The 114,294-nt window shown below is 45.5% G+C and overlaps 7 protein-coding genes and 4 pseudogenes across 7 annotated transcripts; 5 read left to right on the top strand and 6 right to left on the bottom strand.

Annotated features, from left to right (window-relative positions):
- The first annotated feature begins 6,732 nt into the window (after positions 1-6,732).
- Positions 6,733-8,851, top strand: LOC113879896 (duodenase-1-like). The gene is made up of 5 exons (XM_027521720.1): positions 6,733-6,832; positions 7,027-7,174; positions 7,661-7,796; positions 7,987-8,244; positions 8,580-8,851. The coding sequence occupies exons 1-5, from the start codon at positions 6,781-6,783 to the stop codon at positions 8,739-8,741; spliced, it is 756 nt and encodes a 251-aa protein (XP_027377521.1). The 5' UTR covers positions 6,733-6,780; the 3' UTR covers positions 8,742-8,851.
- A 3,548-nt stretch (positions 8,852-12,399) lies between these two features.
- On the top strand, positions 12,400-14,794 carry LOC113879915 (annotated as a pseudogene).
- An 11,483-nt stretch (positions 14,795-26,277) lies between these two features.
- Positions 26,278-28,423, top strand: LOC113879914 (duodenase-1-like). The gene is made up of 5 exons (XM_027521753.1): positions 26,278-26,399; positions 26,594-26,741; positions 27,233-27,368; positions 27,559-27,816; positions 28,152-28,423. The coding sequence occupies exons 1-5, from the start codon at positions 26,348-26,350 to the stop codon at positions 28,311-28,313; spliced, it is 756 nt and encodes a 251-aa protein (XP_027377554.1). The 5' UTR covers positions 26,278-26,347; the 3' UTR covers positions 28,314-28,423.
- Positions 28,424-30,680: 2,257 nt separating this feature from the next.
- On the top strand, positions 30,681-33,803 carry LOC113879918 (granzyme H-like). Its single transcript, XM_027521757.1, has 5 exons — positions 30,681-30,858; positions 31,881-32,041; positions 32,569-32,704; positions 32,906-33,163; positions 33,543-33,803. Exons 1-5 carry the CDS (start codon positions 30,805-30,807, stop codon positions 33,684-33,686), a joined length of 753 nt encoding a protein of 250 aa, XP_027377558.1. The 5' UTR covers positions 30,681-30,804; the 3' UTR covers positions 33,687-33,803.
- A 13,544-nt stretch (positions 33,804-47,347) lies between these two features.
- LOC113879869 lies at positions 47,348-48,699 on the bottom strand (annotated as a pseudogene).
- Positions 48,700-52,499: 3,800 nt separating this feature from the next.
- Positions 52,500-55,664, top strand: LOC113879868 (cathepsin G-like). The gene is made up of 5 exons (XM_027521694.1): positions 52,500-52,594; positions 53,551-53,698; positions 54,420-54,555; positions 54,714-54,968; positions 55,410-55,664. The coding sequence occupies exons 1-5, from the start codon at positions 52,540-52,542 to the stop codon at positions 55,569-55,571; spliced, it is 756 nt and encodes a 251-aa protein (XP_027377495.1). The 5' UTR covers positions 52,500-52,539; the 3' UTR covers positions 55,572-55,664.
- Positions 55,665-68,338: 12,674 nt separating this feature from the next.
- LOC113879798 (cathepsin G-like) lies at positions 68,339-70,985 on the bottom strand. Its single transcript, XM_027521597.1, has 5 exons — positions 70,898-70,985; positions 70,032-70,179; positions 69,445-69,580; positions 69,024-69,278; positions 68,339-68,593 (listed from the first exon to the last, which is right to left on the bottom strand). Exons 1-5 carry the CDS (start codon positions 70,950-70,952, stop codon positions 68,432-68,434), a joined length of 756 nt encoding a protein of 251 aa, XP_027377398.1. The 5' UTR covers positions 70,953-70,985; the 3' UTR covers positions 68,339-68,431.
- Positions 70,986-82,086: 11,101 nt separating this feature from the next.
- LOC113879588 lies at positions 82,087-84,212 on the bottom strand (annotated as a pseudogene).
- Positions 84,213-86,935: 2,723 nt separating this feature from the next.
- Positions 86,936-89,911, bottom strand: LOC113879900 (annotated as a pseudogene).
- A 2,369-nt stretch (positions 89,912-92,280) lies between these two features.
- On the bottom strand, positions 92,281-94,345 carry LOC113879826 (mast cell protease 1A-like). Its single transcript, XM_027521640.1, has 5 exons — positions 94,272-94,345; positions 93,930-94,077; positions 93,316-93,448; positions 92,866-93,123; positions 92,281-92,546 (listed from the first exon to the last, which is right to left on the bottom strand). The coding sequence occupies exons 1-5, from the start codon at positions 94,321-94,323 to the stop codon at positions 92,385-92,387; spliced, it is 753 nt and encodes a 250-aa protein (XP_027377441.1). The 5' UTR covers positions 94,324-94,345; the 3' UTR covers positions 92,281-92,384.
- Positions 94,346-101,926: 7,581 nt separating this feature from the next.
- LOC113879899 (duodenase-1) lies at positions 101,927-105,052 on the bottom strand. Its single transcript, XM_027521726.1, has 5 exons — positions 103,947-105,052; positions 103,605-103,752; positions 102,978-103,113; positions 102,530-102,787; positions 101,927-102,198 (listed from the first exon to the last, which is right to left on the bottom strand). Exons 1-5 carry the CDS (start codon positions 103,996-103,998, stop codon positions 102,037-102,039), a joined length of 756 nt encoding a protein of 251 aa, XP_027377527.1. The 5' UTR covers positions 103,999-105,052; the 3' UTR covers positions 101,927-102,036.
- Positions 105,053-114,294: the final 9,242 nt, after the last annotated feature.

Genomic DNA, 114,294 nt, shown 5'->3' with positions numbered 1-114,294 from the left:
AATATGCCAAAGCCTTAGACTGTGTGGATCACAATAAACTGTGGAAAATTCTGAAAGAGATGGGAATACCAGAGCACCTGATCTGCCTCTTGAGAAACCTATATGCAGGTCAGGAAGCAACAGTTAGAACTGGACATGGAACAAGAGTCTGGTTCCAAATAGGAAAAGGAGTTTGTCAAGACTGCATAGTGTCACCCTGCTTATATAACTTATATGCAGAGTACATCATGAGAAACGCTGGGCTGGAAGAAGCACAAGCTGGAATCAAGATTGCCGGGAGAAATATCAATAACCTCAGATATGCAGATGACACCACCCTTATGGCAGAAAGTGAGGAAGAACTAAAGAGCCTCCTGATGAAAGTGAAAGAGGAGAGTGAAAATGTTGGCTTAAAGCTCAACATTCAGAAAACTAAGATCATGGCATCTGGTCCCATCACTTCATGGCAAATCGATGGGGAAACAGTGGACACAGTGGATGAGTTTGTTTTCTGGGCTCCAAAATCACTGCAGATGGTGACTGCAGCTATGAAATTAAAAGACGCTTACTCCTTGGAAGGAAAGTTATGACCAACCTAGACAGCATATTCAAAAGCAGAGCCATTACTTTGCCAACAAAGGTCCGTCTAGTCAAGGCTATCATTTTTCCAGTAGTCATGTATGGATGTGAGAGTTGGACTATAAAGAAGGCTGAGTGCCAAAGAATTGATGCTTTTGAACTGTGGTGTTGGAGAAGACTCTTGAGAGTCCCTTGGACTGCAATGAGATCCACCCAGTCCATTCTAAAGTAGATCAGTCCTGGATGTGCATTGGGGGGACTGAGGTTGAAGCTGAAACGCCAGTACTTTGGCCATCTGATGTGAAAAGCTGACTCATTTGAAAAGACCCTGATGCTGGGAAAGATGGAGGGCAGGACGAGAAGGGGACGACAGAGGATCAGATGGTTGGATGGCATCAGTGACTCAATGGACATGGGTTTGGGTGGACTCTGGGGGTTGGTGATGCACAAGGAGGCCTGGCATGCTGCACTTCATGGGGTAGCATAGAATCGGACATGACGGAGTGACTAAACTGAACTCAGCACCTTTTTATGTACCTGTTGGCCATCTTCATGTCTTCTTTGGAAGAATGTCTATTCAGATGTTCTACCCATTTAAAAAATTACTTTTATTGAAATATAGGTGATTTATATGCTGTGTTAATTTATGCTGCACAGAAAAATGGTTCAGTTATTCATATATATCCTTTTTTATATCCTTTTCCATTATGGTATATCACAGGTTACTGAGTATAATCCCCTGTGCTCTGCCTATTTTTCAGTTGGGTTATTTTCTCTTTTAATATTGAGTTGTATGTGTTCTTTATATATTTTAAACGTTAGCCACTTGAGACATATCATTTGTAAATAATTTCTCCTAGTCAGTAGGTTTCTCTTCTGTTTTGTTAATGAGTTCCTTTGCTGTGCAAAAGCTTTGAAGTTTGATTAGGTCTGATTTGCTCCTTTTTGCTTTTGTTTCCCTTGCCTGAGAAGAAATAGCCACAAAAGTATTGCTAAGACCTGACCAAAGAGTGTACTGCTTGTGTTTTCTTCTAAGAATTTAATCGTTTCTGCCTTGAATAAGTTTGAGTTTGTCTTCGTGTATGGTGTGAGAAATGTTCTAATTTTATTCCTTTATGTGTAGCTGTCCCGTTTTGCCAAAATGACTTATCAGAGACTGTCTTTCCTCTATTGTATGTATCTTGCCTCCTTTGTGATATAAACTGACCTTACATATGTGGGTCATTTCTGGGCCCTCCATTCTGTCCCATTGGTCTATGTGTCTGCTTTGTGCCAGTTTCATACCATCTTGATTACAGTAGCTTTATAGTGTAGTCTGAACTGAGGGAGCGTGATGAACAGTGAAAGTGCTAGCTGCTCACTTGTGTCTGACTCTTTGCAACCCCAGGGACGGTAGCCCGCCAGGCTTCTCTGTCCCTGGAATTTTCCAGGCAAGAACACTGGAGGGATAGCCATTCCATTCTCCAGGGGATCTTCTTGACCCAAGGATAGAACCCCTGCTCTTGCATTGTAGGCAGAGTCTTTACCATTTGAGCCACCAGGGAAGCCTCAGGAAGCCTGATAACCCCATCTTCATTCTTTTTCCTCAACATTGCTTTGGCTCTAAGGGGTGTTTTGTTGTTCCAGATGAATTATTTGTGGGACTATTTGTTCTAGTTCTGAAAAATGTCATGGGTGTTTTCATACGTATTGCCTTAACTGTAGGTTGCTCGGAGTAGTTCACTCATTTTAGTAATAATAGCTTTTTCAATCCCTGAACATGTAATATCTTTCCATATATTGGTATTGTCTTCAAATTCCTTCAATCAGTGTTTTACAGATTTTAGAGTATAATACCTTCATGGGTAAATTTATTCAAGTTATTTATAAATTTTGATTGGATTGTCATCCCCTTCTCCTCCTGCCCCCAATCCCTCCCAGCAACAGAGGCTTTTCCAATGAGTCAACTCTTTGCATGAGGTGGCCAAAGTACTGGAGTTTCAGCTTCAGCATCATTCCCTCCAAAGAAATCCCAGGGCTGATCTCCTTCAGAATGGACTGGTTGGATCTCCTTGCAGTCCAAGGGACTCTGAAGTGTCTTCCCCAACACCACAGTTCAAAAGCATCAATTCTTTGGCGCTCAGCCTTCTTCACAGTCCAACTCTCACATCCATACATGACCACTGGAAAAACCATAGCCTTGACTAGACGGACCTTTGTTGGCAAAGTAGTGTCTCTGCTTTTCAATATGCTATCTAGGTTGGTCATAACTTTCCTTCCAAGGAGTAAGTGTCTTTTAATTTCATGGCCGCAATCACCATCTGCAGGGATTTTGGAGCCCCCCAAAATAAAGTCTGACACTGTTTCCACTGTTTCCCCATCTATTTCCCATGAAGTGATGGGACCGGATGCCATGATCTTCGTTTTCTGAATGTTGAGCTTTAAGCCAACTTTTTCACTCTCCACTTTCACTTTCATCAAAAGGCTTTTTAGTTCCTCTTCACTTTCTGCCATAAGGGTGGTGTCATCTGCATATCTGAGGTTATTGATATGTGTCCCGGCAATCTTGATTCCAGCTTGTGCTTCTTCCAGCCCAGCGTTTCTCATGATGTACTCTGCATATAAGCTAAACAAGGAGGGTGACAATATACAGCCTTGAGGTACTCCTTTTCCTATTTGGAACCAGTCTATATAGGATTCAGCAATTCCACACCTGGGTATATCCAAAGTAAAGAAAAGCACGAATTCAACAAGTCATTAATATATGCACGCCAATGTTCAGAAAAGCATTATTTACAAAAACCAAGCTATGAAATCAAGCTCAGCATCCATTAACAGATGAATGGATAGAGAAGGGGTGGCATATATATACACACAATAGTATCTACTCAGCCATAAAAAAATGAAATTTGTCCATTTGCAACAACATGAATGGACCTGTAAAGTATTAAGTTTAGTGATATCAGGGAAGAATAACTACTACGCATTTTCACTTATATGTGGAATCAAAAATATAAAGCAGTTGAACAAATTTAACAAAATAGAAACAGACTCATAGATACAGAGAACAAATTAGTGGTTACCAGAGGGGAGTGGGTGGTGACAGAGACAAGATAGTCGAAGGGGATTAAGAGGTACAAACCAGTAGGTATCAAATAAATAGGATACATGGATATAATGTACAGCGCTGGGAATGTAGTCAATACTATATAATAACTTTATATGGAGTATAAACTATAAAAATATGGGGTACTACATTGTACACCAGAAACTAATACTGTGAGTTGCTACACTTTAATTTTTAAAAAGTGACTAAATGGAAAAGAAATTATATCAGTTTCTTACATCGATTATTGACTATTTAAGGCAAAATAGTATATGAGGCATATAGGGGTAAAGTGTATGACAAAGATAACTCAAAGGGTGAGAAGGGAGACGAGGGAAAATATACCATACGAGGTTCACATATGAGTGAAAAACAAAGTGAAAGTATTAGCTGCTCGGTCCCGTCTGAGTCTTTGCAGCCCCAGAGACTACAGCAGCCAGGCTCCTCCATCCATGGGACTTCCCAGGCAAGAAACCTGGAGTGGGTAGCCATTCCCTTCTCCAGGGGATCTTCCCAACCCAGGGCTCAAACCCAGACCTCCGGCATTACAGGCAGATTTTTTACCATCTGAGCCACAGGGGAGGCTGAAGGCATATCCTTCAGGGTAACAACTAAAATAATAGATAGATATATAACGGAAAGCCAAGAAAGAAGCCAAAATGAGACATCACAAAATAGAGCAGAAAAGCAGGGCAGAAGAACAGAGAATAAATCCCACTGTGTTCCAGAAAGAACTTTCATAGTTTTTAGCTCTGATAGGCTAACCTTCTCCCTTATTATACATTTTTCATTTGGACAAAATTTCCCTAGTGATTCTTTCGTGTTTATTTTCCACATAAATTTTAGAAATTGTCTGGAACTTGTGGAACACTAGGAGAAAAAATTCAATAGCTTTCTTTTAAAAATCACATTATATGTACTATTTTTATAATCATATTCATATATTAACGGGAGAATCAGTACATTTTTGGTGTAGATCTATTCTATTTGAGAACTAAGAATATCTTGCTGTTTCTAAACACTTCTTGTGTTTTTCAGAAGCAGTTTAACATTTTGCATGAATAGGTTTTTCACAATTCTGGTTAAGTTTTTCCTCAGCCTCATACCTATATTTGGTACTACTGTAACAGATTTTCTTTTATATTATATCTTAAAACAGGTTATTATTATATATGTGAAAGGCACAGGTTTCCTTTTAAATTGGAAACAATCTCAAGCTCATAGACAAGTTGCAATTGCGATGCAAAAAGTTTTCCTCTCCAGAACCGTTAGCTAGTATAAGTTACTGAAACGGCACTCTATTGCTTCTCAAATACTATAGAATGTAATTCGTACTAACAAGGACATACGTAGCCACCATCCAACCTTCACACCCAGGAAGTTAACACTGCTGCCACAATCATCATCTAATCCTCAGTGAAAAACCTAGCTCAGTAGCCTGAATAAGTTGACTTATCTGATCAGCATCTGCAGAGATATATATATAACCAATCTCTCACCCATCATCCCCAAGGGCATCCCCTGATCCCCGCGCCCCAGGCTCTGGTGATGCATTAGGTGGCCCCTTCCTACCAATGCCCTCCTCACCCTATTTGTCCTGCTCTGATAAATCCCACCTGATTGCCCCCACCCCCAAGAAGGCCCGTAAACCCCCCTTGCTCAGAAACCACCCATCCCTTGTGTGAAAACCCTCCTTATCCCATGTGGGCATTGAATCTCCACCTCACGTGTATTCTGTTACCTGATCCAGGATGCCCAATGCAGGGTGTAGGGTGAGAAGTGTGTCCACACAGGAGAGAGGCAAGGTGTGGACACATGCTCACCCCACGTGGGCTTGGCTTGGACACCATGCCCTGGTTACCTGTGGCTCCCCTGCCAGAATCCATTTTGACAGTGGGCTTTGTTTCTTGATCAAAGATTTCATTGCTTTAGAAGAGACTTGAGATCAAGGGGTTTAGGCCCCATGATGTTTTCAATTATATGACTCTCTCCACCTTTTCCATTATTGGGACATTGCCAGTACAATTTGGTTAGCAAATTGTATAGGGACATCAGAATGCCATTCTCTGGGTAGTGGTGTGGGAATTCTGCGTTGCCTCCCTGGCACCCACTCTCACTTCACGTGGAACTCCCATCCCACAGGCTCTTCTTCCTTGACTGCAACACTCCTGCTGGGAGATGAAATCTAGCGCCCTTCCTTTTTAATCTGCTGGGAGCTCTTGATTGCCTCAAACAGAGGGATATGGTGGAATAGATGTCATAGGACATCAAACGTGAGGTAATTAAAAGAGCCCAGCTTGTGCCTGGCTTGTTTCTTAGCAGATGCTTCTTTGGGAGAAAGCCAACAACATGTCAGGTGTGAGGGAGACTGACAATCCCAGAAACAGAGATGACTTGAGGTGCCTCATGGAGAGAAACCAACATGCCCAGTGAACAGCCAGCACCATCCACTGGGCATGTGTGAGCGAGACAGCCAGTAATTCAGCATCCAGGCTTCAAACCTCCCTGATACCAAGAGGAGCAGAGGAATGCTAGCCACACTGGATCCTGACCAAAATGCAGATTCATGGCTAAAACAATGTTGCTGTTTTGAAAAAAAATACTCAGTCTTTAAGAACTGGAATAATCTCTCTTCAGCATCACTCTCACACACCATCCTGTATATACCACACCATGGTTCTCACCATCCTGTTTTACCCTTACAGTTTTGTCTCCTCCACCAGAAGTGAGAGATCTTACCTCCAAATTTCTCATACAAAGAGGCCTCAAAACACAATCACCCTGGTGCTGAAAGAGAACCACAGAAATGAAGACATTCTATGTCATGAATCTCTCATCATGGGACCCAGAATGCTGGGGCTCAAAGACCTGGTATTTGTTGATACAACGTCTCACTACCTCTACTTGTAGTGATTTTCTTGTTTTCTGCTGAGTGATGGCACTAAGCCAAGAGCTTATGGGTGCTTCTGTGGTGACCACTAAGTACACACTCCACTCAGACCCCAGGACCTGATCAGACAGAGGTGTGAGGCTTCAGAGAAATCTCAAGTGATAAAAGCCACAACAAGGCGGAGACACTGGTTAAAAGGCCACATGAAAGTAGCAGCTGCTCAGATCTGGGCAGCTTTCCTGCAGAGATGGTCCTGCTCCTGCTCCTGGTGGCCCTTCTGTCCCCTACCGGGGAGGCAGGTGAGTGCTGGTCCCACCCTGAGAGGCACAGTCCCACCCCACAAGAACAGACCTGCTCAGACGCTACACTCATGCACAGCCTGGGCCTGGTCCATCTAAGAGAATTTCTGAACTCAGGGAAACCTTGATCCCATCTCCCCTGTTTAAACTTTGGCTCCATGAGCACAGCGGGCAGGCTGGAATCTTTCTTTCAGGGAAAATCATCGGGGGCCACGAGGCCAAGCCACACTCCCGTCCCTACATGGCGTTTCTTCAGGTCAAGACTTCAGGGAAATCTCACAACTGTGGGGGTTTCCTCGTGCGTGAGGACTTCGTGCTGACAGCAGCTCACTGCCTGGGAAGGTGAGGAGCAATGCCGGGCCCCACCCCTCTGTGGAGCCCTCCCAGGGAACCCTCTTAGGAGCTGCAGACCTGTGCCACCAGGTAACATAGGAAGCTATTCAGAGGACAGGTGAGCACTGGGGAGAGAGGGACAGGTCAATGCCAGTCGCGCATGGAGAGAAGAGACTGATCAAACCTGGAACATAAGGAAGCCAAGGTTGTGGCCTGGAGCCCATGGTGCAAATGTGAGAAATTCATGTTTTCCTTAGAGACAGTCAAGCTCGAGCAGGACTGAACACCCTCCGTGGACTACAGGAACTGCCACCCTGCCTAGGCTGCCAGGGAGCAGTTTAGGGATGCTCAGCCCCAGGGCCCACCGCCTAGAATTTCGCCACACCCTCCCCCTGCCCCGCCCCAAGTTTGGCCCTGTCCCAAGCTGTGCTCTTTCCTCCCGGCTCCTAGACCGTTTCTCCTGTGACTCCCTTTCCCTCTCTGCTCTCTGTGCAGCTCAATCAGTGTCACCCTGGGGGCCCACAACATCAAACAACGAGAGAGGAAACAGCAGGTCATCCCAATGAGAAGAGCCATCCCCCACCCACGCTATAATAATAAAACTTGGGCCAACGACATCATGTTACTAAAGGTGGGGCACGAGGCTGCACTGACTCTGGGACACTTCCATCCAGGGTTCTGCATCCCCCATGAACCCATTCCTGACCCTCCTCCTGTACAACCCCTCCGTGGTCCCAATGCTGAGAAGAAGGCAACCCCATGACTGTCCTGCCGCCTCTGTGGGCCAACAGTAGGTGACAATGCTTTTCCTCTACCTTCAGCTGACTAGGAAGGCTGACATTACGGATAAAGTGAGCCCCATCAATCTGCCCAGGAGCTTGGCGGAGGTGAAGCCAGGGATGATGTGCAGTGTGGCCGGCTGGGGGCGACTGGGGGTAAATATGCCCTCTACAGACAAACTGCAGGAGGTAGATCTTGAAGTCCAAAGTGAGGAGAAATGTATCGCTCGCTTCAAAAACTACATCCCCTTCACACAGATATGTGCTGGAGATCCAAGCAAGAGGAAGAATTCTTTCTCGGTGAGATCCCCAGTGTTATCTGTGCAAAACCCTGGGCCCAACTGAGCTGGGACGATGGGTGGCTGTGGGAACAAAGCCCGCCCCTGTGTCCCCAGCCTGTCCTCCTATCTGGACACTGTCCTGTGTCCCTGGGGCGTGAGCACTGCCCCACAGTCACAAATGGGTGGAGGTTTCCTGCAGGAGGAGCAGCAGGATTGTCAATGCCAGGATGAAACCTCAGGACCAACAAGGCCCTGATATCAGCCAGGACCGCTAACTGAGCCCACCCACGCCAGGGTGGCAGGGAGACCAGACCTGAAGAAGGTGAGCTCAGCCCTTGCTCTCTCTACCCACAGGGTGACTCTGGGGGCCCGCTTGTGTGTAATGGTGTGGCCCAGGGCATTGTGTCCTATGGAAGAAATGATGGAACACCTCCAAATGTCTACACCAGAATCTCCAGCTTTCTGTCCTGGATCCAGACAACAATGAGACGGTACAAACGCCAGGGATCAGCGTGACGTGTCCTCGGGATGGACCCCTCCATGTTCCCTGGGATTGGAAGCATTGGTCAAAGTGTGTGGAGGAAGGTTGCCTGGAACTTAATAAACATTCATCTCTTGAAAAGAAATCACTGATTGCTCCGTTTTTCACAAATTCGTTAGGTACTTTCTCTATCAGGGAAACATCTGTTCATATTTCTGATCTGTTAGCAGCTTCCCCCTCCAGCACATACACTGCTCCTCTCACCCCTCCCTTCCATTCTCTAGAATAAAATCTTCTGCTGTACCCACAGCCAGCTCCCTCCGTCACACGTCCCCAGTGCCAGCTCCCCCTCAGGCTGCCCGTGAGCTCCATCAGAGAAGGGAGACCCCTCCTCAGGAACACAGGACCCCCTGGTCCACCACCCTTGTGTCTCATCCATACGCCCTCCTCCTCGTCAACACCTACTTCCCTCCCCCACATCCCAGTGTCCAGGGGGCAACGGAAGAGAATCCAGGTTTGGAAAGGGGACCACCTGAGAAACTCTGGGGTCGAGGGGGGCACTGGTCCACCCTAACAGAAATGGGGGAGGTTTACAAAGGTGTAGCTCACCCCTTGCAGTGTTCCCTCCCTGCATCAGAGCAGGCAGAGCTCAGAAGCCTGAGAAAGTTTCAGAAGGCCTTCAGTATTCCTAGGCCCAGCTTGAGTGCCTGTCACAGCCCTGTCTTGGAGTCCTAAGCCCAGGGCCCTGTGCAGCGTCTGGTGTCCTGAGGGCACATCCTCCTTCAGCCTCAAGTGACCTTGAGGGGGCTCTTCCACCTTGGGATGAGCTAGCCGCTCCCCACCTTCATCATTCCCATGTGTGTTTGTGCATAAATATATTTATCTCCAAAGGAAACTCACTCTAAAAAAAATCATTGGTTTCAAGGTATCCTAAAGTTTCAAAGAGTATCTATAGCCTATAGTTATTGGGTACATTTCTTCCTGTATTTTTTTTTTTTCTTCAAGTTTTATTGAGATATAATTGACCGATAGCTCTGTATAACTTTAAGGCATATAGCATAATGATTTGGCTTATGCATCATGAAATGATTACCACAGTAAGTTTAGTGAACATTCATCATCTCATATAGATACAAAATTAAAGTAATAAAAAATATATATAGTTTTCCTTGCGATGAGGACTCAGGATTTACTTGCAACAATTTTTATATTAAATATATAGCAGCATTAATTATATGTATCATGTTGTATTGGTATTTATTTATCTTATAATGGGAAGTCTGTGACTGCCTTCATCCAGTTCTCTTACCCAAACCTCCTGCCCCCAATAACCATAAATATGATCTCTTTTTCTGTAAGTTTGTTCCTTTGTTTTTGAACTATAATGGATGTATAACATTATGTTACTTCTTGGGACACAACCCAGTGATTTGATATTTCTATGCACTTTAAAATAATCACCATGATAAATCTAGGTATGATATGTTTCCAAAGATACCACATAATTATCGACTGTGTTCCCACATTGTACATTTCATATCCATGATTCACTTATTTTGCAACCGGAAGTCTGTAGTTCTTAGTTTCCCTCATTTAATTCTCTCCTCCCCCTTCACCTTTCCTCTCTGGCAACCACTTGTTTGTTCTCTGCATCTGTAACTCTGTACTGTTATGTTGGTTCATTTGCTTTATTTTTGAGATTTCACATATAAGTGAAACCATACAGGATTTGTCTTTCTTTGATTTCTTTTACTTAGAATAACTCCCTCTAGGTCTATCCATGTTGTTACAAGTGACAAGACATAATTCTTTTTTATGGCTGAGTAGTATTTCATTTTATGTGTATGTATCTGTGTATGTGTATATATATATGTGTGTGTGTGTATGTATATATGTATATCATATCTTCTTTATCCATTCCTCTCTGGATAGGCACTTAGATTGCTTCTACATCTTGGCTACTATAAATAATGCTGTTATAAACCTAAGGGTACATGTATTTTTTCTAAATAGAGATTTCATTTTCTTCAGATAAATATCCAGGAGTGGACTGCTGGATTATGTGATATTTTCTTTTAAAATTTTTTTGAGGAATCTCTATTCTCTTTTCCATAATGGCTGTACCAATTTATATTCCCATCTACAGTGTACAAGGGTTCTGTTTTCTCCATATCCTCACCAACAGATGCTATTTTTTTGTCTTTTTGATAATATCCATTTTGACATTTTTTTTTTTAATCAATTGCTGAAGTTTTGATGCAAGGTTCGGAAGAGCAACCTTAGTTTTAAGACATGCAGTTTAGAGAGGGCTTAAGAGAAGTGGTTTGCTGAACATTTGAATGGAGAGTGAGCTTCAACGATTGCAAAATGTGTTCTGGCAGAAAGTAACACATATTCATCAAAATACATTCCTCATAAATGGAACATATGCAACACGGTGCGTGCAAGTGTGCTAAGTTACTTCAGTCGTGTCCGATTCTTTGTGACCCTAGGGACAGTCGCCCTCCAGGCTCCTCTGCCCATTCATCATAGAAAGACAAGTAAATACAGAACATATGGATGAGAAAAGTAAACGAAGTGCAGTTCCACCACCCCCGATCATCATCATTCATGCTTAAGCATACTTCCTTCTACTATTTTTCTATTTATTCATAAGATGCTCTTGCTTCAACTCCCTTGGGATTGGGTTGTTTAGCGCTCCTCATGATCTCCTTTCCATTCGTCTTTCTTCTGTCCTCATACTGGTGAGAGTGTGGGGGTCATCTGCACATGTTTAGGATGGCCTGGCCCAGAGACAACAGATAGATGGCTCTCTGGGCTCTGGACAAGGAATACTTAGTGGGGAGTAAGTATTAGATGACGGGCATCTGTTTCCCCTTCACCACTCACCAGTCACCAGCATTTCTGGAGAGGAAGCCCCTCCTGACTCACAAACACCCTGATTCGGGTGGGACAGCCTCCATCTCAGCTTGAGGGGCACTGGATACCTCAGCACAACCCAACCATGTCCCTCATTGCCGAAGGACCCGGTGATGGTTTTTTCCTGGTTCAGTGAATATCAAGTCCAGGACTTTCATTCAAAAGTTTCAGATAAGAAAGGCTCTCTGTGTTACAGAATACTTATATTTAAACAAGAGATTCTAAATCCTCCAAAACTGTGAGGCTGGAACCCTGGCAAGATAGGAAATGGGGTTGCTGTTTGGGCCACTTGCGTGAGTCCAGGCCTCTCTGCTCCTAAAGCAAGTGCAGTCTCTGCCTCACCCTCGGCCCAAGCAGAGCCCCACACCATAGTCCTCATGCACATGTCCTCTGCCCATAGATTCTAGGTCTCCTCCAGCCCCTGAGCTTCCCAAGTACAGGAGCCAAGTCGCTGAATCCCTGATCCTCACCTCTTGGGTAATTCTTCATGCTTTCCCCAGAATCAAAGAAGACCCAAGAGGGGAGAAATGCAGACCCTCCTGATTCAGTCACTGAGGAAGTCTGGGGATCCAGCTCCTCCCCTGGCTGCAACACAGCCTCCACTTTCTTGCTGTTCCTCTTGCTCTGTGACTCAGCGGTGGGGGTGCAAGGGTGGTGACTGTGTCGTTCTCACCTACCCCACAGCAGAGAACATGGGCACACGTGACATGCTCACACCCGGCTGGGGGGAGCGCAGCTCTGGGGGGTCTGTGGGGGCACTGAGCCTCCCCTGCTTCCTTCCCCTGTGCTTTGTGTCTGGAAGGAAGAAACCCCAGCAGCTCTGACCTGGGCAAATCTTCTGGAAGATGCAGCTACTCCTGCTCCTGATGGCCTTTCTTCTGCCTCCTGGGCTGGGATATGTGAGTGACCGTCCCCATTCCTGACAAGGTAGCCCATCTCACTAAACCTCCCGACATCCTGGCCCTTCTGCTCAGCTCCAATTTCTGAACCAGCTCCCATCCCAACTGAGACTACAAGTTCGATGCTGCATAGACATTCAGCAAGGATGGGTGGTAGGAAGCAAGCTTTCACTAAAAGTTTTTGTAGCTCTTACCCTCTCTCACCACTGGTAAAGTGGGCTGTACATTTGCTGGAGGATGTGGAGCTACAAAGCACAAGCAGGAAAATTCCTCACTCCAGCCAGGAAAGGACAACTCAGACAAACCATCCACAGCGCGGGAGTTCTCAGTGGACCCAGCTTAAGAACCAGAGAAACTTGTCAGTTTCCCTGCCCTTCACTCCTGCCCAGGAGAGGAGCCCAGGGTGTGACTGGTCAGAAATGGCTACATGGCAGCACCCAAAGCTCTCTGGGTGTCATTACTCTTCCCCAGGCCCTAAGCAGTTCATTTTCTGCCCCAGTGTCTTTGGCAGTGTCCTCCCCCATCCCTGTGGTCTTAAATCCCACCAGTACTATCCCCACCAAACCTCAGCCAAAAGCTAATTGGAGGCCATTCAGGTGTCCAGTCAACAGATGTTTACTGAGATCCTCGGATGCATTATGCCCTAGGACATGAGGATTTTAGAAAACCCAACTCCATAAACTCATAGGTGGATTATTAGAAAATGGCACCAATCATGATGTTAGCAGAGGTTTAGAGGGGTCCAGAAGACTCCATGAGAGTGAGGGCTCATCAGGGCATCATCATCCCATCCATGATCTTCTGTGCTTCACCCTCTGGAAGGCAGTCTCAGGCCCCTTCATATGTGTGTATGACTCAGGATGTGGAGAACAATACTGAGGTTTGGGGTTCAGAAAAGGTTATCCCACCGCAGTGAGAACCTGGGGGACTCTCCCCTAGTGTCTGTTGGGCACTATTGACCTACCTTGACTGCCACCTTCCTGAACCTCCCTTCTAACCATAGCCTATTCCATCTCCCCATCTTTCAGCCTTTTCTTTCAGAGGAGATCACTGGGGACCACGAGGCCAAGCCCCACTCCTGCCCCTACATGGCTTTGTTCAGTTTCTGGGTGAAAAGAGTTGGAAGAAGTGTGGCGGTGTTCTCATACAAAAGGACTTTGTTCTGACAGCTGCTCACTGCAGAGGAAGGTGAGGGGCAGTAGCCAGCCTACCCTACCTCAGGCCTGGACAGGGACCCGTCCTCTCCCCAGGAGCTGAGCCCAGGGGTACCCCTCCTTCACCCCAGGATCTTGGAAATCAGGACCACAAGAGCTCATCAGACAAGCCTTCTTATGAGCAGGACTAGGGTGATGAAAAGCTGAGAAATAGGACAAGAAAGGTCTTGAGGTCAGTGGGTCGGAAGTGAGAACAGGAGACAGGGTTGAGAAGGGTTGACCCACAATGGCCAAATAAAGCATCAGAGAAGGATGAGAGTGTGCAGTGATAGCCAAAACCCAAATTCAGAGTCACTTCACAATATTGCTGAGAAAGCTCCCGGGAGCCCTGCCCTCATGTCCCGGAGAAGCACTGGGCCCAGAGTCACTCAGCCCCAGGACCTTCTGTCACCTCAATTCCCCCTCAGCTGCTGCCCTGCCCTGGTCTCAGCTGCCTGTCACAGCTCCTGGGCTGTATCTCCAGTGACCCTATGATCCCCACACCTCTGCTCTGGTCTCTGAGCAGCTCAACCATCGTCACCCTGGGGACCCACAACATCAAACAGCAGGAGAGGACCCAGCAGATCATCTGGATGAGGAGAGTCATCCAACACCCAGACTATAATCCTAAGAACTTCTCCAACGACATCATGTTACTGCAGGCAAGGAAAACTCCCCACTGGCCCTGCCCTCCTGGGATCAGATTGCCCTCCCAGGATCTCCTGCCCTTTCGTCCCTCCCATCCTGGCTGCCTGACCAGTCCCTGTGGCTCAGGAGAGAGGGCAGACACATCAACGTCACTGCCCTGTCCAGGCTTGGGGACCACTGGCTGAGCCAGACTCTTGCCTCTTCCCATAGCTGGAGAGAAAGGCCAAGCAGACTGCAGCTGTGAGGCAGCTCCGCCTGCCCAGGGCCATGGCCTGCATGAAGCCAGGACAGACCTGCAGTGTGGCTGTGGCTGGGGGAAGGACTCCACAGGCACCTACCCTAACTCACTGCAGGGGGTAAAGCTGACCATGCAGGAGGATCAAATGTGTGAGTCCCACTTACATTACTATTACACCAACGCCATCCAGCTATGTATAAGGGACCCAAAGACAAAGAAAGCTTCCTTTAAGGTGAGAATGACAGTCTACTTTGCTTGGATCTGGGGAGAAGTGTGTTTGCAGAAGAATTGGGACCTGGGGACCGCCTCACCCTCTAGACACCAAGACACATCCTGGGGCTAGTGTGTGAGTATGCTAGTGTGTGACATGAGTGAAATTGTGTGGCAGTTTCAACATTCTTTGGCATTGCCTTTCTTTGGGATTGGAATGAAAACTAATCCTTTCCAGTCTGTGGCCACTGGTGAGTAGTCCAAATTTGCTGACATATTGAGTGAGCACCTTCACAGCATCATCATTTAAGATTTGAAATAGCTCAACTGGAATTCTATCACCTCCACTAGCTTTGTTCATAGTGATGCTTCCCACTTAGGAATGGAACAACTTAGCCATGGAAACAGTGACAGACTTTCTTTTGGGGGGCTCCAAAATCACTGCAGATGGTGATTGTAGCCATGAAATTAAAAGACGCTTGCTTGTTGGAAGAAAAGTTATGACCAACCTAAATAGCATATTATAAAAGCAGAGACATTACTTTGCCAACAAAGGTCTCTCTAGTCAAAGCTTTGGTTTTTCCAGTAGTCATGTATGGACGTGAGAGTTGGACTATAAAGACAGCTGAGTGCCGAAGAATTGATGCTTTTGAACTGTGGTGTTGGAGAAGACTCAGGAGAGTTTCTTGGAATGAAAGGAGATCCAACCATTCCATCCGAAAGGAAATCAGTCGTGAATATTCATTGGAAGGACGATGTTGAAGCTAAAACTCCAATACTTTGGCCACCTGATGCGAAGAATTGACTCATTGGAAAAGACCTTGATGCTGGGAAAGATTGAAGGCAGGAGGGGAAGGGGTCAACAGAGGATGAGATGGTTGGATGGCATCACCGACTCAATGGACATAAGTTTGAGTAAACTCCAGGAGTTGGTGATGGACAGGAAGGCCTGGTGTGCTACAGTCCATGGGGTCGCAAAGAGTTGGACACGACTGAGCAACCGAACTGAATTGAACTGAAGGCACACTTGTCTTTGTACTCCAGGTTGTCTGTCTCTAGGTGAGTGATCACACCATCATGGTTATCTGGGTCATTAATGTCTTTTTTGTATGTTCTGTGTATTCTTGCCACTTCTTCTTAATATCTTCTGCTTCTGTTAGGCCTTTTCTGTTCTTTATTGTTCCCATCTTTGCATGAAATGTTCCCATTGGTATCTCTAATTTTCTGGAAGAGATCTGTAGTCTTCCTATTCTATTGTTTTCTTCTATTTCTTTGCATTGATCACTTCAGAAGGCTTTATCTCTCCTTGCTATTCTTTGGAACTGTGCACTCAGATGGATGTATCTTTCCTTTTCTCCTTTGCCTTTTGCTTCTCTTCTTTCCTCAACTATTTGTAAGGCCTCCTCAGACAACCATTTTACCTTTTTGCATTTCTTCTTCTTGGGGTTGGTTTTGATCACCACCTCCTGTACAACTTTATGAACCCCCAGCCATAGTTCTTTAGGCATTCTATCTATCATATCTAATCCCTTGAATTTACTTGTCACTTCCACTGTAAAATCTTAAGAGATTTGATTTAGGTCATACCTGAATGACGTGTTTTCCCTACTTTCTTCAACTGAAGTCTGAATTTTGCAATAAGCAGTTCATGATTTGAGCCACAGTCAGCTCCTGGTCTTGTTTTTGCTGACTGTATAGAGCTTCTCCATCTTCGGCTACAAAGAACGTAATCAATCTGATTTCAGTATTGACCATCTGGTGATATCCATGTGTAGAGTCGTCTCTTATCTTGTTGGAAGAGGATGCTTGCTAGGACCACTGCGTTCTCTTGACAAAGCTCTGTTAGCCTTTGACCTGTTTCGTTTTGTACTCCAAGGTCAAACTTACTTGTTACTCCAAGTATCTCTTGACTTCCTACTTTTGCATTCCTGTCCCCATGATAAAAAGGACATCTCTTTTTGGTGTTAGTTCTAGAGGGTCTTGTAGGTCTTTGGAGAACCATTCAGCTTCTTTGGCAGTACTGGCTGGGGCATAGACTTGGATTTCTGTGCTACTTAATGGTCTGCCTTGGAAACAAACAGAGATCATTCTGTCATTTTTGAGATTGAACTGAAGTACTGCATTTTGGACTCTTTTGTTGACCATGAGGACTACTCCATTTCTTCTAAGGCGTTCGTGCCCACAGGAGTAGATTTCATGGTCATCTGAATTAAACTTGCCTGTTTGGTCCATTTTAGTTCACTGATTCCTAAAATGTCAATGTTCACCCTTGCCATCTCCTGTTTGACCACTTCCAATTTACCTTGATTCATGGGCCTAACATTCCAGGTTCCTATGCAATATTGTCTTTATGGCATCAGATCTTACTTCCATCACAAGTCACATCCATACTGGGCATTGTTTTCACTTTGACTCAACCTCTTCATTCTTTCTGGAGCTATTTCTCTACTCTTCTCCAGTAGCATATTGGTCACCAACCGATATGGGGAGTTCATCTTTCAGTATCATATCTTTTTGCCTTTTCATATTGTTCATGGGGTTCTCACGACAAGAATACTGAAGCGGTTTGCCATTACCTTTTCCAATAGACCGTATTTTGTCAGAAGTCTCCACCGGTCTGTCTTGGGTGGCCCTACATGGCACAGCTCATAGTTTCATTGGGTTAAACAAGTCTGTGATCCAAGTGATCAGTTTGGTTAGTTAGAAAGAGTACCTTTCTTCCTGTCCCTTTGGTCATAGCTGGTCTCTGGGCCAAGATTCCCTGCTGGGCAGCTGGGGCCTTTTGAGTTAGAAAGGGCTCCTGTCCTTAGTAGGACTGAAAAGCACATTTTTCATTTATCAATACAAATGCTGGTAGATCACATACTAAGTGCTGGACACTATGATTGTACAGTGATACAGTGGACACAATACAGGTTCTACTGTCTGAGCTCATTCAGGATAAAAACTCTCAACAAACTTGGTACAGAGGAAATATATCTCAGCAAAATACAGGCTGTTTATGACAGATCCACATTGGGCTTCCCTTGTGGCTCAGACATTAAAACTCTGCCTGCAATGCAGGAGACTCAGGTTCAATCCCTGGATCAGGAAGATCCTCTGGAGAAGGGAATGGCTACCACTCCAGTATTCTTGCCTGGAGAATTCCATGGACAAAGGAGCCCAGTGGGCTACAGTGCATGGGGTCCCAAAGAGTTGGACATGACTGAATGACTAACACTTTCACTTTCCATGACAGACCCACCACTTACATCACATTCATCAGTGAAAAGCTGAAAGTATTTCCCCTAAGATTAGGAACAAAACAGAAATCCTAAAAAGGCTTCTAGCTATAATTCAGTTCAGTTGCTCAGTCATGTCCGACTCTTTGCGACCCCATGAATCGCAGCACGCCAGGCCTCCCTGTCTATGACCAACTCCCAGAGTTCACTCTTACTCACGTCCACCGAGTCAGTGATGCCATCCAGCCATCTCATCCTCTGTCGTCCCCTTCTCCTCCTGTCCCCAATCCCTCCCAGCATCAGGGTCTTTTCCAATGAGTCTACCCTTCACACGAGGTGGACAACGTACTGGAGTTTCAGCCTCAGCATCATTCCTTCCAAAGAAATCCCAGGGCTGATCTCCTTCAGAATGGACTGGTTGGATCTCCTTGCAGTCCAAGGGACTCTCAAGAGTCTTCTCCAACACCACAGTTCAAAAGCATCAATTCTTTGGCACTCAGCCTTCTTCACAGTCCAACTCTCACATCCATACATGACCACTGGAAAAACCATAGCCTTGACTAGATGGACCTTTGTTGGCAAAGTCATGTCTCTGCTTTTCAATATGCTATCTAGGTTGGTCATAACTTTTCTTCCAAAGAGTAAGCGTCTTTTAATTTCATGGCTGCAATCACCATCGGCAGTGATTTTGGAGCCCCAAAAAATAAAGTCTGACACTGTTTCCACTGTTTCCCCATCTATTTCCCATGAAGTGATGGGACTGGATGCCATAATCTTTGTTTTCTGAATGTTGAGCTTTAAGCCAACTTTTTCACTCTCCACTATTCCTAAACCCTAAACTCAACAAACTTCCTTTGCCATAAACATTTCCTTCACAAACAGGTCTCAGATAACAATCCTTCCCATGGCCTCAAGCTGTGGCCTATGTGCTCATCCTGTAACATTCTTTGTAAAGATCCTTGAACAAATGTCAATGGTTACTTTATAGATTATTTTCTGGGCACAACTGCAGAAGGCTCTGTGCTTTCTCGTGCTTCTATCAAGAATACTAAGCACCTTAACATTCTTTCCAGCCAATTCAACCGAAGAAAGGAAAGAACAAGTCAGAATCACAAGGCCTAACTCCTTCATCCCGGGTCTGTGCCTGTGGAACAAGGAGAGGGGATTGGGGGCCGTGCCTCCATTTTGTCAGTAATGCCTAATGTGGCTCCCGACAGCTGCACTCAATATGCCAGCAAATTAGGAAAAGTCAGCAGTGGCCACAGGACTAGAAAAGGTCAGTTCTATTCCAATCCCAAAGAAAGGCAATGCCCAAGAATGCTCAAACTACCACACAATTGCACTCATGTCACACGTTAGTAAAGTAATGCTCAAAATTCTCCAAGCCATGGTTCAGCAATACGTGAACCATGAATTTCCAGAGGTTCAAGCTGGTTTTAGAAAAAGCAGAGGAACGAGAGATCAAGTTGCCAACAACCACTGGATCATGGAAGAAGGAAGAGAGTTCCAGAAAAACATCTATTTCTGCTTTATTGACTATGCCAAACCCTTTGACTGTGTGGATCACAATAAACTGTGGAAAATTGTGAAAGAGATGGGAATACCAGAGCACCTGATCTGCCTCTTGAGAAACCTATATGCAGGTCAGGAAGCAACAGTTAGAACTGGTCATGGAACAACAGTCTGGTTCCAAATAGGGAAAGGAGTTTGTCAAGGCTGCATATTGTCACCCTGTTTATTTAACTTATATGCAGAGTACATCATGAGAAATGCTGGGCTGGAAGAAGCACAAACTGGAATCAAGATTGCCGGGAGAAATATCAATAACCTCAGATATGCACATAACACCACCTTTACGGCAGAAAGTGAGGAAGAACTAAAGAGCCTCTTGATGAAAGTGGAAGAGGAGAGTGAAAAAGTTGGTCTAAAGCTCAACATTCAGAAAACTAAGATCATGGCATCCTGTCCCATCACTTCATGGGAAATAGATGGTGAAACAGTGGACACAGTGGCTGACTTTATTTTTCTGGGCTCCAAAATCACCCCAGATGGTGATTGCAGCCATGAAATTAAAAGACGCTTGTTCCTTGGAAGGAAAGTTATGACCAACCTAGACAGCATATTCAAAAGCAGAGACATTACTTTGCCAACAAAGGTCCGTCTAGTCAAGGCTATGGTTTTTCCAGTAGTCATGTGAGAGTTGGACTATAAAGAAGGCTGAGTGCCGAAGAATTGATGCTTTTGAACTGTGGTGTTGGAGAAGACTCTTGAGAGTCCCTTGGACTGCAAGGAGATCCAACCAGTCCATCCTAAAGGAGATCAGTCCTGGATGTTCATTGGAGGGACTGAGGTTGAAGCTGAAACGCCAGTACTTTGGCCATCTGATGTGAAAAGCTGACTCATTTGAAAAGGCCATGATGCTGGGAAAGATGGAGGGCAGGACGATAAGGGGACGACAGAGGATGAGATGGTTGGATGGCATCAGTGACTCAATGGACATGGGTTTGGGTGGACTCCGGGGGTTGGTGATGCACAAGGAGGCCTGGCATGCTGCAGTTCATGGGGTAGCATAGAATCGGACATGACGGAGTGACTGAACTGAACTCAGCATCTTTTTATGTACCTGTTGGCCATCTTCATGTCTTCTTTGGAAGAATGTCTATTCAGATGTTCTACCCATTTAAAAAATTACTTTTATCGAAATATAGGTGATTTACATGCTGTGTTAATTTCTGCTGTACAGAAATGTGGTTCAGTTATTCATATATATCCTTTTTTATATCCTTTTCCATTATGGTATATCACAGGTTACTGAGTATAATCCCCTGTGCTCTGCCTATTTTTCAGTTGGGTTATTTTCTCTTTTAATATTGAGTTGTATGAGTTCTTTATATGTTTTAAATGTTAGCCACTTATGAGACATATCATTTGTAAATACTTTCTCCTAGTCAGTAGGTTTCTCTTTTGTTTTGTTAATGATTTCTTTTGCTGTGCAAAAGCTTTGAAGTTTGATTAGGTCCCATTTGCTCCTTGTTGCTTTTGTTTCCCTTGCCTGAGGAGAAATAGCCACAAAAGTATTGCTAAGACCTGACCAAAGAGTGCACTGCTTGTGTTTTCTTCTAAGAATTTAATCGTTTCTGTCTTGAATAAGTTTGAGTTTGTCTTCGTGTATGGTGTGAGAAATGTTCTAATTTTATTCCTTTATGTGTAGCTGTCCCGTTTTGCCAAAATGACTTATCAGAGACTGTCTTTCCTCTATTGTATGTATCTTGCCTCCTTTGTGATATAAATTGACCTTACGTATGTGGGGTCATTTCTGGGCCCTCCATTCTGTCCCATTGGTCTATGTGTCTGCTTTGTGCCAGTTTCATACCATCTTGATTACAGTAGCTTTATAGTGTAGTCTGAACTGAGGGAGTGTGATGAACAGTGAAAGTGCTAGCTGCTCACTTGTGTCTGACTCTTGGCAACTCCAGGGATGGTAGCCCGCCAGGCTTCTCTGTCCATGGAATTTTCCAGGCAAGAACACTGGAGGGATAGCCATTCCATTCTCCAGGGGATCTTCTTGACCCAAGGATAGAACCCCTGCTCTTGCATTGTAGGCAGAGTCTTTACCATTTGAGCCACCAGGGAAGCCTCAGGAAGCCTGATAACCCCATCTTCGTTCTTTTTCCTCAACATTGCTTTGGCTCTAAGGGGTGTTTTGTTGTTCCAGATGAATTATTTGTGGGACTATTTGTTCTAGTTCTGAAAAATGTCATGGGTGTTTTCATACGTATTGCCTTAACTGTAGGTTGCTCGGAGTAGTTCACTCATTTTAGTAATAATAGCTTTTTCAATACCTGAACATGCAATATCTTTCCATTTATTGGTATTGTCTTCAAATTCCTTCAATCAGTGTTTTACAGATTTTAGAGTATAATACCTTCATGGGTAAATTTATTCAAGTTATTTATAAATTTTGATTGGATTGTCATCCCCTTCTCCTCCTGCCCCCAATCCCTCCCAGCATCAGAGGCTTTTCCAATGAGTCAACACTTCGCATGAGGTGGCCAAAGTACTGGAGTTTCAGCTTTAGCATCATTCCCTCCAAAGAAATCCCAGGGCTGATCTCCTTCAGAATGGACTGGTTGGATCTCCTTGCAGTCCAAGAGACTCTCAAGGGTCTTCTCCAACACCACAGTTCAAAAGCATCAATTCTTCGGCACTCAGCCTTCTTCACAGTCCAACTCTCACATCCATACATGACCACTGGAAAAACCATAGCCTTGACTAGACGGACCTTTGTTGGCAAAGTAATGTCTCTGCTTTTAAATATGCTATCTAAGTTGGTCGTAACTTTCCTTCCAAGGATTAAGTGTCCTTTAATTTCATGGCTGCAATCACCATCTGCAGTGATTTTGGAGCCCCAAAAAATAAAGTCTGACACTGTTTCCACTGTTTCCCCATCTAATTCCCATGAAGTGATGGGACCAGATGCCATGATCTTCATTTTCTGAATGTTGAGCTTTAAGCCAACTTTTTCACTCTCACTTTCACTTTCATCAAAAGGCTTTTTAGTTCCTCTTCACTTTCTGCCATAGGGTGGTATCATCTGCATATCTGAGGTTATTGATATTTCTCCCGGCAATCTTGATTCCAGCTTGTGGTTTTCCAGCCCAGCGTTTCTCATGATGTACTCTGCATATAAGTTAAACAAGCAGGGTGACAATATACAGCTTTGACGTACTCCTTTTCCTATTTGGAACCAGTCTATATAGGATGCAGCAAATCCACACCTGGGTATATATCCAAAGTAAAGAAAAGCACGAATTCAATAAGTCATTAATATATGCACTACAATGTTCAGAAAAGCATTATTTACAAAAACCAAGCTATGAAATCAAGCTCAGCATCCATTAACAGATGAATGGATAGAGAAGGGGTGGCATATATATACACACAATAGTATCTACTCAGCCATAAAAAAATGAAATTTGTCCATTTGCAACAACATGAATGGACCTGTAAAGTATTACGTTTAGTGATATCAGACAGAGAAGAATAACTACTACACATTTTCACTTATATGTAGAATCTAAAATATAAAACAGTTGAACAAATTTAACAAAATAGAAACAGACTCATAGATACAGAGAACAAATTAGTGGTTACCAGAGGGCAGTGGGTGGTGACAGAGACAAGATAGTCGAAGGGGATTAAGAGGTACAAACCAGTAGGTATCAAATAAATAGGATACATGGATATAATGTACAGCGCTGGGAATGTAGTCAATACTATATAATAACTTTATATAGAGTATAAACTATAAAAATATGGGGTACTACATTGTACACCAGAAACTAACACTGTGAGTTGCTACACTTTAATTTTTAAAAAGTGACTAAATGGAAAAGAATTTATATCAGTTTCTTACATCGATTATTGACTATTTAAGGCAAAATAGTATATGAGGCATATAGGGGTAAAGTGTATGACAAAGATAACTCAAAGGGTGAGAAGGGAGACGAGGGAAAATATACCATACGAGGTTCACATATGAGTGAAAAACAAAGTGAAAGTATTAGCTGCTCGGTCCCGTCTGAGTCTTTGCAGCCCCAGAGACTACAGCAGCCAGGCTCCTCCATCCATGCGATTTCCCAGGCAAGAAACCTGGAGTGGGTAGCCATTCCCTTCTCCAGGGGATCTTCCCAACCCAGGGCTCAAACCCAGACCTCCGGCATTACAGGCAGATTTTTTACCATCTGAGCCACAGGGGAGGCTGAAGGCATATCCTTCAGGGTAACAACTAAAATAACAGGTAGATATATAACGGAAAGCCAAGAAAGAAGCCAAAATGAGACATCACAAAATAGAGCAGAAAAGCAGGGCAGAAGAACAGAGAATAAATCCCACTGTGTTCCAGAAAGAACTTTCATAGTTTTTAGCTCTGATAGGCTAACCTTCTCCCTTATTATACATTTTTCATTTGGACAAAATTTCCCTAGTGATTCTTCCGTGTTTATTTTCCACATAAATTTTAGAAATTGTCTAGAACTTGTGGAACACTAGGAGAAAAAATTCAATAGCTTTCTTTTAAAAATCACATTATATGTATTATTTTTATAACCATATTCATATATTAACTGGGGAGAATCAGTACATTTTTGGTGTAGATCTATTCTATTTGAGAACTAAGAATATCTTGCTGTTTCTAAACACTTGTGTTTTTCAGAAGCAGTTTAACATTTTGCATGAATAGGTTTTTCACAATTCTGGTTAAGTTTTTCCTCAGCCTCATACCTATATTTGGTACTTTTGTAACAGATTTTGTTTTAAATCATATCGTAAAACTGGTTATTATTATATATGTGAAAGGCACAGGTTTCCTTTTAAATTGGAAACAATCTCAAGCTCATAGACAAGTTGCAATCGCGATGCAAAAAGTTTTCCTCTCCAGAACCGTTTGCTAGTATAAGTTACTGAAACGGCACTCTATTGCTTCTCAAATACTATAGAATGTAATTCGTACTAACAAGGACATACGTAGCCACCATCCAACTTTCAGACCCAGGAAGTTAACACTGCTGCCACATTCATCATCTAATCCTCAGTGAAAAACCTAGCTCAGTAGCCTGAATAAGTTGACTTATCTGATCAGCATCTGCAGAGATAAATATATAACCGATCTCTCACCCATCATCCCCAAGGGCATCCCCTGATCCCCGCGCCCCAGGCTCTGGTGACGCATTAGGTGGCCCCTTCCTACCAATGCCCTCCTCACCCTATTTGTCCTCCTCTGATAAATCCCACCTGATTGCCCCCACGCCCAAGAAGGCCTGTAAACCCCCCTTGCTTAGAAACCACCCATCCCTTGTGTGAACACCCTCCTTATCCCACGTGGGCATTGAATCTCCGCCTCACGTGTATTCTGTTACCTGATCCAGGATGCCCAATGCAGGGTGTAGGGTGAGAAGTGTGTCCACACAGGAGAGAGGCAAGGTGTGGACACACGCTCACCCCACGTGGGCTTGGCTTGGACACCATACCCTGGTTACCTGTGGCTCCCCGGCCAGAATCCATATTGACAGTGGGCTTTGTTTCTTGATCAAAGATTTCATTGCTTTAGAAGAGACTTGAGATCAAGGTGTTTAGGCCCCATGATGTTTTCAATTATATGACTCTCTCCACCTTTTCCATTATTGGGACATTGCCAGTACAATTTGGTTAGCAAATTGTATAGGGACATCAGAATGCCATTCTCTGGGTAGTGGTGTGGGAATTCTGCGTTGCCTCCCTGGCACCCACTCTCACTTCACGTGGAACTCCCATCCCACAGGCTCTTCTTCCTTGACTGCAACACTCCTGCTGGGAGACGAAATCTAGCGCCCTTCCTTTTTAATCTGCTGGGAGCTCTTGATTGCCTCAAACAGAGGGATATGGTGGAATAGATGTCATAGGACATCAGAAGTGAGGTAATTAAAAGAGCCCAGCTTGTGCCTGGCTTGTTTCTTAGCAGATGCTTCTTTGGGAGAAAACCAACAACATGTCAGGTGTGAGGGAGACTGACAATCCCAGAAGCAGAGATGACTTGAGGTACCTCATGGAGAGAAACCAACATGCCCAGTGAACAGCCAGCACCATCCACTGGGCATGTGTGAGCGAGACAGCCAGTAATTCAGCATCCAGGCTTCAAACCTCCCTGATACCAAGAGGAGCAGAGGAATGCTAGCCACACTGGATCCTGACCAAAATGCAGATTCATGGCTAAAACAATGTTGCTGTTTTGAAAAAAAATACTCAGTCTTTAAGAACTGGAATAATCTCTCTTCAGCATCACTCTCACACACCATCCTGTATATACCACACCATGGTTCTCACCATCCTGTTTTACCCTTACAGTTTTGTCTCCTCCACCAGAAGTGAGAGATCTTACCTCCAAATTTCTCATACAAAGAGGCCTCAAAACACAATCACCCTGGTGCTGAAAGAGAACCACAGAAATGAAGACATTCTATGTCATGAATCTCTCATCATGGGACCCAGAATGCTGGGGCTCAAAGACCTGGTATTTGTTGATACAACGTCTCACTACCTCTACTTGTAGTGATTTTCTTGTTTTCTGCTGAGTGATGGCACTAAGCCAAGAGCTTATGGGTGCTTCTGTGGTGACCACTAAGTACACACTCCACTCAGACCCCAGGACCTGATCAGACAGAGGTGTGAGGCTTCAGAGAAATCTCAAGTGATAAAAGCCACAACAAGGCGGAGACACTGGTTAAAAGGCCACATGAAAGTAGCAGCTGCTCAGATCTGGGCAGCTTTCCTGCAGAGATGGTCCTGCTCCTGCTCCTGGTGGCCCTTCTGTCCCCTACCAGGGAGGCAGGTGAGTGCCGGTCCCACCCTCAGAGGCACAGTCCCACCCCACACAAACAGACCTGCTCAGACGCTACACTCATGCACAGCCTGGGCCTGGTCCATCTAAGAGAATTTCTGAACTCAGGGAAACCTTGATCCCATCTCCCCTGTTTAAACTTTGGCTCCATGAGCACAGCGGGCAGGCTGGAATCTTTCTTTCAGGGAAAATCATCGGGGGCCACGAGGCCAAGCCACACTCCCGTCCCTACATGGCGTTTCTTCAGGTCAAGACTTCAGGGAAATCTCACAACTGTGGGGGTTTCCTCGTGCGTGAGGACTTCGTGCTGACAGCAGCTCACTGCCTGGGAAGGTGAGGAGCAGTGCCGGGCCCCCACCCCTCTGTGGAGCCCTCCCAGGGAACCCTCTTAGGAGCTGCAGACCTGTGCCACCAGGTAACATAGGAAGCTATTCAGAGGACAGGTGAGCACTGGGGAGAGAGGGACAGGTCAATGCCAGTCGCGCATGGAGAGAAGGGACTGATCAAACCTGGAACATAAGGAAGCCAAGGTTGTGGCCTGGAGCCCATGGTGCAAATGTGAGAAATTCATGTTTTCCTTAGAGACAGTCAAGCTCGAGCAGGACTGAACACCCTCCGTGGACTGACTACAGGAACTGCCACCCTGCCTAGGCTGCCAGGGAGCAGTTTAGGGATGCTCAGCCCCAGGGCCCACCGCCTAGAATTTCGCCACACCCTCCCCCTGCCCCGCCCCAAGTTTGGCCCTGTCCCAAGCTGTGCTCTTTCCTCCCGGCTCCTAGACCGTTTGTCCTGTGACTCCCTTTCCCTCTCTGCTCTCTGTGCAGCTCAATCAGTGTCACCCTGGGGGCCCACAACATCAAACAACGAGAGACGACCCAGCAGGTCATCCCAGTGAGAAGACCCATCCCCCACCCAGACTATAATGATGAGACTTTGGCCAACGACATCATGTTACTGAAGGTGGGACACGAGGCTGCACTGACTCTGGGACACTTCCATCCAGGGTTCTGCATCCCCCATGAACCCATTCCTGACCCTCCTCCCGTACAACCCCTCCGTGGTCCCAATGCTGAGAAGAAGGCAACCCCATGACTGTCCTGCCGCCTCTGTGGGCCAACAGTAGGTGACAATGCTTTTCCTCTACCTTCAGCTGACTAGGAAGGCTGACATTACGGATAAAGTGAGCCCCATCAATCTGCCCAGGAGCTTGGCGAAGGTGAAGACAGGGATGATGTGCAGTGTGGCCGGCTGGGGGCGACTGGGGGTAAATATGCCCTCTACAGACAAACTACAGGAGGTAGATCTTGAAGTCCAAAATAAGAAGAAATGTAAGGATCGCTTCCAAGACTACAATGCCTCCATACAGATATGTGCTGGAGATCCAAGCAAGAGGAAGAGTTCTTTCTTGGTGAGATCCCCAGTGTTATCCGTGCAAAACCCTGGGCCCAACTGAGCTGGGACGATGGGTGGCTGTGGGAACAAAGCCTGCCCCTGTGTCCCCAGCCTGTCCTCCTATCTGGACACTGTCCTGTGTCCCTGGGGCGTGAACACTGCCCCACAGTCACAAATGGGTGGAGGTTTCCTGCAGGAGGAGCAGCAGGATTGTCAATGCCAGGATGAAACCTCAGGACCAACAAGGCCCTGATATCAGCCAGGACCTCTAACTGAGCCCACCCACGCCAGGGTGGCAGGGAGACCAGACCTGAAGAAGGTGAGCTCAGCCCTTGCTCTCTCTACCCACAGGGTGACTCTGGGGGCCCGCTTGTGTGTAATGGTGTGGCCCAGGGCATTGTGTCCTATGGAAGAGATGATGGGACACCTCCAAATGTCTACACCAGAATCTCCAGCTTTCTGTCCTGGATCCAGACAACAATGAGACGGTACAAACGCCAGGGATCAGCGTGACATGTCCTCGGGATGGACCCCTCCATGTTCCCTGGGATTGGAAGCATTGGTCAAAGTGTGTGGAGGAAGGTTGCCTGGAACTTAATAAACATTCATCTCTTGAAAAGAAATCACTGACTGCTCCGTTATTCACAAATTCGTTAGGTACCTTCTCTGTCAGGGAAACATCTGTTCACATTTCTGCTCTGTTAGCAGCTTCCCCCTCCAGCACATACACTGCTCCTCTCACCCCTCCCTTCCATTCTCTAGAATAAAGTCTTCTGCTGTACCTACAGCGATCTTCCTCCAGTCCCATGTCCCCAGTGCCAGCTCCCCCTCAGGCTGCCCGTGAACTCCATCAGAGAAGGGAGACCCCTCCTCAGGAACACAGGACCCCCAGGTCCACAACCCTTGTGTCTCGTCCATATGCCCTCCTCCTCGTCAACACCTACTTCCCTCCCCCACATCCCAGTGTCCAGGGGGCAACGGAAGAGAATCCAGGTTTGGAAAGGGGACCACCTGAGAAACTCTGGGGTCGAGGGGGGCACTGGTCCACCCTAACAGAAATGGGGGAGGTTTACAAAGGTGTAGCTCACCCCATGCAGTGTTCCCTCCCTGCATCAGAGCAGGCAGAGCTCAGAAGCCTGAGAAAGTTTCAGAAGGCCTTCAGTATTCCTAGGCCCAGCTTGAGTGCCTGTCACAGCCCTGTCTTGGAGTCCTAAGCCCAGGGCCCTGTGCAGCCTCTGGTGTCCTGAGGGCACATCCTCCTTCAGCCTCAAGTGACCTTGAGGGGGCTGTTCCACCTTGGGCTGAGCCAGCCGTTCCCCACCTTCATCATTCCCATGTGTGTTTGTGCATAAATATATTTATCTCCAAAGGAAACTCACTCTAAAAAAAATCATTGGTTTCAAGGTATCCTAAAGTTTCAAAGAGTATCTATAGCCTATAGTTATTGGGTACATTTCTTCCTGTATTTTTTTTTTTAATCAATTGCTGAAGTTTTGATGCAAGGTTCGGAAGAGCAACCTTAGTTTTAAGACATGCAGTTTAGAGAGGGCTTAAGAGAAGTGGTTTGCTGAACATTTGAATGGAGAGTGAGCTTCAACTATTGCAAAATGTGTTCTGGTAGAAAGTAACACACATTCACCAAAATACATTCCTCATAAATGGAACATAGTCAACACGGTGCGTGCAAGTGTGCTAAGTTACTTCAGTCGTGTCGGATTCTTTGTGACCCTATGGACGGTTGCCCTCCAGGCTCCTCTGCCCATTATCATAGAAAGACAGATAAATACAGAACATATGGATGAGAAAAGGAAACGAAGTGCACTTCCACCACCCCCAATTATCATCATTAACGCTTAAGCATATTTCCTTCCACTATTTTTCTATTTATTCATAAGATGCTCTTGCTTCAACTCCCTTGGGATTGGGTTGTTTAGAGCTCCTCATGCCCTCCTTTCCATTCCTCTTTCTTCTGTCTTCATACTGGTGAGAGTGTGGGGGTCATCTGCACATGTTTAGGATGGCCTGGCCCAGAGACAGCACATATATGGCTCTCTGGGCTCTGGACAGGGAATACTTAGTGGGGAGTAAGTATTAGATGACGGGCATCTGTTTCCCCTTCACCACTCACCTGTCACCAGCATATCTGGAGAGGAAGCCCCTCCTGAATCAAAAACACCCTGATTCAGGTGGGAGAGACCCCAGGTGAGCTTGAGGGGCTCTGGATACCTCAGCACAACCCAACCATGTCCCTCATTGCTGAAGGACCCGGTGATGGTTTTTTCCTGGTTCAGTGAATATCAAGTCCAGGACTTGCATTCAAAATTTTCAGATAAGAAAGGCTCTCTATGTTACAGAATACTTATATTTAAACAAGAGATTCTAAATCCTCCAAAACTGTGAGGCTGGAACCCTGGCAAGATAGGAAATGGGGTTGCTGTTTGGGCCATTTGGCTGAATCCAGGCCTCTCTGCTCCTAAAGCAAGTGCAGTCTCTGCCTCACACTCGGCCCCAAGCAGAGCCCCACACCGTAGTCCTCGAGCACGTGTCCTCTGCCCATAGATTCTAGGTCTCCTCCAGCCCCTGAGCTTCCCAAGTACAGGAGCCAAGTCGCTGAATCCCTGATCCTCACCTCTTGGGTAATTCTTCATGCTTTCCCAAGAATTAAAGAAGACCCAAGAGGGGAGGAATGCAGACCCTTCTGATTCAGTCACTGAGGGCCTCTGGGGATCCAGCTCCTCCCCTGGCTGCAACACAGCCTCCACTTTCTTGCTGTTCCTCTTGCTCTGTGACTCAGCGGTGGGGGTGCAAGGGTGGTGACTGTGTCGTTCTCACCTACCCCACAGCAGAGAACATGGGCACACGTGACATGCTCACACCCGGCTGGGGGGAGCACAGCTCTGGGGGGTCTGTGGGGGCACCGAGCCTCCCCTGCTTCCTTCCCCTGTGCTTTGTGTCTGGAAGGAAGAAACCCCAGCAGCTCTGACCTGGGCAAATCTTCTGGAAGATGCAGCTACTCCTGCTCCTGATGGCCTTTCTTCTGCCTCCTGGGCTGGGAGAGGTGAGTGACCGTCCCCATCCCTGACAGGGTAGCCCATCTCACTAAACCTCCCGAAGTCCTGGTCCTTCTGCTCAGCTCCAATTTCTGAACCAGCTCCCATCCCAACTGAGACTACAAGTTCGATGCTGCACAGACATTCAGCAAGGATGGGTGGTAGGAAGCAAGCTTTCACTAAAAGCTTTTTAGCTCTTAGCCCCTCTCTCACCACTGGTAAAGTGGGTTGTGCATTTCCTGGAGGATGTGAAGCTACAAAGCACAAGTAGGAAAATTCCTCACTCCAGCCAGGAAAGGACAACTCAGACAAACCATCTACAGCGTGGGAGTTCTCAGTGGACCCAGCTTAAGAACCAGAGAAACTTGTCAGTTTCCCTGCCCTTCACTCCTGCCCAGGAGAGGAGCCCAGGGTGTGACTGGTCAGAAATGTCTAGATGGCAGCACCCAAAGCTCTCTGGGTGTCGTTACTCTTCCCCAGGCCCTAAGCAGTTCATTTTCTGCCCCAGTGTCTTTGGCATGTCCTCCCCCATCCCTGTGGTCTTAAATCCCACCAGTACTATCCCCACCAAACCTCAGCCAAAAGCTAATTGGAGGCCATTCAGGCGTCCAGTCAACAGATGTTTACTGAGATCCTGGGATGTGTTATGCCCTAGGACATGAGGATTTTAGAAAACCCAACTCCATAAACTCATAGGTGGATTATTAGAAAACGGCATCAATCAGGATGTTAGCAGAGGCTCAGAGGGGTCCAGGAGACTCCATGAGAATGAGGGCTCATCAGGGGGTCCCATCCATGATCTTCTGGGCTTCACCCTCTGGAAGGCACTCTTGGGCCCCTCCATATGTGTGTGTGACTCAGGATGTGGAGAACAATACTGAGGTTTGGGGTTCAGAAAAGGTTATCCCACAGCAGTGAGAACCTGGGGGACTCTCCCCTAGTGTCTGTTGGGCACTGTCGACCCACCTTGACTGCCACCTTCCCGAACCTCCCTTCTAACCATAGCCTCTCCCATCTCCCCATCTTTCAGCCTTTTCTTTCAGAGGAGATCATTGGGGGCCATGAGGCCAAGCCCCACTCCCGCCCCTACATGGCTTTCGTTCAGTTTCTGGATGAGAAGAGTTGTAAGAGGTGTGGCGGTGTTCTCATACAAAAAGACTTTGTTCTGACAGCTGCTCACTGCAGAGGAAGGTGAGGGGCAGTAGCCAGCCTACCCTACCTCAGGCCTCGACAGGGACCCGTCCTCTCCCCAGGAGCTGAGCCCAGGGGTACCCCTCCTTCACCCCAGGATCCTGGAAATCAGGACCACAAGAGCTCATCAGACAAGCCATCTGATGAGCAGGACTAGGGTGATTAAAAGCTGAGAAACAGGACAAGTAAAGTTTGAGGTCAGTGGGTCAGAGGTGAGAACAAGAGACAGGGTTGAGAAGGGTTGACCCACAATGGCCAAATAAAGCATCAGAGAAGAATGAGAGTGTGCAGTGAGAGCCAAAACCCAAACTCAGAGTCACTTCACAATATTGCTGAGAAAGCTCCTGGAGCCCTGCCCTCATGTCCCTGAGAAGCACAGGGCTCAGAGTCACCAGCCCCAGGACCATCTGTCACCCAACTCCCCCTCAGCTGCTGCCCTGCCCTGGTGTCAGCTGCCTGTCACAGCTTCTGGGCTGTATCTCTAGTGACCCCATGATCCCCACATCTCTGCTCTGGTCTCTGTGCAGCTCAATCAATGTCACCCTGGGGGCCCACAACATCAAACAGCAGGAGAGGACCCAGCAGGTCATCCAGGTGAAAAGAGCCATCCACCACCCAGACTATAATCCTAAGACCTTCTCCAACGACATCATGTTACTGCAGGCAAGGAAAACTCCCCACTGGCCCTGCCCTCCTGGAATTATATCATTGCCTTCCCAGGATCTCCTTCCTCTTTATTCCTTCCCATCCTGGCCACCTGACCAGTCTCAGGGGGATAGGTGAGAGATGGGTCCATGCAGCCTCATCCTGGCATCCAGGCCAGAGGACCACCGGCTGCGCCAGACTCTTGTCTCTTCCCATCAGCTGGAGAGAAAGGCCAAGCAGACGTCAGCTGTGAAGCCCCTTACTCTGCCCAAGGCCAAGGCCCAGGTGAAGCCAGGAGAAGTGTGCAGTCTGGCCGGCTGGGGGAAGGTGGCCCTGGGCACTCCAGCCACCACCCTGCAGGAGGTAGAGCTGACGGTTCAGGAGGATCGGGTGTGTGAATCACTCAACCCCAGGAACTACAGTCGGGCCACCCAGATTTGTGTCGGGGACCCAAGGAAGGTGAAAACCGGCTTCAAGGTCAGTTTTCCTGCATCTAAGCACACAGACCCGGGAGGTGTGGGTAGGGCAGAGGCCATATCCTCAGCTGAGAATTTCGGCTGCCTGGTCCTTGAATCCAATGTTTTGCTTTTCTTTTCCCTGAGTGGCTCAGGAAGCATCAGTCATCCCACAGCTGTCTTATCACCAGAGTTTCCAGGAGAAAATTGACAGAAAGGTAGACTTGAGTCCAGCTGCTAAGAACAGTCAGAGTCAGGCTGGAGCCTCAGGACCAGGAGGTGACCAGGCCTCCCTGGGCCTGGGTCTTCCCCACAGCCCCTGACTGAGACCACCCAGCCTGGACGGCAGGGAAGAGAGAACCCCAAAGAGGCCTGCTCAGCCCTTATCTCTCTGCCCACAGGGTGACTCCGGTGGACCCCTCGTGTGTAAAAAAGTGGTCCATGGTATTTTCTCCTATGGAAAGAAGAATGGGACACCTCCAGGAGTCTTCACCCAGGTCTCACACTTCCTACCCTGGATAAAGAGAACAATGAAGCACCTCTAACAGCAGCTTGAGACTGATCTTTCTCTGCACTGACCATTGTCCTGGGGCAGCAGCAAGAATCCCACAGGGATTGGCAGTGGGATCACAGGGCCATAATAAATGGGATCTCCAAAGCAATGGTGACTGAATTCCTATTTATTCATGGAACCACCTCAATATATAACCACACTGCTCCAGGACACCCTCTTCTGTCAGTTCTGGGTTTTACTTCCTCCTTCCTCCCTAGCCCTCTGCTTCTGTTAAGGCACTAAGTCGTGTCCCACTCTTTGCGACCCCAGGGACTATAGCCTGCCAGGCTTCTCTGTCCATGGGATTTTCTAGGCACAAACACTGGAGTGGGTTGCCATTTCCTTCTTCAGGGGATCTTCCTGACCCAGGGATCAGATCCTCGTCTCTTGCATCTCCTGCTTGGCAGGCAAATTCTTTACCACTAAGCCACCCTAGGCCTTGCTCCTCCCTAAATCCCATGCTGTCTGTATAGAATCTCATTGATTCCTCAATAAGAAATCATTGAGAAAATGATCTGGTGCTTAGCCAAAGCAAGAAAATCTCTTTGGTGCTTAGCCTTCTGCCAGGGATGAATCTAAAGGGCAATTCATTAAAAAGGACAAACTCTCCCCAAAATGGTTCTCTCTGGGTGTTAGAAATTTCTTACCTTCTCTAAGCCAAACACTGTCACCAACCCCTCAACAATTTAGCAAAGAACAGGTCAGAGGAAGGAGAATAACTCCAGGGACCTAGCAGGTCAGGAGGCCATGCCATGGGCACTCAGATTCCTGTTTCCAGGGCCTCTCCCTCTCCTGTGAGGGCAGGCTGATCCCATACTGGGTCTGTCTAGAGCTTAGGAGGTGCGATGTTCCCATGATGGCCCTCAGCCTCACCCAGGTCCCATCTCCACACCCTGCCCCAGGCCCAACACGGGGCTCAGTCAACCTTGCTCCCTGTGTATCGTCCCACACCAGCCCCTGTTTTCCACCCGAGTGCCCTAGCCACCAGCTCCTTTCCCTTCCCACTCACCTGGTTTTGAGCCACTGTCCCTGCCATACCTAACCTCCCAACCAGTACCTTCTGCTTATCAGAGGAGCCAGGACCCACTTCCCACCTGGGGAGGGCCTCCTCAGGCCCTGGGTCCAGCCCAACATCCCCCAGGGGCTCAACCACCACCAAGGCCTGTAGAGGAACTGAGAGGCCTCAGCCCTTTCAGCCTGGCCTGGCGTTGGGCCTCTGACTCCCCCTGCTGGCAACCCGGTTATGGCAGCCTTGTGAGCCACAGGGATCCAGGGCCGCTGGGCCGGAAAGTACCACATTGCCATCCATCAGTAGATCAAATATTGATCTTTCTCTTTGTGCCAGAACACAACAAGCTCTGTCTCTGCCATTAGGAAACGTTTGGTGGTGAGAAATTTCCTTTAAATTTCCGTGGCGCCTCTCCTCCCACAAGGAAGTTCAGTTTGGCACAGATAGACCTGTATTTGGAATCTGGAAGAAATCTTGTCTTGAAAATAATTACTTTCTCTGTATTTTAGCTGGATTGTACATTAGAGTTTCACATGCATAATCTTGTTTGATTCCAGAAGGGCAATGTGAAATTGGAAGAGGCTGGGAGACCCACAGGTCCTGGGGTTTCCAGTCTGTGCTCCATGGAGTCCACGTCCGGAGGGGAGGGAGGAAAGAGACCCCTGGAACAGCCTCTTTTGTTATCTTACGTGTGGAAGCATGAACCTCAGTTTGCAAATCTACGAGATGCCACATTTAAACGGTAAGACAGTTCATTATGACCCAGATGTCTTGAATCCTTTAAACAGCACCACCAGTGAATTGGGGATAATAGAACACATCAAATTCATGGTAACTGGGCAAACACTGAATCGAGTGAGATCAATGTTGAGAAGAGAAGAAACTTCACACCAACAAAAAGAAGCAAAACAAAGAGAAGGAACTTCACTAAAAAGAATAACAAATCACATGAACATGAGAAGTAAAATTCAGCATACTGAAAACTAAGGTGAAAAACAAACAAACCCCTATTTTTCACACAAGACCGTCCCTACGTCCATCTGCCAAGTCTAACCCTGGAGCTCACAGTACCAGCAAGGGCACAGGTGAGCAAAGAGCTGAACGTATGCATGAAGGTGAACAAGAACGGGGTAAGGTGTGCATAAGCCAGGGGACAACTTCGGGTCCCCGCAGTCGATGATGACACTCTTAGGAGATGTCTTCACACAAAAGGAATGCAGAGAGCCCAGAAAGCCAGTCCTGAAGAGCTCCACAGAAGCCCAGGGAGTAAGGCAGAGTGGTCAAGGATATCCACCACCCCAGGCAAGGATGTGTGCCCTCAAGAGACAGTGCCTGATGAGCTAGTCTTCCCCCTTACACCTGATGGAATCATTTAACATAATATGAGATATATTAGGGAGAAAAACTATTACCTTACGATGCTATAGCATCATGATCACGGAACTGCTTGAGGCTATATATTTCTTAAAAATGATTTCCAAATATTTTTACATTATTTCTTTCTTTGATCTAGTGATTTTTATTTCTAGGACTTTAACCTACATAAGATCTAAAATGTGTGTGTTTATAGGGGGGTTACTCACATAAATGTTCATCACACCATTATTTAATAATAGACCCCAAATTAGAATCAGTTATTAATGTCCAAAATAGGAAGATGGTAAAATAAGGCATGCTTGCATTATATATTATGCAGTTGTTATTATCCACATTATCCACTACTCTAGAAAACCAGGCTAAGAAAACAAAAGAACAAAAACTAGGCAGAGAAAACAGAAGAAAGTAAACTAGGCTAAGAATATTAATAGGAGAATCATTTTTAAAAACTGAACAAACACTTGGGGGAAAGTGAAAGCTCACTAATTAATTAATGCAAATTGAAATATGAATAATCTTTACTTATATGATTGGAAAGGATTGACACAAACGATACTAATGAGATTTAGAATAGACATTGAGAAAATGAAGTTTAACACCTTGTACACAAATAGCCTTAAAAAAGAAAAAAGAAAAAAAAGAAGAATCTGATGTAGCCATCAACTATACCAGGAAAAGTGCAGAAGGTGATGCCCAAAAAAGTTACACAAGTCAAATCTTAATACTAATTAACCCAGAATTAAATGGGGATTTGCTTTTTAAAATTTTTCATCACTTGAAACAGTGGAAATTTTAAAGTCATGATATAGAATTACAATAGCTACATGAAAGAATGGTCATTAGATTTAAGTCAAAAGCAGATTAAGAGCTGTACATACTACAGTCAATTTTTGCTTATACATACCTTTTCCTTTTAGGCTTTTTTCCTTCCTACACAACCATTTATCTAATTTTTCTACAACATTTATGTATGATTTAGATAACTTAAGTGTCTTTTTAAAAATACGAAAGAGATTCTAAAATGATCTTCAAATTAAAATAAATAAATTTAAATTAAAAAAATAAAAGGCATTAAAAATTGAAAAAAAATAAAATGATCTTCACTAACAGTTTTTTTTTAATAAAATGAGGAAAATGTTTGTTGAATGAACTATAGGATTCAAAACTGAACGTATTGTAACCACACCTATAAAAAAGAAACATGTAAAAAACCTGGATGGAACTAGATCTGTTAACAGTAGTCAGTTAAATGGTGCAATTAAGGCTGACATTTTTCTTCTTTGTGCTTTTAATTTATTCACTATTTTAAAACGCATCATTCATAAAATTATTGTATTTTTTTAAATCTCATGTTAGAAAAAGGCAGGGTTAAGTAAGCTGGCAGATGTGTTAGTTAACTGACTATTCTAACAGATCAATTTTAGCATTTCATGGCTGGCACAATAGAATTCTCTCTTGCTCAGGAACAGTCCCAAGTGAATATTCCTGGTGAGCAGTGCCCACTCTCACTCTCAAGTGTCCTGGTTTGGGCAATAAATTACATGGTCAGCCCAAAGCTAAGGGACCCAGACTCGGTGCCCTAAAGATGATTTCAAGTTCCCCATGTTCATCCGTGCCAAACCCTGGAAAGGGGAGAAACTAGACGGTCAAGCATGGGAGTTGTTGCAGCTTGGGATGGGGCTCACAGCATTTCATTCCCCTCCCGTTTGCTGTAACAATGACAGGCACGCCTGTGCTCAAGGGAGATGGGCAGTACAGTTCACCTACGTCCCCCAGAGCGTAGGTCATATGATCTGGTTTTGCTAAACTGCCAGATCTTCTCTACCACAGCACTTAATCCTGTTTGCTGTTTAGAAGGATCACGGCCCTCTATTTTTTTCTGCTTATTTTTATAGAAAAATCAGATTTAAGTAGATACATTTTCATTTTTGTTTTTGCTTTTAGATTTGTATGTCTTTTTATCGAAGTGCAGTTGATTTACATTATTTGTTTTAGGTGTATAGCATAATGATTCAGTATTTTGCAGATTATACTCCATTTAAAGTTATTACAAGATAATGGCTATAATTTCCTGTGCTGTACAATATATCCTTGTTGCATATCTATTTTGTACATAGTGGTTTGTGGCTCTTAGTCACATACCCCTAAAGGCCTCTCCCCTTCCCTCTCTCCTTTGGTAACCACTAGTTTATTTTTCATATCTGTGAGTCTGTTTCAACTTTGCATATACATGCACTCGCAGTATTTTTTAGAGTCCTCATATAAGTGATATATAGAATTTTTCTTCTAAATTATTTCACTAATCTTCATATTCTCTAGCTTCATCCACATTGCTGCAAATGGTAGAATTTCATTCTTCTTATGGCCAAGTAATATTCCATTGTATAGGTACACCGCATTTTCTTTATCCAATCATCTGTTAGTCAGCACTTGGGTTTCTTCCAAATATCGGCTATTGTAAGTTGTGCAGGGGTACATGTCCCTTTTCAATTAGTGTTTTGTTTTTTTCTGGATATATCCCCAAGATTAGAATTGTTGGGTCATATGAAGTTCTGTTTTTATCTTCTTGAGGAACTTTCATACTGCTTTCCATAGTGGCTCTACCAGCTTACATCCCCACTTACAGGTGTAGGAGGGTTCCCTTTTCTCCATGTCCTCTCCAACATTTGTTATTTGTGTACTTTTCTATAATAGCCATTTTTGCAGGTATGAGGTGATATGTTATTGCTATTTTGATTTGCATTTCTGTAATAATTAGTGATGTTGAGTATCTTTTCATGTGACAATTATTCATTTGTGTGTCTTCTTTAGGGGAAAAAAATGTCTATTCAGGTCTTCTGCCCATTTCTTGATTTGGTTAGTTGTTTTTTCGATATGAGTTGTTTGTATATTTTGGATATTAATCCCATGTCAATTATATCATTGGCAAATATTTTTTCCCATTTCATAGGTTGCCTTTTCTTTTGTTTAGTTTGTTTCATTTGCTATGCAGAAGTTTTCATGGTTAATTAGGTCCCATTTGTTTATTTTTGCTTATATTTCTTTTGCTTTAGAAGATAAATCCAAAAAAATATCATTACAATAGGCAGTGTTCTGCCCATGTTCTCTTCTACGAGTTTTATGGTTTCAGTTCTTACATTTGGATCTGTAAACCATTTTGGGTTTATTTCTACATCTGATGTGAGGAAGTATCTCATCTCGCTTTTTTTACATGGAGCTGTCCAGTTTTCCCAGCAATCCTTGTTGAAAAGGTTGTCTTTCTCCATTGTGGAGTCTTGCCTCTCTTGTCATAGATTAATGGACCATAGGTGTGTGGGTTTATCCCCTAGATTAACGGACCATAGTTGCGTGGGCTCTGTGTCCTGTTTCATTGATATATATGTCTGTAGCATGCTTCCCGGGTGGTGCAGTGGTAAAGAATCCACCTGCCAATTCAGGAGATGCAGGAGACCTGTGTTCCATCCCTGGGTCAGGAAGATTCCTTGGAGGAGGAAATGGCAACCCACTCCAGTATTCTTGCCTGGGAAATCCCATGGACAGAGGAACCTGGCAGCCTACCATCCATAGAATCACAAAGAATCAGACACGACTGAGTGACTAAGCATGCCACACCATGCTATTGGGATTACTGTAGTTTTGTAGAGCAGTCTGAAGTCAGGGAAGATGGTAACTCCCAACTTTGCTATTTTTTCCTCAAGATTGCCTTGGCAATTTGGGGTCTTTTGTGGTTCCATGTAAATTTTAAGGTTATTTTTTCTGGTTCTGTGGAAAATGTCATGGGTATTTTGATAAGGATAGCATTAAGTCTGTAGATTGCTTTGGGTAGTAAGGTCATTTTAACAATATTAATTCTTCTGCTCTAAGAGCACCAGATATTTTTCAATTTCTTTTTATCATCTCAAATTTCCTTCATCAATGTTTTATAGTTTTCTTTACTTCCTTGGATAAGTTTATTCTTTAATTTTATTCTTTTTGATGCAATAGAATTGCATCTATTCTAAATAGATTTAAATTGCTTCCTATTTTAAATAGGATTGTTCTATTTTCTCTTTATGATAGTTAATTGCTTGTGTGTAGAAAAGCAACAGATTTCTGTGTATTAATCTTGTATCGTGCAACTATGCCAAATTCATTTATTAATTCTAATAGTTTAGGGGTGGAGACTTTAGGGTTTCTATCTGAAGTATCTTGTCATCTGCAGTTTTACTTCTTCACTTCCAATTTAGATGCTTTTTTTCCCCCTTGTCTTATGCTGTGGCTGATACTTCCAATAGTATGTTAAATAGAAATGGGCATTGTCAACTGAGTTTGTCCTAAATGACCTTTATTATGTTGAGATATGTTCCCTGTACACCCACTTTGCTAAGAATTTTTATCATCAGTGGATGTTGAATTCTGTCAAGTGATTCTTCCTCATCTATTGAAATGATCATGTGATTTTTCTGTACTTTTGATAACATGGCATATCACAGCCATTGATTTGTGAATGATGAACTGTCCTTGTGTCCCTGGAATAAAACAACTGGGTCACATTATATGATCCTTCTTGTATGTTGTTGGATATGGCTTGTTAATATTTTGCTAAGGATTTTCAAATCTATATTCATCAAAGCTACTGGCCTATAATTTCTTTTTTTTTTTTTGGTCGCACCTTTGTCTGGTTTTGGTAATAGGGTAATGGTGCTCTCAGGCTTCCCTTGTGGCTCATACAGTAAAGAATCTGCCTGCAATGCAGCAGACCCAGGTTCGATCCCTGAGTACGGAAGATCCTCTGGAAAAGGGAATGGCAACCCATTCCAGTATTCTTGCCTGGAGAATTCCATGGACAAAGGAGCCTGGCAAGCTACAGTCCATGGGGTCACAAAGAGTCGGACATGACTGAGCAACTAACACTTTCACTTCACTTTCAATGATGCCCTCATGCAATGAATTTGGGAGTGTATCTTCCTCTTTAAACTTTTGGAATAGTTTGAGAAGGATAGGTATTAACTCTTATATGTTTGGTATAATACTCTTGTGACATTGTCTGGCCTTGGACTTTTGATTGCTAGAAGTGCTTTTATTTAGAAATTTGATGTTACTACTAGTAATCAGTCAGTTCCAATTATCCATCTCTTCTTGACTCAGTCTTGGCAAGTTGTATCTTTCTAGAAATTTGTCCGTTTCTTCTAGGTTGACCAATTTGCTGGCATATAGCTGTTTGTCGGAGAAGGCAATGGCAACCCACTCCAATACTCTTGCCTGGAAAATCCCATGGATGGAGGAGCCTGGTAGGCTGCAGTCCATGGGGTCGCTAAGTGTCGGGCACGACAGAGCGACTTCACTTTCACTTTTCACTTTCATGCATTGGAGAAGGAAATGGCGACCCACTCCAGTGTTCTTGCCTAGAGAATCCCAGGGACAGAGGAACCTGGTGCGTTGCCGTCTATGGGGTCGCACAGAGTTGGACACGACTGAAGCGACCTGGCAGCAGCAGCGGCTGTTTGTAGTGTTTGCTTATGATTTTTTGTATCTCTGTGATGTCAGTTGTTATTTCTCCTCTTTCATTTCTTATTTTGTTTACTTGGGTCCTCTCTCTTTTCTTCTTGGTGAGTCTGGCTAAAAGTTTATTAATTTTGCTTGTCCTTTAAAAAAAATCAGCTCTTGGTTACATTGATTTTATTTCCATTATTTGCTTTATTTCCTCTCTGGTCTTTATTATTTCCTTCCTTCTCCTGACTTTGGACTTTGTTCTTTTTCCAATGCCTTTTGATGATAGGTAACTTCACTTATTTGAGAAGTTTCTTGTCTCTTGAGGAAAGCCTGTGTTGCACTAAAATTCCCTCTTAGAGTTGCTTTTTGCATCTCATAGATTTTGGAGTGTTGTGTTTCTATTTCATTTGTCTTTCATTTCACATGTGGTGGGAAGACAGTCACGGGGGCAACACAAGCTGATCAGTAGAAGTACCCACAAGGAGCTTCCAAAACATCCTTCTAAGAGTGATTTTAAGGCAGCCCTGAGGATTTCCAGAATGCTTCAGGAATACACTGGTCTCCTACAAAGTCAAGACTAACTACATTGGTTTCTGACCAAAGTAGCAGCAAAAAGAGGGAAGGAGAAGTGACCCAGCACCACCTGACAACTGCCTGCCTGGAAGACCTGGACTGTTGGTGGCGTTGGGAGCCAGGAAGGAGATGGGAAACACCCTGCTGGTGTCCCAACAGCCCAGAGAAGAAAAATACATTTAACTGAAGGAAATGTAATAAAACAGCCCGAAACAGATGTAACTAGCTATGGATATTGTGAAACATATCACCATCCTATTTGTTCAAATATCACTTTCAGTCCAGTTCAGTCACATTTCATCAAAATACAAAATAAAAACATACATCCCTCTCTCTACCATCATATATCCCCTGTCTACCCAAATGGTCTCTCTAATCCCTAAACTCTGGCTTTTGTTTCTCTCTACTTTGATGTCTAAGTCATCATTACATTTATTAACGATTAATACTTCTGTATACAGGATTGAAAATATTTACCTATCATAACGTTATTATTACATTTTCAAATACATATTCACATTTGGATCCATAATCCACATAATCCACATAAAACAGATAATTGGACATGGTGTGAAATAATTGTCAAGAAGAAATATGTGTTCTTAAAGGATATCATAGAGGCATTTATTGTCCTAGAACCACTTACTGAGGAGTAAAAAGAAAAAAAATCTTTTCCCCACTCTCTGCCATAAATCCTCCATCATAAACCAAGCATTCAAAATGTGTGTGCTGCTGCTGCTGCTGCTGCTAAGTCGCTTCAGTTGTGTCCAACTCTGTGCGACCCCATAGATGGCAGCCCACCAGGCTCCCCCATCCCTGGGATTCTCCAGGCAAGAACACTGGAGTGGGTTGCCATTTCCTTCTCCAGTGCATGAAAGTGAAAAGTGAAAGTGAAGTGACTCAGTCATGTCCGGCTCTTCTCGACCCCATGGACTGTAGCCTACCAGGCTCCTCTGTGCATGGGATTTTCCAAGCAAGAGTACTGGAGTGGGTTGCCATTGCCTTCTCCCAATACCTGTGTATCAGTGTCTAAATGTGTGTGGAATCTCTATTTCTTGTCCATTAGTCTATGTGTCTATGCCCCTATCAGTACCACACTACCTTCATTACTGTGGCTTCATTTGCTACAATAAGACTTCCCATCTTATTCTCATTCTTCAAGTCTTGGCTAATGTTGACCATTGGTTTCTCCATATCTGTTTAGAATCAATTAAGTTCTATGAAATACCTGTCAGATGCAATGAATCCTATAGAACACTTCTTGGAGAATTTACTTTAAAAAACTTTTTTTTCTGTTTCAAACACCACCATGGAATATCTCTATGCTTAGGTCCTATTAAGTGTCTCTTCTTATAATTTTATACATATTTTCACCAAAGAGGTCTTGCACAACTTTTTTTAGATTTATAGTTATTTGATAATTTTCATGATTTAAATGTTAACTTCCTCAAAATTTCCAACAGTATTATAGTATATATCAAAATATAATTAATGTTTAAGTTGGTTTTATGGCCCAGCAAATTTGTCAAACTGCCTTATTAACTGTAATAGTTGAGCTGCAAGTTCTTGGGCATTTTCTACACACACAATAGCATTTCAAGGACTCAGTTTTATTTCTGCTTTTCATGACCTTATGCCTTTCGCTTCTATTTCCTGCTTACGTGCACTGTGTAAAATCTCTAGTATAAATACTAAAGAGAAATGGTGATTATGGCTATCCGCATGTCCTTACATTGTTTTGCTCTCAAGCAAAAACACTGTGTGTTTCAACATTAGTATAATGATTGCTGGGGGTTTTTATGGAGACATTTTATCAGGTTAAAAACATTATTTTTTATTTATACTTCGCTAGAATTTTAATTAATGAACTTCAGCAAATGCTTGTTTTATTTCAATTGAATAATCACATGGCATTTCTCCTTTTATCAATCAATGTGTTGTTTTACAGCAATTGGGTTTGAATAAAAAGTCACCCACTCCTAGGATAAACCCAAATTCGTCCTGATATATTACTTTTCCTTGTTGAATTATTTGACATACCTCAATATTCAAGTGAAATTAGCCTGTAATATTCCTTTCCCATATTGTCTTTATTGGGTTTGGCATTGAGGCTTTGCTAGTCTCATAAAGGAGATAGGTAGCATCTCCTCTCCAGAAGATATGGTGTAGTGTTCTTTGAATATTTTGTTGAGATGCTCAGTGAAGCTTTATGAGCATGGGGCTGTCCTTGATAGAATGTTTTTGAAAACAGAATCAATTTATTTAATGTTTAAAGGAAAATTAAAACTTCTTGGGTATATTTCACTAAGTTATATTTTTTAGGGATTTGTCAAATTTATGTAAATTTTCAAAATTATTGGCTTCCCAATGACCTATAAGATAACATAGATATGACATACACACACACACACACACACACATCTCCCACATACAAACCCTTTCTCAGTTAATGCAAGTATCTTCTCTAACCCTGTGGCTTTACTTTTCACTGTCTTAATATTTTGGATAATCAGAATTTCACTTTTATTCATACCATGCTGTGCTTAGTCACTCAGTCGTGCCCAACTCTTTATGACCCCATAGACTGTAGCCCACCAGACTCCTCTGTCCATAGGGATTCTCCAGGCAAGAATACTGGAGTGGGTTGCCATACCCTTCTCCAGGGGATCTTCCTAACCCAGGGATTGAACTAAGGTCTCCCACATTGTAGGTGGATTCTTTACCATCTGAGCCACCAGGGAAGCCCAAGAATACTGGAGTGGGTAGCCTATCCCTTCTCCAGGGGATGTTCCTGACCCAGGTATCAAACCAGGGTCTCCTGCATTGCAGGGGGGTTGTTTACCAGCTGAGCTATCAGGGGAGCCCCACCTCTATTCATATATACCCAATAAATTTTTATGTGGATCAATTTATCCATTTTTACCTTGTAATTATTATTGGTTAGCACTTTTTATATCTAAAAATTTTTCCCTTTGTTAAGTTTATAAAGAAATTCTTCTTTTAAAAGTTTTTTCCTTTATTTTAAATAATCAAGTTTTATCTTTATTCATACTCAATAAATTTTACTATAAATTATTTTTGCCATTATTAATCATTTTAAACTCATTTTTTGTCTCCATTCTTTTAAAATTTTGACTCTTTATTTATAGTGGATGTTTGAACAGTGCAGGGGTTAAGGGCAGCAACCCTCCACCCAGTGGAACATCCAGGTAAAACTTATAGTTGGCCCTCCCATTCTGCGGTTTCACATTCACTTATATAATCAACCATGGATAATGTAGTATGGTAGCATTTACAACTGAAAAAAAAACTTGTGTAGAATGAAAAATGAGATGGTGGAGTAGAAGGACTTGAGAATACCTCTGCTAATGAAAACACCAAAATCACAACTAACTTGCTGGACAACCATTTATGAAAAAAGACTTTGACAGACTAGAAAAGATATTCTACTCACACAGACAAAGAAGAAGCTACAATGAGATGTCAAGAGGGGCTCTTTCACAATAAAATCAAACCCCATACCACCAAGTGAGCAACCGACAAACCGGAAAATAATTATTTCTCAGAAATTCTCTCACAAGGGTGAGACTCCCTAGCCCCACGTCAGGCTTCCCAGCCTGGAGATCTGGCACTGGGGGAAAGACCCCCAAGAGCATTTGCTTTTGAAGGCCAGCAAGCCTTGAATGCAGGAGCTCTACAGGACTGGGGAAAATGGAGACTCCACTCTTGGGGGGCATATTCAAGGCTTCATGTGCACTGGGACCCAGACCAAAGCAGTGACTCCATAAAAGCCTGGGCCAGACCTCCCTGGGGGGCCTGGAGGGTATACTAGGAAGGTGGGATACCCTATCCTGGGAAGGTGTGGCTCACTGTGAGGGCAAGGACAGTGGTGGCAGACACCCCAGGGAATGCTCATCAGTGTGAGACCTCCTGGAGGTTGCCATCTGGGCACCAAGACCTGGCCTTACTCAACAGCCTGCAGGCTCCAGTGTTAGAATGCCTGTTTCACAATAAAATCAAATAACCCCATACCCACAAGGTGGGCAACAAACAAACTGGAAAATAATTGGGAAAAGTCCCACTCATCAGCAAACGTGTTGCCTAAAGTCATCCTGAGCCAATAACTGCCTATAAACACATCCCTTGACATGGCCCTCCCAGCCAGCAGGACAAAACACAGCCCCACCCACCAACAGCAAGTACTCGTCCTTCCCACCAGGAAGCCTGCACAAGCCCTGAACCAAGTTTACCCACCAGGAGACAGACACCAGAAACAAGAAAAATTACAGTTCTGCAAGGAACTGTAAGTTCTGAGGAACACAGACCACAGACATGGAAAGTTAGATAAAATGAGATTGCAGGAAAATATATTCCAGATGAAGGAACAAGATAAAACCCCAGAAGAACAACCAAGTAAAGTGAATATAGGCAATCAACCTTGAAAAGAATTCAAAGCAACGATGGTAAAGATGATCCACAATCTCAGAAAATGAATGGAGGCACAGACTGAGAGGGTACAAGAAATGTGTATTTATTTATTTTTTTGGAGGGACTGGTTCTTTATTTCAAAAAGACATTTATCAATTTTCAGTATCAAAAAGTTACACTATTGGTTTTTTTTTTTCTCCTAGTTGGTCCCTAGAGAGACCACACCAAAGGTGAGAACATTTTAAGCCAATTAAGCTGCAGGATGCACACCTAACAGACCTCACTGAAACCTCATCAACAAAGGGGGATTGGGTAGGGAAAGAAACTTTAAAAGATCAGCACACTGCTAGCCCACAGACTGTAGAGAGCTCTCACAGGCAGAGGGGTGACCAGTGCGCCTCAACCCCAAAGAAGCAAAGTTCCAAAATATAAAAATTTACAAGTTTTGTACATTCGCTTTTCAAGATTTCTCCAGCACTAACCGATACAAAGCACAATGAGATGGCACTTTTAGAGACAGCAGCTTCAGACCCAGTAAAGGGTGGTGAGATGAGTTTCATATGGCTAAATCAGTGGCAAAACATAATTTTCTTTCCTTTCTTTCAAGGAGGCAGGAGAGCAAATGAGCGGTCACTTCAATATAAGGGGCACATGATCCATCCTGTGAGCAGTTGGGAACAGGGTAGAGCTGCAACAAGGATTTGGTCTCAGAGGTTTCACCATCTTAATTGTTTGGTCACTTCTGATGAAAAAAGAAAAAAAAAAGGTTGTCCAAATTTAAAGCTGAAAACCTGAACAGCACTTTTTTTTTTTTTTTTTGGCTAACTCCTCCTGGAATCATCTTTCTGGTTTGGCAGGTACTTTTTACAGAGCAATGAGGTTTCCCCAAATGGAGCCTTTCTCTGGGCTGCTAGGCGCTCAGTAAGGCAGGCCCAAACCTTTTCCTTTTCTCTCTGGAGAAGGCAATATGCATTAAACTGAAATGTTACCTTCCAAAAGTGAGAAAGGGATTAGACTGCTGCTTCAGAACTACGGAATTATCTGGAATGTTTTTCTACAAATGGTTGTAACATCAAGAACAAAAAAGGTAATTACAAAATGTGTACATCACAACATGCTTTTAAAGACACTTTGCATTGTGCTCACATTCCCTTAAACGTTGTTCCCAGAGGTGCTCAGCCTCTAGCCCAACTGGAATCTCTGGGGAGAGGCAGAGACAGTTTGGCGAAAAGGACACAGGAGTAGGGGGGTGGGAGAGGTGGCGAAAGGAGAAAGCAGCCTTCCAGTTAAAGATCAGCCCTCAGTTTAAAGGTCAGCTTCGGGCAGGCTGGCCCCAGCGAGTCGGGGTGAGAGGGAGGAGCAGCGGCAGGGCGGGGCTGGGGTGCTCTATATCTCATTGAGGTCAAGCAGTCTGGTCCAGCATCCTTTGTGTACAGAGGTGCTCCTCTTTGGTGCATTTCAGTTTATCTTCCAAATCATCAGCTGTCTTTTCCAGCTTGGCTACTGATCTCTCAGCAAACTCAGCACAGGTCTCTGCCTCCTTGAGTTTATCGGTAAGAATCTTTGTCTCTTCCTCATATTTGTCTTCTTTTTGAGAGTACTTTTCTTCGGCAGCACTCAGACACTTCAGGTTCTGGTCCATCAGTCTGATTTGCTCATCCATCTCTCGGCAACGGGACTCTGCCAGCTCGACTCGCTCCTCTGTGCACTCCAAGTCTCCCTCAATAATCACCAACTTGCGAGCCACCTCTTCATACTTCCTGTCTGACTCTTCTGCAATGTGCTTAGCTTCTTTGAGTTGGATTTCCTGGAGTTCCATTTTTTCTTCATCTTTTAAGGCTCAGTTTTCAATAACCTTCATACCTCTGTCGCTCTCATCAGCAGCTTTCTCAGCTTCCTCCAGCTTTTGCAGGGCAGTGGCCAGGCGCTCTTGGGCTCGGTCCAGCTCCTCTTCAACCAGCTGGATCCTAAGGTTCAAGGAGGTCACCTCAGCCTCAGCCTGTTCTCAGGCCCGTCCTTCTCCCTCCACTTCCCGCGGGAGGCGCTCGGCCCTCTCCTCTGCATCACCGGCCTGCTGCTGCAGAACCTGGATCTTGCGCTTCACCGCCTTGATGGTGGTGATCCCGGCCATGGTCCCCACGCAGCTCCTGCTTGCCTTCGGGTTCCTGCCTCCTCCGCTCAGCGTTGCAGCTGCTTCTCCAAGAAATGTTTAATAAAGATCTAGAAGATTTAAAGAACAGAGATGAACAATACAGTACAATATAATTATTGAATAATACAATACAGTGACTGAAATGAAAAATACACTAGAAGAAATCAGTAGAATAAATGAGGCAGGAGAATGAATACATGAACTGAAAGACAGATTGGTGGAAATCACTGTTGCAGAACAGAAGAAAGAAAGAAGGATGAAAAGAAATGAGGACAGCCTGAGAGACCAAAATTCACATTATGAGGAGGAGAGAGAGAGAAAGGACCTAAGAAAATATTTCCAGAGGTAAGAGCTGAAAATTTCCCTAATATGGGAAAAGAAACATTCACTCAGCTACAGGAAGCACAGAGAGTCCCGTACAGGGTAAGCCAAAGGAGGAACACAGAGAGACACATATTAATCACATTGACAACAATTAAAGACAAAGAGAAAATATTAAAAGCAACAAGGGAAAAGCAACAAATAACATACAAAGAAACCCCATACCATTATCAGCTAATTTTTCAGTAGAAACTCTGCAGGCCAGAAGGGAATCGCACAGTATATTTAAAGTGATGAAACGGGAAAACCTGTAACCAAGAATGCTCTACTCAGCAAGGCTCTCATTCAGATTTGGTGGAAAAATCAAAAGCTTCACAGACAAGGAAGAGCTGTGAGAAGCCAACGCCACCAAACCATCTTTACAACAAATGCTAAAGGAACTTCTCTAGGTGAAATAAAAGGCCAGAACCAGAAACCAGAAAATTATGAATGGGAAAGCCCACCGGTTAAGACAAACATACAGCAAAGACAGGAAAACATCCACACACAAATATGACGTCCAAACCAGCAATCATGAAAAGAGGAGAGTACACAAATGCAGGATATTGGGAATGCATTTGAAATTAAGAGATCAGCAACTTAAAACAATATTGTGCATCAAAACCTCATGGGAACCAAACCTACAGTAGACACGCACACACAAATCCAAACATGATACTAAACATAATCATCAAATCACAAGAAGAGAGAACCAAAGAGGGAGGGAAGGAAAAAGATCTACCAAAACAAATCCAAAACAATGAACAAGATGGCAATAACATACATATCAATAATTACCTTAACTCTAAAAGCTTTAAATGCTCCAACAAAGACAGACTTGCTGAATGGATACAAAAATAAGGCCCATATATGCGTTGTCTACAGAAGACCCACATCAGATACAGGCACATATAAAGACTGAAAGTGAGGGGATAGAAAAAGGTGTTCCATGCAAATGGAGGTCAAAAGAAAGTTGGAGTAGCAAAACTCATATCAAACAAAATAACTTTAAAATAAAGACTGTTACAAGAGACAAAGAAGGACACTGCGTAATGATCAAGAGATCAATCTACAAAGAAAATATAACAATTGTAAATATATATCCACCCAACAGAGGAGGACCTCAATATATGAGGGAAATGCTAATAGCTGTAAAAGGAGACATCTATATTACACTGATAATATTATCTTAAAAACTAAAGGGTTTTTCCCTCTTTCGTTATTTACTATTTCTTAGTCATGACGTCTTGTATCCTTATGTGTTTGCTGAGCTGTTTGTATTTGGCTATATGCTTGTCACTGTACTTGAAAAATAACTTTTTAGGTATAATTCGAATTTTGAAGATAAGTGAATTTCTTCTAGATTTGCCATAGATTCTGCCAGGTGCTTTGGAACACAATCCATAAGTACAATAACAGAAGTTCAAGGCTTGAGAGTCCATTAAAAAGTCCAGGTAATTGCAAACTTTCAAGAAATTATTTGCAATTACTAACTCAATACCTCTTTTTTTTAATTTGAGCATGTAGCCTTTTAAGTTCACAGCTTATTGCAGGGACGGTTTGACTAGACCTGTCTGTCTAGACTAGACCTCGTGATCTTTGATTTCTACACCATCATTTTAGGTGCTCTTCAAACAGAAGCTCAAATTCTGTGGATTTAGCAAATTCTCTCAGAGAAATAGAGCTACCTGTCTTGATTCCCATTATTCCTTCTGTTTTAACCTAATAATAACTCTTGCATTGGGAGTTCTTCAAGGCTTTTAAGGTTTCCATACATTTTAAACAAGTGTGTTTGGGGTTGGTTTTGGTGGGAAGATTGGCATGAAATCCTAGTCACTGTTAATGAAATCCCTAAACATCTCTCTACCCAGATTGTTAGGAGCATATGTTTTACTTCCCTTTTTGCACATGGACTCTCTGTTCTTTATACTTTCCCCTTAGTTTAAATTAGAGTAACATTTTAAAAACAAAATAAACAGTTAAAAAGCTTACATAACAATAAATTAAAATTACCCAAAGGCACTAAGTAAAGTATCTTTTTGAGATGCATAAGGAAATGTTATGAGGTTGCAATCATTTACAATGTAATAGGGACAGAATGAAGTTCTTTGCAGCTTTGAGAATAAGCGCCAAGCTATGTATATTTGTATATGGGGAGAGGATCCTTAACTTTCATAAGATTTTTCAAGTGGGCTTATCACAATCCATAAAAGGCTGAGAACTCTATTGGTTTTCAATTCTGAAATTTTTGCAAACATTCACTGTATTGTAGGGCTTTCTGTGCCAACACAGAGTCTTCCAAGTATTTTTAAGAGTGTCTAGCAGAAGGAAATGGCAACCCACTCCAGTATTCTTGCCTAGAAAATCCCGTGGACAGAGGAGCCTGGCGGGCTGCTGTCCATAGGGTCGCACAGAGTTGGACACGACTGAAGCGACTTAGCATGCATGCATACATTGGAGAAGGAAATGGCAACCCACTCCAGTATTCTTGCCTGGAGAATCCCAGGGATGGGGGAGCCTGGTGGGCTGCCATCCATTGGGTTGCACAGAGTCAGGCACGACTGAAGTGACTTAGCAGCAGCAGCCCCCTGTGTTACTCTACAGAACTCTGCCATCCCTCTCTCTCAATGCTGAGTGTCCACTTCTTCATGTGTCACAGGTAGCACAGCAGTGAGCTACCTCCTTAGGTGCCAGCACCCGTGGAGCAGAGACGGGTTTAGGTTGATGGGTCTATCATGGATGAATAGGATCTGAGATGTTTTTCCCCAGGGTCTGATGGCTGTCAACAAAATCAAGTCACTGGGCTTTCTCTGCAGGCAGGGAAGCTTCTGGAACACAAAAACATTCAGCTCAGTAGGAAGCAGAAAAATAGAAGCCGTCCCCAGTGTCATGATGCACTGAGAGTTTGTTGGGGGCTCAAGTGACCTGAGAGAGAAATGGTCAGTGGCAGAGCCTCATTCTTCCCTTTTCTTTCTCTGGCAGTGCCCTCCACCCACCCAGGAACAGAGCTACGCAGTGTGCTGGACAACTCTGGGTGGGGCTCAGGACCAGGGGGTGAAGACATGCAGGTTCCATTCCCTGAGGGAGAAGGAGGAAATAGACAGGTCCCAGCCTTGATGCTTGTGAGGACTTTACTGAATTTGATGGGTTAGGGGTTCTGGGACACCCAGCCTCCACCCCGGTGCCCTGGGTTCCCATTTCTGTGGCCAGCACTGACTCAGCAGCTGTGCGAGCTATTGCACTGAAGGCTTCGGTTACTGCCTTCCCCCAGGTCCCTGGCAGTTGGTGGGCAAGCCTCTTGGGCAGCTCTGGGTGATGAAACTGATCACAGCAGCAGGAGAATGGGACTGTGGATGTTTGAGCCCCCACCCCCACCCTCAAACCCCCACCTTCACCTTTGCTTCCTCTCCCAGGGGCTCAAAGTCTGGCAGGAGGAAGCAGGGGCAGCAACTGCTGGGCAGCCTCGCCGGGAAGATGTGGCCGCTCCTGCTCCTCGTGGCCTTTCTCCTGTCCCCCAGGGCTCAGGCAGGTGAGTGACCGTTCCCACCCTCAGGAGCCCAACTCCACCCGATAGACTCTGAAGACAGACCACCCAGACACTTGCTAGCTCTGTATCACTGGGCAGCTTGCATGAGTCCACCGTTTCCAGCTTCAGATGCTGAGGGCAGGAGTTCTATCAGGCCTACCTGGAGAGTCGCTATGAGAGTTTAGGTGATGTGGTGTACATAAAGCTCTCAGAACTACCCTGGCACATCAGATCAGATCAGATCAGATGCTCAGTCGTGTCCGACTCTTTGCGACCCCATGAATCGCAGCACACCAGGCCTCCCTGACAATCACCAACTCCCAGAGTTCACTGAAACTCACATCCATCGAGTCAGCGATGCCATCCAGCCATCTCATCCTCTGTCGTCCCCTTCTCCTCTTGCCCCCAATCCCTCCCAGCATCAGATTCTTTTCCAAAGAGTCAACTCTTCATGTGAGGTGGCCAAAGTACTGGCTATATAAATGTGCTCTCTGAACTCAGTTGCAGCCCCTGTGTCAGAGCCTAGGAGATCAAGATACAGCGATAGTGGACCCATCAGCCCATCTCTAGATCCTTAAATTCATGAGCTGGACTCACAGGGATCTGGAAAGTTCCCTGAGGAAGAAAGTGCCACAGAACTTCAGGGAGAGGCGGCGCCAGAGGGCTCTGGGTTTGCCATCCCCACAGCACAGAAACCCTCCTGTGAGGGAGGCCGCAGCTGGCCCCGCCTTCCGGGCAGGTGGGAGGGTGCTGAGGCTGGATGGAGAGCCAGCAGCACTTTCTGCAGGATCCTGGAGCCTCCCCCAGTTCTGCACCCTGCAGACCCCATTCTCACCAACCACCAGCTCACCCTGCCCCTGCTCATCTCTCCTGCTCCCCAACTTCCAGTCTTTCTGGAGCCACCAAGCCAATGTCCACACACCCGCCAGTGCAGAGATAATCCTAGTGCTTCCTTCCAGGGCAGATCATCGGAGGCCGAGAAGCCAGGCCCCATTCCCGCCCCTACATGGCATATATTCAGACCCTGACACCAGCAGGTCCGACCATTTGTGGGGGGTTCCTGGTGCGTGAAGACTTCGTGATGACAGCAGCTCGCTGCTTGGGAAGGTGAGAAATTAAAGAGCTTCTGCTGCTGCTGCTGCTGCTAAGTCGCTTCAGTCGTGTCCAACTCTGTGCGACCCCACAGACAGCAGCCCACCAGGCTACCCCGTCCCTGGGATTCTCCAGGCAAGAACACTGGAGTGGGTTGCCGTTTCCTTCTCCAGTGAGTGAAAGTGAAAAGTGAAAGGGAAGTTGACTTGCTCAGTTGTGCCCGACTCTTAGCCACCCCATGGACTGCAGCCTACCGGGCTCCTCCATCCATGGGATTTTCCAGGCAAGAGTACTGGAGTGGGGTGCCATTGCCTTCTCCGTAAAGAGCTTCTAGGCACCTGCAAAGCAGATCCAGAAGAGTTCATGAGAGGAGCCATTGAAGGCAGGTTTCTAGCAATGAATAGGTGAAAAAAGACCAAGAGAAGGCCTGTGTGAATGGATAGAAAGGAGGGTCTGATCAGAAAGATTAAGAGGGGAGCCCCACACCATGGGGCTCAAATTGTGAATTCAAGCTCTTTTTCAACTTCTTGTAGGGGAGGCAAAATTTAAGTTCATTGAATTTCCCACCACCCCCCATCTCAAGGGGAGGCCTAAGGCACAGAGTTCAGCCCCAGAGCCCTCCTGTCCCTTGGTTCCCTTGGCTGAGGTCTCGCTACCCTGGGCAGTCACTCGACCTGTATCGGGGACTGCAGTTCCTGAAGCTCAAACCTACCTCTAGGCTCCCTTTCCTTTGCAGCCAAATAAATGTCATCTTGGGGATCCACAGTGTCACCGCTTCTGAATGGACGCAGCAGCGCATCCCTGTTCTCAGACCCATCCCCCACCCCAGATACAATCAGCGGAACAACCAGAACGACATCATGTTACTGCAGGTACCGACCCTTTGGTTCTTCAACTGGGTGGCTCTCTCCCAGCTTGGGGGGCTTCATGTGTCCTGGGACCATGGAGGGGGAATCAGGGCTGACTCCCAGGGTGGTGGTGGGCATGGGATGAGCATACAGTCCCTGAGTGCCTGCACACTTCCTGCCAGCTGTCGAACAGAGCCAGACAGAATGAAGCTGTGAGGCTGGTAGCTCTGCCTCAGACAGAGGAAATGCTGAGCCCTGGGACCCAGTGCACCGTGGCCGGCTGGGGCCTCACCAGACTGCACAGGAGAGCAATCACACTCCAGGAGGTGCAGCTGACAATTCAGAGGGATGGAGAGTGTCACAGTCGCTTCGATTTCTACACTGGCCAAAAGCAGATCTGTGTAGGGGACCCAAGAGAGGGGAAGTCCACTTTCCTGGTAAGACAATGTAGGGTGTGCCCAAGACAGGGGGCCCTGGGCACAATGGGCAGTGGGGACAGATTCCATCTCTGTGGTTGCAGCCTGGGATCCACACCAAAGTGACGTGGGGTGGGGAGGGGGGCTTTTCCCCATCCATCTGGTGTCTGGGGGAATAGGAGAAGTACCAGACACGAAGGATGTTCACGTGCAGTGTTTTCCTGGGGCCGGTGAGATACCTTGACCTGGGTTGGGCTGGAGAAGCAACCACAGTCAGGGCTGAAGCCCAGCGACGGGAAAATTCAGAAGCTTTTCTTCTGCACCCCACCACCCTCCCATCTCACACACAGCCAGCACTGGAAGGAGCTCCCCTCAACCCCCGTCTTCTCTGAGGGTTGGCAGAAGGCAACAGGAGTGGGGAGTCCTGGGAAACTGAGTGTCCCTTCCCTCCTCTGCCTGTAGGGGGACTCCGGTGGCCCCCTCGTGTGCAGCAATGTGGCCCAGGGCATTGTCTCCTACGGAGACAGGATGGGGACCCCTCCAGCAGTCTTCACTAGAATTTCCAGCTTCCTGCCCTGGATAAGGAGAACAATGAGACGCTTCCAAGAGTGGAGACCAGAGTGACATCCCACGAGACTGACTCCCCTTCTCTGGGGCAGAGCCCAGCTCCAGGGCAGTTCCCAGAGCCTTAATAAACATCCTCATCTGGAGTGGAAATGACTGGTTTCTAATGTGTTCATTAAACATTATTTGTACACAACAAAGTGTGCCAGGAATGAGAGTGAGCTTTGTCGAGGAAGATGGGGTCTCTTTCCCAGGACAAGTGAATCCCTATTCCTACCGTCCTGGGGTCAGCAGGAGCTTCTTCCCTCCTCCAAGCCACCCATTCCTCCATGTCCCCTCTACCCACAGCCTGGGGAGGGATGGAGGGACCTACCTCTCCCCAGAGTAGGGCTTTCTATTCTCTACCCACTAGACTATTAAAGAGACTCCACACTAGGTATTAAAGTGTACCCCAAAACCACGTGCCATTGGTGTGAGAAGGATGAGTTGGACAGGCAGACCAAAGGGACAACTGAAATTCTAAACGAGGCCCAATTTAGTATATGGTGAACAATTCTCAAACCACTGGGAAACAATAAAGTTTTAATAGGTGTCATTGAAACAAAATAGAATCACTGGGTAAAAAAGATACAGTTGGGTCCATACTTCCTATCATAATCCAAGATAAGACTCAAATGGGATCAAAAATCTAAATGTTTAAAAAATCAAGCCACACAAGTACTAGAAGAAAGAAAAAAGAAGATTTACTCTCTTAAAAATATCTAACACACACCCATATCAAAGTTGCGCTTTTCACAATGGCCAAGAGATGGGAGCAACCCAAGTGTCTATGGACAGCCAGGGTCTTTCTCCTAAACCCTTTCCCACACCAACCCTCACTGTGCTCTAGACCGGTGTTCTCAGTTTCACTGTGATGAGAATCTCCTGCTGGGTTTGTTACTCTAAAATTAAACAAACCTCCACACAATATGTTGACTAAAATGCCTTTTACCCTGAAGATTAACCCATGACTAATACATCAATATTATATTGAAATAAAGGATTTCTGAAGTAGCATAATTTAAACCCAAGCTTTTAGCACCTTAAGGTAACTGTAGAGAAGCAGCTAGGAGGTTCTACATCCATCAAAATGTTAATTACTCCTTGCAGTGTTACATTTCCCACCTGAATTCTTGCAGTTTCCATAATCTGAAATGGAATGATCCATATGCACATATCAAATCCAACTGGCTCTACACAGATATACCTTAGCAAATTTGTCCATTATGTTTATGGGTTCAGTTCAGTTACCCAGCCGTGTCCAACTCTTTGCAACCCCATGAATCGCAGCACGCCAGGCCTCCCTGTCCATCACCAACTCCCAGACTTTACTCAAACTCCTGTCCATCAAGTCGGTGATGTCATCCAGCCATCTCATCCTCTGTTGTCCCCTTCTCCTCCTGCCCCCAATCCCTCCCAGCATCAGAGTCCTTTCCAATGAGTCAACTCTTCGCATGAGGTGGCCAAAGTATTGGAGTTTTAGCTTTAGCATCAGATCTTCCAATGAACACCCAGGACTGATCTCCTTTAAAATGGACTGGTTGGATCTCCTTGCAGTCCATGGGACTCTCAAGAGTCTTCTCCAACACCACAGTTCAAAAGCATCAATTCTTCGGCACTCAGCTTTTTACACAGTCCAACTCGCACATCCATACATGACCACTGGAAAAACCATAGCCTTGACTAGACGGACCTTTGTTGGCAAAGTAATGTCTCTGCTTTTTGGTATGCTATCTAGGTTGGTCATAACTTTCCTTCCAAGGAGTAAGCGTCTTTTAATTTCATGGCTGCAGTCCCCATCTGTAGTGATTTTAGAGCCCAAAAAAATAAAGTCTGACACTGTTTTCACTGTTTCCCCATCTATTTGCCATGAAATGATGGGACCAAATGCCATGATCTTCGTTTTCTGAATGTTGAATTTTAAGCCAACTTTTTCACTCTCCTCTTTCACTTTCATCAAGAGGCTTTTATGGTTCCTCTTCACTTTCTGCCATAAGGGTGGTGTCATCTGCATATCTGAGGTTATTGATATTTCTCCCAGCAATCTTGATACCCATGTTTACGGGTACTTCTTGTCAAAAATTCATTTGCCTAAAGTTCAGTGTATGCCATTTTCCACGAAATGTTAACATCTTTGACAACATTCAGTCATTTCCTCTAAATTTGATATCACCTACCCATAGGAATTATCTCTTACTTATATGTTCTCAGGGATAACAGTCTCATTATTAAATGTCTACATTGCCAGATGGAAAGAATAATTGATGGTGGGGGCAGGGGGAGAGGAGAGAGCAGTGGAAGAGCCCTGATGAAGCCCTTCCTCTCTGTAACATTTACTTTGAGCCCCAGAGCTGAAGCTCCAATACTTTGGCCATCTGATGCAAAAGGTGACTCACTGGAAAAGACCCTGATGCTGGGAAAGATAGAAGGCTGGAGGAGAAGGGAACAAAAGAGGATGTGATGGTTGGATGGCATCACTGACTCAATGGACATGAGTTTGAGCAAACTTCAGGAGGTGGTGAAGGACAGGGAAGCCTGGAGTGCTACAGTCCATGGGGTCACAAAGAGCTGGACACAATTGAGCAACTAAACCACCACCACCAGAGCACCACCCAGGTCAGGAATGCCCAGGAAACTCCCAGGACAGACCCATCTCTCCTCCAAGCCTCTCCCTGCCAGTCAGCTCTCCAAGGCAGCTGTCTGCTCCAGCCGCCCTGTTGGAAAGATTTCTATAGCCCTCACCATGCCCATGTCCATAGGACAATTCCCTTCATGACCATTTCAGAAGCCAGTTCCACCACTCCTCACAGCTCAGCACACTTCCTTATTAAGTAAACCTCAGCAGCAGAGCTTCGGCAAGAAAACATTTTGCACACCAAAAACTAGTGCAAAAGACAGTTCCTCTCGCTCTCTTTCTCTGCTTTCAACCTCTGTGCTTTGGAAGACCTACTGACTTGTCTGGAAAGTCACAAAACCATGACAAGCTCTAGGACGGAAACCCCACCAGGAACTTCACTCCTGACCTGATAGCTCAGGCAGACTTCTGGTCCATAGAAACCTGGTGCCTGTGCCCTGGGGCAGAGCATCAGAGTCAGGAGAAGCTAGACACTGGTGATACATCAGAACTAGCAGCATCACAGAAGTGAGGGCTGGTAACCTTGATCATGGTTGTCTGAGTTTGGGAAAAGTGGGGACCCCAGGAGAAAACCACCTTTCTCCAACTCATCCACCAACCTCGAGTTGAAGAGGGCAGCCCAGGACAAGTCCCAATAGCTCAAAGAATATGTCTTTCTTGTGGAAACATTAAAAAAAAAAAAAAGAAAAACTCTCAGTATACAAAATCTGCCCAATACATTATGAATCATTTCAAGATTTTAGGTGGCTTGACCCCCAGAACAACTACGAACTTCACTAGACTGATATCTATCAAGACTACTTTATCACCAGCAATCCACTCCTGGGCACATATACAGACAAAACTCTAATCCAAAAAAATATATGCAATCTATGTTCGTAGCAGCGCTATTCACAATAGCCAAGACATGGAAGCAACCTAAATGTCCATTAACAGATGAATGGATAGAGAAGATGTGGTGCGTATATACAGTGGAGTACCATTCAGCCCTAAAAAATAATGAAATAGCGCACGGCAACAACATAAATGCAACTGGAGATCATCATACTAAGTGAAGTCAGAAAGTGAAAGACAAATACCATATGAAATCACTTATATGTGAAATCTAAAACACGGCACAAATGAACCTGTATTCAAAATAGAAACAGACGCATGGACATAGAGAAGAGGCTTATGGTTGCCCCTGGGAGGGGGTTAGGGGAAGGTTGGAGTTCGCAGATGGAAGCTATTACATATAGAATGGATAAACAATAAGGTCCTGCTGTGTAGTGCAGATAACTATATTCATAGTTAATCATAATGGAAAAGGATATTTTTAAAAAGAATTATATATGTACATGTGTCACTGAATCATTTTTCTGTATGAAAGACACTAACACAACATTGTAAATCAACTATACTTCATTTTTTAAAAAAAGTTGCTTTTTCAAGTTTCCACTGAATTTTCAGAAGCACAATTTTCACAGGCTACATTATGATTCACTGTTTTGTTGTGCAACAAATTACGAAACCATTTTCACATCCAGACATTTAACAGGCCTCTCTCCAAACACTTCCCCCCAGTACCCCACACTTGGTTGGCCCTGGCCCAAGAGAATCAGATGGTTCCATTGATTAGCATCAGTTCTTCATGCTCTGGGCCTTTCCTGAGTTACCGAGGCCTAGCATGGTACTAGGGGTTCCCAGAAAGACAAGACTTTTGTGCTCCTTACCTTCTGTCCCAGTGAGCCACAGTTAACATGAAGTTGTCTCATGCCAGGAACCCCCAACACCTGCTCCAGCCTTGTCTGTTGTCATAAAAATCTACAGATACCATGTACGGTGGGGAGTGCCATCTGACCTTTCTGCCCCATTTGATCTCCCCTGAAAGAGAAAATTTCCCTGGAGTTCTGTCCTCATAGGAAACAGGACAGGAACTGCCAGGTGGCCTAAAACAATGGGACGTTCAGAGGATGATAGTCCTCAATGGTCTTTAGGGACACAGCTCAATGAGATGGGGCCTCAGGCTCCCCTGGGCAGCACAGCAGGCTTGCAATGTGACCTGTTTCCCTGGTTAGTTCTTATCTCCCCATAGAGAGGAGGGGCTCAGCCTTTGTTCTGGAGCACTTCAAATACCTGTGAGGGGGTGGGGATCTGTCTTCGAGATAAACCACCTGGAAGCTACTCTCTCTGACCTACTCTGGCTCTTTCTTTGTTCCTGAGCTTCTCAGACCCCCTGTGTCCTGCTTACTTCCAGATGAGGCTGGTTTCAAAAACCCAAACTTTTGAGCTCATGGCTTCTTTCTCCCCCATTATGAGCCAGGCACATAGTAAATGTCCCACAAATGCTGTTGGATATGTGAATGAACAGTCTCCAAAATTGCTTTGGGTCCTAATACGGTCTGAATTTCAGCACAGATTTATCTTTTTAAGCAATTTAACTTTCAAGCCAAAGAGGACATGTGCAAGGATTAGAAACCAGAGTGAGGTGGGGAAAGGGGAGGAGGGGGCCTGGGTGGAAGCCAGCCCCCATGAGGGCCATGGAATCGGTGGTGAGGTGACACCGTGAGGCTCGCCTGGGTTCTAGATACCTGCCCTGGTGGAGCAGAGTGGCTCAGGAGAGCGGGGTCAACGAGAGGGTGACACCTAGGAAACTGAGATGGCGCCTTCATTCTTGTTCTGGACGATAGCTCCTGGGACAACTTAGCTTAGCTTTGGAGAATGGGAAGTTACAACACTCATTCTCAGCTTTCCCTCCCCACCAGGATCTTGTGCCATCCTAATTATAAATAACTTTCCACATGCCAGGGTGTGACCTATGAAAGAGAGAAGACCCACCAGGTCTCCATGGGAGTAGTTCTCTGTAATCTGCACACTCCGTGTCCAGCAGCAGATCTGGAGTCTAGCAAATTTCTGGGAATGGACTGAGGCGAGGAACATCATAGCAATAGTCTCGCAGAGGCACTGGGAAAGTAGTGTCGCTGGAATAAGCCAGGCCTCTGAGGACAGAGGGCCTTCCCTTGTGGCTCGGCTGGTAAAGAATCTGCCTACAATTTGGGAGACCTGGGTTCGATCCCTGGGTTGGAAAGATCCCCTTTAGAAGGGAAAAGCTACCCACTCCAGTATTCTGGCCTGGAGAATTCCATGGACTGTATAGTCCATGGAGTTGCAAAGAGTCGGACATGACTGCATGACTTTCACTGAAGACAGGGACAGTCACTTACCTCCTTCAGCCCCAGGGGTTAGGAGATCGGCCAGTAAGAACAGGAGCAACAGCGTCTTCTCTGGAAAGCTAAGCAGGTCTGAAGAAGCATGCGAGTTCTCCTTCCAGGTTTTTTCAATCCTGAGTTTAAAAGGGCAGTCTCGGGCACCACCAATTTACTCCTGGTTCTATTGATTCCCAAGACGTGAGCTTTCATCAGAAAAGTCTGTGTGGTAAGGGTGTTTCAGGAGCTGCATTCTTAGGCCCTTGATAGCACAACCAAATTCATCTAGAGAAAGTCCTGGATGGACTTTCTGAACAGAGAAAGGAGGTAGGGCGGGGGAGAGGTGAGGGGGTGTGGTTGGTGGCATTAATCAGAAATGGTGCCCCCTTCCTTTAATTTTGATCCTCTAAGACCATAAATCTGACCCCACCATGCCTTGAATTTGTCATTAGGTATCAAAAAGCATATAACTATCCAATTATACTCTGCAGAACTTCACTTTTTTTGGACAGGTGAAGAGGTTTGTTGTTGTTATCTTTATAAACGCAAAATTACCAAGCAGAAGTCTTTCCTAGAACACATTAGGCAAGAGCCTAGCCGTCCATCAGTTTCTTGGTAGTTTCAGGTAACTGCACACTGTTGGGGATGCGGGTGAGGACCAAAGACTGCAGATGAAGTGGAGGTGGGGTGTCAATGAGAGTACCTGGAAGATAAGGTAATGACAGGATAGAAGAGTTTGAGAAGGTGGGTTTGACAGACAAATGCACCTGAATTTATTTTATGGTCCAGTCCCAGGTAGCCCTTATAAAGCCAGTATTGTTCTCAACTTGTTGATATTTCAAAGATTTAAAAGACCCCAATATTAAAGTAGTTGGGAAGCATGCAGGTAGTAATAGCAAGAGGATAAACAAAGCTTTATCATTCATTCTAAATTTTCCGGCTCACTCCTGTCCCTCCTGGCCCAGGTAATGTGGGTTCCAGGAAAGACCATGATGTGGGCAAAGGTTCTGCCCACTAAGGCTCCTTGCTCCTGGTGAGGAACCAGGCATATTTGCTCATGCAGTTGTCTGCACACGGGTATTTAAGCATTGTCAGCCTTAAGGGCAAGTTCCAAGCTATGATTCTACTTAGAATACATGCAATCAGACAAACAGTTTAAATTGCTTTTATTTGTTCTTTTATAATTTAATATAGGTATGAGAAGACTTCTGGAATCTTATCTCAAACTGGACATAATGTTTAAGATATTTTGCATGTATTGGCTCAGGCCTTACCCGCAAGGAGGAACATATATCTTCTCATTTTCACTCTCTGCCTCAGACATGACAGTTAAAGGGGATACATGGCTTCTTAGCTTTGATGGTTTACCGCTCCTCCCCACCACCAATTTGCAAACCACAAACATGTTCAGCAATGTTGTAATAACTTATTAAACCACTGTGTTGACACACTGGTCTTTAATGTACCTATAAAATATTATTTATGATGTTTGGGGAAGTATAGAAAATCAAAGAGGATAAACTATAGTTTTAGCCCAAAGCAGGTGTTTATCATTTTAATGCATCTTGTCACATAGAACCATGAGGGTTTTCACAATTTCTGTAGCTGGTTTCCTGAGCATTTGGCAGTGCTATCACATTTTTCTGACAGACAGCTTTCCTCAGCTATTTGGACTCCACCTTGGACTATACTTGCACCCCACACGTGGCTCAAGCCTCCCTTCTCCAGGGCTCCCCGTGGATCCACATAATGTTGATCAGCAATTGTCTCTCTCTCTGTTCTCCTCCCCGCCGCCTCCTGTCTCACCTGACCCACATCTAGCTCTGCTGCTTGGACCAAGGGCAGAAGGCACCTGTGTCGAGCTTGGCTATTATTCCAGGAGAGTAACTGGCTGCCCCTGTGAAGTCATCACTAACAAATCTGGAATTGCTTTAGGACTTTTCAGTGAACAGAAGTAAAAAATAAAAATGAATAGGATATCAGATGTGTGGAACACCTCATGCAACTTATAAGTAGGGAGTCCCAGAAGGAGAAGAGACAAAGAAAGGAGCAGAAAAAAAAAAAATTAAAGAGGGAGTTTGAGAGAGAATGGATACATGTATAGGTATGGCTGAGTCACTCTGCTGTGCACCTGAAAAAAATCACATTATTAATTGGCTATACTCCAATATAGGGCTTCCCTGGTGGCTCAGTGGTAAAGAATCCTATCCTTGCCTGCCAATGAAGGAGATGCAGGTTTGATCCCTGGGTTAGGAATATCCCCTGGAGGAGGAAATGCAACCCATTCCAGTATTCTTGCCTTAAAAATGGACAGAGGAGCCTGGCAAGCTGGTCCATGGGGTCGCAAAAGAGTCAGACACAATTAAGCATGCCCACGCATGCATACTCCAACAGAAAAAAAAAGTTGAAAATTTTTGAATAAATGATGGTTTAAAATTTCACAATATTGATGAAAAACTGTGAAGTATTAACGTTCAAAACCAAGAAACTCAGTGAACTCCAAGTAGGAGAGAATATCATAGAAGAATGGACAAGATTTCCCCCACTCCTCCTTTCTTTCTATCCTAGAGCTCATCATTTTATTTCCAGCCCAGCCCTCTCTTCAGATAGCACCTCTGGCTCATTCTCTCCTACAGTTTCTCCTTCTGTGTTATGTTCACGCATGAAAAATGCTGGGGTGGAGCTACTTCTGGGGTCTATGACATTATTCAGACACGGGGCCTCTTGTCCTTGATCTAGAAACCAGAGTGCTCTTAAGGGAAAATAACTCCAACAATGCCATCTGTGTGCAGAAGAGGTAGCTGCCCACTTTCTCCAAATAACGTCTTCTACCATTAGAACTCTTTAAGAAGAGTTGCAAGAAATTCTTTAAATTACTTTTTAAATTGTAGTAAAATATACATAATAGAAAACTTACCTATTTACCAGTTTTAAGTGTGCAGTTCAGTGGCATTAAGTACATGAACATCATTGTGCAACCTCCACTATTATCCATCTTAAAAAATTTTTCACCTTCCCAAATTGAAACTCTTAACCCATTAAGTAGTAATCCCCCATTACCCCTCCCCCCCAGCCCCTGGGAATCACCATTCTACTTTGTATCTCATGAATTTGCAAGAGATTCTTATATAAATGCAAGAGCCTTGAGCATGATCACATTGTCAGTCCTGTACCTCATTTATCACTTACACCTTAATAGGGAGCAGGCAAAACCTGTGCAAATAGACTGTAAGAGAAAAGGGATGAAGAGCGAACTGGGGAGGGAACAAGTCACCACAAACAAGCCTGCCTGACTTCATTCTGCCCCTGACAACCAGGTTGAAGCCAAGGTTCCTCCTACCTGTCCCTGCATGTGTACAGGTAGGCTAGAGAGGCCTCGCTCTGCACACTTTGGGCCATCTTGTAAGCTAAAGAAAGAGGTGAGAAGCAAATGCCCTCGCTCATCTAGGACAACTGAAAGATATCCGAAGCCTGATGAGGGCATCTGTTCTTGTTTTCAAGCGAAGAATAGCCCCAGTTCAAAGTGACTGCCCCTACCTGGGCATTCCTTCTCTAGTCTTTCTACAAACCTCACATATTGAGATGGAGAAGGCAATGGCACCCCATTCCAGTACTCTTGCCTGGAAAACCCCATGGACAGAGGAGCCTGGTAGGCTGCAGTCCATGGGGTCGCAAAGAGTTGGACACGACTGAGCAACTTCACTTTCAATTTTCACTTTCATGCATTGGAGTAGGAAATGGCAACCCACTCCAGTGTTCTTGCCTGGAGAATCCCAGCGACGGGGGAGCCTGGTGGGCTGCCGTCTATGGGGTCGCACAGTGTCAGACATGACTGAAGCGACTTAGCAGCAGCAGCACATATTGAGAAGAATGGGGGACGCAGTGGAAATATTTGTGCTTCTAGAAACCACAGCCCTAGTCCTGATCCTGAGGTTTGAGAAAACTCAATTTATGGCTTGGTCTAGGAGGTCCCAGTCTTGGAGTTGGAGAAGAATTTCCACAAGAGAGGATCCTCGGAGGTGAATGGACTCCAGAATATCTTTAGGAGAATAGATGAAGAGCTGGAGGTGTTATTTTTTTCAGAAGAGAGTTACACTGACAGGACACTAGACATGATCAGTTCAGTTCAGTCGCTCAGTCGTGTCCAACTCTTCTCGACCCCTGAATCGCAGCACGCCAGGCCTCCCTGTCCATCACCAACTCCCGGAGTTCACTCAGACTCACGTCCATCGACTCAGTGATGCCATCCAGCCATCTCATCCTCTGTCGTCCCCTTCTCCTCCTGCCCCCAATCCCTCCCAGTATCAGAGTCTTTTCCAGTGAGTCAACTCTTTGCATGAGGTGGCCAAAGTACTGGAGTTTCAGCTTCAGCATCATTCCTTCCAAAGAAATCCCAGGGCTGATCTCCTTCAGAATGGACTGGTTGGATCTCCTTGCAGTCCATGGGACTCTCAAGAATCTTCTCCAAAACCACAGTTCAAAAGACATGATAGCTCCCCTAAATTAAGGACTGCCTGAGATGAATTTCTTCCTGTGGCTCCAGAGCTGGGACATAAGAAGTAAAAGAAAGAGAAGTGACGATTAATATTTATTGAAATCTTTTTACACACCAGGTACTTTGGAAGGAATTTGTAACGTACTGTGTCATTTTATCCTCAGAATTCTTTGGGGATTCTTTAATCCAGAGATGAAAAAGGAACTCTCACAGAGTTTAAATAACTTGATAAGTCACAGTAACACAGAGATTCCAACTAAACTCAAGTTAGTCAAACACTAACTTATATCAAACACTGACATATATCACTGAGATGTATGGATGACTAGAAAGCCACAGGGAGACAGACTTCATTTCAGAGAATAAGATGGGATGACCTAGACCAAGATCTAGACCAAGCCACGGGATCCAGATAGATCTGAGAGCAGCCGGCTGAATGGTCCTGTGACCAGTGGGACCAGGAGAAAATAGAAGAACAATACCTTCTGATTGAGAGAGGGCTGGCTAGTACTAGGGAGATCAGTGTCCAGTGCCTGTGGAGAGCACAACAAGGAATATTTTCCTTAAGTAAACTTTGGACCCCTGCCAAACCTCTGCTGCTGGGATTTACTTACTAGGGGAGGGTGCTAAGCTGTGAGAGGGAGTGGACCTGACTTTTGGGATGGTCAAGAAGAGAACTGTCCTCTGGAGGTGAGCATGGTGAGGTCGTCGAAACCTTTCCAGCAGGGCTGCTAAAGGCAGGCGGCTGCCTTGAAGGGGCTCAATAGCTGGAAGATCCTTAGGTGGGGAGATGAGTCTGCACTAGGAGTTTCCTGGGAACTGAGTCTTGACTTGGGTGGTGCTCTGGGGCTCAAAATAAATGTCACAGAGCTTAGGAAGGACTGTATGGGGTCCCTTCCACCGCTCTCTCCCCCCACTTCCACCATCGAGTATTCTTTCCACCTGGCAATGCAAACATTTAATACTGAGATTGTTTTCCCCTAGAACATACAAGCAAGACGTAATTCCTATGGGTGGGTAGCAGCAAATAAAGGGAAAAATGACTGATTACTTTCAAAGATGTATCACTGATTAAAATTTTGTTGATAAATGACTCACACTGAATATTAGGCAAATGACCTTCTGAAGCGATGTATCTGTAAACATATGATCAAGTTTACTGAAGCATTTTTGTATATATCAGTTGGATTTGATGTGTGTTCAGTGATTACTCAAGATTATGGAAACTGCAAAAATTCAGGTGGGAAATGTCACATGGCAAGGAGTAATTACCATTTTTTAAAGATTTACATGTTTATTTTTGGCTGCCCTGGCTCTTTGTTGTCATGCGGGCTTTCTCTAGTTGTGGCGAGTGGGGGCTACTCTGTTGCGTGCTCAGGCTTCTTGCGGTGGTGGCCTGTCTTGTAGAGCATGGATTCTAAGGATGTGGGCTTCAGTAGCTGCGGTGCACAGACTTAGTTGCTCCATGCCATGTGGGATCTTCCCAGGCCAGGGATGGAACCATTGTTCCCTGCATTGGCAGACAGACTCTTAACCACTAGACTGTCAGGGAAACCCAGTTAACATTCTGATGATTGTAGAAGAACCTCCAGCTGATTCTTTATAGTGACCCTAAAGTGTGAAAACATGATTTTAAACCACGTGACTTCAGAAATCTATTATTTGAATATAATATTGGTGTATTAGTCACAGGCTAATCTTTATAGTAAAAGTCATGTTATTTTAGCCAACATATTATGTGCAGTTTTGTATAATTGTAGAGTAAAAACCCAGAAGGAGACCCTCATCACATGGGAATGAGAACATTGGTCCACAGCACAGTGGGTTGGTGTGGAAAAGGGTTTGGGAGAAAGACTGTCTGTAGACACTTGGGTTGCTCCCATCTCTTGGCCATTGTGAACAGCACAACTTTGATATGGGTGTTTGTTAGATATTTTTAAGAAAGTAAATTTTTTTTTCTTTCTTCTGTTTCTCCTATGATTGATATTTTCATTTAGATCTTTGATCCCATTATGCGGACCCAATTTTATCTTTTTTCCCCAAATGACTATCTATCTGTTTCATTGCAATCTATTAAAAATTCATTGTTTAGTGATTTGCACTGCCACATTTATTCTTAAATTGAGTCTCATATGGAATTTCAATTGTTCCTTTGTTTTTTATGTCCTACCCAGGTCAATGGCGTGTGGTTCTCAGGTAACTAAGGGGGCATCTCTGGTAGGGTGGAGAACAAGGAACCTTACTCTGGGAAAAGGTAGGTCCCTCCATCCCTCCCCAGGCTGTGGGTAGAGGGGACACAGAGGAATGGATGGCTTGGAGGAGGGAAGAGGCTCCTGCTGACCCCGGAACAGTGGGAATAGAGATTCACTTGTCCTGAGAAAGAGACCCCATCTTCCTGATGAAGCTCACCCTCAGTCCTGGCACACTTTGTTGTACACGAATCATGTTTAATGAACACATTAGAAATCAGTCATTTCCACTCCAGACTAGGACATTTATTAAGGCTCTGGGAACTGCCCTGGAGCTGGGCTCTGCCCCAGAGAAGGAGAGTCAGTCTCATGGGATGTCACTCTGGTCTCCACTCTTGGAAGCGTCTCATTGTTCTCCTTATCCAGGGCAGGAAGCTGGAAATTCTGGTGAAGACTGCTGGAGGGGTCCCCATCCTGTCTCCGTAGGAGACAACGCCCTGGGCCACATTGCTGCACACAAGGGGGCCACCGGAGTCCCCCTACAGGCAGAGGAGGGAAGGGACACTCAGTTTCCCAGGACTCCCCACTCCTGTTGCCCTCTGCCAACCCTCAGAGAAGACGGGGGTTGAGGGGAGCTCCTTCCAGTGCTGGCTGTGTGTGAGATGGGAGGGTGGTGGGGTGCAGAAGAAAAGCTTCTGAATTTTCCCGTCGCTGGGCTTCAGCCCTGACTGTGGTTGCTTCTTCAGCCCAACCCAGGTCAAGGTATCTCACCGGCCCCAGGAAAACACTGCACGTGAACATCCTTCGTGTCTGGTACTTCTATTCCCCCAGACACCAGATGCATGGGGGAAAGCCCCCCCCACATCCCTCTGATCCAGGCCCCAGACTGCAGCCATGGGAATGGGGTCCGTCCCACTGCCCAGTCTGCCCAGGGTCCCCTGTCAGTGTTGGCAGATGCTGTGGTCTTACCAGAAAGGCAGACTTCCTCTGTCTCGGGTCCCCCACGCAAATCTGTGTCCGGCCATAGTATAACATGAAGCGTCTCCTGCACACCCTATCCCTCTGCACCCTCAGCTGCACACACTGGAGCGTGTCTGTTCTCATGTTCAGGCCGATCAGGCCCCAGCCGGCCACGGTGCACTGGGTCCCAGGTCTCAGTCTGTTTTGAGTCTGAGGCAGAGGCACCGGCCTCACAAATCGATTACGCTGAGCTCTGTTCGCCAGCTGACAGGAAGCATGCAGGTGCTCAGGGACTGTCTATTCTACACTCACCCCATGCCCGCCACTGCCCTGGGAGTCTGCCCGGCTTCCCCTCTCCCTGATCCCAGGACACAGGAAGCCCCCCAGGCTGGGAATGAGCCGCCCAGCTAAAGAACCAGAGGGTCGGTACCTGCAGTAACATGATGTCATTCCTCTTGTTCTGCTGACTGTATCCAGGGTGGGGGATGGATCTGAGCACAGGGATGCGCTGCTGGGTGCTTTCCAATGTCCTGATGTTGTGGGCCCCCAGGATGACATTTATTTGGCTGCAAAGGAAAGAGAACCTAGAGGTAAGGTTTGAGCCACAGGAACTGTGGTCCACAGTAGAAGTCAAGTGGCTACCCAGGGTTGCCAGACCTCAACCGAGGGAACTCAGAAACAGAAGGGCTCTGGGGCCGAACTATGCACCCTAGGTCTCCCCAGCTTTGAGCTGGAGGTGGTGGAGGACATAGTGATTTCGAATTTTGCCTCCCCAACAAGAGACTGCAAAAATACCTTGAAGTCATAAGTTAAGCCCCAGTGCATACATTTCATCTCCCCGTCTTGTTCTTTTTGATCAGGTCCTCCCCCATTCACACTGGCCTGCTTCTTGTACTCCAATCTCTACATGGTCTTTTTTTTTCACCCATTCAAGCTAGAACCCTGCTTTTGGTGACTTCTCTCGTGAACTCTTCTGGACCTGCTTTGCTGGTGCCCAGAAGTCCCTTAAGTTCTCACCTTCCCAAGCAGTGAGCTGCTGTCATCACAAAATCTTCACGCACCAGGAACCCCCCACAAACTTTGATACCTACTGGACTTCGGATCTGAATATATGCCATGTAGGGGCGGGAATGGGGCCTGGCTTCTCGGCCTCCGATGATCTGCCCTGGAAGGAAGCACTAGGATTATCTCTGCACTGGCGGGTGTGTGGACATTGGCTTGGTGGCTCCAGAAAGACTGGAAGTTGGGGAGCAGGAGAGATGAGCAGGGGCAGGGTGAGCTGGTGGTTGGTGAGAATGGGGTCTGCAGGGTGCAGAACTGGGGGAGGCTCCAGGATCCTGCAGAAAGTGCTGCTGGTTCTCCATCCAGCCTCAGCACCCTCCCACCTGCCCAGAAGGCAAGGCCAGCTGCGGCCTCCCTCACAGGAGGGTTTCTCTGCTGTGGGGATGGCAAACCCAGAGCCCTCTGGCGCCGCCTCTCCCTGAAGTTCTGTGGCACTTTCTTCCTCAGGGAACTTTCCAGATCCCTGTGAGTCCAGCTCATGAATTTAAGGATCTAGAGATGGGCTGATGGGTTCACTATCACTGTATCTTGATCTCCTAGGCTCTGAAACAGGGTCTGCAACTGAGTTCAGAGAGCACATTTATATAGCAGGTAGTATGTGCCACGGTGGTTCTGAGAGCTCTATGTACACCACATCACTTAAACTCTCATAGCGACTCTCCAGGTAGGCCTGATAGAATTCCTGCCCTCAGCATCTGAAGCTGGAAACTGTGGACTCATGCAAGCTGCCCAGTGATACAGAGCTAGCAAGTGTCTGGGTGGTCTGTCTTCAGAGTCTATCGGGTGGAGTTGGGCTCCTGAGGGTGGGAACGGTCACTCACCTGCCCGAGCCCTGGGGGACAGGAGAAAGGCCACGAGGAGCAGGAGCGGCCACATCTTCCTGGCGAGGCTGCCCAGCAGTTGCTGCCCCTGCTTCCTCCTGCCAGACTTTGAGCCCCTGGGAGAGGAAGCAAAGGTGAAGGTGGGGGTTTGAGGGTGGGGGTGGGGGCTCAAACATCCACAGTCCCATTCTCCTGCTGCTGTGATCAGTTTCATCACCCAGAGCTGCCCAAGAGGCTTGCCCACCAACTGCCAAGGACCTGGGGGAAGGCAGTAACCGAAGCCTTCAGTGCAATAGCTCGCACAGCTGCTGAGTCAGTGCTGGCCACAGAAATGGGAACCCAGGGCACCGGGGTGGAGGCTGCGTGTCCCAGAACCCCTAACCCACCAAATTCAGTAAAGTCCTCACAAGCATCAAGGCTGGGACCTGTCTATTTCCTCCTTTTCCCTCAGGGAATGGAACCTGCATGTCTTCACCCCCTGGTCCTGAGCCCCACCCAGACCCTAGCTGCTCCCACTTCTTTCTAGAAGTTGCCAAGCACACTGAGTAGCTCTGTTCCTGGGTGGGTGGAGGGCACTGCCAGAGAAAGAAAAGGGAAGAATGAGGCTCTGCCACTGACCACTTCTCTCTCAGGTCACTTGAGCCCCCAATAAACTCTCAGTGCATCTCGACACTGGGGAAGGCTTCTATTTTTCTGCTTCCTACTGAGCTGAGTGTTTTTGTGTTCCAGAAGTTTCCCTGCCTGCAGAAAAAGCCCAGTGACTTGATTTTGTTGACAGCCATCAGACCTTGGGAAAAAACATCTCAGATCCTATTCATCCATGATAGACCCATCAACCTAAACCCGTCTCTGCTCCACGGGTGCTGGCACCTAAGGAGGTAGCTCACTGCTGTGCTACCTGTGACACCTGAAGAAGTGGACACTCAGCATTGAGAGAGAGGGATGGCAGAGTTCTGTAGAGTAACACAAGGGGTTAGTAGACACACTTAAAATACTTGGAAGATTCTGTATTGCCTCAGAAAGCACCACAGAATGGTTAAAGTTTTGCAAAAATGTCAGAATTGAATTCTAATACAATTCTCAACCTTTTGTGGATTGTTTTAAGACCACTTGAAAATCTTATGAAAGTTAAAGATCCTCTCTGCATATATAAATACCTGTAGGTTATCACTTATTCTTAAAGCTGCAAAGAACTTAATCCTTTCTCTAATGCGTGGTTTATGCTTGCAACCTCATGAAATTTCTTTATGCATCTAAAAAGTAATATGCAGAAAACAGGAGGGAAAAAGTAAAAAATAGAATAACAGCTTGATTAGTGCCTTAGCATTTGGGTAATTGAAAATCATTGTTACTTACATTTTTTCAGCACTTCATTTTATTTTAAAAACTTTAACATAATTTTTTTTTTAAAGGAAAGATCAAGAATAGCATGCAAAGAAATGGGAGTCAAATATATATAATCATCTGAATGAAGATGTGCATAGGGGATTTCATTCACAATGACTAGCATTTTATGCCAATCTTTCCTCCAAAAACTACCAAAATAAACCTGTTTAAAATGTCTAAAAACCTGAAAAGCCTTGAAGAACTGCCAATGCAGATATGACTCAGGCCACAACTGAAGGAATAACAAGCGTCCAGTTAGATAATTATTATTGTTCTGTGTAAATTTTCTGAACCCACAAAATTTGAACTTCTATTTTTGTTTTTTGAACTGTGTTAATGAGCATATAGTGTGAGGAATGTAGAAATTAGAGACCAAGACCCTCACAAGCAGGTCTAATCAGGCCCCCCACCATGATAAGCTGGGAATTAAAAGTCTACACACTCAGAGTAACAAAAAAAGAGTTAATGGGCTCTTCCTTGCATGTAATAGCATGAAAGATAGTATTATTTAGATTTTCACAGCCTCTCATACCTTGAACTTCCTTCCATTAATGTGGTTACAGACTGTTTCCCAAAGTACCTAGCAAAATCAAATACAAATGTAGAGGAAATTCACTTAATTTCAGTGTTTGAATTACACCTAAATATTGTTTTTCAAATGTAATAAGTATATAGTCAAATATAAAAAGATGAACAAGCAAAAAAATACAGGATACCATGACTAAGAAACAATAGATAATAATAGAGAAAAATCTTTAATTACTGGGATAATGTTATTAGCAAAATAAAATACAGATTGCAAAACAATTGGCTGAAATAAAAGCTAGCTTTAAACACACTCCAGGGAACATTAATCTTAAAAAATGACACAACATCTGAAAAAGAGCTAAATACAGCTTCTAAAAGCAAAAAATATGAAAAAGACAAAATCAAAGTCACAGTGAATAAAATTAATAACAGATTAGACAAAGATGGGAAGAGAATAACTAACCTGAAAGAGCTCAGAAAGAATTGTCCAGAATGGAGCACAGACAAGCATAAAGATAAAAATATAGAAAATAGTAGAATTAGGAGGTTGAACATATGTTGAATTAGGAGAAAATCAAGAAAGAAAAGGGAAAAAAGTAATATATAATGACATACTAGCTGAGATTATTTTTTAAGCTGATGACAAAAATGCAGTTAGAGGTTAGAAAAAGATAAATCTCAACCAGAATACAAAAAAACAAATTGATACTTAGAAATCAATATTATAAAGAAATGGCAGAAAATTGAAGGGCAAGTAGATTAAGATAAACAGATTAAACATTTTCAAATGAATGGCAGGTCAAAGGCTGAATTTTCAACAGCAGCAGTGAATGGATGCTCCCCAGGAAGAAATATCTTCATATCATTTGCGAAGATTTTAAAACTTATCCTATATATTGATTAGTAATGATATAGATTAGTAATGGGCTTCCCTTGTGGTTCAGCTGGAAAAGATCTGTTTGCAATGAGGGAGAGCTGGGTTGGATCTCTGGGTTGGGAGCCCCTTGAGGAGGGAAAGTCTATCCACTTCAGTATTCTGGCCTGGAGAATTCCATGGACTATACAGTCCATGGTGTCGCAAAGAGTCAGACATGACTGAGTGACTTTCACTTTCATTTCTCTTCAATGATATAGAAGTTATGAATAGCTAATGAAACAATGAATATATAATGAACATCTTAACCAACAAAAGCAGATTACACAGTTGACAAGTACATACAGATGTTGACCATAGATTAAGCCATAGATTAGGTCTCAAAAGTGTTTAAAGGATTTAAATGTACATCATATTTAATATGCCACAATGAGTATAAACTAGAATTTCATAACAAGCATATGAGCAGGAAATCCTTATATCGTAAAAACTAAGTAAATAAACTGCTAAATACCGTGGTTCTTTGAACAACAGGGGTTTGAACTGAATAGGTCTACTTACACACTGATTTTTTTCAATAATAAATAATTGACTACTGAGCTATCCATGATTGGTTGCAAAACCATAGAACATGAGGGCCAACTATAGGTTAGTTACACCTGGATTTTCTACCAGGTGAAGCATCAGTGCCCCTTATCTCCTATGCTGTTCAAGGATCAACTGGAAACCATGAGTAAAATCATAATGAAAACAAAAAATATCAAAATGATTAATAATGATGAAATTAATTTATAGTAAAATTTGTTAGGTATATCAGAATAAAAATGAAACTTGACCATTTAACACTATACTTCAAATTAATTAATTGCAAGGTAAAAAATTAAACCTTTGAATATAGGAGAATTTCTTTATACACTCATCACTGTAAAAACAATTTTATACAGATATAAGAAGCACTAACTCGCAAAGAGTCAGACACGACTGAACGACTGAACTGAACTGAACTGAACCATCAATAATAATGAATGAGTTGATCTACATTAACATTTTTTTGGGTGTACATGAATAAAGAAGAAATTCTGATTACTAAAGACACTATTGAGATGGTGAAAAGTACAGCCACATGGTGGGAGAACTAAGAAAGAGTTTTAATCATATGTATATTAACTTCTAGGTCACTGGGAAGCCAGTAATTTTGTAAATTAGTGGTAAAAAATCTGCCTTCCAATGCAGGAGACACAAGAGACATAGGTTCAAATAAAAAAGAGAGACACATGGGTTCAATCCCTGGGTAAAGAAGTTCCCCTGGAGAAAGAAATGGCAAACCACTCCAGTATTCTTGTATGGAAAATTCCATAGACAGAGGCGCCTGGTGGGTGGCAGTCCATAGGATTACGAGTCAGACACAGCTGAGCGACTGAACAGCAACACATGAAATTGACAAATCCTTAGTAACCTAATGAAACATACTCAAAAAGTTTGAATTTTCCCATAAATGTTAAATAATTTGTTTCAGTTTTCAAAAATAGTCCATCAAGGACAGCCTCAGGCTCACAGGGATTCACTGGAAATCTGTGAAAAAAGTTCCAAGGATGATAATTTCTGCTGGCAAGGAGATGCTAAACATCTCCTTTATGAGACTAGCAAAACCTAGATGCCAAACCCAGTGATGACAATATAGGAGAGGAACATTATGGGCTAATGTTATTTCAGTACTGATGTAAGTCAAATCAGTCAATAAGCAAAAATATTAGATCATTTCTAATTTGGGTTTTTCTGAGGATGAGTGATTGCAGCCATGAAATTAAAAGACGCTTACTCCTTGGAAGGAAAGTTATGACCAACCTAGATAGCATATTCAAAAGCAGAGATATTATTTTGCCAACAAAGGTCCATCTAGTTAAGGCTATGGTTTTTCCAGTGGTCATGTATGGATGTGAGATTTGGACTGTGAAGAAAGCTGAATGCCGAAGAATTGATGCTTTTGAACTGTGGTGTTGGAGAAGACTCTTGAGAGTCCCTTGGACTGCAAGGAGATCCAACCAGTGCATCCTAAAGGAGATCAGTCCTGGGTGTTCATTGGAAGATCTGATGCTAAAGCTAAAACTCCAATACTTTGGCCACCTCATATGAAGAGTTGACTCATTTGAAAAGACCCTGATGCTGGGAAAGGAGGAGAAGGGGACGACAGAGGATAAGATGGTTAGATGGCATCACCAACACAATGGACATGGGTTTGGGTGGACTCTGGGAGTTGGTGATGGACAGGGAGGCCTGGCATGCTGCGGTTCATGGGGTCGCAAAGAGTGGGACACGACTGAGCGACTGAACTGACTGACTGAACTGAGGATGAGTTGCTTTTCATTCAATACACAATTACTGTATATATGTTTCTTCCCTTCCCACACCTGTTGCTGTTTCCTGATTATCATTTTGGTGTGTGTCTGATTAATAAAGTTGTAGCTGAAGTCTTTAAACACACACACACACAACTGCTATAACAACATGTTGATTGATGAAAGAAGAAACACCATATGATAATTCAACTGAAGGGGGAAAAGGCATGTAGTAAAATTCATCATTAATTATTTTTAAAGATTCTTAGCAAAATAGGAACAATAAAGAGGCTCTTTATTCTGATAAAAGGTCTCTGCAAAAATCCCATACCAATCATTATACTTAATGATGAAGTGTTGAATGTTTTTCCATTTGAGAGCAAAACAAGTTCACACAGATAGCCATAATCATCATTTCTCTTCAACATTATACTAGAGATTTTAGCCAGTACAATTAAGCAAGAAATAGAAGGAAAGCTTCTATTTATAGAAATAAGGACAGGAAAAGAGGAAATAAAACTGAATATTTGAGATATAGTATACATTGAGAATACCCAAGAATCTGCCAATCAATTATTATGATTAATAAGAGAGTTTGACAAATTTTCTAGGCACAGAATTAATTTAAATATTAGCCATATTCTATATACATGATAATACTGTCAGAAAATGAAATTTGAAAAAAGTTTTAAAGCATAAAAATTGTCAGATAAGTAAATATAAACCTAAAGAAAAGATATGGTGAAAATTATAAAACCTTACTAAGAGACACTTAGAAGATTTAAACAGAAAGATATTCCATGTTTATGTTTGGAAGAGAAAATATTTTTAAAATGTCATTTCTCCAAAAAATGGTCTATAGACTCAATGCACCCAAGAGGTATTTCATAGAACTTGCTGCTGCTGCTGCTAAGTCACTTCAGTCGTGTCCAACTCTGTGTGACCCCATAGACGGCAGCCCATCAGGCTCCTCTGTCCCTGGGATTCTCCAGGCAAGAACACTGGAGTGGGTTGCCGTTTCCTTCTCCAATGCATGAAAATGAAAAGCGAAAGTGAAGTCGCTCAGTCGTGTCCGACTCTTAGCGACCCCATGGACTGCAGCCCACCAGGCTCCTCCATCCATGGGATTTTCCAGGCAAGAGTACTGGAGTGGGGTGCCATTGAAAGTAACTTACTTGGTTCTAAATAGACATGGAAAATATATGTGGAAAAATCCATGACCAAAAATAGCCAAGTCGTCTTAAAGAATGAGAACAAGATGGTAGGTCTTGCTTTAGCAAATGAAGTCATAGTACTGAAGATGGTGTGGCATTGATGGAGCACAGGGATATAGACTAGTGGACAAGAAAAAGAGACCCCACACATATTGGGACAGTGATACACATGTATCAAGGGCTATCCAGGTGCCTCAACAGTAAGGAATCCACCAAATAATGCAGAAGACCCAGGTTCAACCCCTGGGCTGGGAAGATCCCATGGAGAAGGAAATGGCAACCCACTCCAGTGTTCTTGCCTGGGAAATCCCATGAAGAGAGGAGCCCAGTGGGCTACAGCCCATGGGATCTAAAAAGTCAGACATGACTTAGTGATTAAAGAACACATATATCAAACATGGTTTATGATGGAGGTTTTATGACAGAGAATGAGGAGAAGACTATTTTTTTCCCTCCTCAATAAGTGGTGCTAGGACAATAAATGTCACTGCTGCTGCTGCTGCTAAGTCGCTTCAAACGTGTCCAACTCTGTGCGACCCCATAGACGACAGCCCATCAGGCTCCCCCATCCCTGGGATTCTCCAGGCAAGAACACTGGAGTGGGTTGCCATTTCCTTCTCCAATGCATGAAAGTGAAAAGTGAAAGTGAAGTCGCTTAGTCCTGTCCGACTCTTAGCGACCTCATGGACTGCAGCTCACCAGGCTCCTCCGTCCATGGGATTTTCCAGGCAAGAGTACTGGAGTGGGGTGCTTGGTGTCTTATAAGGCACGTCTTTCTACATGGAAAGAAAAAGCACTTGACCCTGCTGTACCCTCTCCTGCTTCTTGATGCTGTGGGCCCCCAGGGTGACGCTGATTGAGCTGCACAGAGAACAGAGTAGAGATATGAGGAGCGTGGAGTCACAGGAGATACAGCCCAGGAGCTGTGATGGGCCAGTGACTTCAGGGCAGGGCTGCGCTGAGGGGAAATTGAGGCGACAGACAGCCCTGGGGGGGTGACACTGTGTCTTGTGCTTTTCAATGACATGAGTGCAGGGCTTCTGGGAGCTTTCTCAGGAATATTATAAAATTAATGTGAGCTTGCACTAGGAGCTTACAGAGGTGGATTTTGTAAAATCCTCATGTCCTTGAGCCTGATGCATCCCAGGACCTCAGTAAATGTTTTTTTGGCTGCACGAGTGAATGGCTTCCAATTAGCTTTTGGCTGAGATTGATAGGGATAGTACTGGTGGGATCCAAGACTACAGGAATGGGGGTGGGCACTGCTAAAGACCCTGGGGCAGCTGAGGGTCTGGGAGGCAGGGGAGATGGGGCAGAAAATGGACTTCTTGGGGTCTGGGGAAGACTCAAGGCACCTAGAGAGCTTTGGGTAATGTCACTTAGCCACTTCTGATCAATCACACCCTGGACTTCTCTCCTAGCAGGAGTGAAGGGTGAGAAGCACTGAGAAGTTTTCTCTGGGTCTTAACCTGGGTCCACCAAAAACTCCCATACTGTGGATGGTTTGTCTGAGTTGTCCCTTCCTGACTGGATTGAGGGATTTTACTTACTCGTGTTTTGCAGTGTCACATCCTCCACCAAATGCACAACCCACTTTCCTGATGGTGAGAGAGAGTCTGAGACCCATGAAAGCTCTTGGTGAAAATCTTTGTTCTAGCCTGCCATCCCTCCATTGCTGAGTGTCTATGTGGCATCAAGCTTGTAGTCCTGGTTGGGATGGGAGCTGGTTCCGAAATTGGAGCTTAGCAGAGGGTCAGGACTGCAGGAGGTTTAGTGAGATGGGTTCTGCCCTCAGGAATGGGGATGGTCACTCACCTGTCCCAGCCCAGAAAGCAAAAGAAAGGCCATCAGGAGCAGGAGTGGCTGCATCTTCCAGAAGGTCTGCCCAGGTCACAGCTGCTGGGGTTTCTTCCTTCCAGACACAAAGCATAGAGGAAAGAAGGAGGGGAGGTCAGTGCCCCCATAGAGAGCTGTGCACCCCCCAGGCCCAGCCAGGTGTCAGCACGCCACGTGTGTCCATGCTCTCTGCTGTGGGATGGGTGAGAACGACAGTCACCACACTGGCACTCCCACTGCAGAGTCACAGAGCAAGAGGAACAGCAAAGTGAAGGCTGTGGTGCAGTCAGTGTTACCAAGTCCAAGCTCATCGCTGTACAGTAAGTCAATAGAGAGATGAGTTGTTTGGGCAAAGAGCAGTGACTTTATTTGGAAAGCCAGCAGACCAAGAAGATGGTGGACTTGTGCCCCAAGGAACCGTCTTGCCTGAGTTAGAATTCAGGCTTCTTTTATACTATGATAAAAGAGGAGGGAGTGGCATCAAACATTTCTTGGTTCCAGTCAGCCTCCAGAGAAGATGTGTCAGTTTCTTCTGTCCTGCAGTCTTTCATTGATGGGCCTGGCCAGGATGTTTCCTATATTGTAAACAAAGGCATTTTAGCTTAATGCTCATTCCTTGGGAGGCAGGATTCCACAGATGGGCCATCATGTATAATTAAAATTTGTAGTCAACACCCCATTAGTAACTAATCTAATAGACTGCAAGGATTCTTCCATAATATAGCAGTAGAGGGGCTGGACGCCAGGAGCACCTCAGTGACTGAATCAAGAATATCTCCATTTCCCCACTGACGGTTCTTTTATGATTCTGATGAGATCATGAATAATTACTCGATAGCAAGGTCCAGGGATGTGAGAGACACAGTTCCTGCCCTTGAGAAGCTGACAGTAGGCAGAGGTAGACTTAGAATCTGTGGGTAGAGAGAAAGATGGTGAGCACCAAGACAAGGGGCTCTGCTTGGTGCCACGTGAGAAGGCAGAGACTGGACCTGCCTTATGAGCACATACCCTGGACACACCCAAGTGCCCCAAACAGCAATCCCATTTCCCATCTTGTTACCATTCTAGCCTCACATTTTTGGAGTGTTTAGAATCGCCTCTTTAAATGCAAATATTTCACAACATAGGGAGCTTTTCTTATCCCACAGTTCTGAACAAAAGTCCTGGACTTGATACTCACTGGACCAAAACAAACCGTCCCTGGGACCATTGGCGCTGAGCATCCTTTAAGCTGAGATGGGGGCTTTTCCACCCAAATCAGAGTGCTCATGAGTGGGAAGGGGCTTCCTCTCCAAACATGCTGGTGACTGGTGAGCAGTGAAAGAGATACAGGTGCTGCTCATCCTAATAATTACTCCCCACAAAGTATTCTCTGTCCAGTGTCCAGAGAACCATGCCTCAGATAACCCTGGGCCAGGCCATCCTAAACATGTGCAGATGACCCCAACCCTCTCACCAGTATGAGGACAGAAGAAAGAGGAATGGAAAGGACGGCATGAGGAGCTCTATACAACCCAGTCCCAAGTGAACTGAAGGAACAACATCTTATGAACAAATAGGAAAAAAAGCAAAAGGAAATATATTTAAGCATTAATGATGATCTGAGAATGATGGAATTCTGTACTTCTTTTAACGTTCTTATTTATATGTTCTGTATTCAACTACGATGTCTGTTGCTTTTCCATCCAAAATGCATTTTGCCACAGTGAAAACTCACTCACCATGCAAATGTTCAGCAAACCACTCCCCTTCAGCCTAGCCTTCCCTAAGCTGCATATTTTAAAAACTAGTAACTTTCCCAAATACATTTGTAGATTAAAAAATTCAGAGATTATTGATAAATAGAAGGAAAAATTGAGTCAATAAACTATAGGTTATAAGAAACCTTTGAAACATTAGGATACCCCTGAATCCAAAATTTTTTTATTGCAATGACTTTCCTTTAGCGATAAATATATTTATATACACACCTACATGGGAATAACGGAGAAGGCAATGGCACCCCACTCCAGTACTCTTGCCTGGAAAATCCCATGGGTGGAGAAGCCTGGTGGGCTACAGTCCATGGGGTCGCTGAGGGTCGGACACGATTGAACGACTTCACTTTCACTTTTCACTTTCATGCATTGGAGAAGGAAATGGCAACCCACTCCAGTGTTCTTGCCTGGAGAATCCCAGGGACGGGGGAGCCTGGTGGGCTGCCATCTATGGGGTCGCACAGAGTCGGACACGACTGAAGTGACTTAGCAGTAGCAGCTACATGGGAATAATGGAGGTGGGGAGAGGCTGGCTCAGCCCAAGATGGAAGAGCTCCCTCAAGGTCACTTGGGGCTGAAGGAGGATGTGCTGTCAAGACATCAGAGGCTGCATAGAGCCCTGGACCCAGGACCCCAAGACAGGGCTGTGATAGACACTCAAGCTGGGCCTGGGAATACTGAAGCCTTCCTGAAACTTTCTCAGACTTCTCACCTCTGTTCTGATGCAGGGAGGGACTGCATTCAGTGAGCCACACCTTTGTAAACCTCCCCCATTTCTGTTAGGATGGACAAGTTTACCCCTCAACCCCAGAGCTTCTCAGGGGGCCCTCCTTCCAAATCTGGATTCTCTTCTGTTGCCCCCTGGGCACTGGGATGGGGGATAGGAGAGTAGGTGTGGACAAGGAGAGGGCATATGGATGAGACACGAGGATTGTTGACAAGAGGGTCGTGTGTTCCTGAGGAGGGGTCTCCCTTCTCTGATGGAGCTCACGGGCAGCCTGCAGGTGGAGCTGGCGCTGGCGACATGGGACTGGAGGGAGCTGGCTGTCAGTGCAACAGGAGTTTTTATTTCAGAGTTGGAAGGTGGGGGTGGGGTGCGGTGTATGTGCTGGAGGAGGAAGATCAGATGTGAATAGATGGTTGCCTGTCAGAGTAGGCGCCTAACAAATGTGTTTAGGTAAATAAAAGAGGAATCAGTGATTTCTGCTCGAGATGAAAGTTTATTAAATTCCAGACAGCTTTCCTTCACCCACTTTGCCCAGCGCACCCATTCCAAGGAAGACGGAGGGCTCCATCCCAGGGGCACCTCAGGCTGATCCCTACCATTTGTACTGTCTCATTGTTGTTTGGATCCAGGACAGAAAGCTGGAGATTCTCGTGTAGACATTTGGAGTCCTCCCATACTCTTCTCCACGGGACACACTGCCCTGGGCCACACCATTACACACGAGTACGCCCCTGGAGTCACCCTGTGGGCAGAGAGGGCAAGGGCTGAGCTCACCTTTTTCAGTTATTCTCCCCGCTGATGCCCAGGCTGGTCTCTGTTAGGGGCCTGGGCTGACATCAGGGCCTTTGTTGGTCTTGAGGTTTCATCCAGGCGTTGAAAATCCCTCTGCTTCTACCACAGGAAGCCTCTGCCCATATATGACTGTGGAGGTGGGGAGAGGCTGGACACAGGACAGAGACCAGATAGGAGGACAGGCTTGGGACAGAGGGACGGGGTTCATTCCCACTGCCCCCCATCCTCCCAGCTCAGCTGACCCAAGGTTTTGCATGGACAACACTGGGGATCTCACCAAGAAAGAATCCCTGCTCTTGTTTGAATCTCCAGCACATATCTGCATGATGGGGATGTAGTCGTCGAAGCAAGTGATACATTTCTCCTCCCTTTGGACTTTAGAATCTGCCTCCTGTAGTTTGTCTGCACAGAGCATATCTACCCCAACTTCCCCCAGGCCAGCCACACTGCACATTATCCCTCGCTTCACCTTCTGCCACCTTCTGGGCAGATTGATGGGGCTCACTGCAACTGTCAAGGTGGCCTTCTTCATCAGCTGCAGAAGAGGAAAGGCATTCTCACCTACTGATGGCCCACAGAGACTGCAGGACAGTCATGGGGTTGCCTTCTTCTCAGTGCTCGAACCACGGAAGGGGTTGTACAGGAGGAAGGGCAGGAATGAGGTCATGGGGGATACAGAACCCTGGAAGGAAAGTGTCCCAGAACCAGTGCAGCCATGCATCCCATCTGCAATAACATGATATCCTTGGCCCAAGACTTACCATTATAGTCTGGGTGGCGGATGGCTCTTCTCATGGGGATGACCTGCTGGATCCTTTTTTGTTCCATGATGTTGTGGGCCCTCAGGTGACATTCATTGAGCTGCACAGAGAGCAGAGAGGGAGCAGGTGTCACAGGAGATACAGTCCAGAAGCTGGGAGGAAAGAACACAGCTTGGGACAGGGTGGGGCTGGAGGAGAGAGAATTCTAGGCAATGGGCCCTGAGCAGAGCATCTCTGAGCTGTCTGTTTCCTGGCAGCCGAGTCAGGGAGGACCTCCTGGAGCCCACGAGGGTGTTCAGTCATGCAGAAGCTTGACAGTCACAGAGGGAAATGTGAATTTCTCACACGTGTACCCTACGGTCCAGGGCACAACACTGGCTTCCTTCCATTCCAGGTATGATCAGTTGCTTCTCTTAATGTGCCACTGGCATTCACTTGTCGCTCTCTCCCCAAAACTCACCTGGACTTTGAAGAGCTTCCTGCATTCCCTGCAAGGGGTCAACAGAGGGTGGGAGCCCAGGCACTGCTCCTCACCTTCCCAAGCAGTGAGCTGCTGTCAGCACAAACTCCTTATGCACGAGGAAACCTCCACTGCTGAAAATTTCCTCTGAAAACTGGTATTCAAAAAATGCCATATAGGGAATGGGAGTGTGGCTTGGCATCATGCCCCCCAATGATTTCCCTTGAAAGAGAGATTCCAGACTGCCTGCTGTGCTTATAGAGGCAAAGGCTGGAGAGGGGAGATGGCACCAGGGTTGGTGGTCTTTAAGAAAATTCGACCTGAGTTCAGAAATTTCCTTACATGAACCAGGGCCAGAGTGTGCGTGAGTGTAACATGTAAGCAGGTCTGTGTCATGTGGGGTGGGTCTGGGCCTCTGAGGATGGGACCGTCACTCACCTGCCTCCCCAGTGGGGAACAGAGGAAGGGCCACCAGGAGCAAGAACAGGACCATCTCTCCAGGAAGGTTGATAAGATCTGAACAGTTGCTGCTTCCTTCTGATCTTTTAACCCTGAGTGTCTCCTCTGTTGTTGTGGCCGTTATCACAGGAGACTTCTCAGAAAGTGTCACATCACTGTTTGATCAAGTCTTGGGGTCTCAGTGGAGTAAAAACTTAACAAAAGCCTCTGATAAGTTCTTATCTGTGGGGTCGTGGGGATACTGCATCAGCAGATCTCAAGTCCCTGAGCCCCAGAAACCTGGGCCTCAGGATGATAGATCAAAAAATGTCTTCATTTCTGTGGTTCTCTTTAGATCATCACAGAGATTGTGTCTTGGACTTTTTTGTGTGAGACTGTGGGAAACACTGAAAATAAGCTCTATTGCTTCTGGTGGAGGAGAGCTTACCATCATGATCAGATAAGAACAGTGAGATTAAGGGTGTGGGCTGGCCAGAATGGTGTGAAAGTGATGCTGAAGAGGGCTTATTCCAGTTACCAAAGGACTGAGTGGTTTAAAATAACACCAAAATTGCTTAACCCATGAATCTGCAATTTGCTCATGGTACAATGTGAACAGCACCCATCTGCTCCCATAGGTGTCAGGGAAGCTTGAAGCCCAGAAGCTGAATCACTTGAAGGCTCCCTCACACATGCCCAGTGGTTGCTGCTGGCTGTCCTGTGGGCACATTGGTTTCTTGCCACGAGGGCCCCTTATGTCGTCTCACTTCATGGGATTCTTTGGCTCCATCCAAACACAGTGCCTGGCTCCCCCAGAGTGAGCATCTCCTAAAAAGTGAGCTATCTAGAAGCTGTGTTCTTTTCATTACATAGACATTGATGTCATACGACATCCATTCTGCCATGTCTGCTGCTTGGGTCAATCAAGAGCAAGAGCTTTCACTAGATTAAAAAGGAAGGGCCCTAGACCCCACCTCCAACAGGAGGTGAGATATTGCAGTCATGTAAGAAGAGCCTGTGGGATGGAGACACACAATGGCAGTCATATCTGCACCATGCAAATGCGGAAAGGCATGGAATTGAAAAAATTGTTTCTAAACATCTTGATTCCAAGCCTCTTGAAAAGTAACAACATCTTAGTTAAACAAACAAAGCCCATAGTCAACAGTGATTAGGGCTGGAGAGTCACAGTGAGCCAAGGGGTGTCTCACACCACATGTGCTCCGAACCATGCACTGGGTGGCCTGGATATCAGATCACATGTGATGTGAGGCATGTTCAAGGATCCACTGTAAATCATAAGCAAAATCATAATGGAAATCAAAAGAAAAGGAATTCAAAATGGTAAGTAACGATGAAACTATTTTAAATCTGTTGGCTACATGTGAATAAAAATAAACTCGACCACTTAAAACTGTTTCTCTAACTCATTGAAAGATAAAACATGAAAACGTTGAATATAGGAGAATTTCTTTATACACTTACCTTGTAAAAGCAAATTAATACAGGATATAAAAAGGACTATTGATAATGATGGATAAGTTGATCTACATTAAAAATGTGTTGGGTGTCAGGAGCCACGTTAGGCATTACTGAAAAATGGACCCACAGCCCCCAACCCCCTCTTCCTTATCCCACAGGCACAGACCTGGGTTGAAGGAGTTAGCTCTTGTGATTCTGACTTGTTTCTTCCTTTCTTCGGTTGAGTTGGCTGGAAAGAAAGTTAAAGTGCTTATTGTTTTTGAGAAAAGCATGAGAAAGCACAAAGCCTTCTGCAGTTGTGTCCAGAAAATAATCTATAAAGTAACCATTGACATTTGTTCAAGGATTTTTACAAAGAATGTCCCAGGATGAGCACGTAGGCTGCAGCTTGAGGCCATGGAGGATTATTATCTGAGACCTGTTTGTGAGGGAGATGTTTATGACAAAGGAAGTTTGCTGAGTTTAGGGTTTAGGAATAATTAAGAATAGCTAGAAGCCTTTTTAGGAGATAGTGAGCTTAGGATACTAGGGGCAAGCAGGATTTAGAAAGATAAGAAATAAACTGAGGAATGTGGCATGCAGCCCAGACATAAGCATGAGTTACAATGTAATCACAAGTAAACATGATTCTGAGAGAATCGCTGAAGCAGGAACTCTGTTTGAAGGGCAACAAGGAGATAATAAATCTGGGTGAGGGGGAGCTGAAAATGAAAAACCTCTGACCTAATCCTTTTGAAAAAGTATAAAAGAAGACCTGATGTTTGAAATAAACATGTAGTCCCGTACCTCAAGTCAGAGGCTACATCATTCCCCACCGACACTGCTCATCACTTCAGGCTGATCCCCTGGTTGCTGGAGCTGGACTCTGGCACTTGGGTATGTAAGCATCAAGATAATCCTGATTACTAAAGACACTATTGAGATAGTGAAAATTATAGCCATAGGGTGGGTGAACTAAGAAAGAGTTTTATCTGAGAGATATATGTATGTATATATACATACATGAATCTTACCTATGCTAGCCTCTTGGTCACAGGGAAGTGAACAGTTTTCAAAATCTACATGGAATTACAAATCCCTAGAAAATATAAATTAAAGAAACATACTCAGGAAGTTTGAATTGATTCCGTTTTCAAAAATAGTCCATCAAGGACAGCCACAAGACGCAAGAGATGTGGATTCAATCCCTGGGTTGGGAAGATCCCCTGAAGAAGGAAATGGCAACCCACTCCAGTGCTTGTGCCTGGTAAATCCCATGGACAGAGAAGCCTGGCAAGCCACAGTCCATGGGGTCACAAAGAGTGGGACACGACTTAGTGCCTTAACAGAAGCAGAGGGCTAGGGAGGAAGGAGGAAGTAAAACCCAGAACTGACAGAAGAGGGTGTCCTGGAGCAGTGTGGTTATATATTGAGGTGGTTCCATGAATAAATAGGAATTCAGTCACCATTGCTTTGGAGATCCCATTTATTATGGCCCTGTGATCCCACTGCCAATCCCTGTGGGATTCTTGCTGCTGCCCCAGGACAATGGTCAGTGCAGAGAAAGATCAGTCTCAAGCTGCTGTTAGAGGTGCTTCATTGTTCTCTTTATCCAGGGTAGGAAGTGTGAGACCTGGGTGAAGACTCCTAGAGGTGTCCCATTCTTCTTTCCATAGGAGAAAGTACCATGGACCACTTTTTTACACACGAGGGGTCCACCGGAGTCACCCTGTGGGCAGAGAGATAAGGGCTGAGCAAGCCTCCTTGGGGTTTTGTCTTCCCTGCCGCCCAGGCTGGGTGGTCTCAGTCAGGGGCTATAGGGAAGACCCAGGCCCAGGGAGGCCTGGTCACCTCCTGGTCCTGGGGCTCCAGCCTGATTCTGACTGTTCTTAGCAGCTAGACTTAAGTCTATCTTTCTATCAATTTTCTCCTGGAAACTCTGGTGATATGACATCTGTGGGATGACTGATGCTTCCTGAGCCACTCAGGGAAAAGAAAAGCAAAACACTGGATTCAGGACCAGGCAGCCATAATTCTCAGCTGAGGATATGGCCTCTGCCCTACCCACACCTCCCGGGTCTGTGTGCTTAGATGCAGGAAACTGACCTTGAAGCCGGTTTTCACCTTCCTTGGGTCCCCAACACAATTCTGGGTGGCCCGGCTGTAGTGCCTGGGGTTGAGTGATTCACACATCCGATCCTCCTGTACCATCAGCTCTGCCTCCTGCAAGGTGGTGGCTGGAGTGCCCAGGGCCACCTGCCCCCAGCCGGCCAGACTGCACACCTGTCCTGGCTTCATCTGGGCCTTGGCCTTAGGCAGACTAAGGGGCTTCACCTCTGACGTCTGCTTGGCCTTTCTCTCCAGCTGATGGGAAGAGACAAGAGTCTGGCTCAGCTGGTGGTCCTCTGGCCTGGATGCCAGGATGAGGCTGCATGGACCCATCTCTCACCTATCCCCATGAGACTGGTCAGGTGGCCAGGATGGGAAGGAAGAAAGAGGAAGGAGATCCTGGGAAGGCAATGATCTGATCTCAGGAGGGCAGGGCCAGTGGGGAGTTTTCCTTGCCTGCAGTTACATGATGTCGTTGGAGAAGTTCCTAGGATTATAGTCTGGGTGGCAGATGGCTCTTCTCATCGGATGACCTGCTGGGTCCTCTCCTGCTGTTTGATGTTGTGGGCCCCCAGGGTGACATTGATTGAGCTGCTCAGAGACCAGAGCAGGGGTGTGGGGATCATGGGGTCACTGGAGATACAGCCTAGGAGCTGTGACAGGCAGCTGACACCAGGGCAGGGCAGCAGCTGAGGGGGAGTTGGGTGACAGACGGTCCTGGGGCTGGTGACTCTGGGCCCAGTGCTTCTCAGGGACATGAGGGCAGGGCTCCCGGGAGCTTTCTCAGCAATATTGTGAAGTGACTCTGAGTTTGGGTTTTGGCTCTCACTGCACACTCTCATCCTTCTCTGATGCTTTATTTGGCCATTGTGGGTCAACCCTTCTCAACCTGTCTCTTGTTCTCACCTCTGACCCACTAACCACAAAACTCTACTTGTCCTGTTTCTCAGCTTTTCATTACCCTAGTCCTGCTCATCAGATGGCTTGTCTGATGAGCTCTTGTGGTCCTGATTTCCAAGATCCTGGGGTGAAGGAGGGGTACCCCTGGGCTCAGCTCCTGGGGAGAGGACGGGTCCCTGTCCAGGCTGGCTACTGCCCCTCACCTTCCTCTGCAGTGAGCAGCTATCAAACAAAGTCCTTTTGTATGAGAACACCGCCACACTTCTTCCAACTCTTCTCACCCAAAACTGAACCAAAGCCATGTAGGGGCGGGAGTGGGGCTTGGCCTCGTGGCCCCCAGTGATCTCCTCTGAAAGAAAAGGCTGAAAGATGGGGAGATGGGATAGGCTATGGTTAGAAGGGAGGTTCGGGAAGGTGGCAGTCAAGGTGGGTCGACGGTGCCCAACAGACACTAGGGGAGAGTCCCCCAGGTTCTCACTGCGGTGGGATAACCTTTTCTAAACCCCAAACCTCAGTATTGTTCTCCACATCCTGAGTCACACACACATATGGAGGGGCCCAAGAGTGCCTTCCAGAGGGTGGAGCCCAGAAGATCATGGATGGGACCCCCTGATGAGCCCTCATTCTCATGGAGTCTCCTAACCCATCTGAGCCTCTGCTAACATCCTGATTGGTGCCATTTTCTAATAATCCACCTATGAGTTTATGGAGTTGGGTTTTCTAAAATCCTCATGTCCTAGGGCATAACGCATCCGAGGATCTCAGTAAACATCTGTTGACTGGACGCCTGATTGGCCTCCAATTAGCTTTTGGCTGAGGTTTGGTGGGGATAGTACTGGGGGGATTTAAGCCCACAGGGATGGGGGAGGACATGCCAAAGACACTGGGGCAGAAAATGAACTGCTTAGGGCCTGGGGAAGAGTAACGACACCCAGAGAGCTTTGGGTGCTGCCATCTAGCCATTTCTGACCAGTCACACCCTGGGCTCCTCTCCTGGGCAGGAGTGAAGGGCAGGGAAACTGACAAGTTTCTCTGGTTCTTAAGCTGGGTCCACTGAGAACCCCCGCGCTGTGGATGGTTTGTCTGAGTTGTCCTTTCCTGGCTGGAGTGAGGAATTTTACTTACTTGTGTGTTATAGCTTCACATCCTCCAGCAAATGGGCAACCAGCTTTACCAGTGGTGAGAGAGAGGCTAAGAGCTACAAAAGCTTTTAGTGAAAGCTTACTTCCTACCGTCCATCCTTGCTGAATGTCTATGAGAATCAAACTTGTAGTCTCAGTTGGGATGGGAGCTGGTTCAGAAATTGGAGCTGAGCAGAAGGGCCAGGACTTCAGGAGGTTTAGTAAGATGGGCTACCCTGTCAGGAATGGGGATAGTCACTCACCTTTCCTAGCCCAGGAGGCAGAAAGGCCATCAGGAGCAAGAGTAGCTGCATCTTCCAGAAGATTTGCCCAGGTCAGAGCTGCTGGGGTTTCTTCCTTCCAGACACAAAGCACAGGGGAAGGAAGCAGGGGAGGCTCGGTGTCCCCACAGACCCCCCAGAGCTGTGGTCCCCCCAGCCGGGTGTGAGCATGTCACATGTGCCCATGTTCTCTGCTGTGGGATAGGTGAGAACAACACAGTCACCACACTTGCACTCCCTCTGCTGAGTCACAGAGCAAGAGGAACAGCAAGAAAGTGGAGGTTGTGTTGCAGCCAGGGGAGGAGCTGGATCCCCAGAGGACCTCAGTGACTGAATCAAGAGGATCTTCGTTTCTCCCTTCTTGGGTCTTCTATGATTCTGGGGAAAGCATGAAGAATTACCTAATAGGAAGGGGTCAGGGATATAGCGACATGGCCCCTGTGCTTGAGAAGCTCAGGGGCTGGAGGAGCCCTAGAATCTGCGGGCAGAGGACATGTGCTCGAGGACTACGGCATGGGGCTCTGCTTGGGCCAAGGGTGAGGCAGAGACTTCACTTGCTTTAGGAGCAGAGAGGCCTGGATTCAGCCAAATGGCCCAAACAGCAACCCCATTTCCTATCTTGCCAGGGTTCCAGCCTCACAATTTTGGAGGATTTAGAATCTCTTGTTTAAATATAAGTATTCTGTAACAAAGAGAGCCTTTCTTATCTGAAAATTTTGAATGAAAGTCCTGGACTTGATATTCACTGAACCAGAAAAAAACCATCACCGGGTCCTTCGGCAATGAGGGACATGGTTGGGTTGTGCTGAGGTATATATTGTCCCTCAAGCTGAGACGGAGGCTGTCCCACCCGAATCAGGGTGTTTGTGAGTCAGGAGGGGCTTCCTCTCCAGAAATGCTGGTCACTGGTGAGTGGTGAAGGGGAAACAGATGCCCGTCATCTAATACTTACTCCCCACTAGGTATTCCCTGTCCAGAGCCCAGAGAGCCATATATGTGCTGTCTCTGGGCCAGGCCATCCTAAACATGTGCAGATGACCCCCACACTCTCAGCAGTATGAGGACAGAGAAAGAGGAATGGAAAGGAGGGCATGAGGAGCTCTAAACAACCCAATCCCAAGGGAGTTGAAGCAAGAGCATTTTATGAATAAATACAAAAATAGTGGAAGGAAGTATACTTAAGCATGAATGATGATGATCGGGGGTGGTGGAAGTGCACTTCGTTTCCTTTTCTCATCCATATGTTCTGTATTTACTTGTCTTTCTATGATGAATGGGCAGAGGAGCCTGGAGGGCGACCGTCCATAGGGTCACAAAGAATCCGACACGCCTGAAGTAACTTAGCACACTTGCACGCACCGTGTTGCATATGTTCCATTTATGAGGAATATATTTTGATGAATATGTGTTACTTTCTGCCAGAACACATTTTGCAATAGTTGAAGCTCACTCTCCATTCAAATGTTCAACAAGCCACTTCTCTTAAGCCCTCTCTAAACTGCATGTCTTAAAACTAAGGTTGCTTTTCTGAACCTTGCATCAAAACTTCAGCAATTGATAAAAAAAAAAAAAAAAAAATACAGGAAGAAATGTACCCAATAACTATAGGCTATAGATACTCTTTGAAACTTTAGGATACCTTGAAACCAATGATTTTCTTTAGAGTGAGTTTCCTTTGGAGATAAATATATTTATGCACAAACACACATGGGAATGATGAAGGTGGGGAGTGGCTGGTCAGCCCAAGGTGGAAGAGCCCCCTCAAGGTCACTTGAGGCTGAAGGAGGATGTGCCCTCAGGACACCAGAGGCTGCACAGGGCCTTGGGCCCAGGACTCCAAGACAGGGCTGTGACAGGCACTCAAGCTGGGTCTAGGAATACTGAAGGCCTCCTGGAACTTTCTCAGGCTTCTGAGCTCTGCCTGCTCTGATGCAGGGAGGAACACTGCATGGGGTGAAGTACACCTTTGTAAACCTCCCCCATTTCTGTTAGGGTGGACAAGTGCCCCTCTGCCTCAACCCTCAACCTCATGTGGCCCTCCTTCCAAATCTGGATTCTCTTCTTTTCCCCCAGGGCACTGGGATTAGGGGGGAGGGGAGTAGGTGTGGACGAGGAAGAAGGTGTATGGATGAGACACGAGGGTTGTCAAGAAGAGGGTCGTGTAGTCCTCAGAGGGGTTTCCCTACTCTGATGGAGCTCATGGTTAGCCTGGAGAGGGAGCTGGCACTGAGGACGTGTGACTGGAGGGAGCTGACTATCAGTGCAGCAGGAGTTTTTATTCCAGAGTTGGAACAGGGTGGTGTATTGGAGGTGGAAGCCAGTAACAGATCAGAACTATAAACAGGTCAGACACGGCCTTTGCTGAATGAATATGTTTAGGTAAGTGAAGGACAAATCCATGATTTCTGCTCAAGAGATGGAAGTTTATTAAGTTTCAGCCAGCCTAACCACTTTGCCCAGTGCCTCCATCCCAGGGAAGATGGACAGATCAGTCCTTGGAGAAACCTCAGTCTGGTCCCTCAAGTTCGTACTGTTTCATTGTTTTTTGGATCCAAGGCAGAAAGCTTGAGATTCTGGTGAAGACCCTTGGAGGTGTCCCATCCTTTTTTCCATAGGACACAATGCCCTGGGCCACACCATTACACACAAGTGGGCCCCCGGAGTCACCCTGTGGGCAGAGAGGGCAAGGGCTGAGCTCATCTTCTTTGGATCTGTTCTCCCTGCCACCCTGGGGTGGGTGGTCCCTGTTAGGGGCCCTGGCTGATAAAAGGGTCTTCTTGGTCCTGAGGTTTCAATCTGGCCCTGACAATCCACCTCCTCCCACAGGAAGCCTCTGCCCATATGTGACTTAGAGGCAATGTCCATCCCCCAGGGACCCCAGACAGAGACTGGACAGGAGGACAGGCTGGGGACACAGGACAGAGCTCGTTCCCATGGCCCCAGATCCAGAGACCAAGGCTTTGCATGGATAACACTAGGGAGCTCACCTTAAAGGAACTCTTCCTCTTTCTCGGGTCCCCTACACATATCTGGGTGGTGGTACTGTAATATTTGTAGCGAGAGGTGCATTTCTCGGCCCTTTGGACTTCAAGCTCTACCTCCTGTAGTTTCTTTGTGCGGGACATATCCACATCAAGACGCCCCCAGCCAGCCACACTGCACAGCATCCCTGGATTCACTGTATCCCAGTCCCTGGGCAGACTGATGGGGCTCACAGCAGTGGTCACATTTGCCTTCCTCATCAGCTGAAAGCAGAGGAAAGGCATTCTTACCCACTGATGGCCCATAGAGACTGCAGGACATTCATGGGGTTGCCTTCTTCACAGCTCTGGGACCACAGAAGGGGTCATACAGGAGGAGGGTCTGGAATGAGGTCATGGGGGATGCAGAACCCCAGGAAGGAAGTGTCCCAGAGTCAGTGCAGCCTCGTGCCCCACCTGCAGTAACATGATGTCGTTGGCCCAAGTCTTATTATAGCGTGGGTAGGGGATGGGTCTTCTCACTGGGATGAACTGCTGGGTCCTCTCTCTGTCCATGATGTTGTGGGCCCCCAGGGTGACATTGATTGAGCTGCACAGAGAGCAGAAACAGAGGCGGCATCACAGGAGAACTGGTCCAGGAGCCAGGAGGAAAGAGCACAGCTTGTGACAGGGCCAAACTTGGGGCAGGGCGGAGGAGGGTGTGGCGAAATACTAGGCGGTGGGCCCTGGGGCTGAGCATCCCTAAACTGTCTGCTCCCTGGCAGCCTGGGCAGGGTGGTAGTCCACAGAGGGTGTTCAGTCCTGCTCGAGCTTGACTGTCTCTAAGGAAAACATGAATTTCTCACATTTGCACTGTGGGCTCCAGGCCACAACCTTGGCTTCCTTATGTTCCAGGTTTGATCAGTCCCTTCTCTCCATGCGCGACTGGCATTGACCTGTCCCTCTCTCCCCAGTGCTCACCTGTCCTCTGAATAGCTTCCTACGTTACCTGGTGGCACAGGTCTGCAGCTCCTAAGAGGGTTCCCTGGGAGGGCTCCACAGAGGGGTGGGGGCCCGGCACTGCTCCTCACCTTCCCAGGCAGTGAGCTGCTGTCAGCACGAAGTCCTCACGCACAAGGAATCCCCCACATCTTTGAGGTTCCCCTGAAATCTTGAACTGAAGAAACACCATGTAGGGACGGGAGTGTGGCTTGGCCTCGTGGCCCCCGATGATTTTCCCTGAAAGAAAGATTCCAGCCTGCCCGCTGTGCTCATGGAGCCAAAGTCTTAACAGGGGAGATGGGATCAAGGTTTCCCTGAGTTCAGAAATTTTCTTAGATGGACCAGGCCCAGGCTGTGCATGAGTGTAGCATCTGAGCAGGTCTGTTCATGTGGGGTGGGACTGGGCCTCTGAGAGTGGGACCGTCACTCACCTGCCTCCCCGGTAGGGGACAGAAGGGCCACCAGGAGCAAGAACAGGACCATCTCTCCAGCAAGACTGCCCAGATCTGAGCAGCTGCTGCTTCCTTCTGGTCTTTTAACCCTGAGTTGTCCCCTTCCATGCTCTGGCCTTTGTCACGTGAGCCTTATCTGAAAGCCTCAAACCACTTTTTTGTAGTCAGAGTGGACTGTTTATTTGTATTTAATTAAAACCTCTGGTAAGTTTTCATCCATTGGGTGGGGTAGGGATCAAGGCGGGTGGTTGCATCAGCCAGTCCTTAAGCCCTCAGGTGCCTGAGCCCCAGAAACCTGGGCCTCATGATGATAGATCAAAGAAAGTCTTTGCGTGGTTCATATTAGATCACCAGGGTGATTGTGTATTGAGACCCCTTCTTCAGCAAGAATGTGAGAAATATTGGAGATGAGATTCCTTGCTTCATGTACAGGAGATAAACCATCATGATCAGACTATAAAGGCAAGATCCACAGTGTGGAATAGACATAATGGTGTGAAAGTGATGCTGAAGAGGGCTTATTCCACTTACCAAAGGACTGAGTGGTTTAAAATAACATCAAAATTGCTTGACCCATGAATCTGCAATTTGCTCATGGTACAATGTGAACAGCACCCATCTGCTCCCATAGGTGTCAGGGAAGCTTGAAGCCCAGAAGCTGAATCACTTGAAGGCTTCCTCACACATGCCCAGTGGTTGCTGCTGGCTGTCCTGTGGGCACATTGGTTTCTTGTCACGAGGGCCCCTTATATCGTCTCACTTCATGGGATTCTTTGGCTCCATCCAAACACAGTGCCTGGCTCCCCCAGAGTGAGCATCTCCTAAAAAGTGAACCATCTAGAAGCTGTGTTCTTTTCATTACATAGACATTGATGTCATACAACATCCATTCTGCCATGTCTGCTGCTTGGGTCAATCAAGACCAAGAGCTTTCACCAGATTAAAAAGGAAGGGCCCTAGACCCCACCTCCCAACAGGAGGTGAGATATTGCAGTCATATAAGAAGAGCCTGTGGGATGGAGACACACAATGGCAGTCATATCTGCACCATGCAAATGCAGAAAGGCATGGAATTGAAAAAATTGTTGTTTCTAAACATCTTGATTCCAAGCCTCTTGAAAAGTAACAACATCTTAGTTAAACAAACAAAGCCCATAGTCAACAGTGATTAGGGCTGGAGAGTCACAGTGAGCCAAGGGGTGTCTCACACCACATGTGCTCCGAACCATGCACTGGGTGGCCTGGATATCAGATCACATGTGATGTGAGGCATGTTCAAGGATCCACTGTAAATCATAAGCAAAATCATAATGGAAATCAAAAGAAAAGGAATTCAAAATGGTAAGTAACGATGAAACTATATTAAATCTGTTGGCTACATGTGAATAAAAATAAACTCGACCACTTAAAACTGTTTCTCTAACTCATTGAAAGATAAAACATGAAAACGTTGAATATAGGAGAATTTCTTTATACACTTACCTTGTAAAAGCAAATTAATACAAGATATAAAAAGGACTATTGATAATGATGGATAAGTTGATCTACATTAAAAATGTGTTGGGTGTCAGGAGCCGCGTTAGGCATTACTGACAAAATGGAGGCACGGCCCCCAACCCCCTCTCCTTGTCCCGCAGGCACAGACCTGGGTTGAAGGAGTTAGTTAGCTTTTGTGATTCTGACTTGTTTCTTCCTTTCTTCGGTTGAGTTGGCTGGAAAGAAAGTTAAAGTGCTTATTGTTTTTGAGAAAAGCATGAGAAAGCACAAAGCCTTCTGCAGTTGTGTCCAGAAAATAATCTATAAAGTAACCATTGACATTTGTTCAAGGATTTTTACAAAGAATGTCCCAGGATTAGCATGTAGGCCGCAGCTTGAGGCCATGGGAAGGATTATTATTTGAGACCTGTTTGTGAAGGAGATGTTTATGACAAAGGAAGTTTGCTGAGTTTAGGGTTTAGGAATAATTAAGAATAGCTAGAAGACTTTTTAGGAGATAGTGAGCTTAGGATACTAGGGGCAAGCAGGATTTAGAAAGATAAGAAATAAACTGAGGAATGTGGCATGCAGCCCAGACATAAGCATGAGTTACAATGTAATCACAAGTAAACATGATTCTGAGAGAATCGCTGCAGCAGGAACTCTGTTTGAAGGGCAACAAGGAGATAATAAATTTGGGTGAGGGGGAGCTGAAAATGAAAAACCTCTGACCTAATCCTTTTGAAAAAGTATAAAAGAAGACCTGATGTTTGAAATAAACATGTAGTCCCGTACCTCGAGTCAGAGGCTACATCATTCCCCGCCGACACTGCTCATCACTTCAGGCTGATCCCCTGGTTGCTGGAGCTGGACTCCGGCAGTTGGGTATGTAAGAATCAAGATAATCCTGATTACTAAAGACACTATTGAGATAGTGAAAATTATAGCCACAGGGTGGGTGAACTAAGAAAGAGTTTTATCTGAGAGATATATGTATGTATATATACATACATGAATCTTATCTCTGCTAGCCTCTAGGTCACAGGGAAGTGAACAGTTTTCAAAATCTACATGGAATTACAAATCCCTAGAAAATATAAATTAAAGAAACATACTCAGGAAGTTTGAATTTTCCTATAAACATTACATGAATTGATTCCGTTTTCAAAAATAGTCCATCAAGGACAGCCACAAGCTCACGAGAATTCCCTGGAAGTCTTTGAAAACAATTTAAATATTGATATACATTTTCTGCTGGCAAGTAGATGCTACGCATCTCCCTTATGAGACTAGCAAAACCTAGATGACAAACCCAGTGATGACAATATGGGAGGAGAACTTTACGGGTTAATGTTATTCCAGTATTGATGTAATCCACTCAGTCCATGAGCAAAAGTATTAGATCATTCTAATTTGGGTTTTTCTGAGGATGAGTGGCTTTTATTCAAAACACAATTGCTGTAACACAACACAGTGACTGATGAAAGAAGAAACACCATACGATAATTCAACTGAATGGGGAAAAGCAGCTACTAAAACTCACTATCCTTCACTTAAAAAATTTCTTTAAAAAATAGGAGTGGAAACGAGGGTCTTCATTCTGATAAATGATCCCTGCAAAAATCCCACACCAATCAATATACTTACTGATGAAATGTTCTGTGTTTTTCATTCAAGAGGAAAACAATACAAGGTCACACAGATAGCCATGATCACCATTTCTCTTCAGTAATATACTAGAGATTTTAGTCACTACAGTTAAGCAGGCAGTAGAAGTAAAGGGTATAGACAGGGAAAGAGGAAGTAAAACTGTGAATATTCAAGATATAATACACAACAAGAATAGCCAGGAACCTGCAGATCAATTATTATAATTAGTAACTGTCAAATTTTCTGGGCACAAAATCAACTCAAACATTAATCATCTCTCTATACAATAATAGTTAGAAAATGAAATTTGAAAAAAAAAACATTAAAATCATGGGAATGGCCAAATAATTAAGTATAAATCATAAAGATATTCCACATTCGTGTTTGGAAGAGAAAATACTTTTAAGGTATTCATTCTCCAAAAAGTGATCTACAGATTCATTGCACTCAGGAATTATTTCACAGAACTTTATTGGTTCTAAATAGATGTGGAAAACCAGTAGCCAACATTGGAGAAGACAGGCTTAAAGAATGAGAATAAGATGGGAGCTCTTGCTTTAGCAAATGAAGTCATAGTAATGAAGATAGTGTGATACTGATGGCACCATAGAGACATAGATGACAAGATAGAGACCCCGCACACACAGAGACATTCTACACAAATATAGAACACTTGGTTTATGATGGAGTTTTATGGCAGAGAGTGGTGAGAAACTTTTTTTTTTTTCCTCCTAAATAAGTGGTGCTCAGGAAAATAAATGTCTCTAGGTGTCTTTAAGGACACATCTCTCTACATGGAAAAAGCACTTGACCCTGCTGCACCCTCTCCTGCTTCTTGATGCTGTGGGCCCCCAGGGTGATGCTGATTGAGCTGCACAGAGAACAGAATACAGGTATGAGGAGCGTGGAGTCACAGGAGATACAGCCCAGGAGCTGTGACGGGCCGGTGACTGCAGGGCAGGGCCGCAGCTGAGGGGAAATTGAGGTGACAGACAGCCCTGGGGGGGGTGACACTGTGTCTTGTGCTTTTCAATGACATGAGTGCAGGGCTTCTGGGAGCTTTCTCAGGAATATTGTGAAATTCATGTGAGTTTGCATGAGGAACTTATAGAGGTGAGTTTTCTAAAATCCTCATGTCCGAGGGCATAACGCATCCCAGGATCTCAGAAAATGTTCTTTGGCTGCACAAGTGGCCTCCCATTAGCTTTTGGCTGAGGTTGTTGGGGATAGTACTGCTGGGATTTCAGGTCACAGGGGTGGGTGGAGGGCACTGCCACAGACAGTGGAGTAACTAAAGGCCTGAGAGGCAGGGGAGGTGGGACAGAAAATGAGCTGCTTGGGGCCTGGGAAAGAGCCAAGACACATAGAGAGCTTTGGGCGCTGTCATCTAGCACCTTCGATCAATGTCACACCTGGTTCCTATCCTGGACAAGAGTGAGGGGTGGAAGGCACTGGTTCATAAGCCGGCTCCACTGACAACTCCAGTACTGTGGTTGGTTTGTCTGAGTTGTCTTTTCCTGGCTGGTGTGAGGGATTTTACTTACTTGTGTTTTGTAGCTTCACATCCTCTACCAAATGCACAACCCATTCCTCTGGTGGTGAGAGAGAGTCTGAGACCCATGAAAGATCTTAGTGAAAATCTTCCTGATTGCCTGCCACCTCTCCTTGCTGAGTGTCTATGTGGCATCAAACTTGTGTTCTTGGTTGGGATGGGACCTGGTTCAGAAATTAGAGCTGCGCAGAAGGGTCAGGACTGCGGGAGGCTTAATGAGATGGGCTACACCCTCAGGAATGGGCGGTCACTCACCAGTCCCAGCCCAGGAGGCAGAAAAAAGGCCATCAGGAGTAGGAGTGGCAGCATCTTCCCAAAGGTCTGTCCATGTCACAGATGCTGGGGTTTCTTCCTTCCAGACACAAAGCACAGGGGAAGGAAGGAAGGAAGGGAGGCTCAGTGTCCCCACAGACATCCCAGAGGTGTGCTCTCCCCTAGCTGGGTGTCAGCATGCCACAGATGACCACCTTCTCTGCCCTGGATTGGGAGAGAAGGACACCGTCACCACACTCGCACACAAAGACTCACCAGAAGGAATAAGAAAGTGAAGCCTGTGGTGCAGCCCGTGTTATCTAGTCCAACCTTGTACTACTTGCCAAGCAACAGTCCAATAAATCGCGAGATGAGTTGTTGAAACAAGGAACAGCAACTTTATTCAGAAAGTTAGCAGACCAAGAAGATGGTGGACTCATGATTCAAAGAACCACCTAACCTGAGTTAGAATTCAGGCTACTTTTATACTAGAAGGGAACGGAGTAAAGTCAAACATTTCCTGGTTCCACTAGCCTCAGGACGGTTGTGTTAATTTCTTCTGTCCTGCAGTCTTTCATCAGTGGACTTGTTTCCTGTGAGCTAAACAAAAGTATTTTAGCTTAAAGCTCATTACTTGAGAGCCAGCGTTCCCAGAGATGTGTCATCATGTATAATTAATGTTATAGGCGATATACCATTAGTGATTAACAGAATACCAAAGTTCTTCCCCATCACACCAAGAGGAGCTGGATCCCCAAGAGCCCCTCAGTAATTGAATCTTCATTTCTCCACTCTTGATACTTTTATGATTCTGATAATATCATGAATAATTACACAATAGGGGAGGTTCAGGGATATGAGAGATTCAGCTCCTGCCCCTGTGAAGCTGGCAGGACGCAGAGGTAGAGCTAGGATAGGTGGGTAGAGAGCAAGCCGGTGAGCACTATGATGAGGGGTCTGCTTGTTGCCAAGTGTGAGGAAGTGGCTGAACTTGGTTTGGGATCAGATAGACCTGAACTCACCAGAGTGAACCAAACAGCAACCCCATTTCCTCTCTTGCCAGGGTTCCAGCCTCACATTTTTGTTGTGCTTACAATCAGCTCTTCAAATGTAAATATTCTGTGACAGAAATTTTCTTATCCCACAATATTGAACAAAAGTCTTGGACTTGATACTCATTGGACCAAAACCAACCATCACCGGGTCCTTCAGCATTCAGTGACCTGACTGGCTTGCCTGTGCTGAGGTATCCAGCATCCCTTGAGCTGAGTTGGCGGCTGTCCCATCCAAGTCAGGGTTCCTGTGAGGGGAAGGGCCTTCCTCTCCAAAAATGCTGGTTACTGGTGTGAGGTGATGAGATAAGTCATGGTGATCACCCTAATAATTACTCTCCACTAATATTCCCTGTCCAGAGACAAGAGAACCACATCTCTGATGTCTCTGGGCCAGGCCATCCTGAACATGTGCAGATGATTCCAACACTGTCACCAGTATGAGACAGAAGAAAGAGGAATGGAAAAGATCGCCTGAGTTCTAAACAAGCCAAGTCCCAGTGAGTTGTAGCAAGAGCATCTTATGAATAAACAGAGCGGAAGGACACAAGTTTAATCATTGATGATGATGATCTGCGGATGGTGAAATTGTAGGCAATTTTAAATTTCTTATTTATATGTCCTGTATTTAGCTATCTTTATATGATTATATGTGTTGTTTTTACATGCAAAATACATTTTGCCATGATGGAAGTTCATTCACCATGCAAATGTCCAGCAAATCACTTCTGTTTACCCCAGCCTTCTCTAAGCTGCATGTTTTAAAAATGAGATTACTTTCCTGAATAGATTCTTACATGAAAATTCAGAGATTATTAAAAGATAGAACAGAAAAAATTATTCAGTAAGCTACTGGGTATGGAACACCTTTGAAATATTAGGATACCTTGCATCTAAAAATTTTTGTTACTATGACTTTCCTTTAGAGAAACATACATACATGTCGGAATGATGGAGATGGGAGAGGCTAGCTCAGCCCAAGGTGGAGGAGCTCCTTGAAGGTCACTTGAGGCTGAAGGAGGATGTGCCCTCAGGACACCAGAGGCTGCACAGGGCCCTGGGCCCAGGACTCCAAGACAGGGCTGTGACATGCACTCAAGCTGGGCCTAGGAATACTGAAGGCCTCCTGGAATTTTCTCAGGCTTCTGACCTCTGTCTCCTCTGATGCAGGGATGGAACACTCATGGGGTGAGCCACACCTTTGTAAACCTCCCCCATTTCTGTTAGGGTGGACAAGTGCCCCCCTCGACCCCAGAGTTTCTCAGGTGGTCCCCTTTCCAAATCTGGATTCTCTTCTGTTGCCCCCTGGACACTGGGATGTGGGGGAGGGAAGTAGGTGTTGACGAGGAGGAGGGCATATGGATGAGACACAAGGGTCGTGGACCAGGGGGTCCTGTGTTCCTGAGGAGGGGTCTCCCTTCTCTGATGGAGCTCACGGGCATCCTGAGGGGGAGCTGGCACTGGGGACGTGTGACGGAGGGAGCTGGCTGTAGGTACAGCAGAAGACTTTATTCTAGAGAATGGAAGGGAGGGGTGAGAGGAGCAGTGTATGTGCTGGAGGGGGAAGCTGCTAACAGATCAGAAATGTGAACAGAGGTTTCCCTGACAGAGAAGGTACCTAACGAATTTGTGAATAACGGAGCAATCAGTGATTTCTTTTCAAGAGATGAATGTTTATTAAGTTCCAGGCAACCTTCCTTCACACACTTTGATCAATGCTTCCAATCCCAGGGAAGATGGAGGGGTCCACCCTGAGCACACATCACACTGATCCCTGGCGTTTGTACCGTCTCATTGTTGAATGGATCCAGGACAGAAAGCTGGAGATTCTGGTGTAGACATCTGGAGTTGTCCCATCATTTCTTCCATAGGACACAATGCCCTGGGCCACACCATTACACACAAGCGGGCCCCCAGAGTCACCCTGTGGGTAGAGAGAGCAAGGGCTGAGCTCACCTTCTTCAGGTCTGGTCTCCCTGCCACCCTGGCGTGGGTGGGCTCAGTTAGCGGTCCTGGCTGATATCAGGGCCTTGTTGGTCCTGAGGTTTCATCCTGGCATAATCCTGCTGCTCCTCCTGCAGGAAACCTCCACCCATTTGTGACTGTGGGGCAGTGCTCACGCCCCAGGGACACAGGACAGTGTCCAGATAGGAGGACAGGCTGGGGACACAGGGGCGGGCTTTGTTCCCACAGCCACCCATCGTCCCAGCTCAGTTGGGCCCAGGGTTTTGCACAGATAACACTGGGGATCTCACCGAGAAAGAATTCTTCCTCTTGCTTGGATCTCCAGCACATATCTGTGTGAAGGGGATGTAGTTTTTGAAGCGAGCGATACATTTCTCCTCACTTTGGACTTCAAGATCTACCTCCTGTAGTTTGTCTGTAGAGGGCATATTTACCCCCAGTCGCCCCCAGCCGGCCACACTGCACATCATCCCTGGCTTCACCTCCGCCAAGCTCCTGGGCAGATTGATGGGGCTCACTTTATCCGTAATGTCAGCCTTCCTAGTCAGCTGAAGGTAGAGGAAAAGCATTGTCACCTATTGTTGGCCCACAGAGGCTGCAGGACAGTCATGGGGTTGCCTTCTTCTCAGCATTGGGACCACGGAGGGGTTGTACAGGAGGAGGGTCAGGAATGGGTTCATGGGGGATGCAGAACCCTGGATGGAAGTGTCCCAGAGTCAGTGCAGCCTCGTGTCCCACCTTCAGTAACATGATGTCGTTGGCCCAAGTCTCATCATTATAGTCTGGGTGGGGGATGGGTCTTCTCACTGGGATGACCTGCTGGGTCCTCTCTCGTTCCATGATGTTATGGGCCCCCAGGGTGACATTGATTGAGCTGCACAGAGAGCAGAAACAGAGGCGGCGTCACAGGAGAACCGGTCCAGGAGCCAGGAGGAAAGAGCACAGCTTGGGACAGGGCCAAACTTGGGGCGGGGCAGGGGGAGGGTGTGGTGAAATTCTAGGCGGTGGGCCCTGGGGCTGAGCATCTCTAAACTGTCTGCTCCCTGGCAGCCTGGGCATGGTGGCAGTTCCTGTAGTCCACAGAGGGTGTTCAGTCCTGCTCGAGCTTGACTGTCTCTAAGGAAAACATGAATTTCTCACATTTGCACTGTGGGCTCCAGGCCACAACCTTGGCTTCCTTATGTTCCAGGTTTGATCAGTCCCTTCTCTCTATGCACGACTGGCATTGACCTGTCCCTCTCTCCCCAGTGCTCACCTGTCCTCTGAATAGCTTCCTATGTTACCTGGTGGCACAGGTCTGCAGCTCCTAAGAGGGTTCCCTGGGAGGGCTCCACAGAGGGGTGGGGGCCCGGCACTGCTCCTCACCTTCCCAGGCAGTGAGCTGCTGTCAGCACAAAGTCCTCACGCACAAGGAAACCCCCACATATGTGAGATTTCCCTGAAGTCTTGAACAGAAGAAACGCCATGTAGGGACGGGAGTGTGGCTTGGCCTCGTGACCCCCGATGATTTTCCCTGAAAGAAAGATTCCAGCCTGCCCGCTGTGCTCATGGAGCCAAAGTTTGAACAGAGGAGATGGGATCAAGGTTTCCCTGAGTTCAGAAATTTTCTTAGATGGACCAGGCCCAGGCTGTGCATGAGTGTAGCGTCTGGGCAGGACTGTTCATGTGGGGTGGGACTGGACCTCTGAGGGTGGGATCGTCACTCACCTGCCTCCCCAGTAGGGGACAGAAGGGCCACCAGGAGCAGGAGCAGGACCATCTCTCCAGGAAGACTGCCCAGATCTGAGCAGCTGCTGCTTCCTTCTGGTCTTTTAACCCTGAGTTGTCCCCTTCCATGCTCTGGCCTTTGTCACATGAGCCTTATCTGAAAGCCTCAAACCACTTCTCTGTAGTCAGAGTGGACTGTTTATTTGTATTTAATTAAAGCCTCTGGTAAGTTTTCATCCATTGGGTGGGGTGGGGGTCAAGGGGGTAGTTGCATTAGCCAGTCCTTAAGCCCTCAGGTGCCTGAGCCCCAGACACCTGGGCCTCATGATGATAGATCAAAGAAAGTCTTTGCGTGGTTCATATTAGATCACCAGGGTGATTGTGTATTGAGACCCCTTCTTCAGCAAGAATGTGAGAAATATTGGAGATGAGATTCCTTGCTTCATGTAGAGGAGATAAACCATCATGATCAGACTATAAAGGCAAAATCCACAGTGTGGAATAGACATAATGGTGTGAAAGTGATGCTGAAGAGGGCTTATTCCACTTACTAAAGGACTCAGTGGTTTAAAACAACAGCAACATTGCTTTACCCATCTCCATTTTGGTCTGGGTACAGTGCGGATGGCATCCCTCTACTCACCTTGGTATCAGGGCTGCTCGAAGCCTGGAGGCTGACCCACTTGAAGGACTGCTCACACATGCCCAGTGGTTGGTGCTGGCTATGCACTCGGCACGTTGGTTTTTCTCCATAAGAGCCCCTCAAGTTGTCTCACTTCATGGGATTCTTTGGCTCCCTCATAACACAGTGGTTGGTTTCCCCAGAGTGAGCATTTCCTAAAAAGTAAGCCATCTAGAAGCTGTGTTTTTTTCGTTACCTAGATTTTGATGTCATATGGCACCTATTCTACCATACTCCACTGCTTAACGCAATCAAGAGCTCCCCTCACCCAGATTAGGAAAGGAGGGCCCTAGACCCCCTTTGTTGCAGTCATGTAAGAAGAGCCTGTGGGATGAAGATATGCAGCGGCAGTCACGTCCCCATCATGAAAATGGGGGAAGTCATGGAATCAAAACAATTGTTGTTTCAAAACATCTTGATCCCAAGCCTCTTAAAAAGCAACAACACCTTAGTTAAAGAAACAAAGCCCATGGTCAACAGTGATTCTGGCAAGTGAGTCACAGTGAACTAAGCGGTGTCCTCATCCCACATGGGCTTGGACACCCTGCACTGGATGACCTGGATGAGATATCAGAACGCAAGTGACGTGAGGAATGCTGCCTTCCATAGGGAAGGGCGTGGCAACCCACTCCAGTATTCTTGCCTGGAGAATTCCATGGACAGGGAAGCCTGGCAGGCTACAGTCCATGGGGTCACAAAGAGTCAGACATGACTGAGCGACTTTTAGTACTACTACCACGTAGGGAGTGAACATCCAACGGCTGTGAGGAGGCTGCCTACACAAGGGTTGACCACTGGTAGTAAAGGAGCTCAAGGAGGATTCAGGGACTCCAACAGAAAGGGCAGTCTGGTGGGATGTGTCAGAGCAGGACAAATAGGGTGAGGCGGGCATGGCTTTGAAGCGGCTGCCTGATGTGGATCGCCAGAGCCTGGGTGGGGAGAGCAGGAGATGCACTTGGAGAAGAAGAGTAAGAGATCTGTTTTATAAATCTCTGTGGGGACTAATCAAATAATTAAACATATTAAGGCAACTGACTCAGTTTCTTACTGTCTGAAGATTAGATGGTATTGGTGGCATCAATGATAATTTCCTGGATTTGATGGTTGAATTGTAGTCACATAAGCGTTTCCTTGTTTGTAGAAATTGCCCTCTAAAGTTTTTGAGAACTGATGGAACACCATGTCAGTAACTTTACTCTCAAATGGTTCAGGAAAATAAAAGTTTTTTGTATTATAATTGCTACTTTTCCATAAGCCTGAGATTATTTCAAAAGTAAAAGGAGATCCATAGCCTTCACATATATGAACAACAACCAGTTTGAAGATACATTTGAAAAGATAATCTGTCACAGCAGCAACAAAAAAATATAAAGAGCTTGCGAAAAACATAAGCAGAATTGTGAAACACTATTTGAGCAAAATGTTAAAGGATTCTTGAAAAATATAAAAACAGACTTTAGAAATAGAAAGATAGTCTTAGTTCTCTGATAGGGTAGAACCACACCAAAAAGGCACTGATTCTCCCAAAGTTAATATAAAAATGTAATTCCAATTAAAAGAAATTTTTTTTCTCCTAGTGTTAGGAAGTTCTAGCTAATGTCTAAAATTTATTTGGAAAATAACATGAAGGAATAACTAGTCAGATATTAAAAAACATCCCATAAGATGTATTTTCTGAAAACAGTGTGTTGCCCACTCATGATCAGACAGACAGACCAAAGAAAACGAATAGAAAATCCAGAAACATTCCCAAGCACATATGAAAATGTAGTTTACACTGAGGTGACATTTAATCAATGATATTGGAGCAATAAGTTAGTCACACATCACATAAACCACTTGAGTAAGTGCAAAATATGAGACACAAATGTATGAAATAAAACCATAGTAAGAAATAAATGTGGACAAATCCCTTCATAAAATTAGAGGTCTTCTAGCAATGACTCTAAATTCAGAAACATTAAAGGAGAGATTGGTAAATAAATTGTGATATATAAAATACAGTTTTTTAAAGTTTATATCTCAAAAATCAAGCATAAGCAAAACCCAAATACAGACAATAACTCAGAAAGAAATTATTGCAACATATATCACAAACAGTTGATCTATATAAAAACAAAGAGTTAGAAAAATCTAAAGAAGAATCAAGCAGAACTGAAGAATACAATAACTGAAATTTAAAATACACTAGAAGGAATCAATAGTAGATTAGATGATACAGTGGAGTGGATCAGCAAAATAGAAGAGAGAGCAGCAGAAATCACTCAACCTGAACAAAAAAAAGAGAGAGAAAGTTTTTAATGAGGACACTTTAAGAGAACTCTGAGATAATATCAAGGATACTGATATTCACAGGCTAGGAGTCCCAGAAGGAAAAGAGAGAAGAAAAGGGTTAGAGACCATACTTGAAGACATAATAGCTGAAAACTTCCCTAACATAGGAAAAGAAAGAAATATCCAGGGCCAGGAAACACAGACAGTCCCAAACAGGATAAACACAAAGATGACCACACTGAGACACTGTAATTGAAATGGCAAAAATTAAATATTAATTTTATATTAATATGAACATTAAAATCAGTAAAGGAAAAGCAAAAAGTTATGTATAGGGGAACTATCAGCTACCAGCAGACTTTTCAACAAAAAATTTGCAAGCCAGAAGGGAGTGCATGATATATTTCCAGTGATGAAAGGAAAAAAATCTTATAACCAAGAGTACTCCACTGGGCAGGCTATATTTGAAGGAGAAAGCTAAAGTTTTACAACAAGCAAAAGCTAGGAGTTCAGCAACACAAAGACAGCCTTATAAGAAAAGTTATATGGTCTTCCCTAAACGAAAAAGAAAAGACTACAACTAGAAGTATGAAAATTATCAGAGAAAAAGTCTCATTGGTAAGGAAAAATGAAGGTATATTTGTCTGGGAGAGAGTGAAGGACAGGGAAGCCTGGCATGCTGCAGTCCATGAGGTCGCAGAGTTGGACATGACTGAGCAACTGAACAGCAACAACCTTCAGGGTAGCTATCAACACTTATAAAGCTAGTAAGAAAGTTAAAAGATGAAAATAGTAAAATCATCTATATCCACAATAGGTAGTTAAGGAATACTTGAAATAAAAAGCCATAAAATACAATGTCAAAAAAATGAACAATGAGAGGGATAAAAATGCAGAGTCATAAGGGTGTGTTAAACTTAAGAGGCCAACAATTGAAAATAATTACAGTTATAGAATACTGATGTATATATATTCATATATATATATATAAGCCTGATGGTAATCACGCACCAAAAATCTATGCTAGATACACACACAGAAAAAAGAGAAAAGAATCCAAATGTAACACTAAGGATAGTCATCAAATCACAAGGGAAGAGAGCAAAAGAAGAAACAAAAAAAGAAGCACAAAAACAACTGAAAAACAATGAACAAAATGGCAAAAAGTACACACCTATCAATAACTACTTGAAATATAAATGGGCTAAATGAGCCAATTAAAAGACATGGAGTACCTAAATGGATACAGAGACAAGAGTCATACACATGCTGCCTACAAGAGACTCACTTCAGATCTAAAGATAACACACAGACTGAAAATGAGGGGATAGAAAAAGTACTCCAAGGAAATGGAAACAAAGTTAAAGCCAGGGTAGCAATACTTGCATAAGACAAAATAGTTTTAAAACAAAGACTGTGACAAGAGACAAATAAGGACATTCCATAATGATCAAGGGATCAATTCACGTAGAAGATGTATCAATTTTAGATATATACACAACCAACATAGGAGCACCTAAAAACATAAATATTAACAAGCATAAAGGGAGAAATTGACGGTAATGCAGTAAAAATATGGGACTTTAACACCCTAATTACTTCAATGGACAGATCATTCAGATAAAAAATAAATAAGAAAACAAAGGCCTAAATAACACATTAGACCAGATGGATACACACACACACACACACACATATATCTCTTTCTCCAGGAAATTTGAAAGGGTTCTTGACCAAGGATACTGGGAGGTCATTACAAGGACAGGAATTTTCTCATCTGAGAAGCATACAGAGGAATCTTATCTCAAGTATCTCAGCTAGTGGGATTCTTTATCTGATGTGGTGACTCAACACTTTATTCTTGAAGGATTTTAGTGGTCTTAAGTTTATTGGCTAAAGTAGCCTTTCACTGACCATCACTGATAGGAATGGAAATACCAAGTTACCAAGATGTAACACAGGGAATCTCATCTTCCCTTGGAAGTTAGGATCACCCACCTAACTTGCTTAGTAAGTTTATCTGTCTGTCGATTGCTTTCCTACAAATTAAGGCCTCTAAAAATCAGAAGAGTCCAAGGTCATAGAGATAGAAGTAAACTTCTGAGACTGAGTTAATAGGTTTAATAGTAGGAATGAGAGCCACTCTTATGGTCACTTCTTTGTCTCTAGAACCATATATTCTAGCTAGGAGAGAAACACCACCCTATACTCACTGCTGGCTTAAAGCATATACCACATCCTGAAAGACAGCATCCCAATCTTGAAGGTGGTTGTCTTTCCACTATCTACATTACCAAGTCTTACACAATTCTCAGGCCAGCTGTTTCTGGGTGATATGGGACATTAACTCATGGCTTCAACGTTCTTTCACAGTAAAACATTCGTTGGCTGAAAGTCATGTTCTGTGGGATACAGAGACAGAAAATAAACCCTGCAAGACCACTGTGGTACCAGCAGCAGCATGGTCATGGGCAGGGAAGGCAGAGCCATTCCTGTCCCAAAGCACATTCCCAAAACAGACTAGCAAGGTCTTGACCTTTCAGGTCCATCATCCCCAGAGCTGGCCTGGTGGTTCTCTCCCCAGGTATATTGGGAACTGAATCTTCTTGTGGGTCTGGGGGGAGAGGCCTTGGTCAGTAGAGGCATTTCACTGGAGGTCATTACAGATATTTTTAAAATTGTATTCATTTATTTATTTATGAACTGTGAACTTCCTGATGTTCAAGTTGGTTTTAGAAAAGGCAGAGGAACCAGAGATCAAATTGCCAACATCCGCTGGATCATGGAAAAAGCAAGAGAGTTCCAGAAAAGCATCTATTTCTGCTTTATTGACTATGCCAAAGCCTTTGACTATGTGGATCACAATAAACTGTGGAAAATTCTGAAAGAGATGGGAATACCAGACCACCTGATCTGCCTTTTGAGAAATTTGTATGCAGGTCAGGAAGCAACAGTTAGAACTGGACATGGAACAACAGACTGGTTCCAAATAAGAAAAGAAGTACGTCAAGGCTGTATATTGTCACCCTGCTTATTTAACTTCTATGCAGAGTACATCATGAGAAACGCTGGACTGGAAGAAACACAGACTGGAATCAAGATTGCCGGGAGAAATATCAATAACCTCAGATATGCAGATGACACCACCCTTATGGAAGAAAGTGAAGAGGAACTCAAAAGCCTCTTGATGAAAGTGAAAGTGGAGAGTGAAAAAGTTGGCTTAAAGCTCAACATTCAGAAAACGAAGATCATGGCATCCGGTCCCATCACTTCATGGCAAATAGATGGGGAAACAGTGTCAGACTTTATTTTTGGGGGCTCCAAAATCATTGCAGATGGTGACTGCAGCCATGAAATTAAAAGACGCTTACTCCTTGGAAGGAAAGTTATGACCAACCTAGACAGCATATTCAAAAGAAGAGACATTACTTTGCCAACAAAAGTCTGTCTAGTCAAGGCTATGGTTTTTCCTGTGGTCATGTATGGATGTGAGAGTTGGACTGTGAAGAAGGCTGAGTGCTGAAGAATTGATGTTTTTGAACTGTGGTGTTGGAGAAGACTCTTGAGAGTCCCCTGGACTGCAAGGAGATCCAACCAGTCCATTCTGAAGGAGATCAGCCCTGGGATTTCTTTGGAAGCAATGATGCTAAAGCTGAAACTCCAATACTTTGGCCACCTCATGCGAAGAGTTGACTCATTGGAAAAGACTCTGATGCTGGGAGGGATTGGGGGCAAGAGGAGAAGGGGACGACAGAGGATGATATGGCTGGATGGCATAACTGACTCGATAGACGTGAGTCTGAGTGAACTCCGGGAGTTGGTGATGGACAGGGAGGCGTGGCATGCTGGGATTCATGGGGTTGCAAAGAGTCGGACACAACTGAGCAACTGATCTGATCTGATTTATTTATTTCTGGCTGTGCAGGGTCTTCATTGCTCTGTGTGGGCTTTCTCTAGTTGTGGCTATCCTTCGTTCAGGTGTGCAGGCCTCTCGTTGTGGTGGCTACGCTTGCTGCAGAGCATAGACTCTAGGCACACAGGCTTCAGTAGTTACAGCACTCGGGCTCAGTAGTTGTTCTGCAGAGGCTTACTTGTTCTGAATCACGTGGAATCTTCCCAGATGAAGGATCGAACTCATGCTCTCTGCATTAGCAGGCAGATTCTTATCCACTGAGCCACCAGGGAAGTCCAGGGATATTTTATTTTATTTTGTTTCTTATTTCCATTGCAAAGATCTTTAAACAAGTTAAGGACTGTTTCCTCAAAAGTGGGGGATGGAGGACATTTCCACAGACCAGAAGATTTGAAGAAATCAGCATGTTTTAGGTGCTTACCCACCTTCATCTGATTGTGCCCATGAGTAGACAGAACAGCTCACCAAGAAGCTGTCTGAGTACTTGTCAGAGATCGGCTGCCATGGGAACCCAGGGACTCACTGTGTGTGGAGGGAGGTATCTGAGCAGAGGCTCCTGTCTTGTCCAGGGATGGCAGGAAGACATCAGTGGGCAGGGTTAGAAAACATGGAAGTCCTCTTGCTGGCCTGACTCTCAGGGGGCCTGGCTGAGCCCAGGCTCTGTCCTAACTCTGTGGGGCCTCCAAGCTCTCACTGTCCCTCCTGGAACTGTCCTCCTCATCTCTCGAAGGAGGACAAGTCTGCAACAAATATTCTTACACTTTTTCAAACCACAGAACCATTTCCTCAAAGTAAACGTTATACTTGAGCTGAATATATAAGTGGTTGGGCACCTTTTTAAACACTATGTTTTTGTTTCTTTGTTTTCTTTTTGTGTAATTTTCAATCAACGAGCTGGGTCCTAGTACGTCTGGGGATTTTTTCAGCTCTAAATCAGAAGCTGTGTCTTTAAAGCAGAAGAGAAGAACTGCTCTTCCTTTGTACACGTGCCCCAGGTCACTAGGAGACTGTGTTGCTGTGTGATTTGTGCACAACCAGAGGAGAAAGGGCCTGCCTTTAGGGTAACTGTATCCCAAAGTATTGACACATGCCTCAGAGAAGCACAGTGCTGTGTGTAGGGCGGCACCAGCCAAGCGCTGGAACTCAGGCTCAGCTCCCAGGCAGCTCAGCACAACAGTCAAGACCCTGGAGGGCTGGCAGATGGAAGTGTCTGGTGAGGGGAGACCAGCACAGGGAGATCCTTGCCCAGCAAAAATCACATACTCTCCAAACCAAGGATGAAAAGCCTAGGTCGTCTTGGACCCTATGGAGCAGCAGTAACCGTGACGGCCTAAGAGCAGAGGCATTTCTCCATTTGTCCAGACCACATGGGCCTCCCTGACTGCAGTTTGGTTTGCACAGGCAGGAGCTTGCAGCCATGACAGGGAGCCTGTTTCTGGTCCATCCAATGGATGAGTGTTTAGAATCAGATTCTAACTGCCTTTCAAATGGGTGTTCCTACCATTTGAGCGTGTGCAGTGACATTTCTACCTGCTGTCTTAACAGTGGGCTTCCTTGGTAGCTCAGCTGGTAAAGAATCCACCTGCAATGTGGTGAGACTTGGGTTCGATCCCTGGGTTGGGAAGATCCCCTGGAGAAGGGAAAGCTACCCACTCCAATATTCTTGCCTAGAGAATTCCATGGACAGAGGAGCCTGGCAGGCTACAGTTTATGGGTTCACAAAGAGTCGGACACGACTGAGCGACTGAGCGACTAAGCACAGCACATCAAGAGTAAAAAAATAAGGTTGCCCTGTTCCTTCTCTTCCCTCCCTGCTGCCCCCTCCCACAGGGGGCAAGTATGCTCCAGTGAGCAGAGCAGAGATTTGTTTCATGTCTAGAAACAAAATGACTGATGTTCCAGAGTTACATGTAATAATACTCCTACTCAGTCTGGATGAGAACGAGGGGCTTCTCAGGAGACCCAGCCCTGCTCTGGGCCGGCTCCCCTGGCTGTGGGGGTTAAAGGTCAGCTCAGGTAGACCCCGCTTCCCAGTAGGAGGGTCTCTGTCCTGGAGCTGCAGCCCCAGGCTGTGCTCTTGGTGTTGGGGAATCATGGTGTGACCCCCTCCTCCCTGCCATGTACACAGAGCAAGGAGCTAAGGAGCTCACCCTGAGCCCCAGAACCAGAGAGGTTCATGTTTTCCCCTGATGGTGCTCAGCTTCAGCCCTGGCGGGAGGGCCGGCCCTGGAAGACAGGTGTGGGTAAGCAGACCTGGGTGACAGCTTTGCATGGGGTTTAGGGGAAGAGATGGTGGGAGGGGGGAGAGGAGGAAGCAGAAAACAGCAGAATCCTGTCATTGCCTTTCTAAACACACAGTGAGTATTTGTGAATAGGAGTCAGTGAATAAATAAGCAACCAGCCCTTCGAGCTCTGCTGAGAGACAGTTACTGAGCTGCGGGCACCCCAACCCTGCAGTGTGATTCTGGATCAGCCCCAGGGAAGATGTTCTGGTTCCTGCAGTCAGAGGCTTTTCATGGTTTTCTTTATCCAGGGCAGGAAACTTGAGACTTTGGTGCAGGACCCTGGAGGTGACACATTATTTTGTCCATAGAAGACAATGCCCGGGGGTTACGTTGTCACACCCCAGAGTCCCCCTGAGGACATGAAAGGACAAAGACTGAGCCAGCTCGACTCCTGGTCCTGCCCCCCCCATCTTAAGACCCCTCTAGGTGATGGTAGCCTTACAGGGCCTCCATCGGAGCACAGGGTAGGACGTGGTCAGTGCTTCACTGCACCCAGGTGGCAGCTCCATCTCCTCTCCCAGGTCCCTGATCTGCTCCACATGAAGACTCTGCAGGACTGTTGACTCCGGGCTGGTCTCCAGGACACAGAAGCAGGGGTGGAGGCTGACACTCGGCATGAAGGACGAGCCTGTTACCCAGTTCAGGTGCGCTCACAGGAGCAGGTGCTCACACAGAACAGGGGGCAGGCTCCATCCTGCACATCAAGGCTGTTCTACTCCTGGGCGAGGATACAGAGCTCGTGTCCCCCTGTCCTCACGGGAATGACCCTCTCCCTCTGTGTGGCCCACAGTGGTGGACGTTGTGGAGGTCACACAGGCCAGTGTGGTTGCGACAGCCGTTTGTGGCTGTGGTTCGTGCAGGACTTGTGATGCGGTCCCTCCTCTTATCAATTCCACGTATTCCTTTTGCAGAAGTCAGTGACACAAGATCTCTGCATCGCACATCAAAGCTGCACAGATGGTAGATCTTCTCTTATCGAGGTGGACAGTGAGGAGGGCCCAGTGTGAACCAAACGCATCTAAACCTGAGCTTCTCAACTGAGGCCGATTCCTGCCCAGCTCCTCACAACACCCTGCCTACCCCTCCACACCCCCACCAACATGACCTCGTCCTTGGGGGACATTTAGAAAAGCCTAGAGACATCCTTGGTTCAGAACTTGGAGGAGAAGGGGATGTTGATACTGGCACCTAATG

The sequence above is a fragment of the Bos indicus x Bos taurus genome, chromosome 21 (assembly GCF_003369695.1).
Source record: "Bos indicus x Bos taurus breed Angus x Brahman F1 hybrid chromosome 21, Bos_hybrid_MaternalHap_v2.0, whole genome shotgun sequence".
Taxonomy (NCBI): Eukaryota; Metazoa; Chordata; class Mammalia; order Artiodactyla; family Bovidae; genus Bos; species Bos indicus x Bos taurus.
The sequence above is the reverse complement of the archived record's forward strand: the minus strand, read 5'-3'. Positions and strand labels throughout refer to the sequence as shown.

Bases quoted from the DNA above. Each gene is read 5' to 3' on its own strand.
- LOC113879899 (XM_027521726.1), bottom strand. From the start codon at position 103,998: ATGGTCCTGCTCCTGCTCCTGGTGGCCCTTCTGTCCCCTACTGGGGAG. The intron at 102,788-102,977 runs GTGGGACACGAG...CTCTACCTTCAG, and splicing joins ACGACATCATGTTACTGAAG to CTGACTAGGAAGGCTGACAT. The intron at 102,199-102,529 runs GTGAGATCCCCA...CTCTACCCACAG, and splicing joins AGAGGAAGAATTCTTTCTCG to GGTGACTCTGGGGGCCCGCT.
- LOC113879914 (XM_027521753.1), top strand. From the start codon at position 26,348: ATGGTCCTGCTCCTGCTCCTGGTGGCCCTTCTGTCCCCTACCAGGGAG. The intron at 26,400-26,593 runs GTGAGTGCCGGT...TCTTTCTTTCAG, and splicing joins GTCCCCTACCAGGGAGGCAG to GGAAAATCATCGGGGGCCAC. The intron at 27,369-27,558 runs GTGGGACACGAG...CTCTACCTTCAG, and splicing joins ACGACATCATGTTACTGAAG to CTGACTAGGAAGGCTGACAT.
- LOC113879826 (XM_027521640.1), bottom strand. From the start codon at position 94,323: ATGGTCCTGTTCTTGCTCCTGGTGGCCCTTCTGTCCCCTACCGGGGAG. The intron at 93,124-93,315 runs GTGGGGCACGAG...CTCTGCTTTCAG, and splicing joins ACGACATCATGTTACTGCAG to CTGATGAGGAAGGCAAATGT. The intron at 92,547-92,865 runs GTGAGCTCCCTA...CTCTGCCCACAG, and splicing joins AGAGGAAGAGTTCCTTTAAG to GGTGACTCCGGGGGCCCACT.
- LOC113879868 (XM_027521694.1), top strand. From the start codon at position 52,540: ATGTGGCCGCTCCTGCTCCTCGTGGCCTTTCTCCTGTCCCCCAGGGCT. The intron at 52,595-53,550 runs GTGAGTGACCGT...GCTTCCTTCCAG, and splicing joins GTCCCCCAGGGCTCAGGCAG to GGCAGATCATCGGAGGCCGA. The intron at 54,969-55,409 runs GTAAGACAATGT...CTCTGCCTGTAG, and splicing joins AGGGGAAGTCCACTTTCCTG to GGGGACTCCGGTGGCCCCCT.
- LOC113879798 (XM_027521597.1), bottom strand. From the start codon at position 70,952: ATGTGGCCGCTCCTGCTCCTCGTGGCCTTTCTCCTGTCCCCCAGGGCT. The intron at 69,581-70,031 runs GTGAGAACTTAA...TTTCCTTTGCAG, and splicing joins GCAGCTCACTGCTTGGGAAG to CCAAATAAATGTCATCCTGG. The intron at 68,594-69,023 runs GTAAGACCACAG...CTCTGCCTGTAG, and splicing joins AGAGGAAGTCTGCCTTTCTG to GGGGACTCCGGTGGCCCCCT.
- LOC113879918 (XM_027521757.1), top strand. From the start codon at position 30,805: ATGCAGCTACTCCTGCTCCTGATGGCCTTTCTTCTGCCTCCTGGGCTG. The intron at 30,859-31,880 runs GTGAGTGACCGT...CCCATCTTTCAG, and splicing joins TGCCTCCTGGGCTGGGAGAG to CCTTTTCTTTCAGAGGAGAT. The intron at 33,164-33,542 runs GTCAGTTTTCCT...CTCTGCCCACAG, and splicing joins AGGTGAAAACCGGCTTCAAG to GGTGACTCCGGTGGACCCCT.
- LOC113879896 (XM_027521720.1), top strand. From the start codon at position 6,781: ATGGTCCTGCTCCTGCTCCTGGTGGCCCTTCTGTCCCCTACCGGGGAG. The intron at 6,833-7,026 runs GTGAGTGCTGGT...TCTTTCTTTCAG, and splicing joins GTCCCCTACCGGGGAGGCAG to GGAAAATCATCGGGGGCCAC. The intron at 8,245-8,579 runs GTGAGATCCCCA...CTCTACCCACAG, and splicing joins AGAGGAAGAATTCTTTCTCG to GGTGACTCTGGGGGCCCGCT.